Raw genomic sequence first — 113,506 nt, 5'->3', positions numbered from 1 at the left:
TGGTCATATTAAACCGCCGTGGAAAGTAAATCAATATTGACAAATAACCACCTGGTATAATCAAAAATCATTTACAGACTGTCAAATAAAATGCTTTGCCTAGATATTGATCTGATATCACAGAGGTTTATCGTCACTTGGTTTCTGATTGGATGTCACATCCTGATAGGACGAACTATAACCAAGCTAGGGCACATGTGGTGGTCACCATGGGTGGGCCAAAAGCAAAATAACACCTACTGTGCTGCGATTATGATGAGAGCAAACCATTTCCGCTTTCTTCACACTAACAAGTGAGAAAAGTGTTCATCAGCAGTGATGTAAAAAGATAAAAGTCAACAGAAATTAAACTTAAATGAAAATAAATTGGAAGATAATTAATTGAGCTACTTAAAGAGTGATAGATGTAAAATATTAAGGATTGGTGACATTGCAGTGCCAAAAACAACCACCATGTACATGTCCTGGATTAATTTATCATACCTGTTTAAAGTGGCAATCTCGAAGATCAGAGTTTTGTTCTCTTTGGCGACACCTATGGCGATGAACGGTAGTTGCGGAAGCACACTTCCCAGATATCCAGACATTGTTGCATGTGCGATGTTCACGGTTGGCTCTGGTTGTTTACTCGCAACACTTGCAGAGACCGGAAAAGCAGCCGCTTAGCTCCGCCTACCCTCTCTGGCAGACCAACCACTGCTGGGTGATGGAAAACGCGTCACTAACTGGGCGCTGCTTGTGATTTCTTCCACGTAGTCGCCAGAGACACCCAGTTTGTAATACTGCAAATGCAATGGCTTTCATCAGTGGGCCATAGGCTCAATCACCATTGTGTTACCTCATTCGGCGATACATAGTGACTATTTAAATGAAAATCTGACTGATAATTACTTTAAGGAAAGTAGTTACAATTCTTTCAATACTAACGACTATAAAAAACTAGTTAATGCCTTGCTTGTATTCAAACACATACCTTCAGGTAAAAAAACAGCCATATTACGCAATTTCTGCATCTTGCATTTCAGTAACAGTATTAGAAATAGGTTAAAAAAATGTAGGCTTGTAGGGTGCTGCTCTAGTTTGAGTCATGATGGGTGGTGTTGGATTAACACTAACAGCCAGTGGGAAGAGCCCCTGTCACTTTCTTCCATTTTTCTGCTTGATGAACCAATCCAGCTGATCTTCTTGAACCCAAAAGCCCACCGGCTGAATTCCCCAGTTATGTAACAGCCCTAAGGTAATGGCTGTGCCTCTCTACCCGAGTGGAGAAATCACATCGAGAATGTCAATGCAAAGGCACAATCTGTATATAAAAAGCACTAACCTGCGGAGTGTCAGAAGCCATCACTCTCAAAGCAGTCGTTTGCTTTTAATCATTGTGCGACTTGATGAGCTGAAAAGGTTTCCGGAGACGCTTTTCATCCACATCCACAAATCGAATGATTTGGAGAAAAGAAACAATATTCCATTTCCGCTTAGCTCAGCACACAAGGTTGTATTTTATTTTATATACAAAGGAAATGAAAGGGACGGCAAATGTCTGAGAACAAAATGTTAAGGCTTAATTTTTTCCGGCTAAAATTGTACAGTTAGGCTGCCAAATGTGATTGATGTGTGTCTGATAGGAAAGAGTTTGACAGTATGGCAGAGGTAATTATTACAAACATGTTTCAGTCACTTATTTATACATCTCGCTCATTTTCCAAATGAAGAAAACAAAAAGATATCTTACATTTCTTTGATATTTTTGTTACTTTGTGTAGCACAAGTTTAAACAACTACATACATATGCATACCTTCAGTGCTGAAAGAAGACTCACCTGACCTACAGCACGCGTTTGTTTTCTTACTTCATTACATTTCAGCTCTCTAAAGCCTGTTACAGTAACTTACTCATCTACAGTAAATATGAATCACCTTCAAGTTTTTTTCGTTCGTCCGTCTTTGTTCATAGGACGAGTAAAGTTGCGACATATTTAGATTATTCCAAGTTTTTCGTGGATTATTTAGTAGGAGCTGTACATTAGGCAAAATGAATAACTTAATGGTGTAATAGGCAGCAATGTTTCCCTTTTTGGTTTTCACACCAGAAGACGAAAGAAAAAAAACGTGCATTTTGGATCCTGTGAATCCCTTTCAAGTGTTCACTAAATCCCTCTGATGTTTGCATGCTGATTACCAGGAAAATTAACAAAGTATTAGTGTTATATAAGCTTATTTGACCCATCTCAGGCGGCTAAATCACCAGCTGTTTACCACAGAGACTTGAAAAGAGAGCCAAAAACACTCCTCAGATCCCTTCAAAGCTCCTCTAGATTTGCTGCATGGCCCTCAGGTGAGGAGACACCTACAGGACGGACAGATCAGAGAGATGTGTCATGGTTACTACAAGTGAAGTTAGAAAATCAAATATAGCGCCGGTAGCCAAACTGTTTGGTTACTCACCTCAAAATCGGTGCCAGTGCATGCCTTGATATCCTCAGGAGTGAGCCCCTCCCACACTTCTATCAGAGTCAGGCCTTTTGTCTTATCCACATCAAACACGGCCTGGTGAACAGAAACAGGGCAGAAAGAGAGGGAGGCAAGGGAGAGAACAAAAAGGATGAGATGTTCGGGCCGAGACAGATGGAGGACGGTGATAAGACACAAAGAGATCATGGTGAGTTTTTCTGTAATACATGGGGTTTGAACCCTGTGATGTTTGGTCACCGGGGTGATAGACAAGGATAAGGGTGGCCTCAATTTTCAAAGTGACCTTAAAGAGAGGACAAAACACCTCAAATAACATCAGTGCCACAGGCGGGGGGCAGAGCACCACTTCAGTGTCATCCACGGATGATAAAAAACAAAGCTGCAATTACTGGTGACACATCCATGATGGGCTTCACAGAGTGGTCCTTAACTCTCAGGACCACTACAGAGGAGTGGGCAATTATAGTTAAACTGTTGCGCTGCTTTTAACTGTTGGAACAGCAAAAAAACCCAAACATTTAAATAAGAATAATAGAGTTGAAATGTGAAACACTGTAAAGCGTGAAGCATCTCTTCAGCCACCAGAGTTGACAAAAAAAAGCACAGAGTTTCTGCGGTTAATTTGGGGGTTGTGTTGTTCTCAAATACTCAAATTCACAAGCAAAAATGGTCAAATCTGACTCCAACTTTACAGATGAGTATGCACATGCCCAAAACCGAACATGCACATATTCATAAATGAGCCCCCATGTGATTTCATCTTCTCTTAGAGTAGTGAAAAGCTGTATATGGCCAAAGGCATCGCTCTGGTAGGAGAGACAGAAAGGTCTAACTTTTTTAACTGCCAAGAAGGGACCGGCAAAACTATTCATTAACACTGAAGGACGATGTAACCACAGATGCTGCCAAGGGCTTTAAAGAAAACGTAAGTAATGTGCTTGTGCTTAAAAGTGGAAAAAAAAGAAAATCAATCTGATGCTCCATTTAATGCTTGTAGAGTACCGTCAGGCTACAGACCTGCTACAAACTTTTTAAGGCTTCTTTTGTGAGCCAAATTTTTTCCCCCCATTCTTGTGTTTATGACGTCAGAGGGATATAGTTTGTTCCATCCAAGGTGTAATCTTGTCTCATACACGTTCTGGTTTTAGCTTCCCCTTCTTTAGCGAATGATTGTCCTAAACACTGTAGCTACTCCACCAATTCTACTACTATGATCATTGGTCACTTAAAGACCCCCTCCAGTGAAAATCAAGTGTTTAACCTTGTAAACATCTCCATGTGGTGTTTTCATGTGCTACAAGACATATCAGAGACAACATAAGCAGTCATCTCCATGGCTGGGCCTGTCTGCTTTTAAACTGCAGTGTACCAAGGACAGGCTGAACAACACGTTTTCAGATTGGCAGGTTTGAGATTAATGGACGGGGTGACGCTATGCATATCATTATGTGTAACCTATGGCAACCACTTCGACAACTCACTACTGACTACTAACGCTTACATTACTACGTTAATTGCTACATTTCAAGCTTGAAGTTTCAACAAGTTGCTACTAAACGATGGCAGAGACGTGTTGTTTTCGCGACGGAGGGGGCGGTTGGAAATGTGCATAGTGGGCGGGGACTGTGCAGATTGGGGAATTTTTAATGAGGGAGAAGGAGGAGATGCCTCGGGAGGTTTTTACAAGGTAATTAAACGTATTTTGCAGAAAAAATATATCAGACACAATTTATTATTTGAGGCAGAGCATTTTATACGTCTTAAAACATGACTGGAGCTGCTCTTTAAAGATTGTTATTGATCTTTAAAACAGAACATTTAATTTAGATTTTAATCAAATTTCACATTAGAATATATTTGTTTTTCACTTGCAAAAGAAGCTCCATTAAGAGGATTTTATAAAAGAAGCACTAGTTTAGTAAGCATTTATAGGTTAACATTAAGTCTTAACAGATATACTGCTTCCAGTTATTGCCTTACTCCATCATCAACTTGGATAATATCGTAACTGGAGATTGCCAAGGATATCTGTTAAAGCTGGTGTTTCAAACTGAACTTGGTAATAACATCAGGCAACAGACTGCAGCTCCTCACCACAGGTCTGACATGAGCAGCCTCAAAATGAGCATTTAAAACCGAATCTGGGTCAATATCATTATATCCATTTATGCACACAATGCAGAAAATACACTATAAAGACAGGCCAGACACACACACAGCTGAGCTGGTTCCTGTTGCTTCTCTCAGCAGGGACTGACAGGCTGAGCCACATCCAGACGAAGCCCGTCAGGACTCTCAGCTCATTAGGACCACGCACACACAGCGACGGGGCAGGAGGCAGATATCTCACTCCAATATAGCAAGACAGATGGAACGTCACATGGAAAAAGCGGGTCTGTGGATAACAAAAACTGACACGCATTCCTAATCGAGACACGTGTCGCTAGTGATTAAGGATAATTTAGGATTTGTCAAAATATGCCAGAGGGGGTGCGTATCGATGTAATGACATTGTGCAGATACACTGTAGCTGTGCTGTGTATTGTCAATGTCAATGCGAGCTCAAACAAAGCTATAACCGCACAAAACCTTGATAGAAAATGGTCTCTTTTAAAGCAATTACCTATCATCTGACCTAGTTTCTGATATCACACTTGAGTAAGGAAAAACAAGCTGAGAAAAAAAGGTGACTCAACAGTTTCACAACAACAAAAAGGCTGCTTCGTCTTCAAAGTCACCACCGTCATTAACAAGATTGATGCCAGTTAGTCATTAAAAAGCTGCGAGTCCGACCCATGTGTTGTCTGGCGGGAGGTGGGCTGAATGTCATGTAACAACTATAAAGCCGCCACCATTCAGCCCACTCGTTGCTTCAGACAAATGAGAATACAATAGAGAGAAGGAGTGAAAATTAACATTTTACCCTTCAACAAATAAGCTTCAAAGCCAGCCTAGTATCCTGTCAGGGCATTACAGTGAGTACAAGGAGCCGTTTCTTGAGATGTTTTCAGATGAACACTCACAGTAGGACCATAAAAGAATTTCAATTTGGTTGCTGCAATTATAACTGCTGTCATTGGCACTGCTTTCATTATGGAAAATACCACGGATAATACTTTTCCGGGCCCATTATGATGATTGAATAATTCAGGAGTTGTTCTGCTTCATTTGTGGATGAATTAACAATTATTTTTTTTAACTTAAATAATTCCCTCAAATGCTGTAAGAAGAGAACAAACTGTGAGGCTTTGTAGGCAGACATTTGTCATGGGAGCCACGCACTACAGCCAATTTACTCAATACATGTGGAATGAACAAAAATATATACATGTGTGTAACAATCCATTATTTCAACAACAATGCTGCAACCGAGACAGCTTGTAAACAGGGGAACAGTGGTTAAGAGAAAAGGCCAGAGCATATCAGCAGAGACACCGCGGCTGAGGCTACAGGTTTCCGACCAACCTGGGTCTCCAATCATGGCAGCACTATTTAGAAAAACACTTGAATTACCTTTCCCTCCAGGCCATTGTGAACAAAGGATAGCGCTGTGTTTGTTTAGGTCATGTCTATATGGAGGGAAAACAACATTTTAGGCAGGGTGAAAGTCCCCAGTTTCTTCCTTCATTGTGGAAACAAATTGGAAGAGAGACTTAATCAGATTAAAACAATGATCGAGAACAAATTTAGGATAATGATAAAGCTCATTAAAGGCCTTGTTTACTACTAGGTTTATAGGTCCGGTATAGGTCTGGTGATCAAAACAATATTAATTTTCTCGCAGCCCACCAGTAATTGGATACTTGGTGGTAACGGCTAAAAACAATTCTGCAATGTGATGTTGCTTCTCTGTTATTATTGATTTAATTAAAAAAAGGTTCTGCTTCAATTCAGACATTGAGTCCTAATTGTCTTTTATCCAGTGCTGAAACACTGCCCAACACTTCTGCAGGTCTGTCTTTAGTATGAACTTCTGACCACATATTCAATATATTCAGATCTTACAACAGCATCCTACGGGACTACTATGAATATGATTGACTTGCATGGCCACTTTTATGAATAAGTGTTTCCCAACAATTACAGAAAATTGTTCTCTTCATAACGGTCACTGAGAAACACAGTGTCAGAGCAGACTGTTGTTGTTCAGATGAGTCACTGGTTAAATTATATCAACACGACTCCAGAATTCTTGTTGACTCACGCTGGGAAAATGAGGGGAAATAATTAAACTTCTCTCTGTGGGTCTTGGCTGTTTGTCAAATTGGAAGGCAACTTTTTGCACCCTTTTGCACCACTTTTTCTGTCTAAATACCTTATCTAGGAAAAAGGGTGCAGACTGAGGCCACACTTACACGGGTATTACTGAAAGTTACCATAGTACCATAGTTTTTCCCTCCTCTGAAAAAAACAAACAAACTCCCCGTCCAAACAAAAGCGCAAAAACACAACAGAAACGCTGTCATGAGACTGCCACACCAACAGGCGGCGATATAACCCGGTCACCAAAAAAATCTATCCCGACGCCTCTTTTCCTCAACGAGTAACTGTACATACTGTATGTATACAAAGTCCTGTTAAGCACATAAGGTTAAGCATCACTGTTTAAGCCACGTCTGTCATTTTGCAAGGAATGTCGCCTCATTTGTGATGCCTCACAAAAGAGATAACGGCGCACAACATGAGCCAAAACGCTGTTAAGCCCGTCTACACATCTCCGCGGAAACAGAGTTTCTAAAAGTGTTCACCCAGACCGGAGTTTTACAAAACTATTTTTTCAGTGACCTAAAACGCCGTTTGTGTGTGGATGAAAGGCCAAAGAAAAAAAGGGAAAAAATGACCCAAGTGAAGTATAAGAAGTAGGGGTGGGACAAAATATAGATATGGCAATATATCGCCAGCCTGACTCGTGGAATACAATCATCGATAGGCTGGCGTCAAATATCGATATTTATATTTACAGATTTTCCTTTGATTTCGACTCCTCATGGTGGCGCTTATGACTTGAACGAGGGTAATGTGAAGGGAAATGAATTGGCCAGAGAAGAAGTTAATCAGATATCGTGACGTATCATTATATGATTATACAACAGTTAGTTCTGACCAAGTAATCTGATTGGACAAGAGGCATTCCATGAGTGGCGATATAGAGAACAACATCACTGGGACTTTTCACTCTGTGTATCACGCCGCCACAGCCAGTTGTTCTGAATGCTGTTAATTAACGTTACAGCAAACCATGTATGTTTACATTAATCAAGCAGGTACCTCTGAATCACACAGCAGACTCTTATTTTGCTAGTTGCTTTATAAATTAAATCAAACAGATAAATAAAGCCGCTGATCTGTGGTCACCTGTAGAAGTAGTGCAGGAGAATGTTTGTGTTGCTTGGCAACAACAATCCAGTTTCAGTTAAGTTGTGGAGCTAGTTGAGTTAGTGGAGCAAAAAACAATCTGTAGTTGATTATTACTGTTTACTACTATTTACTGCTTGTTTAACTGTTTTATAAACAACAATGTCGCATGAGAGGGAGTGATGTTGTACTTAATACAATCAAGGCTGTGATTCGGTCGTAGGCATGAGGCCGCTGGTTGAGTGCTGCAGATGATTGTTTAACTGCTGCTTAATTGTCTTGCAATATCAAAATTGTTGCAGAATCACTGTACTGTGATATTGTTATTGTAGGCCACATATGGCGTATCATATTGTATCGTGAGCTACCCTGCGATTCCCACCCCTCATAACAAGTAGAGTAAAATCGTCAACAATTATCGTTTGGTAATTCCCAAATGTCCTTTGGGTGGAACCAGTGTGTGCTCTGTTCTTCCAGTCATAAGTCTGCTCTTACATTTGATACAATTACGCACACACATTACAAGCACTCCTTTTATATTATTCAATATACTACAATTCATGTGAGGTTCATTCATTCTGATTCCTATTTGAATTACGCTCTCCATTTTGAAATAACTCAATGAATTGCTGACAAAAATCAATAAACATGCTGCTCATAACTAAGATTTCTGTCAGAAATTAATAAAGTCATATGGTCCACAGTCCTACAGTTATGGCCCTCGAGGCTAAATCATAGCGTGTAAATTGTTTATCGACCAACCCCGACCAACTATAGTGATACATAACATACTGTATATACTTAATGCATTTTGAGTCTAGAGCGTCTCAGAGTCCCAGCGTGTGAGGAACATAGTGTTTCTCATGCTACAGTTTTTTTTGGCTGCCCTTCTCTTATTTTGGCGAGAAAACCTCTGTCACATACGATTTTTGAAGAAACCTGAAGACAGGCGGCCTGAGGACAAATATATTTGGTGTTTGGCATGAAGTGACAGTTCTGACAAAAATGTTGTGATACCTTTAGTGGTCTTCTGTTTTTTTCCTGTCTTTCAATAAAGCCAGATATTCAATGTTTGCCAGATTTCTGTTGTCTAACATCACCTGACATGTATAAAAATCATTATTTAATAGTCAGTCTGGCAAGCCTGTAGCTAACCAGGCTAATATGAATCCTGAACTGCTGCACCGAATCAAATCAAAGTATTACTTGTGCTGTTTGACAACAGACACAGAAAACGTGTCAACATGACAACACCTTTAAAGTGCAGTTCGGTGTATTGATTTCTGAAACAAGCAATCACAAAAAAGTAGCTTTTCAAGGTTAATGCCAAGTATAATTATTTTGGCAATATCTGAGAGGCTGACAAGCTGACAGTCATATGTCAGGGTTTTTTAAAACACACCCTGAACAAACAAGATAGACGGCGATTGTTGAAGGCGCAGTGTTTTCAGAACGTTAACAATACCTGTTTGGTGCAGATTGAAGGCCAAGTGGAGAGAAAAACATTTATATTTTCAAATGTGTTCGCAGTGCAACTGACGCGGTATCAAAAGAGGAAAAGAGACGAGGGATTTGGAGGTCAGACTAGAATAAAGAGGAAATAAGAAGAGGAGGAAAATGTGTGTTGATGGAGAGAGACAGGAAATGAGAAAGGAAGAATTCAAGTAATTACAAAGAAAGTAAAAAGTAATAAGAGGAGGGAGCGCTAATGGATGGAGAGGGAGAGGAAACAGCAGGAGATGAAATGAGGAAGGTGGAGAGGAGGAGGTGGTACGAGTGTTTGCAAGTCAGTATAAAGAGCTTTAACCTTTACAAATATTGACTGAAATCTGCTGGCTGAGAAATGTTGCACAATCACAACAACAGCCAGCCAAGCAAAGAGAACAGGAGGGAGAAGGGGGAAAAAACATGGAGACACTGTGGGACTCCTGCCCCTGACAGGTCATGCTATCAACAAGCCTGTTCCAAAGGCAGTAACCACCAGAGGCTTACACGCTTTAAACCAGAGAGCATGTAAACACAAACTACATCAGCACCCAGCTTTACTCTCTGTGGACTATTTCTTTCTGGCCTCCCCCACATTTTTTCCAGTCAGCATTTCTACCTCCTCTTTCAACCTTCCTCCATTCCCTCAAATTGCCTTCTCCCCTCCATCCTCACTTTTCTTCATCTTTTCAACCCTTTACTTTTTCTTACCATCTGCTTATTCACCTTTTTATAGAAAACTCCACCCTCGCATCATCTGAAGCACTATTCTGACAGCTTCTGAGGCGTTTCTGTCATGTTGGTCGCTAAAGTTTTATGATTAATAATCCCAGAGGGATAATAATGATAACATCATAGCCATGCTCATTCACAGCCAGGCTCCGTATCAGCCTCTTGCCCCTCCTTCACCATATGGACTACCAACAATGACAACATATGGTTGTAAATGAGGGCGGTATCCAAAAGGTTACAAATGCTTTTCCATTCTGCCGTCACACAACGCAGAACTCAAACTGTGAGGAGCTGATGAAATTCAAAAACAGAGCAGAAACAGAGCGCTTCACGCACGAATGAAGACGATGGAGATTTGCCTGCAGGCTAAGCTCCATAAGCTTTTTCAGAGTAATTGAGCAGCAAGATTTACCAGAGTACACCCTGTTTTTAGAATTGGGAACCATACCTCTCTTAGTCTATAGGCACATGGATGCCAAATACTGATTTTATATTTTATAAAATCAAGCAAAAAATAATTTTACTGGTACTTGAATGATGATGAAATATTTCTGTTGAGGTCAGCGAAATTGGTAAAAGTTAATGAAAAATATTGGGACATGATTATTTAAATCAAATTTAGCAGTAATTTACTTTGCAATCCCCCATGTGCCAGAGGCGCTGCATAACTTCTATGTACAAGCTGCATTGTGAATGTAAACATCTCCATGTGCAGAGTACCAAGGTCAGGTTGAATTGGCAGGTTTGAGATGAGCCAATCCCGTTAATGGACGAGGTGACGCTATGCATATCAATATGTGTAACCTATGGCAACCACTTCGGCGATGTGTGAGCCAGCTGTAATGTCATCATAATTTTTGTAAACTCACTACTGACTACTAACGTTAACGTTACTACTGCATTTCAAGATAGCTACGTTTCAACAAGTTGCCGCTAAGCGATGGCAGAGACGTGTTTTGTTTTCCACTGTACTGTTATGAAAGGAGAAATGTAGTGGGACTATGCAGATTGGGGAATTTTTAATGAGGAGGAAGGAGGAGATGCATTGGGAGGGTTTTTAGAAGGTAATTTAACATATTTTGCAGAAAAAAAACATATCAGACACAATTTATTATTTCAAGTAGAGCATTATACCCGTCTTAAAACATGACTTGAGCTGGTCTTTAAGAATATCTTTACAAGTACAAATGTCCACACACATTTGTATTCAGTTGTGTTAGACTAGACTTTTAAGTGGGGAAGTTTAAGTGGTCAGGTGCAACATGAAGGCAGGGTTTTATGACATAGTTGGTAAGATGCCTGCCTAAGGATGTTGGTGGTTAGTCAGTCCGTTTGCTTGACAATCCAATATTGAGTCAGTAAATACTGACGTGATGAGAACAGATAGAAACTGGATCTTACTACAAAAAAAGATATTGACAAAGTTTTCCTTTGGGAACATAATTTCAGTTTAAAATACGTATACAAAATGTAATAAAATATATGTTCCTAAATGTCCCTCTCCATGAACTGCCGAAATTGGTCCTCAACAAAATCAAGTGAAGTCTATTATATTTATATAGACCACAATCCCAAATCCACACAACAATCATAATAACCCAAGTGTTTACTCCTGCTACCACAGAAGCTGGCGTCCTTCTGGCCTCCTTGAACCTGCCGGATGATTCACAGGGATATCCAAGCCCAAAATAAAAACTTAATAATAACAATAAACTTCATTTTTACAAGATCTACCTGGCTTTTCAGAGAGTCCAAGACATCATTACCACCAGCATCATTACACACAGGGCCCTGCGCGGGTGTGGGAGTACCATCAAAACACATTATTGAAGGGAAACCCAACCCTAACCATGAAAATTAGAAAGAAACATAACAGAATCAATATGGAGCCTCTTCACAGGAATCAAGTGATTAAATTAGGGTTAATTCAATAAATGCAATTTCCATCTACCCGTGCTGCTCTGTTTAACACACTGGTTTATCAGCTGCAGTGTGATTGGTTTGTATGTGTGTTTGTGTCGGGGAGATGTTACAGAGATAAAGATACAATGTGTGGTTTGTGTTTTGTTGTGCTCCTTTCCTGCCGACTGTGTCGACTGATCAGTGATAAAATAGGAATGCAAGACCATCAACCGCCAAAACTAACTTATTAAATTTTGGTTCCAGTTATCACCTCTGACTCGAAAGTGGGACATTTTAGGCTTATTTTTTGTGAGGTAAACAGACAGCCCTCTGCTATAAACAAATAAAGACTTTCTTTCACCTAGGAAGGAAATGAACAGCTCAATGAGAACATATTTATATTATTGAACATGATATTGCAATAATTAATCATTCACAATAGCTGCATGGTTAAGAAACACAGAGCGGATCCTTACAATCCCACAGGTCTGCAGGCTATAGTGCGTATGAGCTCATATATTAATAAGCTGGGCTCAAATTGTTTGTCCTTGTACAAGAACTTTGCTGTTCAACGAAGATAGCAAACAACTTAAAATCGATAGGTATAAACTCATATGGCTAATTAGTCCAAAAAATATATCTTGTTGAATATACAAAGTTAAATACTTGCTCCTTTAATGTTCCTTAACCCACACCTTTTACAGGCCGAGAGTACTGCGCAGACATAGCTTACTCACTGGCTCCGTCTATGTAGCACATGAGTAAGCATTGCAAGTTAATGACTAACGGCTCATCCATCCATCCAAGTATGTCATGTCCATCCATCCACTTCTCTTGTGCAAAGACATACTGTATTTGCACAATACAAATACTATATATATCTATATATACATTAAACAAACAGATAAACACACCTTTTCTGTGATGATCCGATCCACACACTGCTTCCCTGTCAAAGGCAGGCTGCATTTGTCCAATATCTTGTGCTTTCCTCCCTGAAAGAAAAGGGTAGTTGGTTAAAAGAAAAGGGTCAGTCACCTCTAACAGTGTGTTTATAGCTTCAGGGATGCAGCTTTAATTTTGAATATATCCAGGGATGCAGCTTATGTACACTCATCTGATCCCCTAAGGATATACAGCACATATTCTTTGTGTGTGCATGTGTGTGTGTCTCAGTTTCCCCGCCGGTCACCTTTAAGAAAAAGCACACATCCAAATGCCTCTGACGCTGCCTGAGAAGCTCACATCATACATCACAGGTCCCCTCCCTCCCCATTATGAATGGAAACAGGCTTCAGGGCAGTAGATTTATGCTCACCTGCTGCACCATCTGGACCATAGCTGGGCGCCAGACAGACTCCCATTACGACAAAACAGCATGCTTCTGTGAATGCTGAATGTTACGTTGCCCTTGCATCATATCAGTACGGACTTTGGATTGCCTTCTGCTATTGTCAGATGAGCCCTGTGTGGTTGTTCATCTGTAGCGGCAGCACAAGTCTAACTAATCAGCTCGTCCCGATACACTGAGTCCAATTCATGACTTGTATTTAAATCATCCGAAGACGAGAGATTATTTCATGGTTTGTGTGCAAAACCTCATCAGGATGAGCTGGCGCTCTCTGGTAAAGAGGCATTAAGCAATCCATTAGCAAAATTATCCTTAATCAGTCATAACACTCACACACATTATCGTGTAGGTACGCTGGTGACGGTACTACATGAGAGAAGAAAATTGCCAATTTAATCGTCCTTGTTTCGTGAGACAGGTCTTTAGGGGTAATTTGTAAAGGTAATGTTGGTTACAACTTGCACGATGAATGTACACACACATACACACTGTTACATTTATACACACCTTAGCTGAGTGCTCCATGGTGATTACAACCTTGGTTCCAGCACTAGCCACCAAATCCATGGCTCCTCCCATTCCCTTCACCATCTTACCCTAAGAATGGAGAGAGATGGAAAACAACAGAGACATCAAACAACATAAAATAATCCAATACAAAACCAGCTTTAAATACCGACTTGAAAATTAAAGAAATAAAACCATACAAAGTAAGAGAAAACAATAGCATTAATTCAGGAGGCTGGAAAGAAATGATAGCAATGTTTTCTCTTCTACTGCACGTATAGAAGTTGATAGCTCCCCCCAAAACAACTCCTCCTCCTCCTCCATCAAAAATACATAAAAGTTTATAAAGCTGCTTTGTGGCTCTGTCTCTTCAATGCCAGATATCTTCTAATGCTCTGTGCTTGGTACAGCCCTATTTTTTCCTTGCACTAGAAAGACCCTGAAACATTTCACACACTGAGACAAAGAACAGGAGGAGGAGATTAGAGAGGATCTTCAGCATTAGTAAAACGTGGTGAGGTCACAGTGGCAACACTACAAAGGCTGGCCAATTAGAGAAAATAAATATAGTGTTAACATCCAGACCCCAAAAAGATAGACATAAAAAAGGAAAAATAAATGTTTTAAGTAGTTTTTGATCATCATTCTTATCATAAATACAGTATATCATTGCAGAACACAACTTCTTATAGGAACCATTCTCTGGAAGAAAGTCGGTCCAATGAAAAATGTGAATTCTTAAGATTATACAGAGTAGCAGCGACGCTCTTTCTGAATATAAATGTTGCTCTTTAAATGTATTTTCTGTGCTGTGAGCACCACCCACTTAATTACATCCACCGCCTTTGTAATTGGCCACCAGCAGAAATGTCACTGACAGATGTCTCCACACCTGAGCAAATTAAACCAAAGTTATCTGCACCAAAAGATACCAGCGGAGGTTAGGCAGGAAATATGCTTTTGTAATTGTGCGAACAAAACCTTTGGGCGTATGAGTCATGTCCTCAAAGCTCACGGCTCTTGGAACAATTCAGGCAAACGGTGACATTCTGAGTGTGTATTTAATGGTCAAAGCTATTAAAGGTCACAATAAGATGCAGCAGCAACAAGACTTCAGTATTCAGATGAGTTTAGTATCATTATAAGAGACATGCTGTCGCAAAGACGGAGCCTTCCCTATAAATGGCTTTCACGGCCGTATGTTTAAGGAAGATAGCGGGGTGTGAATCTAGGTTAACTGACATGTCTCTGTGAGTACTACCAGCCATAGGCTTATGTTGATAGCGGGAACCAATAACATGGTACATAAAACAGAATAGAAATGTGATTGTAGCCCGCAGTTTCTTTTATAGTTTACAGTCCCAACAATCCACAAAAAATCCAGGAACATGCTGTCTCGTTTTATAGGTGAAAAACTGAATGGAAATTGCAAAGAATAATGAAAAGATCAGAGGGCAATCAGCAAGCACCTGCACTGAAGTAGGAGAGCTCTCTTTTCTTCTTTAAATAATCCAGTTTAACCACAGGCTGAATGCTTCTAATGCAGACACGCAGTGCACCAAAGCTTTGTCTAGTTATAGTTCCTTGAGTAAATTAAATAAATAAATGTTTTCTTCCCAAATGAAAGTGTCTTGTGTTTTTCTATTTCACAAAGGGAGTGAAGGAAAACAACTTTGGAATAAAAATCAATCTGAAAAATCATCACAGCGAAAGAACGGCCAGTCGGTCGAAAAATTGGCTCACGGTCTCTCCCTTGTTCCCAATAAAGAAGGTTTCCAAATAGGGAAGGCTGACATGCAGATATGGCCACAGGGTGACGGCTGAGTAACTGAATTAAAATCCCATTTGCTCATCAATCATGTGAAGAGTCTGCTTTGCTCTCTGCTCGATAACCAGAGGATATATATGCCGAGTGTGGTGCATCATAAGGATGCTGTCTGCCTCCGGGGAGGCCAGCTGGGTGGAGAAGATATCAACAGAGAGCGGAAGGAGGGCTGAGGAGAGAGGAGGCGGGGCAGAGGAAGTGGGCAAAAGCACAGTCTGGGGATATGGGAGAGGCTGCTTTTAATTTACTTTAATGTATTATCTTATGAAACAAAACTGAGAGTGGCCTACTATAACAGCTCATACAACATCCTAGAATAAAACCACTTATAACCACTTTTATGAAAGAAGTATCTACTTTGGCTTTAACCTTCAAACACAGTCTCACTTCCTTTTTCCTTCAATGTGTCCTTTTTACACACAGCTACTCTTAAGGTTATACTTTACAAAAGGAAACACTCTTATTTAACTGGGATAACTGTCTTTGACATGATAGTAGCAAGGACTCACAGCTGTGTGAGCCTGACACATGCTCACATACCCCACTCAGCAACTACTGTATATATTACTGTAAAATGGGTGCAATAAGACTTGAACTGCACCACCTTTAAATTATGAATAAACTGATATGTTTCTGGCAGCTGAAAATGCAAGTGACTGGAATCATTATGGTCCATTTGCTTTTTGAATGGGTGCTAGCTCGGAAATGAAACGATGCTACGGTGCCTGTGATTCATCGCAGTGACAGCAGGCAAGCTACAGGATCAATCACTGATTGGGAGCGTGGGCTCACATGGTAAAATGTCTCACTAATGCCGATGACCTTGATATTTAGAAAACACTATCATAACATTGCTGTGCTGGGGCTAACAGACAGGTATGGGCTCTGTTGTCAGTGACCTAAATTGCTGGGAGGATTGGCATTTGCTGGGCTCTGATTGACAGCTTTGAATGTGGTTATCTGACCGCTCTCATCAGCGCTGCAGCAAAACTCACAATCATGATCTCTAAACAGAATTACAACAATTAAACAACAACTTTTAACTTACCAAGTACTGCTCATATAGAATGAAACACACACATCCATACATGCATAATGCAAGATTAATAGACAAGAATTAAAGCACATAACCAAAATAACAAAACTAAAGGTGTATCTATTTGAGTGGGGAACACTGTTGCAAAGTCAAGGAGCAAAAACCACAAAACAGTCACTTATGGATTTAAAGTAGGAACGCTAGACAGATAAAAGTCCTCATTTAGATCTAAACAACTCTGCAATGTATGCAGGGACCATGCAAGGTCTTTAAAGCGCCTGTGATGAGCTTTTTGTTGGTTATGAAACAGGCTGTAATTAATTATGATTACTCTATATGAGCTACAAAAGCAAACCAGACAACGAGCAACAAGACCGATTATTTCTATATAGTTATTTTTAATGCCTGAAACTGCTGGAGGGGGGTAGGTGCCAGACCAAGCGGTTAACTGCACGCTGCCTTTGTTTACATTTTCCACGGCAAACATTTAAAGTGAGTGATACATATGACTGTTAAAGAAAGCAGGATGAGATTTTTTGTTAAAAAACACCACTTAAGCGTGAACAGGATAAAATCAGCAAAGAGATAAGAGGTACGGCTTTGTCCACAGGGGGCGCCAAAATCAACACAAACCGACAGTTCCTCACAGCAGCTTTAAGTAATTAGTAAAGATTTGAAGTAAATTCTTCTGTTGTACTTAAAGCCAATGAAGAGTGACAAGATTTGGTATGTGAAACAAAAAACTAGTTTTTGTTTTATATGTGCATGACAATGAAAAATGTGTGAAATATTACAAAGGAAAATGTATAAACGTACAAGAGCCTGCACACTTAAGTTATGGTATTTAATCCAATCAAGCCTTAACTTTTGTTTGGACTGTCTGCCTGCTCACAAAGTTGCAGGCAGAAACTGGACTTCTCTTAATTACTTTCCTCAGATTAAGAGGGTTCTGTTTTTACCAGATCAATATTTTCATGGAGACTGTTGAGGAAGGATGCCACAACATCTGGCTTTGAACTAAGACAACCTGCAGGAAGGAACTTAAACTGAATTCATATACTGTCAGAGCAATTTCCACAAAAAGAAATATCCTCTGCCTTAGTCAACAGCGTGGGTAATTTACTCATTTAATCAGTGCAGCTCTGATGATATTAACCTTGCAGGTCTGACTGAAGCCCCACAGTTTTTAATTTCCTCACCGATCTGAATGTCTCTGTTTGCATGCTGTAATCTTAGCACCATGGGGCAGTAGGGCACCTGAACCTGTGTTTCCAGACATGTTTCATTAGCATCTAAAACATTAAATACACTATTCTCAGCAAATCATTTGGTTTTATATTACTTGAAATACAATCACAGGGACACATCCACATATAGTGTGTAAGGAGAACTGTTATATTATTACATAATGTATTACAGATGACCTAATTCTATTCAAATGTGCAAAATATGCTAAGTTACACATTATGCAAAGTTTTATGATTCAAATGCAAATACCGAGGTGGTAGTGATTTATTTCGCAGCTTCACATTAGAGAAAGCAACGAGAAAATCTTGTTGCACTTGTTCCCACAGGTGGTCTTTTTTTCTCTCAAAACATTTTTTTTTTTCCTGCTGATGTAACTCTGTTTGAAATTAATCCTTGCCAGAGGCAGATATACTGTAGCCTCCCCATATGCTAATTAAATAGGCGTTGGAGAGAATGTAAGCAGTGCAACATCACATCATTCCTATAACGGCTTTTAAAGTGAGTTATAGTGTGTGGGACAGCAGGAGGCAGTATCAGTGGTGCAGAACCCTGATAACACAAGACGTCTTTAAGTCAAAGCTCTGCTGAGATGACACCTATCATAACATAGGAGAGCGGAGACAATGACACAGTCGGTCCCACTCCACCAACGGGGTTTCCTCAGTGAGTTGACGATGGCACAAAACTAAGGCTATTTATATAAGTCCTTAAAGACATTTTATAAGAGTAAGCATGAAACAGTAATAGATTCACAGGAAATGTTTTCATACCCTGATTCTGTACATGTACATAGGATTAAAGGTAGAAACTCTCACATGTCTCAAAGGCAACCTCTGAGTACAAAAGTGCCTCCATCCTCTACACTGACAGGGATAATTCAGAGGAGTCAGACTATAATTGTTTCTGTGACATGCTGTAACGTTGGTCTTGTGTAATATGCTGCTGTTACACTAAAACATGAGATAAGTATCATGAGAAGCACACTTTGACTAGTGCTCTATTTCTCTTTCTAGACATAGGAGTTGCTTGCATTTTTTTGGTTGCCATAACAACAGAATACGATATCCTCTTTTGTTGTGCAAGTGTTCACTTTCCAGTCAGTGGCAGACACACCAGAGAAAATGACCCCCTTCACAAGAGTTCCCACTAACCAACTGGCTTCCTCTCTCTCTCTCCCCCACAAATTCTCTGACAGTCTGCGCTGTCTGATACAAATGACTCGCTATTTAATAACATAGCGACGGACCGCCACAGGCCTTCATTACCCGGACAACTAATGACAAGAATCAAAGGGAGAGAGAGGACGTGATAGGGAGACAATAGAAATCGTGCTCAAAGTAACTGGAAAACATAACGGTTTACAGGGTTTGACTGGTGAGAGTGCACTCTATTGCTAGACATTACAACCAACAGTTTCTCTTCCAACTATGACCAGTAATCTTTAAAGTAATAATCTCGAAGATTTTCATGATTTTCTGTTAAGTCACTATCTATCACTGAATGAGGTAACACAATGGTGATTGAGCCCATGGCCCACTGATGAAAGCCTTTGCATTTGCAGTATTACAGACTGGGTGTCTGGTGCGACTTTCGCAGAAAAAAATCACAAGCGGTGCCCAGTTAGTGACGCGTTTTCCATCACCCAGCAGTGGTTGGTCTGCCAGAGAGGGTAGGCGGAGCTAAGCGGCTGCTTTTCCGGTTTCTATAAACGTTGCGAGTAAACAGTAATCTACTATGGCTGAACAAACAAAGAAAAGATCGATGACTACAGATACAACTTCAAAAATAAGTGAAAATCCAAAGAAAAAGAAACAAATCTGACGCTCAGATGAAGGCAAACAGTCTAAAAAGGAAAGCGACCGTCTGTGAGGAAAATCAAGAGTTACAACCGGAGCCAACCGTGGATGTCACATGTGCAACACTGTCTGGATATCCGGGAAGTGTGCTCCTGCAATTACCGTATATTGCCATAGATGCTGCCAAAGAGAACGAAACTAAGATCTTCGAGATTACAACTTTTAACTCATTTGAATTTCAATCTGAGAAGCAATAACACAACTAAATGTGCATTGTGATATGAAGCAATGGTTAATTATCATCAAAAAGTTTTTTTCTCTCCGAGTTCATTCCTGAATAGTAAAAAAAGTTCATATAAATTATTGAATTATTAAATATTTGGTCTTGTATGTAAAACATTTTAATCAGCAAACACTGGAAACAGTAACAAAACATGCCTGAAATGGTCAGTGGAGCTCAGATACATAAAAGGGAGAACGGAAAAAAAAAAGACACAGAGAGGTGAGAGAGGCAATAATACAAATGTAACATGATATATTCAACGGATGATACACTTACATACGGTATATGTCCAGGAAAATCTGATTATGATACAGTAGTACAGTGAAGTTGTCTTAAGCAGCTCCTTCATTAAAGCTGGTATCATGTATCTGGTATCGCTATCATGTACATTTTAATAGTCAGTAGCTCGAGCTATTGCTGCACTTAAGCTGCAGTTATACGGCGCCTCCAGGGGTTTGGAGTATAACAGATGTAGCTCTTCTTTTCTCTGTTTAAAGTCAGCGACTATCAAACTGAATTCTGTTTTGCTAAATTTCTTGTCGATACATTTTTATTGCTTTGGTCATATGCAATATTTGATTGTCTTTGAGATCCTTTCAGAATTTAAGGGGCAAAACTAAAGTAGGAATAACAAAGTCAATAAAAGTCAAATATATATGTCTAATATTTAAAAGTATGGTGAAGGACTGTACATATGACAGGAAACATCCATGTCTGTGTCTCCTGTAAACTGCTAGGTGAAGGACACCTACATTTAGGGCAGCTTGATAAATCATAACAGCTCGTTGATAAAATAGTGGACCAAATCCAAAATGTCATGCTTTATTTTACTACCCCTTTCTCTCTATTGAGTGGGGATGTAAAAACATTTTAAAGCCCTCAACTGGAAAATGTTCATCTGCAAAGCATTCAAAATCAACATAATCAAGCTGAGAATACTGCATCCCCGACTCCTACGTACGTTTCCAACAAATCAGATGATCAGCACGGTAGTTGATGGAGTAACAACACTGGCAGGACACAAGCTACAAAGCTGCAGCTGTGGCTGGAGAAAGATAACATCAGAGCAGGGTCTCAAGATCCATCAGGGTAGGAAGAAGTGCTTGAAGAAGCCAATGGAAGAAAGCCACGGAAGTGGAAAGGAAAGGTCTTGAGGCACTGCAGAGTGACGTCAAGCAGTGCCTTGCAACACTGCGAAGAGCAGAATGCTTGAGAAAGCAACATATGAAGAAAGAGGGGACAAGGACTGCCTTCTACAGAGATCCCAACGGGTTTGTCAAAAACCTCTTTGTCAGGGAGAAAACCGGAACCCTTAAAGTATCCATAAGGGAACTAGAGGGGCACCTGAGGAACACCTACTCCAACAACCAGAGGCATGTGCCTGCCACCTTTCCAGATGACATGCCACCAATTCAACCAACAGAGCACCAGATGGACACAAGGCCGCCTACATGGAGCGAAGTTGTGAACACAGTTAAACGGGCAGCATCAGCCCCTGGGCCCAACGGCATTCCATACAGGTTGTATAAGAACACACCGGGCGTCCTGAAGTTCCTCTGGAAGCTTATGAAAGTGGCATGGGAAAAGGGAATCATACTGAAGGCATGGCATCGCCCGAGGGATCCTGATTCCTAAAGAGAAGAACTCCTCAAACATCAACCAATTCCACCAGATCAGTCTTCTGAATGTGGAAAGAAAGATTTTCTTCAGCGTAGCTGCCCAAAGGCTCTCAGCTTTCTTGCAGAAGAACAACTTTATCAACACCTCAGTGCAGAAGGCAGGGATAAGTGGCTTCTCAGGATGTGTGGAACACACAAAGTCATCTGGCATCAGGTATAAGCGGCCAAGAAGGAAAAGAAAGACCTACATGTGGTTTTCTTAGATCTTGCCAATGCCTTTGGGTCAGTGCCTCATGAGATTCTGTGGACAGCTTTCAATTTCTTCCAAGTCCCTGAGGGTATCACAAGGCTAGTCAAAGCCTACTTCCATGACCTTCAGTTCTGCATTTCAACACAGGCCTGTAAAACTGCCTGGCAGCACCTTGAGATAGGCATAATGACGGGCTGCACCATCTCTCCACTGGCTTTCACCATGGCAATGGAGCTCATAATTCGAGCATCTCGTTCGGTGGTTGGAGGGGAGCGTTTGAAGAATGGGCTGCGTCTTCCTCCAGTCAGGGCGTACATGGATGTCATAATGACAATAACAACAACAATCGCATGCACCAAAATCCTGCTGGACAAGCTCCAGAGAAACATCGAATGGGCACAAATGGAGATCAAACCCAGCAAATCCATGAGTATCTCCATTGTCAAAGGCAAGCTCGTCAATGAGAGGTTCCACATCAATGACGAGCCTATACCAATGGTCCTGGAGAAGCCTGTCAAAAGCCTCGGTCACTGGTACACCGCAGACCTCAAAGACTCTGGAAAGGTGGAACAACTCAGGCAGGATACCATCAATGGCCTCGAGCAAATCAACAGCACTGCTCTCCCAGGGAAGCTGACGCTGTGGTGCTTCAGTTTGGTCTGCTGCCCCGGCTCACGTGGCTTATCTCCATCTATGAGGCCACCCTATCACATGCCAGTCGGCTGGAGAGATTGGTGAATGCCCAAGTGAGGAAGTGGCTTGGACTACCAAGATGCCTCAGCAGCATAGGCCTGTATGGGAACAGAGCCCTCTCACTGCCAGTCTCAAGCCTGGTGAAGGAGTACAAATGTGCCAAAGCAAGGCTTGAAATGACCCTCACTGAATCCCGTGATCCATTTTTCAGGGGTGCTGCTCCCACCCTAGCAACAGGGAGGAAATGGAAGCCAGGTTCAGCAGTTACTGAGGCTAAGACCGCCCTGAGACACCGGGACATACTGGGGCATGTCCAACATGGCAGAGGGGGCCTTGGGTTGGGAGCAACAACACCTACTTGGCAAAAGGCTGGTGGGAGGAGGTGGGATTTAGAGGGCAGGCCCAATGGAGGACCATCAAAGAGCTCCCCAGTGTCGCCGAAAAAAGCAGTCACTGGCTGTGGCTAAAGAGGAAGAAGACAGTATGGGCTGCCAAATGACCACATGGAGCCTCCAGTGCGGCCAGCCTGTGGTGGGCCAGCCACCAACACCTAATGAGAACAGGGTGCACAACTGATGATGTGACGTATTGGTGGCGCCATGTGGTCATCACCCAACCCCACCCAAGATGACATCTTGAGCTGATATTCCAGGGATTTTAATAACCAGTCCTACTAAATATTCCAATTTCACGCTTTGTACCCATCTATAGATAGTGAATAATTTTCATTGTCAAAGAAGGTGGGAAATGTAATTGTCTTCATCCATCCTTTTAAAAGAAAGGACAATGAAGATTGAAGCGTAGGTAGGGGCAGAGGTACAGTATGTGTGCCTGTGTTGCTGTATAATTTTGCTTTTACAAGCTGTCTAACGCTTGAACGGTTATGAAAATAAACTCACCGTTCTGATTAGCAGCTCGACTGCAGGCCTTTACTATGGGCATACAGGGCTTAATCAAGCATTGATTAATGAACAATAAACTACATGAAGAATTACAACCGTAAAGGTGAAGAGAAAATAAATCAGAGCTCACCATCGATAAAAGTTTTCCTATGCACAGTGCTGCATTACATTACTTATATACAACAATAATGTTATATTCTGAAGGTCTCTTAATGTGACCATTTTCAACACTGTGTCTGAATCCACTTGGCTGCTTAGAAGAGAAGCATGTAGAAAATAATGCAGAGGCTGAAACAACCTTGCATGTGCACTCCAGTCAAGCAGAAAACAGCCGTGTGCCGGGGGCATTCTGGCTGAGCTCCCCCACATTCAAGGCAGGCTTTTAATGGGTTCTTGACCTTAGTAATCACAGAGGAAGACTGTGGCAACCGTCGTCTGAAGATCAATTGCCCTAATGACACATCCAGCAATAATGTTGGCCACCCATTATTCCGACACACTTACAAACACCCCCTTACCCCTCGATCCCCTGAAAAGCATGTCCCTGAGTTCTGTGAATAATAACCAAGGCCACACCTTTGTGAATCTGCGCCAACAAAGACATCTCCTTCTTTGAGAAGGCTGAGGGCAACAATGCATGAAATTATCAAGAGATTACAAATATGTCTTAACTGTATAAAGCTAAATAATATAGCACAAGAAATGACAACAAAGCAGGAGGCATTAATTTTGAAAAAGGTAACAGATGTGATGTGTGCATCCAAAACTGAACTTACTGGGATCATCCAGTTGGCTAAGTCTCCATGTTTTGACACCTGCATGGCTCCCAGCATTGTCAGGTTGACATGACCTCTGCAGAGTATGACACGAGAGAAGAAGACAGCTGTCAACTTCAGAATCAGTTGAACTTATGAACTCACAAGTCCACTCGTGAGAAAGGAAAATCCTTCATACTACTTGATGACAAAAGAGATTTTCACGACAACAGAAAATATTCACGTTTAGAAACTTTTTCCTGTCTCGGCTGTGTTCTTGATAGATTTTTTTATCTTAAAAAGACAAGTAACAAAGTCAAATTGAAATCCTTTTTCAACTGCCGTTTCCTCTTACTTTCTTACTTTCTAAAATATAATTTGAATTTTTCGTTTATACTCTAGTGTGGTTGTCTTTTCTGCTTCAGCTGCCACATCAAATGTGCTGTAATAGCAGTATAAGTTTAAATCTTATTCTATTGTCAAGTCAACTTCATCTTTTTAGTAATGTGCGATCCTTTGTCCTGTTTCTCCAAAATTAAGAGGTAAAAGTAAAAAGTGAGACAAAAAAAAATCCCTCAAACGCAGAAGCAGGCATTGTTAAGATCCGTACTCTTGCATGCAATTAAAATAGGATCTACGCCACTGCTGCTTACAGTTAAAACACAAGCATCTTGATTAGTTTTAAGTGGCAACACATAACAGGTAAGCCACACACCAACACAAAGACTTACACAAAGGAGTAATAAAGTTTTGTGAGAGAGCAGCACACGTCAAGTAGCTGCTAAGGTGTATGGAACAACATGGCTCACAAGCCACTATATGTTGTGTTGTTTTTTCTCTGCAAAACTGGACTCTTTACAGCAGACAAACACACACAATCAGCGTGGCTCCGTTTGGTCCCTGCCAGTGACTGGACAGCGCTATTTATGAGCACTATTGGATTTCCACTGGGTGGACAAACAGAAGTGATGCTGCAGGGAGTGCGGGTGGGCAATCTCAGACAGCTGGAAAATCAATAAGAACCAGGGACCTTGGGAATATTGGCACGGCTGCTGTTTGTTCTACTGGTGACAGTAGCTATTTGTTAATGTCCATTGTTACAAATCATGGCTCTGTCCTGTGGTCCAGTGCTGCTCAACCGTTACAGTTGGCTTATGGTGCAAGTGGAAAGATATCAAATTGAGGGGAAACGTGTTTAAAGGATCATAAAAGTCAATTTGTTATTTTGTTTTTTGCATAAGCTGCACTAAGAACCTTATGCAAGTGACTTATGGAATTATATTTGAGATTTAATATGTTTTATTCAAGTTAATTTAGAAATCTCAGGCATATCGATATTACAGCCAGCTCATAAGTTTTCAAAGTTTGTGTTATGACCTTACCCTCGGATCATGGCAAATGACTCATCACTGGAGAAATAGGCAGCCCCAGGGAGCACCGTGACAGTCTCCTTCCCTGCAGAACAGATAGCTTGCATGTTAGATTTGCTTGGCAAGATTTTAGGATGAATTTATTATAACAGTAAACTTTGATAACAACACATTCATCTAAAAGTTCCACTCTTTACAGATAAACACAACCAGAAAGACGGTAAACAAAAGACATTAAGCAAATTCATAAAAATTAATGAGAAGCTGAATGAAAAATGAGCAGCCATTAAGTGCTGATGTGTCTGGGGTGATAATGATGCCATATGTCAACATAGGTCAATATCACTTTAAACAGCATCTGAAGAATATGTTACGCAATCATTACAGAATCATTAGTCAGTATGTACAAAGCAGGTAATTAGAAAAATATGAAAAGTCACCTTCTGTTATTAGTACTACTTTGGACACAGAAAAATGTGTGCACCATTCGAGTCCAAGACAAGTTTCTCTACATGGAATATACATCGTATCATATCATATCGTAATGTATCGTATCATATCCCACAAAGTATCTTCTTCTATCCTTAATTACCGTAAAATCTGGAATATGAGGCGCACCGGAATAGAAGACGCACTCTGTCTTTGGGCGTATCCCAGAGGGAAAAAGGTTTTTTATAGCTATTTATTAATAAAAATGTGTATACAGGTTATTTCAACACTATTTCAATTTATTTTCATTTCAAAACACATTCAAAACACACATAAATTACAGCCTACCATCTGTTTTCACCATTACCAGTTTGCAATCCTGCTAGCTAGCTGTGCAGTAACTAGTAGTAGCTGGCAGCCTGCTATAACGTTGATTGTTGTGAGGATGGCGGCTGCAATGGCGATGATGGTGCATGTACGTGACGAAGCGTTAGCAACAATCAAGTTAGTTTTCCTCACTAAAAACAGCGAGGAAAACAGCACTGCGGCATATTGTAAATAGGAGACATTGTAGCAGCTTTGACCCGGAGACAGTTTAATGCAGAGGCGTGACGTAACAACCACTTAACAACCGGATAGCACCATTGTCTGGGTAAACTACCGTAACACAATAACATACCTCTCTGCATTTTATATTGGTATATTGGTCACACCGGTATATAGGACGCAGCCCACTTTTTAGATTTAAAAAAATGTAATAAAAATCTGTCTTATACAACGAATTTTACGGTAAGTAAGCATGGTATTTCCACAGCTTTGAATTTTTTAAATAAATGTGTTATTGGGAGGTATTGATTAGGGTAACACTCACCAGCATTAATCAGGTCGGCATCAACTGCATCTTCGGTGGGGTACGGGCCCTGTGAGGAGAAAATGAAGATAAACAACATTGTGCACACAGCTGGGCAGTCACACATACACTCACATGTCACTCAGCCTGAACAGCCATGATCTTTCAAGAGAGACAGACACAATCACATTTTTCTGATTAGATGAGACATTGATTTTCTCTGTGTTCAACAAAGGGAACAATCCTGTTAGACAGAAAGGAGAGAGGAGAGGAAAACTGAGGGGAGGAGAGAGCAGCACCTCTTTAAAACTGGCAATAGTAATTAAAGGAATCTTTGACAAATAATGCATTAGCATAGGCGCCTACATTCTCCTGTCAACACAACTGATTGGGTAGTCATTCCAAAGCAGCAGCAGCAGCAGTCTTTGTTGAAGGCTCAGGCAGCAAATAATGATTGTGAGAAAGAAAATGGAAGAGAAAGCGTCAAACTGCCACAATTTGTTTCATAACAAACCCAGCATATTACAAATGAGGGCCCTGTCTAGGAATGATACCACTCAAATGAACGACTATTCATCTTGCTACATGCGCAGAGGACAATTCAGCTTACAAGCGTTTACCGCTGCTTAAAAAAACGGCCATCAGGAAATATGCTGCTCGTTAGCCTGTTTTGTTGAGATTCAAAGCGCTGAAAGCTGAAGGGGATGAAAGCTCTGTGTAGCTATCTTACCAGTCCCAAAATCCCATTTTCACTTTGGAGGTGTACAGTGATGTCTGGTTTTATGAAGTTGCTGGCCAGCATGGGGATACCAATACCAAGGTTGGCTGATGGGCTCCTTGTTAAAGATGGTCACGACTACATTTGTTATCATGCAATGGATATCAGGCATTAAAGGGGACATATTTTAGCTATGTATTTGTGCACAAATCAGTTTTTGATTCATGTCGGTAAAGTTTGTTTCGTTTCAAAAATTGTATACATATTTTGTATACAAGCCTCTCCTTCCTCCTGAAACGAACAAGCTGTTTTGCCATTCAAATGTCTGACCTTAGCCACGATTGGCTGACACTATTTGGAGTGACCGCGTAACCCCTCCCCTATGTGTGCGATCCCACGTGGGGAAATGGCCGCACTGCACTGTCACTCTAAAGTTGTAGAAAACATGGCTGCTCTAGGATTAGTTATTCGGCCTTATATGTACAAGCCAGAATCGCCAGGAGGTATCAGAATGCTAAGCTGAAATCTTGACAACGACTTGACTACAAGCTAGAGCAAGAAGGCAGCCTGAGGGGAATGTTGATTGGTCAATTTCAGTGAAAGCATGCTTCTACTTAGAAACCAGCAGCTGTTCTGAACGGCCCATTTCAGAGGCGACCTTTTTAAACATGTCATTCTGGAAAAACACGGAATTATTCAGTTTTCACTTTTTCACTGTGAAACCCAAACATGTGAAACCCATGCAAAATATGAGAATATCCATTCTAAAGATATGCCCCCTTTAAGATGAGATATACAGAAAAAATATATGTTAAAAAATTCTCCCTTTCAATCACCTTGTTGACCCATCAGAACAGAAAAAGCCTGTATTCTTCTAAAAGGATACCATACATCCCATCCTCAAACTCCAGAGCAGCTCTGCGAATGATCCTCTCCCGAACAATATCAGAGTCCTTCTTTGGTTTGGGCTTCTCTGCTTGGCTCTTCTTTACTGTGCGTTTCTGGAACCATGCAGAGATATATAAGGAACAGGGAGACAGCATTTAGAAAGGCTATTTCTAGCTGAGTACACATATTGATAAGCACTAGTGTTTCAGAACAATGATGGCAAGGTTAAGCCTGGCTACAATGGCTTAGTCAGAAAGGGTTTACTCTCTATTGTTAGAGGATTAATTATTTATCACCTTTATTAATTTGAACAAACGTTTAATGGAACCTTTTTTCAATAAACAGAATCTCAGGTAATAACATTACCCAGAAATGGATGCAACGTGCCATTTCATGTCTTAAATATATAATCTCTCCATCTCTCCCAAAGGCCTCGTTTCGTACCTCAATCCTTTTCTCGTAGCTGGCTCCCTGGACGACCCTGTGGACGTAGATGCTGGGTATGTGGATGTCCTCTTCAGCAAAGGTCCCAACGTCCACCACCTCCTCCACCTACACAGAGACACAGAGAGATAAACTCCATCTTCACCTGACAAATATCTCCTGACCCTTGAGATTAAAGCTCGGATAAGGAAATCGTGTGCTGATGGAACTGCGCTAGCAGGAAATAACCTCTGCCCACCCAGGTATGAAATTTAACAGAGAAACTGATAAAGACCAGCAGATTTATTTTGCTATGCTAAAGGCTTATCTTGAGACATGTCATCGGGGCATTCCTGATAAAAATGTTTTATTTTAAGGAATACAGCAGACTTATTAAATCCTAAATTGAGCTACAAACAACAGTGTTGACGCACAAGCAGACATTTGTTCTCCAAATATAGGGTAAATATTTGTGGGAGAAGGTGTTGCATTTATTCTCTTAGCCACAGTGCTATGTAGAGTGTAGAGTGCTATGAAAGCTGTCCGTGTAGCCAGCTTGGCTGCCTAAAAACAGAAGAGGATCATCTGACACAGCAAGCCCAGGGAACACAGCTTGATCCTGGGATCAAAGGCAGATGAGAAGCCAGGGTGTGTGGAGGACACATTTTTGGCACCGGGGGGGCTTTGGTCAAACCCAAACACGAAGGTCAAACAAGGCTAACACTTTCAACTCCCCTGTGCGGAAAGCAATGTTTGGCTACCTGTTATATTTTCAGCCAATATCCGCAAGCTCTGCCTCGGGACTCTCTTACAAGGTTTACATTTCAGCTCAGCTGATGCTTAGGATCTCAGTTGAGCCACTGTACATTGTCTACAATATACCCTCATAATACTTTAATCCCCTCATGTTTAATATGCCAGCAGAATAAGAAAAGGTCTAAGAGTCAATACACAGCAAACAATATATTCCTGACTCTGAGACAGAAGTGCACCACTCTTAAGAGCAGCATATGAAGAGTGTACATAAAGGGCTATTTCTGTCGGACTAACAAGACACAGATGGAAATGGCTATTGATTTAAGCAGAGCTGGGTCAACATGAGTGGGATAGAAATCCTAATATCAATGCACCTGCTCCCTTGTCCTAAGGTGACATTAAGAACGTCTATGAAACTAATGCTCCACCTTCTGCTTTTACAGGTGTGCAGCATGTGTGGGCTCCATTTAATCTTGCTGCCCTTTTTTTGTAGCATGCTCTAGCTCCTGAAAAGTTATGTTCATATTTACACTAGGCTTTGGTCCCTGACATTTTAAGTTAACATACGAATCAAACTAAGCTTTAAAGGGATTGGAGGCAGGCTTTTCTGATTTTCCTCTCTCAAACAGAAGAGGCTCCAAGAGGGAGGAGGTGCCGTTTCTTTCTTCCTGAAGATTCTTCAGCGGGCATAAGCACTTGAAATGACACAAAATTAAAAAGGAAAGAAGGAGAGAGCACACCAGAGCTATCATCATATCTCAGGGACTTAAAGGGGACTTAACCATGACAACATAATTCTCACCCTTTTTTACGTTTCTGTGCTTCCCTCCTGTGTGGCTCAGAGTGTAACCTATTTATTCCATTTACATGAGGGGCAAGCAGCCGTTCAGAGCAAATTGAATTGAATCTCTCCTTATCTTCACTTCCTCCCTCAGCACTCAGCGCAGACTGAGAAGAGTCAATGGCTAAGAGTGGATCCCATCTTAGCGTTGTCATGGATACGCAGGCTTTGGTCTGTGGTGAGCAGGGGCCACTCAGGACTGTAAAGTGATTTTAGACTCCTTTTCTGGTTCTCACGCAGTCTGGTTCTGGTAAATCTCTGATGCTCTGCAGCGAGAAAACGAGGCCATGCACGACGAGATTGCTAGCGCGAGAGATTTGATACAGCGGTCCCACACATCCACCCACAGCTTTCTCTGGGGGCTGGATCGGTCTTTTGTGAGAGTGATGATTTCCATAGACATCTTCATCAAGCAGGACGAGGCTCATCATGTTATGAAACAGTAACAGTAATGAAATACAGAAGACTTGGAGGCAATGGAATCGCAGCAAATATGGAATGTGGCGTGAAATTCAAGACTTCAAGTGACTGAATTCAATTAACGTGATCAATCTCGGATTTAGTCTCTTCGCACAGAGACGGCTTCCTCCATGTCCGTTTGTTTGTCTCTCACACATATGCAAACAAACCAGGTATACAACTCAATTTTCAATTAGCCTTCCGAACGCTCATGCAATTTAAATATGCCGTGTACATAAAAAAGCCTCTGTTCCTTTCATCTAGGTGTCCTGGCTGCACCGGCGCTCAGATGCAGTTCAGACAGGAGGTTGAACGGACGGGGGGGACGGATAAAGCATTAATATAAAATGATGAAAACACACAAGAATAACACATGTACACAGACACACACACGCAAATGAGCAGGTGTGAGGAGCCGGCACACGCTCAGACTCACACATTGATATTCCCGTATCTGGAGGACGATTTTCACATCAATGAGAGCTGAGCAAGGCATGAAGTGAGCTGGCAGGAGGATAGAGGGAATCAAAGTGCCCTCCGGGGACACACAAAGCGATTCTCTTCGAGGGTTTGCGCTTTTTTAGGCTGTGAGCTATGTCGAATCTTATTCATCTCAAATTGATTGGATACAAGCTACCACATTCCTAGAATAAACCATCAAAAGTGGTGTTGCATACAGTGTTTCATCTGCGGTTATTAAATAATGCTGGAGGGATGCTTTTCACTTATGTTTGCTCCGCCAAAATAAAAACACACAGCGTTACATTTACAGTTTGAGAACAGTTTTAAATATGCTGTGACGAGTTTTTAACTGGTTATGAAACAGACTGAATTAAGGCTATTGTTGATGCTCTCTCTACAGTCTTAACAGGTAAAATTGATCCAAACCCTCCTGTTTGGAACTATTCCTGAGGGGAAGCAGTTACCTGTAGGGGGCCATAAAGTCACTACCCTTCTGGCGCACCGCCTGATACTTTTGAGGTGGAAGGATGCTGTCCCTCCCTCAGTCTCTCAACGATTTTTTCTCCAACTTGATGCTTGAAAAAATAAGATATACATTACGGGGTTTTGAAAAGAAGTTTGCCAAAGTGTGGAGACCCTTCTTGACATTTTTTGACATACAAGTACAGGAATAAGTTAACCCTCGACACTCACCTGGATATGGTTCTTGACATTCCAGAACTGGTTGTGCTCCTGCTGCTTAACCTTTTATTATGACTTTGACAGTTTTCTTTCCTCAATTTCACCATTACTATTTGTGCCTTGTATTATATTTTGACACGCATGCATACCACGTACATTCTTTTGTAAAATGGAGCCAATTAACACTCTGAGTGACAGCAGGGGGTAGGGGTTTGTTGTGGGGTGCTATAGTCTCTATATCCTTTGTAAACTGTGCAATTAACAATAAAAAGAACTGTGAAAAAAAGAAAGAAAGAAAGAAACAGAATGAATTGAATACTGATGCCTCGATATCACCTACAATAGCAAACTAGACCATCCAAATATATAAGACATAGTGCTTTGCCTACAGGGGCCGCCAAAATCAACACAAAATGAAAGTTCCTCACAGCTGCTTTCAGTACATGAACTAAAACCAATTCAGTCAGACAACTCACGTTGTTATAGTTTGAAATATTTATTGCAGCAGCAGAACATAGCTTGCATTTGGCGTCTAGGCTCCGACCTCATCACTCCTCGCCGATTTATTTCACATGCAGAAATTGAGGAGTGATGAGATAATATCTTAAACCGCCTTATTCGGAGCCTGCAGGTAGATGCTGGGGTGGTGGTGGGGCTGAAATTAAGAGCGCAGTACTGGTGCAGGGCAGCGATGGCAATGACCGAGCAGAGGGAGAGACAGGAAATATTACAGCTTAAATAGACCACCAATTGGGATAAAGTGTTGTTGTCAGGTGATGTGGACGTATATCAATTATTAAATCAGTGCAGGTCGAGTTGTCTGCCTGAACTAGCTCGCAGGCGTCGCCCCATTTATGATCAGTTAAAGAAATACACCAGCATGATAAGGAGATGAAATCAGACGCACTGCCAATCTTTCAGTAACCCAGAGACTCAACGCTCTCTTAGTTAAAAATACAATCTTTCAAAGAAATACGTGCTCGAGCGCCACCCACTGGCAATGACTTTGTCGTGGTTTTAACTTTTGATTTTCCTTGCTTTCCTTTTTAGACTGTTTGCCTTCATCTGAGCGTCCAATTTGTTTCTTTTTCTTTGGATTTTCACTTATTTTTGAAGTTGTATCTGTAGTCATCGATCTTTTCTTTGTTTGTTCAGCCATAGTAGATTACTGTTTACTCGCAACATTTATAGAAACTGGAAAAGCAGCCGCTTAGCTCCCCCTACCCTCTCTGGCAGACCAACCACTGCTGGGTGATGGAAAACGCGTCACTAACTGGGCGTTACTTGTGATTTAGTCAGCGAATGTCGCCACACACACCCAGTCCATTATAATACTAAAAACTGCAAATGCAAAAGCTTTCATCGGAGGGCCATAGACTCAATCACCATTATGGCGATAGATTTGGCGATAGAAAGTGACTTAACAGACATTTATTTACATGAAAATCCTCGAGATTATACCTTTAAAATGCTCATCTGAGATTATGCACTCTGTCTTCAGATTAATGCACATCATAATTTTGTCAATTCAAACTAAATGTTAGTATTATGTTCCTTACACCCTTGATTTTATGGCCAGTGGACTGATTAAATTTAGAAAAATGTTAATTTCACACTTTTAAAAGCCTTCCAAGTGATGGGCGTAGGACTGTGAAATTTGTCTTATGGTGGCGCCAAAGGAGAGTTTCTTTTTAGAGGAACCAAAATGATCAAAGTTTTAACACTAACCACATTAAACCCACAGCCAATTTTCTTGTGCACGAACTACAACATTCAGTTTGCATGTTGACAAAATCACTTACAAAATTCGGCTCCCTGGAAAAATAGACTCTAGAAAAGTTTGAATGCAAGTGGAAATCCAATCACCAAAATCATTAAGGAATCATCTGCTTATGTTGCTATAGGTTATTTTACTTTGGATTAAAGTGTCAACATCTTCACCTAATGATCCACCACTAGTGAAACCACAGACTGCATAGAGCAAAAAGTAACCTAAATAAAACAGCTTAAATTCTGAGTATGGAATCGTCTATTTCAAGTTTTGATTTTCAATTATAAAAGTTTAATACGAACTGAGACGGAGCGTAAAAGCATCAGCAGCTAACACTTTAATAGCGGAGCTACCTGAGTTATTATGTCTTCATTTGTTTGCATGTACTGAGAAGCAAAAGTCATGAGAAAGATGGTGCGGCTACGGGCGACAGAGCATGAGGATGACAGCGACACCGCACTCTCATTACCTCGTGTATTTATAGCCTCTCCATCTTCCTCCCAGTGTGTGCCCAGGCGTGTTTGTGTATGTGGGCACTTGGCCATGGTCTGCCGCCACTTTCGGGGCTCAGCTCCGGCTTTATCCGCTAACCCAGAATACTCACAACACGGGCAATCTGTTTCCTCTCAGTGGAAGCTTGACTCGCCTATGACAGCCTATACGGTATGCAGAAAATGAGAGACAGCCAGCCAGTGCAAACCCTGACAGCATTACAGAGGCTAAAATTACATTTTTCATATGACACGTGCTGCACATGGACAGCTCCACTCCAAACATGTTTACATTTCAAAGAACACATAAGCCGCTGCGCACTGTGCTTTACATTCAGATGATTGGCAGTCGTCAGGGAACTTTGAACTTATAGTTGGAGCATAAAAAATTTGCCATTTCACACATTCGGCTTGTTCATGTGTTCAGCAAACCTGTAGTAGCTCCAATCACCTCTTTATATTTATATTCTCTGTAGCCTTTTCTGTTCAACCTCGCCTGCAGTTGAAAACTCAACCTTAGCTGTACAGGCTTTCACCAGCAGATCAGCCAGCAGTAAATGTCAAGACTGCACGTAAATTAAGTGTATCCTAAACCTGACCTTCTCTTAGAAACATCTAAGTGATGTAATGTCAACTTATGTTTCAGAGAAGGTTTTCTATATAAGAGCCATGCTTTAAGAGCCTATTTTGATGTAGATCACCAGGTGCTGCTAGCATGATCAATTTAAGGGTAAGCTGTAAGAGACACTAATTATTAATCAGTGTGAGACTACATCTTCAAATATTTTAATTAAATAAAGAAGACCTGACCTGAGCAGCTGCAAGCCCACAGACTACATTCAGTCGACTACTTTAACCATATGCTAATATGAATTATTAGATCTTGTGTGCACACATTTATGCAGTAGTGCCTGAACAGAAATGGACAGATGACCTCATTTTAGTTTCAGGGAACTGAATCATGAATACAGAATACAATCTAATCTTCTAACTCTGCTATTGTTTTATGCAAACACATAATCATCAAGATCTTGTGGCTTATATGTTTAATTAAGTTGTTAATAAGCTGTGGAGTAGTATTCACTGTTAAATCTTATTGCTTGACGAGATATGAGTTAATTCATGAGCCCATCTCTTGGTGATCTCTGCTTCTTTCAAGGCTACTAGACGTGAATGTATGAACAAGTCCGCTCATTCATAAATGATTTGATGTGAAAGAATTGATGTGTAGTCTCACATCTCAAAAGAGTCTCTGTTAGTGCAATATTAATGCAATCAGGGTCATCGTGACACATTCCCCTCTCACATATGCATACGAACAAGCATGCACACTTTTGGGGGGGAAAGAGTCAAATGCTTTTATAGCCATCTGTCCATTCCTATTACCGCAAATTGCTGTAGTTGTAGAGTAGCCAGCCTTGCAATTACCACCGATTGCCCCGGAGCTCAAAGTCAAAGAAGTGAACTATGCTGGGGACAGCTTTAACATTGTTGTTACTGCTGCAGCCTTTGGTACTTAAAGGAGGAAGCAGTAGTGTGCAGTGCCTTTGTAGAGAAACTACTTCAGCTCAAGTGTTGTTACTAAGTTGTACAGTAAGGACATTTTAAATCAATTGGGATACAATGCCAGGCTACCTTGCACATGCAAATCCCATTTTACAAAAGCTACAGATCACTCTTAAAAAGGAACAACAGGATCACCAAGGCAACATATCTGTACACACAACATCCTTTCCCACAACATTGCAAAATCAGACAGACACTAGAGAAGCACCAAGAGAATGCAGAGCTTGTCAAGGCCAATAGTTTTCTATGGTATGGAAATCTGCAAGTGCAACAACTGTATATGCATATATATATATATATATATATATATATATATGCATATACAGTGTGCGCCGACAGTCCGTGTTTGTCAGATGGAGTTGTTCCAGTTTATCATGTCCAGTCCGATTGTTGCAACCAACAACTGCCAACTTTTGAATGTTGGGGTGAGTTAGGCGTTGTCTGGGCAGTGTGCAGTCACCTTTAAGGTGAATGTTCTGAAAACCAACTGCCAGCTCCACACTGCCCCGACATCAGCTGACACGACAGACTTTTGTCGCCTACTTTTTCTTATTTAAGTTTTCGTTTTATTTTAAATGGACAAAGGTCGTGTGTACTGATGTTCCGCACATGAGTATAGGCTAGTTGTCAAGGGAACGCACTCTCACAATGTTGAGGCTTCTTGGGAAAAGTTGCACATTGGTCTGACTTTGCATGACTCAACCAAACCTGACTGGACATGTCAAACTGGAACAACTCCATCTGACAAACACAGACTGTCAGCGCACAATGACCCGACAGTTGTTGTTGGTTGGAGTTGGTAGACGTTTGTCTGGGCAGTGTGCAGCCACCTTAACTTCAGGGTCTTCCTCTGCATTTATCAACTTCTTATTTTGAAATATTTCACATGGATAACACACATCTGTGAAAAGCAGAAACACTTTATTATCATGTAGGCCTAAGTATGTACAGAAAATTACATCATGAATGAGGGAATGTCCACTCCTGTATTATTTGGACACAGGTATCATCATTAGCCAATATTATTGTAAGTTTGTGAGTTGGAACTAGTCCAAAATGTAATCGGGTTTGTTCTTGGCCTGTGCTACAGCCCTCTACCAAGTTTCATGAGAACGAGACCTGTGGTTTATCTGTTATCTTTCTGACAAACAGCGCCGAAACATTATCTTCTAGGCGGAGGTAATTTAGACATTCATTGCACATCTTTTGCACTGAAGAGCTTATTCATAAACCTCTTTAGGCTGGGGAAATGATGTGGAAAATGAGAGGATTTATAATTATTTGCCAACAGTAGCTCGAGTAATGGAGTTAGTCAAGGGCAAAAGTCAAGAACAAGGCAAGAAAACTCAACAAGGCATGATAAGTGCTGCAAAACAGCATGAAAAATGTGGGAGAGGATTAATAAAAATCCCAGCAGTGAGCTAACAAGGCATTACAGACAGCAGAAAGACTCGCTGGGTCATTAGAATACCATTTCAGGGCCAAACATTTGAACTCAGAATTTAACCTTCACCTTACTGAAGTTCCCATTTCATGACTAACGCTGACACTTTGACACAAGGCTGAGGCTGACTCGCGTAAGGACTGGGGTCATTTATATATCCAATTAGGCCTTTCTGCTGGTTAAAAGAACAAATCACACACACACAATTATTCAATTCCTGCATGCATGCACATAAACACCCACGCATCTACAATGCGCTGCCATAGTAACATAATACAGTTGAGTCATTTACTGTGACTGATGGTCGAACAAGAGCAGAACCCACTGCTTTGATTCGGTCTCTGGCGCATTGTATCCCACAATGCACTGGGGCCTTTTCACTGTACCTGCGATAAGGGAATAACTGGACCAGCTGGATACTGTGGAGCATTCAACAATTGAATAGCAGGGTTTGGTTGCCTAGCAACCGTGGCAGGAGCTGGCGATGATCTGGTAATTCTCAAAGTGCTTTGTGTTATCTCGCTTTCTGACACCGTTTCTGCCTCTTGTAGTTCAAATTCAGTTTGAGTAGAAGTTGATGTATGTATCGGGATTAGAATGTGGGAGGGGGCTACAATGCCAGTGATCGCTGACCTGAGGGAACAAAGGAGTAGATAGCTATCGTTAAAAGTTTAATCTCTTAACAAGGGCACATGGGGGAAAAAAGGACTTAGCATGATGGAGTATAAAAAAGAAAATATCGAAATGATAATCTGTTTATCTTGTGGAGTCTCTTTCTTGAAAGAGAGCTGGAGACAACTGAAGGGTTACTGATACACTACAGAGACATCATTTGAATCTGCTTCCCAGAATTTCCATTAATGTGTGACAGGAGTGGAGTCACTGGGTTACATATCTACACATCTGTTCTCCCCTTAGGGCTTTAATCCATTACACAAACACTTACCGAGCCTGAGGTGAAGCAGAAGCTCGGAATTCAACCAAGACAGATATTATTGATGACAGACAGCTAAGGAAAGAAAATATGTACGTAAATAAATTAAAATGCCTTTGAAAGAGTAAAGATACAGTATGTGGGGTACATACAGAAGCATATGGGAAACAAATTGAAGATTTACTAAAAACTTGGAGAACTGGAAACATCTCATTCTGCAAGTTAAGAGTTTAAGCACAGGTAATGCAAACAGCCATTAGACAGGAGTGGGTTGGATAAACCAAATGTTATTCAAGAGGCTAATGAGCACCAGCTTTTCTAGTGTGTCAAGGAGAAGCTCACCATTATTTATGGAGCTCATTTTGACACACTTCAAAGTGGGTTGATGATTTATTAGTTAATAAAAACAATAAACACAATTATACAAACAAGGTGATTTTCTCTTTTCCTCGACTATAAATATGGGGACTTATTATGAGCCTGAACTGCCAAGCTAAACTGCATGTAAAAAACACAGACCCCGTCTGTTGGTTCCTTATACAGTGCACAGAGACAACAGGGTCAATATTGACAGCACTTCTGCAGATTTATGACGAAGCGTGCACTGACTCCTAGAGACACATTTATTTTCCTAGAGATAGTTATTGCTTCAGTATCAGAGATAAAAGGCTCTTAATGGGTATCGTAATACAGGCTTGTCACTTTATTGTCACCAGTTAGTAGGCTTGTTGTAGATGATGTTCATATGTTCCCTGCACTGCCATAAAAAAGGCGCCATAAAGAAATGGTGGTCACAATCTGACTAATCGCCCTGATAGGACGATAAAACAAAGTCTTCAGACAGCTCTCGTGGGATCCCAGTATTTAAACACACCTTAAACAAATAATCTTGAACATTTAAATACATGTCTGTTTAGTCACTATCTATCGCTGAATGAGATAACACAATGATGATTGAGCCTATGGCCCCACTGATGAAAGCCTTTGCATTTGGAGTATATACTGTAGTATTACTACGGACTGATATGTCTAGTGACATTCACGGAAAAAAAATCACAAGCGGCGCCCAGTTAGAGACACGTTTTCCATCACCCAGCAGTGGTTGGTCTGCCAGAGAGGGTAGGCGGAGCTAAGCGGCTGCTTTTCCGGTCTCTGCAAGTGTTGCGAGTAAACTGTAATCTAATATGGCTGAATGAACAAAGAAAAGATCGATGACTACAGATACAACTTCAAAAATAAGTGAAAATCCAAAGAAAAAGAAACACATTTGACGCTCAGATGAAGACAAACAGTATAAAAAGGAAAGCGACCGTCTGTGAGGAAAATCAAGAGTTACAATCAGAGCCAACCGCGGACGTCTAGTAATCTGGGACGTAAGCGGCCACAATTGCCTTTTAATGCCATTAGGTGCTGCCAAAAAGAACGAAACTGAGAACTTTGAGATTAACGCTTTAAGATCGTCATTCCAAACACACATTTGCAATTTTAAATTCAAAAAATATATTATTGATTTTACCTTAGGAGACATGTTTGTTTGAATTTGAAGTTGATTGAAGTGAAACCTAATGGAGGACCAATGAATGGAAGCTCAGAAATGTACTACATTCCATTTCAACATTTGAAAATCTTGTTTGATATCATTTGTCAGGCTGCAAAACAACTTACAATGAATTCCCTGACGGACCGAAGCTTTCAGCCGATACGGGGATGACACATGTCTGAAAAGACTATTTGTCATTAGAACACGACATGAAAAAGGAGTAAAATGCTAAATCTCCTCAGACTTGGGTGAGACTGACATGGTAGTTTGACACAGTCTGGTTTGAGTGCTGGCAGGGAACATGAAATTACTCTGCATTTGCATCTGAGCTTAAATGCTTCAAATTTCAGAGTGTTCTTTCCCTAAAATAAGACGATTTGTGTCAGGCTCAGGAATCCAGTTTAGGTGAGGTTAATTGATTGGAATGTGGCCTTAATTCTTCTCATAAATAGGCTTTTTATAATAACATTTCTTTAGGCTACACATGTTTGACGCGTACTCAATTAAAAAAGCTTAATATACTGAGACCTTGTTTGAAAAATTTAATCAAGCAATTATTTTTGAGTCCTTGCGAGTTTGCAGAGGCTGTTTGTGTACACAACTCTTGTAAGCCCTTATTAATTGAAGTCTGACAGGTATATGCTGGAAGCTGATGATAATGTGGGACTGAACTATTGCTTTCACTTGTTATGTCATTCTTTCTCTCTCTCCCTAAAGTTCCTACTAGGGCTGTCAACGAATATTCTAAATTTGAATATATAACCAAATTATAATAAAAATATTGTCAGATATTAAAATGTATATCCATTGTGAAAAAAAAATCAGCACTACCGCGGCTGTCTCGTGCACTCTCATTTGTCCTCACGCACACTCTTGGTTACGGAGCATCCTTGAATGCATCACAACGTCACTTTATACTATGATACATTCATAATTAGGCTAACTGTAGTCTAGCTGAAATTAGCTAAAACAACAACCGTGTGGCGTGAGGTAATGATGTCGGAGGATTTAAATCCCAGCCTGGCCAGAGAGAGAGATTCTCACCCTCAGCATAACAGACAGGTATAGGTATGTTGATTTTTTTTAAAAAAGCATCTTCATGTTTAAATATATATATATAACTGTCAGATTACAGCGTGCTAGGTGCGCTGAAAGTCCGTTTTTACTGTCACCTAATTAGTTTTTGCAAGGTGTATGAAGCCTATGTTGAGCGTTTCTGTTTAATATCTTTGCAAGTAAGTTTGTCTCGCGTTGTATTGTTAGTCCTCTTGTGGACATATTTTAGAGGGAATAATTGAATCTCATTTTGGACCAATTTTGACAGCACTAGTTCCTACCACTCTTAAGTAGAAATGCCACAATAACAATTTCATTAATCAAAAAATCACACTTCTCTTTCAGAGTCCTAAATCAGTGAGTCTAAAATGTTTTGTTTCACCCGCTCCCCTCAACAACAACAAAAAAAACCCAGAGTAGAAGATTCTGAATGCACAAAGTTTGAGGCAAACAGCTCAACAACAATCCAACCAATTATGTTTGCACCTCATAAAGTAGCTCTCTTTGCAAAGCAGCATTATCATTCATGTCACTACAGTCTACATCACAACTCCAGCAGAAGTCACACAGACACTTTTCTTGGTGGCATCACTGATGTCAGAGTGACTCGTCTCATTATCCCCGAAGAAGACCATTTCTATCGTAGCATAGCACTGATTCTCCAAAACTGGATTAGAGTTTAATTGATGCCCATCGTGGCCGTTCTCACTCTACATGCATAATGCAAACATCATTTTAAGTTGTTGCCTCTTTTCGTGTTGAAGTGTGCAGAAAACTGTTGCCCTAAAACCCATCAATATCTCTGCTATTTACCGCTATAAAACAAATTTTAGTGATCAGTCGACCATAAAGCCTCCACACAATCTAAAGTGAGGAAATTTACTCTCTCCATTTAGTCCCAGACATTTCTAATCAACAGCAGACTACATCTCAGGTCCAGCCACCATGGAATAATTGAAAATGTGCTTTGTGGAACCCCTTTAGATTTATGAGGGACCATTCGCTACCGATTTATTTTCAGAGAGCGTCTGTGGTTTATGGTTTTCACACAGTTTTTCTCCCTGCTGCTCTCTGAATCAAACAGTGTCTATATGGGAGGTGTGAAGCTGTTTGTGTGTTGGGAGGGCTGGACAAGGAGTCTCAGACACACACACACACACATACAGTAAACGCACACACAGAGAGAGGAGAGGAGAGATCACATTTTTAGACAGTCAAATGCTAGACAGGTGGGTAACCAGACAGATAGAATAAAACTGGGTATGACACAGACACCCCAGAGATCGCAGGACATTCTTGTGCCATTTTTGACCCATACAGTCAGAGGTTATCATCTTCAAACTCCGAATGTGCTAATCATATCTGAGGTTTGAGTTATACTCAGAGGAATTACCTTCAAACTCCACTTTTTAGCCGACAACCATTAAAGGGCCAGTGCGCCGATTTTCAACCCCAGTCCTATCATGCTATTATGAGGAGCTGATGCCATTATGGTAGAAAAAAAAAAAAGTGATTTGGCTCTGTGCCTTTGGAGGACGCTATCCGCTTCTCCAATGGGCCCTGGAAAACCTCCGCCAGACAACATAAAACGTGTCATCTGGCGGAGGCCAGGGAGCTTGCTTAACTACCCTTCCTCAATCTAGGATGCCCGCCTCTGATGTCACGTCTCGTTCAAAATCGTCAGGTTTCAAATGTAGACTGCAGACCTGAAGATTTTTTAGACAATCCACCGGCATATTCTTATCTTATTTATACTTATTTATCATTCTCCACAGCTATGGCGCCAATTTCAAATACTATTGCTTCTATCGACAGTGACGTTTTCCAGGGGTGAATTGCTCCTTTAAAAAAAACCCCTCCTGTTTTACACCTGTAAGTTACCTGTCTAAAATTTCTGCTTCCAACCTTGAGTTGAAGAAGAAATTGCCTCTCTCTTTTTACCTGTCCCATCAGAGTAAACAGATACTCTACCATCTACTTGAAATTGTTGCTTTAGCGCCTACAGGATGTATAGAGGCCACCTATTTTTAATTGGTTGGATTCAAATTTCTAATAGTTGTTTTCTTTGCCTTATATTTGGTACGATTAAAAATAAGTCAACCTTTTTTTTTTAAACACAATAGAAGGTAGATGGTGGCATCTAGTTGCTCTAAATACAAATTCACACTTGGGCTCATTCCAGATCAGTTCCAGTAGGCGCTGAATGGCTTTAATATTACGATGTTTTATAAAGCATAAAAACCATTCAATGAAAGCTGCAGTCTAGATTCTGAGATGGAGACTCCAGTCAGTAGTTGTAGTAAGTTCCTGTTATATATGAAGTTAACCAGCAAATCATTCTGTAGTTAAAAATGCATACCTCAACTATGGTGGTTTTGGCTGCCTTGCACATAGGTTGGTTGAAGTTCCTGGCCGTTTTCCTGACAGAGAACATAAAGAAAGAAGTGATTTTTAAACAAAGGAAATAATAATACACAGAAATGAGCCATTAAATCAGCAAAACCTCACAGTAACACATAAAATCCACTAGAAGAAGTTTGTTGACTTGGAGACACTGCTCTCTTGTGGAGAAAGATTTTACTACATCTAATAATTTCCATCGCTCATAGTGGAGCACATGACCAAACTGAAGCTATTTATAGAGTGCATACTTTATTTAGATTGTGCTATAACTGCATATGGAAAAGCAAGTGTAATAAGAGATGATTATGTATATTCTTCTGGATTCTATGTTCACTGTAAACTACAGTTAATTAGCAACAATGAATGACGATTTCAGCCTTATCCTGAAGTAAGTGTGCTGTATGAATAATTCAACATATGGTAGCTAACCTAAATATTATGTTTGTTTAACAAAACACACAAAAGAAAACAGTGTAGCTGATACAGACTGAACATGTACAGATTAGATTCAGTTCAAACTGTTAGGTCAAGGTCAAACTAAGTGAAATGCTAAGATCGTCTTACAATAAGAAAAAAGTACAACCACTGTCCCTAAACTATTGTTATAATCTCTCACATGACACCAGGAGCATGTGCTGAATGTTGTGCAAACACAACTCAGGTGATTAAGACTATAGTCTAATGTGCTGTAAGGCAGGGACACGCTGATTCTTTACAAGATAAATACTGGCAGCCATAACGCAGCAGGCCCGGGCTTATGATGTGGGATATGTAGATATTCCTGTTCACTGTGACGTTATAAAATCTCTTGTATATTTCCATTGCATCAGTCACCTGAAAACAATGTTTCCAGCCTTGTCAGCTTTCCATGCCTTGACTAGAGCATAGTCTCCAGTGATGGCCTTTTCCATGATGTATTCCCTGCCATTGAACTCCTGCACCTGTACAAAATGACACAAAAAATACAGGAAGTGAGTGACACCGGATGCAGCTGAGGTGTGTGACCTGTTTTACAGCTTTTTCAGACTTGAAACAGATGACTCCAGTTAAGAACCTTGTTTAGTCTTTACTTCATCAATAGCATGACAAACATTTATGCCAATGAGTTAGTGCTCTTAGTGCCCCCCAAACACATTAATGTAAATGTGATATATAATGTACAGCCTATGCTGATGTGGATTTCATAACCTAACTTGTTCAATGCACCACTTTATGCATCTTTCACTGTAAGGAAACATTGGCTTAACCTTCTGGTGAAAACTAAAATGCACCACATCAAAACTCATAGGATGCGAATAATGGATGGGCAAGTTTGATTAAAGACCTTGAAAAATATCTGCAGTCTTCTGGAGCAAAGAAAGTCTTTGAAGATTTCTTGATGGGCTTGATGTCACAGGTGTAACAGGTGTGACAGCACACTTACCGGTCTCTTCTCGCTCGCAATGGCAATGCTGCCATCTTTGTTGTACTTAATAGGAGAGCCTCCCTCTTGGATTAGTGTGCCATAGCCGGTGGCTGTGAAGAAGGCTGGAATCCCAGCACCCCCGGCCCTGATCCTCTCTGCAAGAGTACCCTGTGAGGAAGAAGGTGGCGGATTAAAGAAGATAAACGTCAGATAAATGTCACTTGCATGTACTTCTTATTGTCAAGTATTTTATGAATAAAGTATGAAGTTTGATCATTTGGATGTTGGAATTTTGTATGTCCAGAGTTCTTGTATAAATTAGGTTTAAGAATGTGTGTTTTCATATACAGGTTTCATCTTTTATTTGTGTGAACATTCATGCTTCAACCGTTCCATGCGTTTTCCGCCTGACCTGTGGCGTCAGCTCCACTTCCAACTCCCCGGCCAGATACTGTCGCTCAAACTCTGCATTCTCCCCGACGTACGACGAGATCATCCTCTTGATCTGCTTAGTCTGGAGCAGCAGACCCAGGCCAAAGTTATCCACTCTGAAGAAAACACACAGACAGGATTATGAACTTTTAAAACGGTTCCATTAGGCTTCAGTATACTGAACAAATACCAACACAGCGAAGTCTAACTTAATACTTTACATTTCACTTAGACTTAGAAAAAATGATGACAACAATCCGTTACTTGCTTGATATACATATTATTGGAGTTAATTTGTTTAAGTAGTTAAGCTTATGCAGGGAAATTGTAGTTCTCAGTTGTTTAATGCTGAAAGAAACTCAAGGTATCAGTGCCTTTAAGGACACACCCCCCTATGTCACACACAGCCAGCCTACAATCTAACAAGCTGTAACAGCTCACATTACAATGAACCCCCATTGAGGTTATTCAAGGTTACAACAGGGCTAAATCAAGTCATATAGCCCCAGCGTAGTCTGCCTGTAGACTGTAAACAGTAAAAGCTCAGTTTTCAGACAGTAAGCTGCGGGTATCTCTTTATTTATTGTCTTCCCAAAATGGCACAGATGACTGGAGGGAAAGTTGCTACAGGGTGTCGCTAGGGGTGTGACAAACTGCAGACTTCAACTTCCTGTCATGTCTGGGTTCCAACCGCTCCACAAGCTACTACAGGATGTCAAATATAGACAATCAAACTTCAACGAACCATTATAGTACTGCAAATACTTCCTCTACCTTTGTGTGACTAAATGAAGTTATTGTGTTACTAGGGCTGTAAGTAAGTAAGTAATCATAAAATGGGCCTGCAGATACGAGATGACTGACTTTGTGTGGTCAGTCATTTACCGATAAAGGCATTATCATCATAAAAGTTTATAAAGCAGCTTTAAACGATGTATAGTCATATGATATGAGATAAACATATGCTGTCTTATATTACCCACCATGTCTGATTACAAGCATTACTCCTGCTTCCTGCAGAACAATGTGTTATAAAATATGTTTTTCAGAATGTTTAAGCGTGTTCAAAGTCTTAATTATCTATATAACTGCCATATCCCTAGTCCTCTCCTACTAATCAGAGCCAAGATTGAAGAAGAGCTTTACAAAGTGTGGGATCTGTTTCTTTTCTGTGTCCCAAGAAGCTGCTTTGTGCTCGACTCCAACCTCAGGTCAGCTGACAGGATATCTAGGCCATGTGGGCTCAGAATACCAAAAACAGATGACTGTCACAAGCACCCTGTCACACTAGAAGTATAACACATTGGAGGTAGTCTATGTATCAGACTTGTGTATGAAACAGGTGTGTATTTTACTGTATGCGTTGAGGACCAAAACCATATCTTCATAATAAAATTAAGCATTCGACTCTCCTATCAGGGCCCTTAAATATAGAATCAAAATGAATGCATTCCAAGGTAAGTACAAAATGTTTATTGATCACTTAAACTGAGTTTGTTTGTTTGTATAACTTTCCTGAAGCAGCTGCTTTAAGAGCGTATATAAAGCTGCAGGAGCGCAGTTTGGTCACAGCTCCTCTTGTGTGCAGCTGAATCGCTATCCTCTCATATTACAGTGCATAAAGAGCCCTCTGTGTCTGTGTCCTAGAAGTACTGTATAAAAGCAGTGTCTCTCTCCACTCTCTCAATAGGCGGACATTTCCCATAAGGATTCTAAATTCTCTACCTGAGGGCATGGTATAGTAATGCACGCACAAACCATACTTCAGGATACTATAAGTCAGCTTTAAGGTTTCATCGAAGGCTTCTGTGAATGAAACTTATCACTATTCCTTCTTCTGAGATTACATAAGATCTTTACATGACTTGATAAGCAGGTTTCGCTGAAGAGGATTAACAATCTATTCAGCCGTTCAAGAAGAAGGAAAAAAAGAAGGAGGGGAGTTTTCAGCTTTAGGAATCTTCTCTCTAAAATTAAATGTTACACAACTACTTCCTAACCCTTCCAGTCCATTCCCATCTTCTCCACAGAGCCAGGAAACCTCAAACGGATTTAGTTGCGGTCGATAATATGGAGGATATACAGCAAACAGGCCTGGGAGCTTTTATACATCAAGTTTACTTAAGGACACATATTTGTAATGCATTCCTTCTAAAGTTAATTTATTTTCCAATCCCCTCCCCATGTTGGAAAATAGCCAGATGCTTGCCTTTCTCTGTCTATAAGCTCCAAACTAGTATTGTCAAAGATAATGGAAGGAAGGCAGGAACTTGAGGGTACTATTTGTACTAAAGTTCTCACTACATAACCATGTGGACTACATGAAGACTGTAATACGCATATAAAGTCCCACTATGTTGGAATTTAGAACTGTTCAGAAACCTCACAAAAGAGAGGAAATGGTTGTAATTTTAAAGAATCCTCCCAAACAACTGGTGTCTGCGGAGGGAAAGTATTTAGGGGAGCCTCTGGGGACAACAGTGAACATGCCGGGCATGTAGCCAGCGGTAAGCGATAAAACACTTCCACTCAAGACTTCCTTTTCCGTGTGCTGCATTGTTTACAGAAAAATAAACAGTTTTTCTTGTGATTGACTTTAATAAACGGGTCCTACCTTTGCTGAAATTTTAACATTGTGATGCAGATTAGTAATAAATAAAAATGAAGCCATGTCAGGTCTGTCATCAAGAGGAGAAGAAAACTACCTTTAGAATGCTCGTTTGTTGAACGTAGGTCGGATCTATCGTTTCTGATGCATTCGAAGAAGTCGGGAAATCTGAACGCTGAACGACTTTTGTGACACAGCATCAGGGGAATTTATCTCAAGTTGAATTTTAGATCTAGAGCAGATTGTTAGCTGAACTTGCTGCAGACGTCTGTTTGTAGAGATTAACAAGAAGCGAAATCATCATCAGATGATGCTGATGGGAGCCAGGGTGGCATTACGGCGCATTACAAACCGCCTGCTTTTGCTCTCCACACGGACTGTTTTTTCTGCATACGCCGCAGCCTGCTGATAGGTGATTGGTCAATACTACTCGGACTACAAGCGTACTGAACACTTGACGTCCTGGAAATCCATCTCCCTGCCTACAAATTCTACATTTCTATGTACAATCTGTAAATAGAGATTAGGGGAGCAATGATTGTGTATGAGGAATGGCCTGGTTCAAGCAAACATATTGTGCACCTGTTCCAAGAATCAATATTCCCAAAATGTAAGTCCACACAGTGGGCTCGTGTAGAGTAACTTCTGGGTACAGCACTAACACACTTTATATGACGTGTGAAGTGGGTATGAGCCATATGTTTCTCATACAATAAGTCTACTTATGTACCAGCACTTATGTGTTTCTTAACCTTCATTTTTTTAATCCTTTCCAGAGTCAGGGCTGCATTTCACAATTGGTTCTGTGCACTGCAAGTACAGCAGCTGATCCCTTTGGTCTGGGTAAAATAAGCAGGGAGTGATGAACTCCCCGTTCTTTACATAAGTCACCATCAAGTGAGACACCCTGCCCTGAAGCAATACCAGTCCATGCACAGTCATGCCGAGACATTGATAGAAGATTCAGTTTTAAATTCATACGGTTTCAGACATGACAATCTTAACAGACTTTAACATCAGAGTTTTCAGCTGCAAATTGAATGTAGAATAAATGTTATTTCTATATATCAGATTGTTTAATGAAAAGAAAATGGTTATAAAAAGGACCAAAAAGTTGTGTGGTGTTTTATAATTTGAACAACCCTAACCCTAACCCTACATGACAGTCTGTTGTCAGAGGGAATGTAGGCTATTATTTCAGGATTGTTTAATATTAAGGAAGATTAGATCATGTTTTGGTCACCATCTCAAATGTTAGTGTTGCTGTGTCAACAATTCAGATAAAACTTTGTTTACTGTGTGGCAGCACACCAGGATTCAATTACAGACAAAGAATGCAACATGGCAACAGACAAGACAACTGTTTCCAGGTCTGCAAGAGAGAGACACTATGATTATGCTAAACAATGTCTCGGAAAAATGCAGAGAAAAGCTCAGCAGTATGTCTTAAATGTGATTCTGAATTTGAATCTGAATCCTGAATGTATTTTTCTATGAATGCACTTTAAAATAAAGCTATTTTCTTTCAGTGGTTATTGTGATCAGATGTTTCCTACAATATTGAGCCATGAACCCACTGTTAAGCAGAACAGATTACTACATCTCCAGTTTGAGATGCTGCATATCAAGGTTTGTAATAAACAGAGAGAATACATAAAAAAAGACATTGATTGCCACACACACACTATCATCTGACCACTGAGGGAGAGGGGATCCCTGTAATACACCTTGTTCATTTTACTCTGATAACAGAAGCTAACCTGTGGACATCTCTCCAGGTCAACACTGCCTGTTTGAAGATACAGCAACAAGGTCACCAACAGCTTTACAATACAGATTATTAACAGGTCTGTTAGCAGCTGACGTAAAGAACTCCTTCAAGAGTTCAATCAAGACTTCCCGTTTATTAGCTGGAGAGCTACAAACAAGGAAGTGACAGGGGTCAGGTGAGAATTTCACTCACTGCCTCCTGTTGTTAAGGCCCTGCCACCGTTTGTAAGATGCATTAAGCAGGACTTTGATGTTTACATGTGGGGAATGATTACAAGTGTTCCAATCTGTTTGCTTACACTGTACAACAGAGTGCAAATTGAATGACCTTGTGTCCAGTCCAAGTCCAACTCTTATCTTGCATTGGAGACTCTAATACTCTTTTCCACCAAAATCAGCATGTTGACGCAAGTTTTTCAGACCCGGGAATACCCGCTAATAAATGCCAATTGTTTCCATTGCCAGTGGAGTATACTCCTTTCGGTCTCTTTTCTGCTGCGTCACTGCCACCTTTCTGACATCACAAACGTGCCGGAAACAGGGTCGCGTGGTTGCCTTATTTCTTCTTCCCCTCGGATCAGAAGAAGCTTTCTCACCTCACTGTCTTGCCAAAGTTGCTGCATCTTGGAACGAAGAACAGATTCGGCGCTGTATGTTGTTCTACTGTATTTACGTGAAAGCAGCTGGAACTTCAACGCTCGTCATAGGATCGTGCCGGAAAGGGGGCAGAGATTAGCGTGTTGACACGGGTTTTGTGTTCCCATTATTGCCAGTCGAAGCTGAGGCGATAAGTACCAGGCCTACGGCAGAGTCATTTGAAAGTGTCAAATGCCGATTGTAACCTTTCCCACTAAGCAGAAAAGACGGGTGTTAGCGGGTTTTTTGACCAGTGGGAAAGGGGCTTAATAATACACGTGTTGACAATATGTGGCCTCTAGAACTGGAGAGAGAAAGAGTTGACTCCTTAATTATTTAGGAAGACACACCTTTTATTGAAATAGAGTGATAAGTGATGCATGATGAGATACATGACACTTCAAACATTGTCAGAGTCAGATGTGAATCAAACCACAACCAGAACTAGATAAACAAACTTATCTCTGTCAACATGCTAGCGATTCAGGAGTGGCGTGGAAGGCGTTGAGTTTGTATCAAAATAATGCGCCCCAATGTAATGCACTGCATGGTTTAGGGATACATTTTCATGCAGGCACCTGCATGTGTAAAACAGATGAATGGTACAAACATACTAGATCCCCTGCACACACACCTACCCTGCATTGTTGCTGACAGCAGTGAGACCCTTAACACCGGTCTTCAGCAAACTGTTGATTAGATTCTCTGGGATACCACATAATCCAAAGCCTGTGTTGGATGACAAAAAAAAGAAAGTGATGCAGGAAGCAACCGAGAAAGCATTGAAAAAAGGGTTTATCGTGGTAATTCACATAGAAGAAAAGTAACATGGCAGAAAGAGATACAGAAAAAAACATGATCTTTGCAGCTATAACCTTGGATCAAGTCCCAGGTAAGTCCAGTCCAGTGTGTATAGACTGTTAGACAACATTTCTCATATTACCTTGAGAGAGGTAGGTTTCTTTTAGTCTGATTTCCCCCTCACACAGAAGTGTGACAGAGTGGAAAATGTTTAACAATGTCACTCTGAACTTGACTATAAATAAGAGCTGTGGAATTTGTGTGTGCAGTGCTGCTTATCAACCACCATGCCTGACTGAGTTAGAGCTCACTTAAAAGTGGTGTTTACAAAACATTCATGCATTTAAAAACCAAGGTAATATGCCAGCACTGTCATTGAGGTGTGTATGTGTCCATCCTGTAATCAGTCAGTTTGAGAAAGTACTGACATACCTCCAACTAAAAGAGTCGCTCCATCTGGTATGTCTTTGACTGCAGCTGCAGGGTCTGAGTAGAACTGTGAACTTCTCTGGCTGGAGGTAGAAAAGTAACAGCCAGAGGCCTGTGGAAAGCAGAACAAAAGCAAACAATTTACTGTAAGTTATTCTGGGTAAAAGCATATCTGTACTGTGCTTTAAAACTAGTTTAAAAAGTACAATGTGCCTTAAAGCAGCTAATATGTTTGAATAGTTTCCACTGCTCATCCAGTTTATTCAGTTGAGGATAGGAAAGATAAGCAAAACTGCTGAACAAATCCTACCACAAAAGGAGTGGATACTGGGGCAGCTCACAGCCATGAGTCCAAACACAACAGAGCTAGCTCAGGACTCAAAATAAAGCCTTGTGTGCACTGTGACTGAAACTGTACATGCAGTGATCATGCCATTTTTTTTAATTACTGTGAGACATTTTGTTGTGTTTTGCCACCATTTTTGTTGTGTGAATATACAGCTACTTTTTATTAATTTTGCTTACATTACAAAATGAAACTGAAATCTGTTTTGATGAATTGCAAGAAAACAGGTATTAATTCATGATCACTTTTAAAAAAAAAAAGCAAGCTCTTTCTGTCATCCTGATGGTTTACAACTGGTCTGAGGGTTCAAGCTAATATATTATCAGCGGTCAGGACATTTTGACAATACATGCATCATGATGTTAACTGAGAAATCCCTTCATGTCTCTTTGAGCTGTTTGTTCATTCACTAAGATGCACAAAATGTTAGAGACCAATTATCAGATTTCAATTTTCCCACAAGACCAAAATTGCACATATTATTGCACTAATTCTTTCTTACTATTATAGGAAGGGAATCAGTTATAGAACCATTTCGCTTTAAGCATTTGCTACATTTGATTTCCTCATTGGCTCCTATCTCTGACGCCACATCGAGGTCTGAAATCATACCGTTTTTTTATAGACATGACCATCTTGTGTATAACCCACTGATTAAAAGAAAACATAACTGAGAAATTGTAAAGACTTTGTGTGTCATGGTATGCTAGTAAAAGTGGATTGTGCAAGAACTTGTTATCATTCCACCGGCTACACACACTCACACATCGACACTTGATGTATAAATATGCTGCATGTCAAGTTCCTGGTTTGACGAATATAGTCTACATAACGTGTATTAAGTCACTGGTCTAAGCAATGGCCAATGAATACGAAAATAATGAGAATCCCCGCCATATCATGTAGCTTGAGGTCAGTTCAGTCACTAGCCTGCCGTCAAGAAGTTAACATAAATAAACCATATAGAACATTTGTAAATGACCTAACTAAACACACTTCATTCTGAAATGTTTACCGACAAAGGGAATTAAATATTCATATTAGAATGACCTTTTAATCTTGCCCAGACATTTTACACCACCTAAATCGAAGTATTTCTACAGCTAATGACCGTTTAAATACCGACCTTGCTCAATTGGAGATGAGCGACGTTAAATTTAGTTGTGAAGCGACCTGAGAGGTTTTTGAAGAATAAATTCTCCGCTCTGCACAATGCTTTGAGCGCCGCCATGTTTTGGAGCTACACACACACACACACACGGGGTATGAGCCGAGGAGCAGAGTGATAGCTCCAGCCGGTGGACGACAAGTGATGTATACCCGGAGGACGCAAAATGAAGCGCCTAGCACTACTGCTACTCACACACCGAAAAGTCAGCGCTACGACGACATTGGCTGGTGCCTCGGTGGGCTGGACTAGCTCAAATACAAACAGAGAGGCTCGGCGAGCTCATTTAAATTTAACCCCTTCACCACCGCGAGCGTACCATAAAACACTGGGTGAACGTATCTTCAACGCGTTAGCGCTAAACAGTGAAAGAAGTAATGTTGTGATTAATAGAGGAGATTAAACGGTTTGCTTTTTAAGCTAGCCGTGGCACGTGCACAAACATAAACCTTTGTTTACTATTTAAAATTCAGGTAAAGAAAACAAGAGAACATTCAGGTGACATCAGTCTATAATAATAAAGAGCATAAAATATACAGAACTAAACAAAACGCCAGGGGACAGTGTACATTTGTAAAGCCAATTTGTAAAGAGATCATTATTCATTCATACAAATACATTAAAGGAGGTGCCCAAACTCATAGTCTTGATAGCCTTCTTGTTTTTGGAGGAGAAAATAGTTTTTATGTATTGCTTGGTTTCATTTTCAAAAACAATAAATTAAGGGTTTAGATTTATTAAATTTAGAATTGTGAATGTGAAATTTGGCTGAGAGAATTAGTAGGTTAATAATATAATCTTTGATTTTATTGCCTTTACATTTATTAAAAACCAAACAACACATTCTCTAGGCATAAAGTGAAATCAGAGTCAGTATTATCAATAATAAATCTACTCAGGTCCTCCCGCAGCTTTTTTGTTTGGTTACAGTGCCAAAACAAATGAAGTAGCGTTTCTGGCGTGCATCACAAAATGAACAATTTACAGTGATATCCTTTTTCAACTTGACAAGTGATTCCCTGGATAATATCTGTGTATGATTTTAAAGGAGACTTCTCTTATTTTGTTAGTCAATAAATACTTAAAGGGTAAATTCCAAATGTTTTTCCAGTTAAGGTCTCTTGTAAAGCAGTTCCAGTAAGTAACAACATAGGGAACGGAGACAACATCACTTTGTAATAAACTACTTATACCTCTGTTGTTATCTTTGGTAGATAAAAAACATTTCTGGCCCACAGGACTATCAACTGGATTCGGAATCGGTTACACACACGTAAACACTGATGTCCTGCAAACACAAATGACATTCAATGAGCACGTGAGTAATCCCTTGCTCACGTGACGAATAGTTTTAGTCATGGCCGACGAGTACAGGCGACAAGGTTTCGAGTTGGAGAGAAGGATATTTGAGTTAGACATCAAGTGTTCTGGTCTCAGAGCTGAAAAGCAAGGTATGGATGAGATGCAGTTACTTTTTTTGTCTGGCGAACATCCTTTGCACTTCGATCGCATGGCTGACAGTCTTGTTCAGTTTATTAGCAAACTAGCAAGCTAGCTAGCTAACGTTATCTAACATAGCTTGCAACCATAACAACAGCTGCAGTCTGATGAAATGTTGAACGTTGGCGAGCAATACTTACGCTACTGTTCACCAACAGGCGGTAAAATGTTAATTTAGTTACGTTACGGTTTGAAAAAGTCACTGCTCAATGGTTGTTTTGGATAAATGTTTGTTGGAGTTAACGGCTAGCGTAAGTTTGCTAACGTTAGCTAAAATGTGTTGTTGACAAACCTTCAGTTGGCTATCAGATATGATGCTGCGTACCTTTAATATTCTATAAACCAGAGTTTAGCATGAATGGTCGAAGTCCCGGGTCGTTTTTTATGTTGAATTGTATCTTTATAGCAATGACTTTATACAGTCTATGCTTTATAGTCGTCATTTAAGTTCAACATTATCAAACACTTGCAAATGTCAGCAACTACATACTGTATGTCTTGCTCTAATAGTGCACTATGTTGTCGCTTTGTCCCATTGTCCCAAAAACTTGTTGTAACCTTTGAGGAATTGCTTTGCATAAACATTTTGTGTACACAATATACAGCGTTAATCATACATTTAACAGTACTGTGAAATGTATAGCATTGGAGACTATTTTGCTTATATTTAGATTCTTAATTTGTTTTGTCTTGAATCTTGTTTTATCCACAGATGATGACTATCTCCAGAATGCATCTGTCATACTAGACAAGTTGAAAAGCTATTACAGGCATGGAGGGGAGAGTAGCAACCTTTCCAAGGTTCTCCAGGATTACACACAGGTATTTTACAAGAACACAAACATATCCAGACATGTATATTTATATCAAACAGGGTAGGCATTCCCAAGTCCTAGAAGACAGTACCAGTGGATACCTGGCGGTTCAGCTTGGTAAATGACGTAAATCATTGTACCAAAGCTGCTGATGTTTTTTATTTACTCATATAAACGTCAAACCTGCAGAGACCTCTCAGTTTAGCCGTGAGTTCAAAATGATATACTGTACATTTGTCAGTAGGTGAAAGATCTCCTTATCGAAAAGGATTCATTTGGCTTTAAGAATGTAGGAGTTAAAATGTATGCACAAGCTGTAAAAGATGCTGCATAAAATTAAGACAATTGTTAGATCTAGATCGCTAACCACCTTGCTTAGTGAAAAGGCCTGATGATTTAGTGTCAAGCAACTAGTTGCTAATAAACAATCCAATGCTTTGGGGATGTTAATACAATGCTAGTAAGGAAACTTGGATTTCAATCTTTAAGGATTCTAGATTAATAGGCTTTGGGGAAAACAAATACAGTTGTGGCTAAAACTTCCTGGAAGGAATATCATCACTTTCATTGCTGATTTGATCTCATTTAATAATGAAGAACCCATTTAAGTCATTTTGTAAGGACAAGGAACCGTTTCTGAGGACTTAGAGAAATGTTGTAAGTTTGAAAATGTTGCTTTTTTTTATTGCACTTTGTATTTAATGTTGGGTGTGGGTATGTATTCACTTTTTAACATTTAGGTTATCCTAGACATCACATTTTATGAAGAGAATAAACTTGTGGACCAGGAGTTTCCTGAGGACTCTTCACCATTTAAAATCCAGCAGCTGCTGCAAGACCTGACAGAGCCAGAAGTTTTGGCAGGGAGGCTAGCACCAGCACAAGAGGTGAGTATATATGCATCTCAAAACCAGACTTCGACTTGACTTGTCATGCAATGTATGGTTCATTTTTTGAGTGAACAAGATGTCTAAGAGTATGCAAGAGTTTTCAACAGTCTGACCTTGTCTGTAAACTTTTTTTAATCTGGTTGATGATCAGGTATTCCCATTAAGAGTTCAATCCCTTTCAATTTCTTTTGGTGTATGGTCTTGTAAAACACACTTTCAAGTCAATTTCATAATGTGGCAGCACTATTCATGTCTTTCGGTCTATAATAGGTGCAGTCGGTGTTGGGCCTAGAGCTGTTAGAATGCCTCTATTGGAGACGGGGAGCTCTGCTGTACATGTACTGCCACACCCTTCACCAACGAAAACAGTGGATCAAGAAAAACAAGGACACATTCCTCAAGGTACCACACTGTTATAAAATAGATCGAAGCTGAATTGGTGAACTGTATTTGTGTGAATCTGAGCTTGACCGAGTCTCATCTGACTGATAATATTTGAATCCAGTGTATTCAGGAAGGAGTACGCTACCTGATGCGAATGCTGCAGGTGCGAAACTCTGTGAAGCTCAACGATGGGGTTGTGCTCCATGACCCTGCTACAGCAAGCTTCTTATCTGAAGGTATTGATGTTATCAGCTATCTTTGAATAACAGAAACTGTTTTGCTGCAACTGTTCAGTAAAGTTATGAAAAAAATGTTCAACTGGTCCATTGAGTCATGCTTACTATCTATGTCTGTTTCCGCCCAGGCATCTTCTCTGACACACACCTGTTGACGATGATGTACATAGGAGAAATGTGTTTCTGGGCAGTGAAGTACGAGGACTGCAGCGCTGACACTATGGATCGAAAAGAAGACCGCCTCCAGTTTCGGGACATTGGCACGCAGATCCTCAACAAATACGTGCTCGCCTGTGAGGGTCCTCTGCAGGGCCAGGGCTGGAACACAGAGAATGCCAAGGAAATCCTTAGTATTTTACAGTGAACCTAGTTGTTCCTGTGTTGTAGTTGCCCTCAGGCACAGATCTAAGTTCAGTATTCATATGTGTGTTAACCCCCAAATAAAAATGGAGTCCATCAGGTGGGGTGTAATGCTGTGTAAGGTTAAGGGGAGGCACAGGGAGAAAGTGTATGTGAGGAAGAGAGTCTTTGGATCGGTGTCTACAGGCAACCTCATCCCATGCCAAATGGCCCAGGCCAAAGCAGGTGAATGAGAGGAAAGAAAGTAAAAGATAGGTGGTGTAAAACTGGCAGGGGCTGCAGAGGAGGTTGTTGAATATTTTTTATTTTTGCCCTGTCCTGCTGAACAAGCAGTTATCATCCTGATTCCAGACTGTTGACTGGGGCACTTATTTTGCTCTGAGAATGTGTTATAATAACATTAATATGAGTAAAAAAAAAAAAAGGTTATTAATAAAATTGACCTTTTTTGATTTTTTTTAAAAGATTGTTACAAGTTTGAAGATAATCCAGCTGGAAATAAGACATTGCACAGTAACATTTATTTATTGTTTTGTTGCCATTTTGTTATGCTTTTAATATAATATAATTGCATATACATTATATATGTATGTGTGTTTAAAAATATACAATCTAAAGGCAAAGAGAGTTGTTAAAAAAACTATTTGACAATGATGTATTAATGATCAATTGAAGTATGTTCATTTTTGTCATACCAGCTTTGTAATGCACCACTCGTATTCCCATCTATTGCAAGTTCCATTTTTTTGCCACTTGAGTAATCTAAATAGTATAACTATTAATACAGAATCTGTGTTGTTTGGACGAAAATCATTTTCTTTTTTATGTCCTTGCTGACAATAAACACGCGTTGTTTTAAGAAAAAATATTTGCTTCACAATTCTGCTTTAGTTTGCAGACACTATTGTTCAGATGCACAGCATTGTGAAACTACAATACCCACAATGCTCCGCTGCCGCCAGCAACAAGGAAGTGTGATAGCGATAGGGAAACGTCAAATTTGTTAGTCTGCTGCGTTTTGGAAGTGTATTCGCACTTGTGAAGTCATGGCAGGCAAGAAAGAACAGCTCAGTGAGTCTGTGGTTATCCGCAGTCTCCGGAGGTTCAGAGACAGGTATTTTCCAAACAGTGGGTCAGTTGTAAAAGGTGATTTGACGTCCCTTGAAGACTCGGGAGGAGAACTTCAACCGGGAATTTTGGATAGCTTACCGGTGAGACAATTGCGAATATTTATTCAACTGTTTGTCATTTCTTATATAATGCCCACAGCAACTTAAGTGGTGAAATGAGAAGAACCTACATTTTTATTTTTCGAGCAGTATATCAAAAACAGACTTTGTACCCAATTCGTGGTACTTCCTACTTCTACTTTTAGGGAGAGTTTTTTTTTTTTTTTTTAACTTTTATTCACTATAGTTACATATACAGCTTACACCTGCAGATTCTATTATTATGAAATATTTGATGTATCAGTTAATAAAATGTGATGGACGAAACTAATCCAGTTTTAACCAGTCATAACAGACAAGGGCATTTTGCCCTGTATGAATATTTTTATTTTTAATATAAAACATTTTTGTTTTTCAATTTGCTTATCATTCTTGTGTATTTACACTTCAAGGTCAAGGTATCTTTATTTGTCTCCCGTGGGAGAAATTTGTCTCAGACAGAGGGGTCTGCTGCAGACAGGACATTCCACCCACAACAACATTCCACTACACACATACAATAGTCAAAAATAACAATGAACAATACATAATAAATTAAATAAAATACTCAGCAGAGTCACATAAAGTGCAATTCATAAACTTAAAGCATGTGGAGTTTTTTCTCTGGTTATGAAACAGACTGAAATTAATTCTGATTACTCTGTATGACCTTCAAAAGCAAACCAGACCATCAGTGACAAGACTTTTATTATTTCTATATAGTTATTTTAAATGCCTGAAACCACCACCAGGGGGAAGGTGTCAGGCGAAGCAGTTAACTGCATGCTTTTGTTCAGCAGGATGAGATTTTTTGTTAAAAAACACCACTTAAGCATGTACAGGACAAAATCAGCAAAGAGATAAGAGGTACGGCTTTGTCCACAGGGGGCGCCAAAATGAACTCAAACCCAAAGTTCCTCACAGGAGCTTTAAACAACATTTTAAATGGCAGGCTTTTACCACCAGAGCATCAGAATATTTTCACAGTGTGATAATCCTACTGTTTAAGTATGGGTTGCATGAAGGCCAAAATTAAAAATCTTTTCTTTATAGACTAATTAGTACTGATCTGGCCTAACGATTTGTGCCCATCATATGATTAGACTTTTAACACCTATAATTTTCCACTTTTGCATATTTATATTAGTAATAGATTTGCTGGTATCAGTGATTGTCTATTGTTCCTCCCTATCTCTATCTCTATCTCTTTCGTAGTCCTTGACAAACATGTGGGGACCTACCAGAATATAAGTTTCACATCTTAATGGCCTGTTACTATAGATAAAACATATTAATCATAATGTAAAATCACACCCTCCCTCCTTAAGGTGGACATACAGTTCCTGATCATGGCCTTTCTGTCCCCTGCTGATATCTGTTGCCTGGGAGCCACGAGTCGCTACTGGAGGGCAATGGTGAGAGATCCATTACTGTGGAGATACTTCCTGCTCAGGGACATGCCATCCTGGCCCTCTATTGATCATGTGAGCATGCCCCAACTGGAGTTATTGGATTTACCTCTAATTAATGAAGATGAGAGCCTGGATGATCGAGAAGAGGGGGAAGACAAAGGGATGGAATCGAGAGTTGACTACATGTCAGAGTGGGTATCTTTACTTCATCTTTTGCCCTGTTGTTGGTAACGGTTTCGTAGTGACGTTTTTTTGTTTCAACAGATACCTGAAAGGCTGCCCATCCTGCAGACAACAATGGCTTCCCTCACGGCCGGCATATGAGGTTGTGACCTCATTTCTCCAGTCTCTGGTGCCCTCATCTGAACCACGGTACGCCATGTTTGGCCCCGGCATGGAGCAGCTGGATGTCTCTTTAGTTACAAGGCTCATGTACGCACCGGATGTGCTTCCTGTGTCGGGCACCCCCCACAGACAGATAAATGGTGAGATAACACTAATGTTCAGTGCTGATGAAGGACATGCTTCTTCTTATTTATGCTCTCTCGTCACTAACAACACAATGAAAAAAGATTTTTAGAAGTTTTAAAGTGCAGCTTTCTCTCAAACTTAAGTTACTGTACACAAGCTATAATGCTGATGTTATGGACGTATTATATTCATGAATGTAAATCACACAGACTCAACCATAAGACACATTGTATATAAAAAAATCATGTTATTATTGTTGTAGGTTTACTTTCCAACCGCTAGGTGGCAGTATTTGCCAACAGTAGTTGTCCCTCAAGTTACTATCAGCAAAACATGTATCCAAACAAATGTCTCTTCTTTTTTAATTTTAGGTATCGGCTCAGGGATCAGTTACATGTTCAACAACCAACACAAATTTAATATCCTGACACTGTACTCAACCAATAGGTATGGACTTTGCACTTTGAAGTTACCATATGATTTGCAATTGTTTATTATGTTCCTCTTTGTATTATTGTCAATTAATCCTTTAACTTTGTGTGTTTGTGTGTGCAGGGCAGAGAGGGAAAGAGCGAGGGTGCAGCAGGAGAGCATCAGTAACAAACTCTATACTATTGAAGGTACAGATGAATCAGGCAGCCCAATCTACAGCCCTGCCCCTCAGGTGCAGCAAGTGTGCCAGGTGGTGGATGGTTTCATCTATGTGGCCAATGCAGAGCCAGGGAGAGGTAAGGTTAGGAGCTGACATGCCTATTTGCACCATCTTCTCCTCAGCTGCAAACATGTCACATCGTGCGCATTGCTTGCTGCCGTTTGCATAAAAAACAATGTCTTCAACAGGGGAAGGTGAGTCCGAGGTGGCTCAGGTTCGAGCTGTGTTGAGCTCTGCAGGTTGTTCCGCATCCAAGCCTCTGCTGGTGCTCTCCTGCGTCTCCAGAGAAGAACCAGAAGAAGTCAGCGGAAACACGGCCAGGTGTCGAACTCCCTGTGTTTACATGGCAAAGAGACTCGGCCTATCAAAACTGCCAAACCCCTGGATGGTAACTTTGACATTTGACCATCTTAAAGGCTTCCTCTGCATGTAATTTCATGCAGTGTTGCTTTGAGAGTTTTTTTCAACCCATCTGTCTCCCTCTGTCTCTCTTCCAGGTGCAGGATACGGTAGCAGAATCCCTGTCAGGTCTTCTGGATGGCATTTCCTGGTTGCTGAGATGTTCTGGGGTCAAACTCCATGGTAGCTAGTACACTTCTGTTGCTGCCAGATGAATTAAAACCACAGACTGCTCTGATGTGTCATCCTAGCACAGAGACATCTCTCTCTCTGGCAATTCCTGAATGATGTGCACCAAATATACACATGGTGTATAATGACGGGAAAAGTGCCTGTGGAATTTTACGAGTTGGATGAGCAGCAGAACTGATGGGTTTACAACTTTTATTCATCTTGGACAACTGACAGAGGCCCATCACAGAGACAGTTTTTTAGCAGGATAAAAGCTTCATAAAAACATCAGATTTTTTTTTTAAACTCTGATTTCTATGAAGCCGCAGGGTAATTAATACTCTCCTTTAACTTACAGAAGATGTGCGTATTGGTCTGCCATTGGCCTCCGATTTCAGACAGAATTCTCTTCCCTTTCATTATCTGCATGCACTTTGAAAATGGCAAGGTTTGACAAAGATATGGATCATGCATTTAATCAGCTCTGTTTGGTTCTTTCAATGATTTGGGTGATTGAGCTATATTAATGCCATTCCTCGTCTCTCCATGTGCAAATGTTAAACTAAAATATGTTATTTCCAAAACAATTTGCAAGTGCACTATTGCTGCATCCTTGGCTTAGCGCCACCCAGATCTACGATGGGTTTAAAGAATTTCAAGCATCCCAGAGCTTGCAGAATTGTGAGTGCTTCAGCCAAACCTTCCATCACTAGCCCAGCTCTATGTGAGAGTAAAGCCCCTTTCCAACTGGTCAAAAAACCCGCTAACACCTGGCTTTTTTGCGTAATGGGAAAGGTTACAATCAGCATTCAGACCCGGTGAAATGACTCTGCAGTAGACCTGGGTAATTATCGCCTCGGCTCCGATCGGCAATGATGGGAACACAAAACCTGGGTCGACACACTAATCTCCGCTATCATGTCAGCTCCGTCCGAGCAGCAGTCGAGCATCGTTCCAAATTTGTCGCGATGAGTTTGATAAATAAACTGAATGAGTAATAGATACAATAAAGACCTAACCACCGTAACATCTTCACTGGCCTCCATGCTGCTTACCAAAGAGTATAATGTAAGTTCTTCGTGCATACTGTTTACTGACCCTGTTTCTGGTGCGTTTGTGACATCAGACATTGAAGCAGCAGACGAGAGACCGAAAGGAGTATACTCCACTGGCAATGAGAAAAGAGACAATCAGCATTTATTAGCGGGTCTGAAAAACCTGCGTCAACGTGCTAATTTTGGTGGGAAAGGGGTTTAAGGTATGTCTTGGAGGAAGGATCAAAAACAAACAAGCTCCGATGCAGAGTGTAAACCAAACTTTAAAAAAGCTGTAAAATCCACAAATTAAAAAACGTATTTTAACTCACTCAATTACCACGTAACTGTAAAACTTTAGCTCGCATGACCTTACTTATTTTGATAGAAGTTGCACATGCTATTTTAATTTATGTGCCGTATAATTACACAGGTTTAAAATCAGTGGCATGCTAGGTCATAGATGACCCACTGTTTTGAAATGGGATAGAGATTATACATTTTTAATGACTCTTGTCATTTGTATTTTGTTCAAGACTAGACTTACTTTAACTTTAGGAGTTTGTGCCAACAACCTTCCTGCTAAACGTTAGCATATGAGCCAGTTTAACAAAATCAAAGGCCTTCAGATCAGAAATGTATTCTTATATACTGGAAAGATTTTTTGTGCTGAACAGCAATACAAGCATTTTATTAAGTTTGCTTTATTTTAAATCAAATTTATACAGTTGATAAATTGAAATCTTCTGATTTCAAATGTTTACATTTTTATTCACTTTTTCTCTTTTTCTACAAATGGTCACAAAATGACACATTATTCTTGTGAATGAGTCACCCCCTTAGTCTCTTACAAAACTGATAACTCACTTTTATATAACTAGCAAATGGCTGTTAAATAATAACAATGACTAAAACTTTCTCTTTAGATGACTCATGTTTTCTTTCTTTTCCTCTTCCTTCTTTTTTTTCTTTGTTCTTTTAATGTCATGCAGATATTCACAAGCTTATAAAAAGCCTAAAATAAAGAGTCCTGTCTTTTGGTTCCTTTCCTCTGAGGTCAGTCCTGGCATTTAAATTGAATCAACATCTGCATGGCAGCAAGTGTGGGAGGGTATCCTGTTTTGGCCACCAGAGGGTGCTACTGATTCAAGTGCTCTGTCACCAAAAGCTCTGCCTTTTAACTTCCTTTAGTTTTATGTTAAAAGTACCTTACAAACATGTCGGACAAAAACAAAAGAGTAAAAGCAAACATAGTTACATAAGGTGGTGATGTAAAGAGGAACAACTTTTCTCAGCAGGAAGCACAGGCACATTTTAAGTGACTTTTTGAATAGCAAATAAAAGGCTCCCATGCCCACAGAGATGTGAAATGTCAGAATATGGAAGATCATTCAGATGCGCAGTTTTAAGAGAACTTCAACTACTCTTAGAACGTCAGCGCAGATGCTTTTCTGCAAGCATTAAAAATACACGATATACAGGTTTCACTTTCATTGAAAGTAATTAAGAAACACTTAATATCTTTGTACTTGTATCTTCTACTTGTTGACGTTTGACAGACGGACGGATGGATAGATTAGATTACTTCATTGATCCAAAACTGGGAAGTTTCAGTGCTACAGCAGAAACTTATCAAAGCAAAAAAAAAAATAGCACCAGAAAAATATAGATACACATACCCTTTACCGTTACACTATATAAGCCGAATTCCAGCGCTATTGCAGCATGTAAATGATCACCCTCCCCTTGTTTAAGATGTGTTGATTCACTGAATATTACCAACCTGTTTGATATTCAGCCTGGCTGGCAGACATGTCCACCGGCCCTAAAGGCAACATGACAAGATAATGTGCTTCACTGATGCTCTTTTGTTCTAGTCCCCTTGGTAACCACCAATCTGTGGTAAAAGTACGTCTCCCCCAGCAGCCCGTCCATCAAAAGGTTCCTTAGTCTCAACAATCATTTTTATAGACATACAGATTCGTAATAGTACCATGATTGGTGCAATTTAGGTGCATTAAGCTGAGCTGAATACTGGTGAAGCGGAGATTGATTCTTTTTTTTCCCTCTGGTGAAATGATGTAGGAGCTGACAGCTGTGTGAGTGTGCGCGGTGGAAGCTGTGTGTGTGTGTGTGTGTGTGTGTGTGTGTGTGTGTGTGTGTGTGTGTGTGTGTGTGTGTGTGTGTGTGTGTTCTGATAGAGGCAGACAGACACAATGTGTTCTCTGTAAACAGGATGTCCTCTCTCTTTGGTCCTCCTCACTCTGTAGTCATTTACCTACTTTGTATGTTTGCATGCATATCATGGTTACACAGACTGTCCAACATTGAAGGTGGACCACATTCAAGAAAGTAGTAAAGCGTGGGAGCCTGTTTGGAGGGCAGGTATGCAGGGAATAACATCTCTTAATCCTTTGTTATTACTCGGTGATCCTCATGGAGCCGATGCAGGGAGTAACTGAGCGAGGACTGGCACTGTGTATGCGGATGAATGTGTGTGGTTGTGTTTACAGTGAATGTATGGAGAGTGACTAAGCTGTAGCCGGGAGATGGACTACTTTAGTCTGAAGTGACAGTTAGTTTGCGGTGGGGGAGGCCATGTTTTGGAAGGGTGAACGAGTACCAGACCTCCAGCTGCCGCAAAGCTAGAGGGGCCGCTGGGATGTGATGTCACAAGGAGGAACCCCCTATTTACTGACCCAAGACAGTTTACAGACGCAACAGGTCTGCACCATTAGGAGGTCAGTTGAAGCATACCATGCGTGTAAGATGTGTGTACAAGTCGACGAATGAAAAAGGCTCTTTTTGTGTGCGTCACAACCGCTCTGATGGAAAAGTGCTCCCTTGCTGTGAAATATTAGGGGCAAAAATGCTCAAAAGGCCCTTATGAATCTAAATTTAGGGCGGCTGTGGCTCAGCGGTAGAAGCTGCGCCTTTCAGTTGGAAGGTTGGCACTTACTGACTTGATCGTTGCTTGTGTTGTACTAAATCTCAGATGTACGTCGCTTTGGACAAAAGTGTCTGTTAAATGAAATTGGAACAATGCAACATTGTAAGGTTGGTGGTTCGATCCCCAGCTCCCTCAGTCTACATGTCGAAGTGTCCTTTAGCAAGACACTGATGCCCAAATTTCTCCAGTCCATTTAAATTCTGCATTCAAGATATCAGCAGCACATCTGTGTTTGAGTTTGGTGTAACTCCAAGATGCAGAGAGGTGTGCTGGTGTGTTATAAACAGAGTGAAATGCAGTCTTGTTTATCGTTTTATTTATACAGCCTGCCCGAGGCAGTAAAAAAAATATAATCAGCAGGATTGCACAGCCAGTCCCTTTACTTATGTAATATGAAGAATGTGTTAGCTTAGTAATTCCCATATATTACCAGTGGTTCCCCTGCTCAATGCAACTTTAGTTTAATAAGCAATGTCCCTATTTAAGTTGGGCTGCATACAGCAAGACAGCGTTTTTTAAAGTAAGTTAAATATTGGATTTGCAGAGCCACATTTACTAGGCACTATAAATGCAAAATAAGATAATCATTTGCACAGAAATTAAATATAAATATGTTTTTATTCAGTCAATATTATTCAAAACACTATTTCTGTGCACCTGAATGTAAAACAGGTGGAGACAAAGCAACACCTGTACTTTATCCATCAATAATTCAGCTATTATTTTCTCCAAACGCATGCATAATAACATGTTTTTCTGCTTTCAAAGGCTGCAGCTTGTGTTGGTGCACAATTGTTTATCGGTCAGTTCCTTTTTTCCAAATCAAGCTGTATTGATCGGGCAGCATTACAGTGAAAACATGTTGACAACATAGATACCAAAAATACAAGTAAACATTTTAATGAACTTGCTGCTTTAACGAAGATGAAATATTCTGTCAATAATTGCTTGACTTTAAAAAACAAAGTTGGCTTTAAACACTTCCCACGTGGTTCAACACTGTAATCACAACAACCACCTCTGTGTCACCGTCTTTTCTACATCTTCCGCTGTACCTCCTCTTCATCTTTGTCTCATCCCACTCTTTTCACTCCATCCTCCTTTCATTAGAGTTAAGTCCCTGATTTGTATTCTAGGATAACAGCCAAGATTAAAGTAGGCATTGAAAAAAAAACATCATTTGCATGATGCATTCACTGATTAGGCTAAGCGGCCCTCTTAATTGTGTTGTTTTGCACATGGTGGGGCTCTCATGCTGATACTCTGTGGATCTTACTCGTCCCATGCAATCTCGCCAATTCACTTCAATTTCCTGCCCACTTCAGTGCGTCCGGCCCACCTCCCTCCTGCTGTTATCTGTATGGCAGTTTAGGGACTCGTATCCCTGGATTAGGGTTCAGAAGTGTTAATGGTGAATTATCTGTGTATTACTTTGAGTCTATCAAGAGCCTCGCATTAAAGAAGACCAGGAGCACAGTGATCCGTCCCTATATTTTCTGCTGTTGTTGTTTTTTCTGTGTGTGTGTGTGTGTGTCTTTGCCTGTGTTTGTGTGCTCCCCCTGAGCCATCTCCTCTCTTGTGTCCTAACCCAATAGGCAGCAGGGTGCTGACATAGTTGTGAATGGCCAGGCATGAGATGTGAAATTGCACTAAATGCATTACAGGTAACCTTAAGGGGATGACACAAAGGGCACTCTTTCATTATCGGCAAAATAAAAACAGACAGACAAACAGAAAGAGGTCTTACATGTCTAGTGAAAGGAATAACAGTGCAGAAAACCACGAAAACGTGTGTCGCCTGAAACAACTAATGTTAGACTGGATTTTAAAATCTAACAAATTACGTGAAGCAACCATTAAAAATGTTATTTCATAATAAATGCAAGTGTAGTGATCTATTATTCTTATTTTAACCAATGAATAAAAAAACAAGTATAACCCTGTTAATAAAAGCTGAATCTAACTTAATCTTCTGTACCAAAGACCTCTATAGGCCTTTATTACAAAAGACCTTTTAGCATATCACAGTAGGAAGAGCGCAGGTGTTTGTAGTCGCATTAATGATGGCTGTATTCCATTTAGCTGCTTCAATTTTATGGTCCTGGTTGTGTGCATGCTGACTGCCTGTTATGGCTTTCTCAGGCACCTGAATAGAGCAAAAACATTGTTAAAGTTATTTTTAACACCTCTGCTTTTCCTTCCACACTTAATCCACCGCAGAAAATAGTCCCCAACAAATACACTGTTTACTTTGGTTTGACTATCCATCCATCCATCCATCCATCCATCCTTCCATGATCCATATCGCTTATCCTGTTCAAATCCCAGCTTTTATTGGGCAAGAGGCGGGAACCGCCTTGACTGATCGCCAGTCAATCACAGGGCTGACACTAGGGCTGGGCGATATGGCTAAAATCCAATATCACGATATAGGATTTTTCACATCTCGATAACGATATATGTCACGATCTAGCATGTTTTCTGGTAATTTAACAAATAGTTAGTCCATATGAAATAACCTCATGGTAAAGCCTATATTTGGACGAATAAAAAGTAGTGTGTTTCCATTTTCACTTGGGCTGAGCCTGAGTCCTTTTCTGCATGTTAATGTCCATGTTAATAAACAGCGCCTCCCTCTATGGTTTGCTCCAGGTTCACTCCCACGTGCAAGGAGTAGAACATTAAGCATTGTCAAAATGACATTCAAATAGCTGTAAAGCAGTCAGCCACTGGTTTGAGAAGGTATAGAAAACACATACGATAGTCATATTGTTTTAACAATATAAATTGTCATATTGCCCAGCCCTATCTGACACATAGATATGGACGACCTTTCACACTCACACCCACACCTACGGGCAATTTTAGAGTCACCAATGAACCTAAGGATCATGTCACTGGACTGTGGGAGGAAGAGTACCCGGAGGGAACCGAAGCATGCACAGGGAGAACATGCAAACTCAACAGGCCCACTTTCTCCACACCTAATGTTTGCTATACGCTACAGCACCCAGCTGCTTTACAAATGAATTCAGCCTTTTTTTGCTAAAACTAAATATGACAGACAAAGATACACTTCTTCCATTGAAATCAAAGGGCTTGGAGCTGAGAGCCACAGACTGACGGGTAAAGTTGGAATGTTTTCACTAACATGTAGTTGGATTTGCTTTTTTCATACTTTAAAATATATAGAGAGACCACCACCAGCTGTATGCTTAAAAGTGTCGCAAGTGTGATTGCAGCAGAAGGACAAGGTAGTATTATGGACAAAAGCAATATGTCACTCAAAATGAAACCACTGCAAGCGTGCATTTAAGTGGTTTGAGCTGAAACAGTTCATGCATAGAAGCCCTGAAGAAAACCTCTACTTTAATGACAGATGATACTTATAGAAAATCAAAACATCCCTCTGATACAGAAGCTGCAGTAACAATTAACACCACAGGGTTCACCAAACATCCCACATGGATGTTGTCGCTTAAGAGGGAGCACAGTTCCATCCAACCCTCCAGTGCAGGCACAAGCTGTGGGCCAGATGCATTGTTCTGTTGTCACATTCAATCCAGCACAGGTCCACATGATCACTCAGAGCAGACAATCACAGGAATGAGTATTCCATAACAAAGGAACTAATTCAATGGACGCCCCCACTCTCCTCCAATCAGAGCCCTCTGCTCCATAACTCCATGTTCAGGGGTCATTTCATACTAACAGCTTGTCACTGTTTTTTCTGTTTGGTAAATAATGTCACATAATGCGTAAAGTCTGCAGAAAGGTCAGAAAATTGTAGCTTTTTTAAGACGTTTTAACTTGAAATAGGGTTAAAACAGTCACTGTGCTTATGAAAAGATGATACACAAACCCTTTAAACTTCATTAACACAGTGTATCTCAGTTATAGCTTTCTCCTCTGTGCTCTGAGTTATAATTTGCAATATTTGTGTTACATTAGAGCAGACTTGTTGTCTCATTGAGCTTTTTTATGCTCACTGCAACCACAGGACTTGGTTAAACCAGGCCGTAACTTGTGGACCTTGTAAACGAGAAAGGGACAGGGACATAAAAATACAAGGATGGCTCCGCTCAATACAGACAGGCCAATTCCATTTCTCCCCCCCCACGCATCACAAATTATGTCAACAGTGCATTGGCAGACAGGAAAAAAGGCACTGGACCAAGAAAATAGAGCCCCCAGGCCTCATATAAGTCTCTGTGAGGTTTGTCTTTCTGTTTATTTTTATATTTACAGCTAATTTTGTCAAACACCAAAGGTCCCAGTTTGTACATTTTCTTAGTTGTACTTTACTATGTTTTACATGATGAACTGGAGTGTTTAGGAGGCTACAAGCTAATAAACTTGTCTGTTTATTGAGAGAATAAGGGTTAACTCGCGTTTACAGACTCACATATGGTCTGGCTCTACTGTAGCAGGATGCATTGATCAAAATTACACTTGCGCTGCTTTAGCTACGATATTACACTTAATGTTATTTACAGTGATTGGTGTTTGCCTCGAGAGGATCATCGATTAGACGTAAAAGATAAACAGTCACACGCAGGAAATACATACATGTGCAGTTTATGTTTAAGAAAAACTGCAAGCCAGGCCAGCAGCAACAGCTGGGCCTCATGGGTGTGTGTGTGTCTCTCTCTCTCACGTGTCGGGGCGGACCGTCCATACTAATTGATGGCTCTTGGGTCGGGGGTGTATATCCACTTACAGCTGAAATTCTGGGCGAGCCTCTCACAGCGTCACTTCTCCAGTGGACCCTCCACGTGAGCTAAAACAGGCTACAGCTTTCAGACAGGCGCAGCCATTCATTACACAAACCGAGGCCAGAGAGAAACACCGCGTAAATATGATTTCACATCGTTAGATATTCTCTGATAAATATTAACTGTATCTGTCCAAGTACTTGCAGATGCATTGACATGCTGTTCATATTAAAGATAAACATGCTTTCTACGTAAGTTCAGAGACGCCAAGCCCATCATTGTATTTATAGCCGTATCATTAGCGAATTTAATCTGACATTTATTTTAATTATGGCAACATTTTGTGGCCATAGGATCTTAAACATGTCCAAAACGTGTATCCTGTCAACACACTTACACGTGTCCTGCAAAGAAATGTCCAAAACGTCCACAGCTGTTAGCACATCCTGACGCACAAAACCATGTGTTTAAAGAGGATGCAGGAAGTTAATATGATGATCAGAGACTCTAACAAACTAGAAATAATAAATTAAGAAGCTATTCTGTCAAGTACCATCCGTAGCTATCCACAGACGCCACCTGTGAGTAAGGCGTGTCTTGCCACGTACTTACCAAAAGTGCGTTTGGCACGCCCAAAACGCACAGCACCCTGTGATGTGCGTAGAGTTCAGGAAAATGGAGCCCTTGGTGTCAATGTTTTTGCACAGACTAACACCTACTGTCAACAGGTGTTGATTATGTGGACAGACTGATCAGACAGACAGGAAGGACATCCACAGTGTGAGAACTATAAGTGGCATTACACTATTCACTACATATCCTGTGGGCACTTCAGTCGGTCCAAAATGCAGTAAACGATTGAATTTGTGAAAGGATATATACAGTATATTATAACCTTTATTAGACCATAACAGAATTTTCTTGTAGCCAATTGAAAACACCCCTCTGTTAATAAAAAGCTGATATGAGGATGAAGATTTGAGGAATATAGTCCGTGGTCGTGTAGAAAAGTCCAGATAGAGACATCTAAATATGTTTTTCTAGGTTTTTAACATGTAAAAAAAGAAAAGAAAAGCTACTTGATGTCTCTGTATCCGTCCACAAAAATCTAGTATCAAATGTATTGGTTTAAAATTAAAATATTTGTATGCTTGTATGGCTTTGTTTCTGTTTAGATAGGAAAATACAATGTTTATCTGCTACTTTATTCTAACTTCTCCCCTTCCTACAAGCTTTGCAGCTCTTTACTCTGGCGTTTTATTTTGGAGGTCTGGCCCCGGCAGTCTTTCCCTCTCTGTGGCCATAATGGAGTAGATTAGATTGCTGGCGGATGAGGGCGCTTCACCGCCATTAGAAACACACACACACAGGCTCTGCCTCAGCTACGTAGTGTGAGTAGCCCTGAAAGTAGGCTTGATGATGAACCGAGCAACAGATTAGACAGGAAACCTTCACTCGGAAAGCGGCACACACCCTATTGAGCGATTGGGTGATGTGAAAATCCTGATCGGAGGGATCGATCGTGGTGGGACGAGCAGACTGGAGTGAAGAAGCAGGACTTTTCATGCCCGCTCGTGCTCACGCTGGCCACCAGATGAACAAGTTCTGAAAAGTCAACCTGCGCTGTCGTTGCAGTTTTCAGCTCGAGACTTCGTGTGAAGTAAGTGCGTTTGTGTTTTTACAGCGTGTGATGCATCTTTTTCTGTGTTCATCCAAAACCCCACGTTTTACGCAGCTTACGCACGACTCGGAAAACTTTGCTGGAATTGCTATTTCTTTTGACTTCAAGCTGCACGTTGCTAAATCTTTTTGACTAATGTTAAAAATGTACTATGCACGAGCCTACTGCTTGATATCACGCGCGATGTTTGTTAAAGGTTTCATTAAAAATCGAAGAAACTTGGGGCTGTCCAAAATTCCGCTGCAACTTCTTGTAGTGCGAGTAGTTGGACACCCAGCAGGGGATGGGATGAAGTGTCACACATGCTTATGTACGTATATGTGGCCTCATTATTTGTCCTATTAATGATGGTTTCTGCTAAATGTCAAAGAAGAAACCTGTCATTTAAATGAGACATGCTGAATCGAGCCTTAAGTGAAGTAGGCTAGTACAGGCAAACCCAGACTCCTCTCGATCTCCTGTGTTGCTTCATTGTTAACACAACTTTATGTATTGATCCAGACATCACTGCTTCATTGACCATAAGGTGCATGATAATATTCCTATAGATACATGACATCAGCAGAGCGACTTTGTGGACTTCCCTTAAAGTAAGACCATTAACTATTTGAGTCTATAACTCCTTGATTAATGACAAGTGTAGATGCAAAGTTAGGTTCAAGTAGGTGCCTTTTCACCCCTTATTTGGCTTAATCGATTGCATGTGTAGATTTACTACAGGTTCTTTAACTTGGAGTTTATGATCCACTCAGTGTCACTGCGACATCATGCATCACTTTTGAAAGCACTACATGTAAACTTAGCTTGTTTGCCCTTCATCACTGACAGACTGCTGTAATCGGTATAAAGCACATTTGCTCCTCCACTGCCTCCACTAAAGTTATGTGTAAAGAGTTTTTTATGCTCTGTGGTGGGGAACTCAATTCATTTTATTGCACTTAAGAGTCTCATATATGTAGTCATGATGTGTTTGTTAGCTTGACATCAACATGCTTCAGTCTTGGCTCCATTGCATCTTTGTGATCTACATTATAACACGCTTCTGCATGAAATAATGCATGCTTATTATGTCCACTGTAAGGTTAACTCAGAGGCCACTTTAGAGATAATCAGCAATCTCACACACAGTTTGACATGCATGATTCGATGCATATCACAAACCCTTTTTTCTTTAAGGCTGCACAGTTTGCTGATATTCACCTGAATGCAGCTGAACCATATTTAACGTGAGTTATTTTTGCAAAGGTTGCTCAGTAGGTACTAATTCAGAGAGAAAGCATGATGTGGGACATGCCTAATGGCAGCCATTATAGCATCCAGTAGGTAGCTGCCTGCAGGAGATGTTTTAATAGATGATGCGAGGAGTTTTAAGAGACATTAGTTCCATCAGTGTCTTTCTTAGTGTTCGCTACACCCCCACATACAACATTAAATATAGCTGTTATGTTCTATACCCTTTGACAGCTCAAAGCCATTAGATTTTACACACATTCAGATGGTTGTCAGGATGAGTGTGTGTCAGACATAGAGGGAGAGACAGCAGGATTAGAGCAGATAAGCGAGGGACATGCTGCACATCTATACTCAGTCCTTCAGAACAACATGTGGGTTGATAAGTTTTATTTACTCTTTTATTAAATAGGATTGAACTCCACAGCCTAAAGCCCTGAATGTGAACCTTTTCAACATGTAGTAAATCATTAAAAACAAATCCCAGATAAGTGCACATGTGGCTGAATTAATTATCTCTGTAATAACCAACCATAGCAACCACTTATGTCGAGCAGCTGTAAGGGATGAAAAGGTTTTATTTTTGGGGGTAAAATCTGTCTCGACAGCTATTGGTTTTAATATCTTAGAATGCTGCATGTTCATGCGTGCACGCACAAAATGTGGAATGCTGCAAAAAAGAGATTTTCCACAAAGATCACTTTTACTGCACACACACATTCTCTCTGCTGGACTCTGGAGTGTCCTGCTTGCACTCTTTACCTTACTCTCGTTCTCGCTCTGATACGCACACTTGATTTTGTGCACACACACATGCACACACTCTTTTCTTACACTTGCCTCACACACACACAGACTGTATTGCGCTGTTTGCAGATGTGTGTCCTGACTCCTGATCTGCTTCCAGCACGGGCTCTTCTCATGCCAGTGTGCTGACTCTGAGTTTTCCACTCTCTTATGAAATAAGAGTCAGAGACATTAGAGCCATCCAGATCTACATGCCTCATGTACACGCACACACGCACTCACTCAAGCAGGTTAAAACTGCATTCTGTGCCCCTGTGCGTATGCCCTCCACACAAACACACACTCTCTCTTAATGACTAAATGTAAATAAATCTAACAGTTGAAGGCCTATCGCAGCAGCTGTGTGAGCAGCAGTTTTCGGGCCCCGCCTCTCGTCTGACAGGCTCGGCCTCACCAGTGTCTAATGTAACGTGCAGGCTCATGTTGGAGTCTGCGGTATGTTTACTTAAATTTTGTTTATTTTAAAGAAAGAGGTTGGTGGTGAAGGGAAGGGTCGAGGGCAGAAATTCTGTTTGCATGATTCTTGTGTAATTATTGCGATACCAGACAGCTGACCTCGGACAACTTTGTGTATGTGTGCTCACAAACGGGATTATTTAGCAATGATCATGGAAAAATTTAATTTCTCTCAGTAATTGTGAAATAATGTGCAGTTTTGTTATACTGTCATGAAGTCTAACCTTTACTTGTTGAGATGGATTGATTAACGTGCATTGTTATAGATTTGGTTTGAAAAGTAGGGCTGTCATGGTAACCGCATGACCACCATTCCGCGATTATGTGACGCCAACCGCACGGTGAATCCAGTGACCGTCACCACTGCTATTGTGCTATTGCAGTGATGTTGCTAGGTGCGCATCCTGCGTCTCTGATACAGCACCTCATCTTTCCATACAGAACGATACAACAACTCAAACAAAGTCGTCTTATCACAGTAATCAGAAAAAGGAACCTTGCTGCCAGAGCGCGGCTGTTTCAACCCTCTGCACATCTAATCAGCGCAGACGAGCCCGATAAGATGCTAGTTTAGCCGCTACAACAACAACTAGCCCATCACCATGGATTTCATTTCAACAATTAAGGATACGAACTTAGAAGTGGTTAATAAACTTACGTTTCCACAGCTCACGCTGTGTTCTTGCATGTCGATGATGATTTACCGTCTAGGGGACGTGCTGTAGTTAAAGATTCAATCTCTTTGGCGTCGCTTTCCTTTTTAGACCGTTTGCCTTTATCTAAGCGTCAAATTTGTTTCTTTTTCTTTGGATTTTCACTTATTGTTGAAGTTGTATCTGTAGTCATCGATCTTTTCTTTGTTTGTTCAGCCAGAGTAGATTACTGTTTACTCGCAGCGACCCTAAAAGCAGCCACTAAGCTCCGCCTACCCTCTCTGGCAGACCAACCACTGCTGGGTGATGGAAAACGCGTCACTAACTGGGCGCAAAAGTCGCGTCAGACACCCAGTCTGTAATAATACTATATACTGCAAATGCAAAGGCTTTCATCAGTGGGCCATAGGCTCAATCACCATTGTGTTACCTTATTCAGCGATAGATATTGACTTAACAGACAGTTATTTACATGAAAATCTTTGAGATTATACCTGTTAAATAAACAAAACATACTTAGGCAGCGAGCAGGGGCGGCGGTTAACGGCCAAACCGCAAGGGGGCGTTTTACCGCAGTTAGAAAACTGCAGTACTGTGACAGCCCTAATACAAGGTCTGTTGTGTTGCAGTAGTGAAAAAGAAATAAGAAGATGTTACTGTTTACATTTGTCTTCACACTGTTACAGTAAAAGTTTTTGTTTCATCTGTAGTTATGATGTTGCTTTCAAGTGACCTCAAACTCCGTAAATGAATAATGCGTTTTTCTCAAATCAATCAGGAAAATCTAAATGATCAGAGTGACTGTATTAGGTGTGTTTCCATCAGGCCCCTTCTCCAAAACCACCAGCATATTTTCTAACACATTACAAGTGTTTTATTGCACTCCAGGCTGCCTTTAAACACTTCAAACTGTTTTGGCTCTCTTGTCTGAAGCGCTGCACTCTGCAATCTTATTTTTCACAAACCAACACATCACATCAGAGTTGGTTGAAGTTCTAAGTCTGGGAATGAACTGCTGGAAATCTTGGTATGTTTTTGGTTATTTTAATGTCTGTGTGTTTTTCCTGTGGGTGCATAATTCTAGCTAAACCACCAGATATCTAACAATAGAATAGAACAGAAAAACTTTATTGTCATTGCAGATTGTACTACAAAATTTTCCATGCCTAAATAGCTTGTTCCCCTGTGGTTCTGCAGTATTCCTTGTGGCCAATCACTCATGCCTTATTCATCAGGGCCTTACTCCATGATTATAGCTGATTGCCTTCAGTCTTCCGACAGAAATCAGACCCTTAATATCTCTGGATTTTGTTCTAGTCATTACCAGTAATTCAGCGACTGCTTCAAAGTAATTAACAAGGTCACACTAAAGTGATTCTTCCTTTAATTCTCCGTTAGCCGCCGATTAGCCGTACGTACTTAAAGCTTGCAGCATCAGGGTTATTGTAGCGATGGATAGATGAGAAAAAATGAGAGAGAGCGGCTTAAGAAAGGAAAAAAAGACATAATGAAGAGCGGATAGTGAGTGAGCGAGAGATTAGGAATACACTAATGGGAGGCATTACAATCGCAGCGATGCATTCAAAGACTTGAGGAGTCCCTAACACCTTTAATGCCACAGAAACGCTAATGTACTCCTACATGCCTTCATACAGAACGATATCTTTACAACCCTTTTAGACTGAAGGTGTAGATCTGCTGCGGCATTATCAGCCACAGCCTCACTCCTCAGTTTTCAAAGAAGTGTAAAAACCATCAGAAAGATACGGGAACAAAGTTGGATCAAAACAGCGTCTCAGTAATAAGAGCAGTGTGCGTGTAGGTGGTGATAACTTATGTGCATTATGTTTGCATTCTAGTCTTACAGGGAGGATTGCATGCTTTAACACCATTAAGCTACACTGTGCAGCAGAAGTGATCTTGCAGGTTTATAGGTCACATTTTACAGCATAGGTCCGTAAAATCTTTATATGGGTGAATTAAAACATGTCTGGGGCATGTCAGACTGTCCAATGAACCCTCCTGCCGTTGAGAACTTTCCTCTTTGAATAGAAATGCCTGACGCCCTCTGAGGAGCTTTGTGCGTGTTGTTTTTATCTGCAGCGACACGTTACTCCTCACCTCTGCCAGCGCGCCTCGCACACTCTATCTGCTCACACTTCATTTCCTCTGCACCAACAGTTGACTCCACTCCAGTCACTCACCAGGTCTGTGTGATATTACAGGAATGTGGACAGAGACAAAGACAGACTGCACACGCGATACACATACAAGGCTGTTGTTAATTATCTTAACTCTTAGCTTTATACAAACACTCCTGTTGTCTCTCTTAATGAGTGTGTGTACCTGTTTAACATGAGACTTCATCACAACAGGGAGCAATAATCCCATTAAAGAAAAACCTCATCGTGCTGTGAGCATTTGCGTCTGTGCATAGATGTTTGTATTAGTATAATTATTTTTAACGACTGTATGATCAGTGTTTACATGCTGAAGAGTACACACTCCAGTCTTTACTCCACACCAATTGTCTGTAGGTTTTCAGGTTTTTCAGAATGTTATGTCAATAACCAAACTATTGTTTACATGCTCTGTTTTGCATTGTGTGAATCCATGAGGTCTAACCAACATGCTGTTGTAATCTTCATAAAAGACATGCACTAATGGAGAGATGTCAGTGAGGGGGCTTCACATGAACATGCACCCCGAGCGGTGGGGGATACGTTGTCTTACTCAAGGACACCTCGACGGAGCCCAGGAAAGGAGCTGGCACCTCTCCAGCTACCAGCCCAATTGTACGCTTGGTCCGTACTCAAACCACTCAAACCGGCCGCCGGTTCCCAAGCCACGTCCCTACAGACTGAGCTACCGTATTCCTTCTAATGGCCTCTACTAGTTGCTGTCAGATGATTTATTACCTTAAAGTGATAATCTTGAAGATTTTCATGTGAACAAATGTCTGTTAAGTCACTATCTATCGCTGAATGAGGTAACACAATGGTGACTGAGCCTATGGCCCACTGATGAAAGCCTTTGCATTTGCAGTATTACAGACAGGGTGCGACTTTCGCAGAAAAAAATCACAAGCGGCGCCCAGTTAGTGATGCGTTTTCCATCACCCAGCAGTGGTTGGTCTGCCAGAGAGGGTAGGCGGAGCTAAGCGGCTGCTTTTCAGGTCTCTACAAGTGTTGCGAGTAAACAGTAATCTACTATGGCTGAACAAACAAAGAAAACATCGATGACTACAGATACAACTTCAAAAATAAGTGAAAATCCCCAAAAAAGAAACTAATTGGACGCTCAGATGAAGGCAAACAGTCTAAAAAGGAAAGCGACCGTCAGCGAGGAAAATCAAGAGTTACAACCGGAGCCAACCGTGGACGTCACACATGCAACACTGTCTGGATATCTGGGAAGTGTGCTCCCGCAATTACCGTTTTGTCGCCATCGATCTTCAAGATTATCTCTCTCCTAATTTATTGTATACAGCATGATGTTCATTTTGCAAATAATGATCCCAGAGAAAAAGAGAAAAAAATCAACAGTAAAGTAGGATATGCTTTAGGGCGTGGCTGGGATGATTGACAAGCCTGATCTTCCAAATATGACCACTCCTGGTTCCAAAAATACAAGATGGCGACGATCACGATGCCAAACTCAATGCTTCAAAAGACGCTTCACAAACCAATGGGAGTCTTCACGATGGCAACGTCCACTTCTTTTCCGCTGTCACTGCTACAAACATCTCTGCTCTTTAATGCATCCATTACCCAAGCTGGCGGACTACAAATCCATTTCCAATAGCACACACACAAAGAGATTCCAAACTTCTCGTAAGTGTGAAAGCACGCATGGTTTTTACTTCTTCATGAAACCAATTGTTGATATGATCTTCATGCTTTTACCCGGGCTATGTGTGCCCACCCCTCAAGGACCCCTCCCTCAGATTGAGAACGACTGCCCTGGCAAATTGTCTGCTTTCTCTTTGGAAGAAGCTCAAGCTAAACCTGAGCTTGCAACATTTGCTCTGTTGCTTTTCCTCTGCAGCTATAGAAGAGACTAACACAGATATTGTGTGACCCCTCACCCCCTAACCTTTCTTTTCCTTTGGCTTCACCCTCACACCATCACCCCATCTGCTCCTCACCTCCTCCTCCTCCCTCTTGTCAGCTCCTTCAGAACAAACACAGATGATTAATAGAGATTTGAAGAAACATGGGAGAGGCATGGTGCTGCTAGTGGGGTGCCAAGTCAAGATGTTGCACGCATGTGTATGTGTGTGTGTGTTGTAGGGCAGAGTTAGTGGGAGGAAGGTTGACCACAGAGGCCTTAAATGTTTACCAAGGGACCCCAGGAGGCCTGAGCTGAGCCTCCCTCTTTTCTGATTGGCTAAAGCAGCCTTCCTGTGAGTGTGAGAGTTTGTGATTTGCTGAAGGAAGGAGAGGAATGGTGGAGAAATGTGCAGCAGATGGAGATGAAGCGTTCACAGGCGCTTCCACATGAAAAGGGGAGGACTTTAAAAGAAAAGACAATGTTGAAAGACTAGATACACAACTTAAACCAACGAAAACTGCTTTTAAATTGTTCATCAGAGGGAAGTTAAAGGTATAATAAGTAGGATTTTTCGTTGCATTTTGTCAACAACACATTCAAACTGGGCTCCTCCTCCTGGGCTCTTCGTCACCAGGAGCTCACTCTCACTCTCTCGTGCGAGAAGACGCCCACCCGCCGAGCTAACACAGTCAACATCACGGTTACCTTTGCGCTAGCATGCTAACTGCCGGTTAGCTTGTCCTACCCGATTTGAGGCACCTACCTGTCTAACAGAAAGAAGGCCAACTCTGCATCGCTCTTTCGCCATGTTCACCGGTCTGACGGGGCCCAGTTGCTAATTTGAACCAATCCCACACTCACCTATACGCTGTGATTGGCTCTGGGAACCACAACAGCGCCCCTCCTGAAAACGTCTCCTGCAGAGCAAAACAACAGAATAGATGCAGAGTGAAGGGTCTCAAAAGGGTCTGCACACACTCACAAACACACATGTATAGAGGCCCATAAGTGATGATTTATGTTATATTATATTTGTAACTCTTACTTACTATACTTTTAAGTTCACCGGAATAATGTTTCTTTAGCTTTGAATGAGGGGGGATGATGTTAAATGACAGATGATTCAAAGTGAAGGGAGATCGAGACGGAGTGAGAGAGAGAGAGAGGCAGAGGATCTGAAGAGAAACTTAGGCAGGATGATAAATGAGGGAAAGGAGCAATAATTGGTTGTAAATGGAGCGTTTTAGTTTGGCCAGATGAGCCTGGTGCTTGACAGCTCTCTGCCATAAATTCTTGCATTGTATAACTTGGCCTTGTATGGCCTCTGACACACAGAATTCATCCACACACACACACACTCACACATCCTTACGACTGAACTTTTACATTGACAGATATTTCTTTGCATTATGGGCATGTATAACATTGTTAGTTGTCCAGACTACAAGTAAAATTGAGTTTTGCAAAGATGTGGATGGCCGCTATGTCTTTCAACGCTCTATCCAAGCTGAAAATGACCATGACTTGGCCACATTGTTCCTCAGTTGTTGCCACTCTGTATATGAAAGTTAAAAAATGCTCTTGAACATCCCCTTAACGGAGTATTTCAAGCCATGGAACACAAACTTTTTTTCCTGCAAAAACATCCTGGGGAATTGTACACACTGTGCAGCTCGCTGTAGTTATATATGGCTTTAAGGTCCCTTGTCCTCAGGCTGCAGCAGAACCTGGGGAAAAATACTGAGCGCGTTGCCCTCAGAAACACAGCCTCCACGTTTAGGTTGTTGGCTGCCCAGCAAACTTGCGCAGACACTGCTGTAAATAGCCGAGGGTGCGGACGGAGAGTTTGGCCTATATTTAGTGGTTGGACTCAACTGGTAGAACTTGTCCTCAAACAGCGGCCCCCAGACCAGGAAGACGTTCACTGTTTGTTCTATGAATTGCTACAAACACTCTTATTTTAGATGTAAGTAGATAGTCCAGATGAGAGAGGCTGTCACCACTTTTCTGTGTTAAAGGTTACGTTGGGAAATTTAACTGTAGTTTTTAGTTCTTATGAAAGGTTACTGTGATGACTGCACAAATGTCATACTACTACTTGTTGAGTTTTGTATTTGAGAACACTGGTGTGCTCGTCAATGTCACGTCTCCCTCACCGACCAATCAAAATCAAGAAGGGGAGGGACTTTTGATATCAACTTTGTCAACAACGGCGGAGGAGAAGCTAATCTGTTTTTCGTGGGTACAATTTCCAGGTGTAGAGCTGCTGCTAATGCCAGGACACAATTCCTTTTTATATTGTTTTTATGTTTTCTTTGTAAAATGTCCTTGAATTAAAGTAAAAATGAAGCATATAGAGCGACTTGAAACACCCTTAGGGCCCGATCTGACAGTTTTAGCAGCTGGGGGCGGCGTTCTTGTTGTTGTTTTCAATTAGAGGGACGCTTTTTGTGCACTGCTTTTGCGTTGCAGAGCGCCTCACGTTTTTTCCGATCTGTGTGCATTGCGTTTTTGAGGAAACGTTCTGAGCGCCTCGAATTGAAAAAACTTCAACTCATAGCAGAAAAGCACCCGACGTCATTCCCGTTTTTTCTTATTGTCCAATTGGAATGAATGGAGAGGCGGGCCTTCTGTCAGTTTACAATGTAATGGTTAGGTTAATGACAGCGAATCAACATAAAAGGCAGTGTGGCGCGCCTCATGTTTTACAGCCTGCAAAACCCACTCTGTCTGATCGGGGCCTTAACGGTCACTACCAAGTGAAGTGGAATGCTGGCAGATAACTTTCGTAACTTAGCAACAGTAAGTGCTGACGAGAAGCGCCCATAAATTGAGGTCGTGGGTGCTGCCAGAGCAATAAACGCCATAAGTGGACACAGGCCCTTAGGCAGTTTTATTAATCACTGTTCATGAATCACCCTGATAATTAATTGGCTAGTAGTGGGCGCATGTTTACGTTTCAATGACTCTTCCTACTGTTAGTTTTAAACCTCATATGTATGTTTGCATGAAATCAAAGCCAATGGAAAGAAAAATGATTGTGATTTTTCCAAAATGTTCCGATAGGAGAGAACGTAAAACATAAGACCACCAACACACAGACTAACTTTACACAGAGAAACATAGTTAATACACTCAACTTCAAAGTGCTGCAGCAGCAACCTGGCACGATAATTAATTATGCCCTGTTCCGTGTTAGGTTTCACATACAGCAGCTGAAAATAAATGGCACCCACAATTTGTGCTCACAGGTCAGGGAGAAGGAAAGAGGGAGAAGGAGCGCAGAAGGGAGGCAGAGAGCAGGGAGGGAAGGAGGGTTTTTTTCACATGGGCATGTCATCATGGAGTCCAACTGATAATTATAATCACACTGTCTCTGTCCCTCTCTCATTCTCCCCTCTGTCTCTCTCTCTGCAGCATCATGGCTGTCTCGCCGTCCTCCCCCAATCTCCTGCTCCTTCTCCTCGTCTCCTCCCTGGATCTGCTGTCCGCTCCTGGATCTGCGTTTCTAATGGCCCGGGAACCTGTGACATCACCAGGTAGGTGTTTTAGCCGCTTTGTGTCAGAAGAAACAGATTGATGTTAGACAAGTGATTCTTCAGACAGTTTATCAGTGTCTGTATGTGCAGCTCATCAAACATTTACAGATGGGATTCAGGTTTTGTGCACGACATGCTGTTGACACTTGTTATCTCGTCTTATGTCAGACATCAGTTGCAGAAAGCTGTTTGCTCGGATACATGTGGAAAGGTTCACTGTTGAGCAAACGCCATGCTTTCCTGGTTTGGCTTGTCAAACAGGCTGGTGATCAATAGAGTCAGGGTAAATATACGGTCGAGCTTCTCTGTCAAAGTCCAGGGACAGGACGATGCAGGATGTTCAGCCAGCTCATCCAGCTGTCACTGAACCATTCGAGATAATTAGGTGAAAGACTGTTGTGGCTGAGAGAACAGGCCAGACTTTGATTCTGATCAAATTTACTGCTTGAAATACCGAAAGCTGAAGGTGGCCAAGAAATTATAAAAGCCAACATGATATTTATAACTGTGTAATTTCCAAAAAGAATCCCAATTGCAAACAGTGACTGGAAATGATGATAAAGCATCTTCTGTAATGGTTGAAGCCAAAGTTGGAAGCCAACAAGTATCCTTTATTCCAATGCTAGAACTGCACATGAGTTAAATGAAACCTCACAGCCAAAATACAGACCAATTTGTCTCCAAACTTTATGTTCTGTTTGGTTCTGCCGAGTCTGCATTTTGGGTTTTTATTTTATGAGGGCTAATATTTCTTGGAGCTGCAGTGTGGTGCAGTGGTTAGCGATGTTGCAATTTAGCAAGAAGGTTCCTGATTCGGATGTAGTAGGGGGCTCTTCAGTGTGGAGTTTGCATGGCTTCCTCCCACAGTCTAAAGACGTGCTCGTTATAGGTTCATTGGTGACTCTGAAATTGCCCGTAGGTGTGAATGTGAGCATGAAAGGTCATCTGTCTCTGTGTGTCAGCCCTGTGATCTACAGGCTATCAGTCCAGGTGTAACCCTCTCGCCCAATGACAGCTGGGATAGGCTCCAGCCCTCCCGCAACCCTGACCAGGATAAGCGATAGATAATGGATGGATGGATAAAACATTCTACACAAACCTTTGTTCTTCATTGGTCTGAATCAGTTTCTTCAGATGAAAATGTTGGAAAATCAGGCTATGGATGTTTCCTTCTCCGTCTTTAAGTTGAGATGATGGTTTTGGGACCCACCCTTAGGACATTGATTGGAATAGTACAGAAATAAAATAGTGCTGAAAATCAGTGATTCATAATTTAAGACATTTATCAAGTGATAATACTGAACTCATCTGGGTTACAACACATTACTTTCATTGATTTAGTTATATATTGTGCTTTATTTTAAGAAATTGCTTTCTTCTTTTTATATTCTTTTCTCTTATTTAACTTGGCTACACTTTATTCAGTTTAAGGAACTTTAAAATAGCATTAAGTTAATCATACTGAAAACATTTAGCAACACAATAAAAGTCGTCCTTGAATGTAAATTTTGGCAAGTGGCTGTCTTGCCGGTATATTCTTAGTTACATCAGCTCTTCCCCATTAAGACAGAGACCTGCTGAATCTCTGAACCGTCTCTGTCTGTCTGTCTGGCTGCTGCAGCACCTGTTGACAGAATGGAAAGCACGCGTGTTACCTGGAGAAACCTTTAGGAGAATTTTGGCTGTGAGATATGGGATCTGATTGAAGCGCTATCCATGCACATATACTGGATACCTGCACACGTTCTGCACATGAACTCTCCGTTTGTTTTGGCGTTACCTTTCTGAACAGTTGATCCCTTTAGAAATATTGTTAAGGCAGTTGTTGACAGATATTACATGACTTAAATGCTATTTCAGGTATTCAAAGTCCAGTCAACAGCATTGGACGATTTATATTTACAATGCATGCATAGATAGAGCTGACACTTGATACAGGTTGTTCAGGTTTGGCTGTTTAACCTGGGAAGGCATTCAAGCAAGTGGCCATGTTTTCACCTTGTCCTTGAGTTGGCCATTGAGCCTCTATATAACCCAAACACGATTATATTGGCACTTTTTTTAGGTATTCTTTTTTTCCCTTTGTGCGATTTATAGTGAAAATGCGAAAAACTGGAAATATTACCAGTGGCATCCACTGAAGAATGCAGTCTTTCAAATGAAGACCAAATTCTCCCCCTTCTTCTTTTTCTGTTTATTTTTTGGGCCTTTCTTGTGGGGGGTCGGTTTTGGTCCGCATTGTCTGTTTAGCAATCTGCAGCTCTCTGAAATGCAATAAAATGACGAAAAATAAGGTTTCAATAGCTGTCCGTTGGTAAAGTCAAGTATTTTGAAACCAATGTGGCGTCGAAGTTTGAGAACATTGGTTCAATTATCCTCTGCACATAGTGTTCTTTCTGCTCTGCTGCTTTTGGCTTTTTCAAGCAAAGAGAGTTCTGATGCCAAAATATTCAATTTCACAGGTTTTGGTTATAAATCAAACCTTGTTGTTTTCTTTTAGAGAGCTGTTCAAACATACTGTAAGCTTTTCTAATTGGATGATGCAGTCATGGTTGACTGGTCATGGTTCTGATTAGAAATAAACGACCGTAATTGTGTTTTCAACACGTTGTTTGGTCATTAGATGTCAGAGATTGTGTTGGGTAGAAGAAAGGAAGCTGGCTGGTTAAGGTAAGTGGTTTTGTTGTTTGGTCTGGTAAAGCGTCCAGAAATTGGAGCATTGTTACATTAGAAGCAGCGGTGTGAAGCAGATAGGTGTTTCTGCATGTGTACCATGAATTAATTAGAAAACCACAAAGTTCTGAGGTCTTTGCCCTTCAGCTTTGTGACTTTCTGTTTGTCTACAGACTGCAGCAAAAGTCTTTATCTGTGCAGGTTTACTGATAAGCTCGCAGACAAACCACTGAAAGCCAGGTGAGGTTAAACCATCAATCACGCTGACTGGCCCGCCTTCCCTCAGTCATTAAAACGGTCTCCAGGGAGCGCTGTGGGCAACCCAGCTCATGGTCTTCCTCAACAATCGTTAAAACATCTGTAAACACAAAGCAGCCGCTGATAGCATGAGCAAACACACACAGCCTGTGCCTTTCTCAAACCTAGCAGTGTAAACTTCAACCCAGGCACCTGCTTTCTACACTTTGAAACCACCTATGTTTGACCTTTTACCTACAATTTGTCTCTAAAACTCGAGTAGTAGATTGGAGAAAGTCTCTGGAAATGTGGCTTGAAAGCGTGAAAGCTAGTTAGCAGTTAGCATGCAACATTAGCTGAGATGCCCCCATTTGTTCTCAAAGCTATGAATGCAATGCTAAATGCTGGCTTAGCGTTAGCTAGTGCTATATTATTACAGAGCTGAACTTGCCCCGTCAACTCTCATCACCTGCCTCCAAACATAGATCATTCATGGCCCGAACTAAACTCCGCTAGCTGAAAATAGAAAACAGTCAACACCTGGGGCCATCAATAGTTGGCCCAGGGAAGAAGCTAACGCTGGGTGTAAACAGCCGAATAGCTCACGCATGTCGCAGAATTCCATGTGTAATGTTTTGTACCTGAGTGTAACCACACGCAAATCAATGCCAATATCTGTAGTTTTTACAGAAACCTAAATGGATTCTTTTTAAGATGCTTAGTATTGTTTATAACATGTTTTAGCACACCGAAACTGGAACTAGAACTAGAACTTTTGCAAAGAAAAGCCAAACTGGATTTCCTGTGGTTTTAAATCTTGTTGAATAGGTGCATATCCCAAAACATTGTGCTTTTGGGGTTGATAAAATGATGTTTGCCGTTCCACTTAGGGACTTATGGAGCCTTCCTGAAAGTCTGTGGCTCATCCTGTTTCTGTAAGATTTTTATGTCTGTTGTCGAGCCAGCCGCATAACAAGCCAAGAGGAGACGTTTGGAGATGCTCCTATATATTTAAGGCTTACCGGATGATTATAGCCAGTGGTAGTCATTTGTCTTGATCTGTCCTCACACACACATACACTCTTTTCTTACTCCCAACCTCTCCTGAGCGTCTGTCTGGTGTCTCAGGAGGACTCTCGCCTCAGGCGCTCGCATTGATTCTGCTGAGTGAGGCTGTGTTCTCGGCCACAGAGGTGGCAACCAGTGGTAAAGTGCACAGGCTTGGTCCATCAGGCTTATACACACAATGTACGGTTACATCTGCTTCAAAGACGAGCAGTGGGTGTGTTTGCTCAAAGCGGCGGAGTTAGGGGCCTTGTGTGGGATACGGTGTCTGAAGCTAAACACAAAGTTGGAAATGCATACTGCAGATAGTGGGAGGGAGAATACATGATCCCTGCGCTGTAATGGAAGATGAGCTGCAAAGACACAGATGCAACAGCAACATATGCATGTTGTAAACACATGCTCAGTTTAACAAAAGCGCGGTTGAAGGCATAATGGTTATAACAACTGCAGAAAAATCTATCCTTAATTAAAATATGAAAACTGTGCACAGACGCCAGCTGAATTGAACATGTGAAATCGTCTTGACACCCTTTTGAAGACCTGAGGATCAGCCAGACAAAATAATGAAATGTGCAGGTGTCATCAACCAGAAACCCTGCTCATCTATATTTAGTCTCACTTGGACATAATATGACATAACTACGCCAACAGGGTGGGCTGTAATGGCATTACAGGAGATTAACATCATTAGTTCAGGCTGATAAATGGCTGGGACCAGAACAAGCCTACTGGGTCACCGCATGGTTAAACACACCAGATTGTGTCTGCTAAACTTCAAAGCTGTGAACACTGATGGGAGTCATGAGGATCAGTTGTTGTCATTCTGTGCTCCTACACTTTGACCCAGAAGAGAAGCCATAGGTTATTGTTGTTTAACCGGAGGAAAGGCCAAACGTGTCCAAGGAATCGGACAATGGCACTTTGATAATCTGTGTCGGTTTTTGTTTTGGACGTGTAAATTCAGTGTGCATTTGTGTGTGTCTGTGCACGTATGTGCGTGTTGGAAGTTATTTATATCACCGGTTTACATTCTCTTGTTTGTATCTTGTTGCAGCCTGTGACCTTTCTGCCCCTCGCTTCTGACCCGCTTCTCGCCCTTACTGGCTCGCTTGAATGCTGTATGGCGTCCCTGACATTTCACTTCTAATATTGAGCTCGAAGTTTTCTTTTGCCTTCAAAAAAATGGAAATACTTATCTATAAAAATGGAGGGAGTGGAATAAACAAAATTCCTATTTGAATTTTCCAGACAGTCGTTCTCCTCTTCCTGTCTTTTCTCTCTCAATCTGCTCATCATTTCTTTTACTCATCGTCCAAGATATTTTCCTTGCAGAACATAAACGATGCCACCGTTAATGCTTCTACTTTGTGTGTAGCAAATACATAAATATGTGTGTGTGTGTGTGTGTGTGTGTGTGTGTGTGTGTGTGTTTGTATGGGCTGTGGAGCAGGGACATATTGTAGGATTTGGCATGTGCACACTGACTGACACAAGAAGAGTAAAAGTATCTGTGTGTGAGTGCTGCCAAATTCTCCATCTGGGGAACAGAAGCACACACACACACACACACACACACACACACACAGGCTGATAGTGCTTGAGGAAGTGATGTGGAACATTTGTCATGAGTGCTGGTTCAGTAAGTAAATACTGTGTTTGCAGCAATAAAGCAAGGATGAGTAGCCTGAAAAACAGCATCTGTAAATACACAATCTTTGTGTTGAAATAAACCCTTCATAAGATGACTTAAAAATCTAAAAATGCAATATTTTCTTCTTTATGTAACAGTTAAAAGGAGCTGCACTCCAGCGCTGAGTGTCTTGTAATTGTGTTTACCTGTGTCAGCGCAGAGCAGAGGACGAGTTTTGTGAGTGACGTGATCAGGGACAACAGGTTCTACTGTTCAGCAGCCGCTTGTGTGTTCTCTTCGAACATGGGCCGATCAAATCAATTATGTGCTAATACCTGTCATGGCCGGCTCAGGACCAATGACAAAGAACGGGAGGTAAACAGGAGTTCCTTCAAAACAATAATTAATTTATTGTGACTTAACACAAAGATGATCAAATGAACCAACATAATGAGGTCTGGGAGTCAGTAAGTCAGTGGTGCTAGTGTGTGTGCATGAGTGAGGTTATGCGATGTGGGGTGTTGTGTGGAAACATGAAAAAACATAAGATTAAAGAGCGTGGCCTAGTGGGGAGCAGACAGATCTCCAACTCCCGTCCAAGACAGATTGAGGGACGCTTAAATAGGATTGGGAACACCGGGCCCAGGTGTTCCCAATCGTGATGACACGACCACACCCACTGGCATCTGAAACACAAACTGCAAAGAGCCGACAAGCAACCGCAAGGTGGGGTCGTCACAATACCAAGATGAAGAGACACTCGGACCCATAGTGTTTGTGTGTTTGTGTGTTTGTGTGTGTTTTTGTCTGATAGCACAGCAGCATATGTCAGAAAAAACATTTAAACGTGCACAAACTGTACATGCAGTCCAGGACAGTTATATAAAGCTTTTAGAATACAGCAAACGTTTGCCAAAGAAAAAACAGACCACATTTAAACATGTTCTCTGCATCCAGACAGCACTTCAGCTGCAGAAGACAGGAAATAGCAGTCTGTGAAATTACTGAATGTAATTAGTTGCAGGAGTCAAGTGTCGGTGCATTTAAGTGCTTTCTCAATGCAGGAGCGGGGTAGGAAGTACAGAGTTTTGGATGCATTCCCATGTTGTTTTTAAAGCTAAATTTAACAAATGAGTTTATATCTGTTAGAATGCATCATCACATGGTGATACCAAGACTCATACTTGTGTCTGGCTGCAATGCTGTGGAACATGTAGTGTGTATTTCATTTCAATTTGAAAAGTACTTCGGTAAACATGCTAAGCTCAGCTTTTGTTGCTAACAATAAGTCAGACACATTGCGGTTTCATCTGCACAACACTGATGTCATTAATGTCAGTAATTGTAGTAAGGTAAATAAAGAGCACAGTAATGGAGCCAAAGTTGAACCCCTAGAGGCGCGACACAGAATGAGAGCTGGGACAGATAATGAATCACCTGCAGGGACTGTGAAAGCTTTCCTGCAGAACCAGTTGAAGACGAGCTACAGCAGCTCCTCACCATAACAAACAAGATTAGCGTGTCTCAGGTCTGAAGCTACTAAACAGTTTATTTTATGATCTGATTTCAATTTCAAAACCTCAATAATCCTGACTTTTGTAATGACTTTTAATCACAGTGGCATTTGTGTTTTGCAGAAAAACAGCTAATTCAGTTTTTCTGATCACTCTCCCTCTCTCTCCTCTCCCTCTTTTCAGCCGTCTCTTGAAGCGTTATTAACCTCAACACAAACTTAAATCTGCAAATGAGCTGGAAAAGGTGGTGATTCATAGTGTCATCGCCTCATCCCCCTCAAGCGTTTTACAATACAGTAACTGATAAAGCCTGGTCGCACCTTCCTCGCCACCTTTTTAGTGCTGTTTGCCAGCTGGTGTGAGGACCGAGAGAAGGGTGCTTTATAGTAGGTTGATCCTGCCAGTAGCATATGCTTGTCTCAAAGATTAAGCCATGCAAGTCTAAGTACACACGGCCCGTACGGTGAAACTGCGAACGGCTCATTAAATCATTAGGCTTTTTAGTGTATTTTAAACCTTGATGGCTGAAGCTGACATGCGGGTGTTTTCCTAGCTCCGCTGTATGGACTGAAGCAGACAGGAGATGCTGTTAATGTGTCTCAGGTGCACAAACAGTCCAGTGAGACTGATGGATACGTATGGACAAGAGGGATCAGTGTACACACACACAAAATTAGGTTTCTTCTTCCAGCTGAGGGCTTTCAACTGCTGATCATTTCATGGAGGCTGGCAGGTACAGGCAGCTACCCATCAGTTAGGCTGGTTATATATTAGCACGTGAAAAATGGGGTGTAGGCACCCTGCAACAATTACCAGCCTATGCACGACAGGCAATCAACATCTAGCTGTCAAGACGTTCCCTCTGGCTTGTTAGCCGGTTACAACTTGAACAATTTGGCTTTTTTATGCTCTGGAAAACATGTGAGAGGTATTTTTGCAGCGATGTATAGAATGAATCCTTATGTGTCAGAGAGAAAAAGTAAGAGAAGAAGTCAGTAAATGAGACACAGAGAATAAGGTGAGAGTCTCTCCAGGTGTTGCTGCGCAGCTTTTCACCTCTTTCACATCTTTTTAAAACATGGCTGGCCCTTCTGACCTCTAACCAGCAGAGTCTCTATTCTTTAGGAAGAGGTTCACTTTCATATCCCGTTTGTTTGCCTTTGAGTCTTCTCCACTTAGCATTGCACATGTTTGAGATGGCATTTAAATATGTCCTATGATGTAAAAAAATTGCACGTGAGCAACAGTTTAAAAGAAGCAAACCATCGGAAGAAGTTTGTAGTAGAATATGAGGCATGAATTTATCCGAGAAAAAAGTGAGTGTTCTGGGAAATTGTTATATTTTGACCCACTGTTTTATTCTACTTTTTTATCTAATCTGTCTTGTCGTAGTTCTCCACTGCATCCAGTGTCTGCAGAAAGCCCTTTGATGGCGGCAGCTGGAATTCGCTGGATGGGGGGAGGGAGGCCGAGTTGAAATAGCAAAGCTCTGGGAACCAAGTCAGTGTGCAGAAGATGAAGGGAGGGAAGGTGGGAAAGGGGAAGGGAGGGTTTGTAAGCTGGAGGCACAGTGGCGTAGGAATGCAATGAATTATGGGTTTTTAGTTCCATCAAATGGAAATTAATTAGAGTACTGGTGTGTGTATTCTGTGTTAATAAATTATGAGTGTTTGCAATCTGGCCTGGCTTGGGTTGGGCTTGTTTGTCGGGGTGTTTTGTTGTGGTGTCTGTTGTTGGAAGTGCCTAAATGTTAACTAAGGGTGCATGCTGGCCAGTCATGTGTTGTATACAGGCACATAATGTATATGCTTTTGTGATTGAGCAGCATTCATTGAGTCTTTTTAAATGTTTCAAAAAGCAACTGCGTTTTCTGTATCTTGCTCCAGTCCGTCTGCAATTCTCCCCTTCTGTTGTGAAGCGTGTTTACGTTCTGGCTCTGTGTGATTTATGCTGCAGCCAGCGCTGGAGGAGAGCAGCGAGAGCAGAAATCAATGATACCTTCAGTTGCTTATATATGGTTGCACCAAACCCTGGGACTGTCGGCTGAATTAAAAACTGGCCCCTGACAGGAGAGGGAGAAGGAGGGGAGGGATTCATTGGTGATGGGGTGGGGGGCTGAAAGGATGGAGGAGGAGAGGTGATAAGGGCTGAGTCAGGGCCTCGGGGTGGGGCAGAGGACACGTGGAATAAAGATCTAAAGGTTAGAGGTGGCTGAGACTTGATGCCACATAACTCCATCTTATAAAAAGGTGGCATGTGCATCACAGGTTTACAGGTAGCAGAAAACAATTGGTTTGTCTACTGTAAGCTGCAAATTAGCCTCATGTCCAGCTAGCAGAAAGTGTAATTCCTGCTGCACATAACATGGCTTTCATCCTTTGTTTTTCTCATGGCAGCCGGCAGCTACATATGGGCCATAACCTGCATCACTGTAAGACACAAACTGGGATGTTACTCTTACACATTGACAAATACTTAAAAGATGATGGATTTTACTTTTTGGGGCTTCCAGTGTATCAATAAAGGACTCTTGTCGAAGACTTCCTTTTCCGTGCGCTGCTTTGTTTGCAGTCCAATTAGCAACTTGAGAAGTTAGAACAGAGCTGGAGTTGAAATACAAAGTCGAAGATGCATGCAGATGTCTTATTATAGATAGATATATCTTATTTATAGAGATTAATAAAATGCAAAATCGCTGTCACATGATTGTGATGGAAGCCAGGATGGCATATGGCATTTCGCCCCTTTTGCTCTTCAAACAGACTTTCTTTTCCTGTTTACACCAAAGTCTGCAGATACCGTGATCGGACTACAAACGCATTATAAACAGAAACCAGAACACATCCGATAGCACAATCAGGTTGCAGAGTATCTATACCGCTGGGTCGCAGGAGGCTGGAGCCAATCCCAGCTGTCATTGGCCGAGAGGCGTGGTACACCCTGGACTGATCGCCAGTCAATCACAGGGCTGACACACAGAGACAGACAACCTTTCACGCTCATACGGGCGAGTCAGAGTCACCCATGAACCTAACGAGCATGTCTTTGGACTGTGGGAGGAAGCCGGAAGGAACCCACGCATGCACAGGCAGAACATGCAAACTCCACACAGAAAGGCCCGCGAACCGCGAATCGAACCAGGAACCTTCTAGCTAAGAGGCTACAGTGCATTGGTTTTATACTTGAGGTGTTGTTGTTATCGTAGCTTCCTGTCTAGTATCTACTGTGAAAAATACTTTGTTGCTTGTATTGATTAGTAGAAGACGAAGTCGAGGTTAAAGTCTTGGGTTAATGAAGGTCAGATCTTACCAGTTTTGTTGCATTGATAAATCTAAACCTGCATCAATAAAAGTGATCGATCAGCCTAATGAACTCTTGTATTTGTTCTGTTTCTCATCCTTTCTTCTCGTTGTCTTTCAGCTTCACTTGAACCGCATTTCACAAAGTGTGTATCCAGAGACCAGGAGACATTCCGATGCTGGTGGAATCCAGGCGACTTCCACAACCTGTCCTCGCCTGGAGCGCTCAGAGTCTTCTACCTAAAGAAAGAGTGAGTGGGATTGATAGCCACAGCACCTACTTACCAGAAGTTCAAGTCATAGTTTTGCATCTCAGGCACAACTAAAAAAGCTTTACAACAACCTTAAGGTGATTCATTTCTTCCTTTATTTCTTCTTCTCTGTCTTCCATCGTTGTTCCCCTCCTGCAGCTCACCTAACAGTGAATGGAAAGAATGTCCAGAGTACATCCATTCCAACAGGGAGTGCTTCTTTGACAGAAACCACACATCCGTTTGGGTCCCCTACTGCATGCAGCTCCGCGGCCAAAACAACATCACCTATTTCAATAGGGATGACTGCTTCACGGTGGAGAATATCGGTTAGTAACACACAATTGTGGATGTATCTGTATTTAAGCGTGATTGATTGCTTTCCAGCTGGACTTGACGTTGGAAATCATGTTAAAGCACAATATTACCAGGAAATGTTATTTGCTTCTGCATATCAGCTAAACCAGCAAAAGTCACATGCTTGTCAATATCCCAGCCAGTGTCTGATACACAGTGTTTACACAGTAAATGTTATCATGTCTGGCGGGCCTTTATCTAACCAGGTCTCTAGAAGATGTTGAGAAATATTGTATTAACACATGTCATGTGTTTGCTGATGTCTCATTCATGGAAAAACCTTTGTATATTAGCTTGTGTACAAATTGATTATCAGCATGTTTTTCAAGATAACATTTGGATGTTGTCTTCATAGCATCTGAACCCACTGTAGGCTTCTGATAGCTCGTCTGTGGATTTATATCAATGACTGTACATAAAGATGGACGACGCATCTCCATCTACTCTTATTGTACTTATTTGAAACCAAAATACCCCTGAGGCAGGCGCTGCCATCTTGTAGAGGTGACGTTAATTGGAGCCAGAGACTGGTTCTGTGTGGAGCCGTGGTAACAATGCCCCGCCCCTTCCGCTAACCAAAACACACATTTAACTTACTGGGGAAAAAAACAGCAAACGTCGACGTAATTAACAGCTTCTTCTTGTGTTGGTCTGAAGCAGACGTTCACAGATATGAAATTTCAATGACTGTAGTGATTGTTTTAGTTACGTCTCCTCTCACCGTTCCTCCTCTACTCTGCTAATCCAGAACAGATCGGCTGCAGTAGCCGGATTTGTCAACAGAGCTGTCAATCATGGCGTTAGACCCTTTTTACAGCATCAGATATCTAATACTAACACTTTGACATAAACCAATACGATAATAACTAGCTATAATGACAGAAACCATGTTTGAGAAAAATGTATGTAGGTTATTTTATTTTATTATTATTCATGTTTTATTTTAAACCAAGTACCAGCTTCCTTTTAACAAAAAGCTTGTAATCAGGAAAGACTAGCAAAATTAGCAGTATTCAGCAAGTTCACATCGTGCTATACATATACTGACTTATAGAATCTACACTGTATTTTCTTAGTTGAACTATAATTCATTTTTTCATAATTCACTCTTGCACAAGTATAGTAAAAGCCATCAACTTATATACAATCTTAAATTATATTAATAGCTCCACATGTTTCCATTCTGTTAAAACTGTTTCCCTTTTCCTGGCAGTACGTCCTGACCCTCCAGTGTCTCTGAACTGGACCCTGCTGAATTTAAGTCCCTCTGGGCTGAGTTATGATGTCATGGTCAACTGGGAGCCCCCGCCCTCTGCCGACGTCGGGGCGGGTTGGATGCGTATAGAATACGAGATGCAGTACACAGAGATAAACGGCACAAACTGGGAAGCAGTAAGTCTGAAATTCTCTCTCTCACTTCTATGTATACGCACGATTACATGTCCTGACACGTGTATACACCCAACATAAACTTTGTGTCAGTGCACATGCACAAGCTCACACATATGCAAAAACTCATGCACCCCGTTTAAAGCATAGTGTAGGTAGGTCATAGAGGCACAGTGTTGTGTTTCCTTCCCCCCTCCTCCCCTGAACTTTGTGGCTTAAAGGCAGTGTGAGGCAGTGGAAGCATGAGCAAGGCCCTCTGGGAAAACACAGGAGGAAGTGAAGGGAGGGATCTGTAGGTCAGAGGCCATGGGACCTTGAACAGACTCGTATTCAGTCTGACAAACGCAGCCTTGAAAACTGTTTTAGAGCCCTCCATTATAACAGCATGTCCCACACCTAAAATACAACAACCCTCACCTTAAACCTTGGAAAGGTCACTAATACAGGTGCTAAAAATAAACTTGTTGACACCCTGTTTAGTTAGTTGTAGCTGTTTCTGTTCATCATTTTTATTAAACATATAAATATCACTTTTTGGGCTTTTATTTTTTAACATTCCTTCTTTGTTCTCTCTCTCCCCTTCGTGCTTCTGTATTTCAGTTGGAGATGCAGCCACAAACCCAGCAGACAATCTACGGCCTGCAAAGAGGAAAAGAGTATGAGGTGCACATCCGCTGCAGGATGCAGGCTTTCACTAAGTTTGGAGAGTTCAGCGACTCCATCTTCATCCAAGTGCCTGAGATTCCCAGCCAAGGTAAGATCACGGTATAATATTAGTGAAGCAACCAATGTATTTCATTTGGTGCAAGAAACAAATATGATCTTGAATCAACAGGAAACTTGTATTTTTCACAACAGTGATGGATTGTGTTTAATGACTTGCCTTTTAGACTCCACTTTAACTCTCACGCTGGTGTTTGTTTTCGGGATTGTTGGCATCCTCGTCCTCATCATGCTTATTGTCGTCTCTCAGCAGCACAGGTAGGAACAGACAATCTTGCACTTTCATGCATGTTCAACAGCAAAATTGTGCGAATTATGTACATCATTGTTTTCAGAATCTGCAGCGGATTATGCAGCACAGCTTTCAGTGACTAGATGGATGTGAATAAATAGTCTTCATCATCTCCTCCTCCTCTGTCTTACGTTGTAGATTAATGATGATCCTGTTGCCACCAGTTCCTGCACCCAAAATTAAAGGCATCGATCCCGAGCTGTTGAAGGTACGTTTATGTCTCTGTTGTTATTCTGCCTCGTCTGTGATTTTTCCTAGTGTAAATGTATAAGAGTGAAACACAAATATAGGCACACTAGCATGTCCTAGCATGTCGTGTGCCATTGTAATGGTAATGGTTGATATGTAACAGGAAATTGCAGGACTGAAGAAATGGTAAATGGACTGTACTTATATAGCGCTCTTTGCGACCACTCAAAGCTGCTTTTACACTACATATCACATTCACCCATTCACACACTGATGGCAGAGGCTGCTACGTAAAGTGTCCAACTGTCAATCAGATATCACATTCATACCCGTTGGCTATGCCACCGGAAGCAATTTGGGGTTCAGTGTCTTGCCCAAGGACACTTCGACATGTATGAGGGAGCTGGGGATCGAACCTCCGACCTTCCGATTGAAAGACGACCGACTCTACCACTGAGCCTCAGCCGCCCCACATAGAAGCCAAACAAGCTGTATGTTTGTGGTAATTCAAAACAGTGTCATCATAACACATGTAAAAATAACGTGTTTATCCACCTGAGAGAAGTGGCAGTTCTTTTTTCAACTGTTTAGTGTCCCAATAGGTTCCTATCCAAGTCAAGATTCCATTTTTCATTATGCAAAACTAATACTAGTTCATAGATAATGTAGATCAAATTCCTGTCAGGCTGTTATATTCAGTATTTATAGTATTTGGGCTGCAACCAATCTCGGATCAACACAGAACATGTCGGGCGTGTTCGGTTAGGCCAGCGGTTAGCGCTAAATGACTTCCAGTCAAGACTATCTTTTTCGCGTGCTGCATTGTTTACAGAAAAATAAACAGTTTTTCTTGTGATTGACTTTAATTAACGGGTCTTAAGTTTGCCAAAATTTCAACATCATGATGCAGATTAGGAACAGGTCAAAATGAAGCTTGTCAGGTCTGTCCTCGAGAGGAGAAGAAAACTACTTTAACAATGCTTGTTTGTTGAACGGAGGTCGGATCGATCATGATGCATTCGAGGAAGGAAGGGAAATCTGAATACTGAACGGCTTTCGTGAACTGAACTTGCTGCAGACGCCTGTTTATAGAGATGAATAAGAAGGTAAATGATCATCAGATAGCCGCTAATGGGAGCCGCGATGTCATTACGGCAGATAACTTTCCGCCTGATTTTGCTCTCCACAAGGACAGTTTTTTTCTGCATATGCTGCAGCCTGCTGATGCGTGATTGGTCAATATTACCCGGACTTCAAGCGTAGTACAAACTGAAACCAGAACACTCCCCATCCCTACAATCCACGTCCCTGCCTACAGATTCTTCATTTCTATGTAAAATCTGTAAATAAAGATTAAGCTGCAACTATTATTTTTTAAGATGATATGATTATTTGTTAGCCTGTAAAATGTCTGAAATTTGTTTTTTTTTTTAAATGCTTATCAGAATTTCCATCAGCCCAAAGTGACATCTTCGAGTGACTTCTATTTGCAAACAGACAAAACATAGCAAATCATTAAACTTACCAAGCTTGAAAAAAAATCACCAATAAGGCTCATCGATTGTTAAAATATTTGGAAATTGATTTTTTTTCGATGGACATATTGTTGCAGCTCTGTACAGTATATTTTATTTTATGTGCACCACGTGTGAAAATGGAAACATGACTACTTCACAGCCGCCAACACATGGAATCTTGCTCTGTTTATTCAGTGAAGTGATTATATAAAGTCTTGTGTAACCGCTGTTTTTATGACATTTCCATCGTTATTCTGATTAATAACAGACACTTCTGGGCGTCCATGTGGCTCCGTTAGCTGAGGCTCTTCAGGCCTCATAATGATCACATCTCCCAGTGTCCCTCCTCCTATCACCGCCCTGTCATCCATCTCAACTATGGACATGGAAGCACAAATGTCCATACATAATGTAAAAAGCAAACAGGCACTCTTGTTTTGTGTAGGTAAACAAGAAGAGGAGCAGGGATAATAAGATATGAAGATGGTCTTGGTTGTGCTGTGGGTGTATTATTGTTCGATGATGTGGGATGCATTAAACAGGAGGCCTGTTTGCTCTTTACAAAACAAATCTCACCCCTGCACCTCAGAAAAAAAAACCCTGATATAATTATGCGGCTATTTCACGCTCAGACAAAGGTGAAACACATGGCGTGCTGGGTTTGCAGCTGAATTTATACGTTATTCACAAAGCTGTGTACATAATAGGAAGAGGAAGGACTTTTTCTGTGAAGGGACACTCTGCATCCCTTTTTCAAAACACACTTATACAAATACAAACTGTTTACCTGCAGAAGGGAAAGCTGGACGAGCTGAATTTCATCCTGAGTGGTGGAGGGATGGGTGGCCTGGCAACCTACGCACCCGATTTCTATCAAGACGAGCCGTGGGTGGAGTTCATCGAGGTGGATGCTGAGGATGCAGACGCTGGAGAGAAAGAGGACAACCAGGGCTCGGACACTCAGAGGCTCCTGGGTGTGCACCAGCCCGTCAGCCACCACATGAACCTAGGGTGCTCCAACGCCATCGGGTACTGCACGGACTCTTATTAATAGCTATAAATATGGTGTTTGATTTTATATCTTGAATTTCTTTTTTTTTTTTTTCTCTTCTTTTCCCTCTCCTGCAGCTTCCCAGATGATGACTCAGGCCGGGCCAGCTGTTACGACCCAGATCTGCCGGACCAAGACGCCCTGATGCTGATGACCACCCTGCTGCCAGGCCAACCCGAGGACGGAGAACCCGCCTTCAATGTCGTAGAAAGAGCCCCAGCCCCAGAAAGAGGTGACAGACCCCTCGTCCAAACCCAAACAGGAGGACCCCAGACGTGGGTCAACACAGACTTCTACGCTCAAGTCAGCAACGTGATGCCCTCTGGAGGCGTGGTGCTGTCTCCCGGCCAGCAGCTCCGAATCCAGGAGAACACCTCCGCCACAGAGGAGGAGACGCAGAAGAAGGGGAAAGGAAACGAGGACTCTGAGGAAAAGAATCAGAAGGAGCTGCAGTTTCAGCTGCTGGTAGTGGATCCTGAAGGAAGCGGCTACACCACCGAGAGCAACCCCCGGCAGATCAACACTCCCCCCAGGTCCCCGATGCCCGGCGAGGGGTATCAAACCATACACCCTCAGCCGGTGAAGACCAAACCTGCAGCCACAGCAGAGGGAAATCAATCCCCTTACATTCTTCCTGACTCTCCCCAGTGCCCGTTCTTTGCCCCTGTTGCAGACTACACAGTGGTACAGGAAGTGGACAGTCAGCACAGTCTGCTCCTGAACCCGCCTCCCCGTCAGTCCCCCCCTCCCTCTTTAACGCAGCATCCCCTCAAGGCCTTACCCGCTATGCCCGTCGGGTACATCACCCCAGACCTGCTGGGGAACCTCACACCGTGAAATGACAATGCCATTGTGGGCCTTTAGGTGTAAGGTTGCTTAAACAGGAAGTCCCTTGCATTCACAAAAGCCTGTTTCTACCTGATTCATGCTGGAAACCAAAAAAAAACTCGCAGTGTGGAGAGAGAGTGCACAGGTGTTTGTTTTCAGAGGGTGCTGAAAGGGAGATATGACGAGCTGTATTCTAGACTCCTTTACATCATCACAAACCAAAAGCACAGTTGGCTCTATTTGTTGCAGCAGTGTAGACAAATACAAGGCTGCGACTGTAATTGTGATGAGTCAAAAAGCCTTAGCTCAATGCTAAACTCTCTTGTACTGCATTGCATCTCTGGCTAATAATGTTAGATTAGAGCAATGGAAAGTCTTAATCTGACTCAGTGTGTGCTTGATAGGGAGGAAACAAGCACATTTTACTCATGTTTTTCACGCCCCGCCGAGAAGAAGTGATTGCCTTTTGAAGAGGTGTTTTGTGGCCTATTTTATTTTCTTAAATTTCTTCTTCTCATCTTATTAGCCTGTCACTAGAGGTATATTTTTATATAAAAAGGCATTATTGAAAGGAAAGAGCCACCCTAAAATCCAGTTAAAAATCACAACTATGCAGTTTAACTTTGCATTCCTGGCTTCATTTTGTTTTGTAGTATGCTGTTTATATTTCATGAGTAATTTGCCAAACATAGATCATATTATGTTGACTTTTTTTTTCTCTATAGCAACAATAGAGTTTAAAAAACGTACAGGACACATGCGCACACACAGAGACGAGAGTATTTGGGACAAAAAAAAAAGGCCTTACATATACAAAACAATGATTTTGGGATCATTGAAAGGCATTCTGGGAAATAAAGGAAATCACTAACTGTAATAAAAGAAGAGGTAAGGAATAAAAGGGAAATTACAACATTCCTGCAGTGTGTTAAGTATTATAGACTGATAATGCAAGGAATTATATTTCAACCAGAGTCTATTTATTTGTATTTTATTCTGACATGCGAACTGAGAACACGTCACTCTGAGCGCTGAACAGCAGTAAGGGCAAAGTTTTATTCTGATTCACTCATAGCTTGGAGCCACTCAGTACAAACCGTGCTTTAGTACACCAAGTGCCTTGCTCAAGGGTACAATTACGTAATTATTCAGCAGGATCGAAGGGACACACCCAGCCAGCAGATACTGCTTTTCAAGCCTCACCTTTAAAACCAGCACTCATTCATAATCTGTCAGTAAAAGAAAAAAACCTTAAGGAGCGAGCGTTCGAGTAGTACTCCTCTCATGTTTCACTCTTATTGCAGGGACAGCAACTGGAACAAGTAAAAGACTGTGAAAGTATGTCATTAGCTAATATTTTATCTGCCAAGTACACCGTGTTAACAACCTGTGCCTCTGACCGTGTTAATGGATTAACATGTCTGTTAAACTTTGCTTACATAACAAGGATTCGTGCACATATGTATCACTATAAGTTAATTAATGTAACGCCGCTCTGTGCATTGATTCTCAACAAAAAACCTGCACATAACACTAACATGCATGCATGCATACCCTCTCACTACATTATGATACTTGCCTTAATTCATACTGCATTTGCCTTCCTGACAGAGTCATAAAAATGTGGAGCTTGTCTGAGAAAATAGTTGCGAGGGCGAAAATTTTCGGAGACCAATAAACTGTAATTTAGACATTTCCCGATTGTGCTCGTAAAACTGACCACAATTTCCAAACCAAAATTTATGATCAGGGCAAGTACTGAAAGACTTTGAGCTACATGTTCGGCCACAAATACAGACATTATGTCAGCATTTTTTCTTGTTAATTACTTTTTTTATAATACCTAAAATCAGAAAATTAACAAGGCAGAATCTATATCACCTATTTAGTCTCATTAGATTGTCGTGTACACTATTTCCGCAGTTCAAGCTTTTGTTATGGCCTGTAAGAAAAGAGAAGAGGATGCCTTTTGTACAGGTTTCAGTCTCCTATGTTTTCTACATGATGAATCCTCTGACAATATGCCTGTGACGAACACAGCAGCATGGCATACTGCATACAATAAGCTATCTAACCTTAGACCTATAGAGGTTTTGTCCTACAACACAATGCATTTTCATTTAAAACCATTCTATGAATGAGATAGGCGCACTGTTGTGTAGCAGCAATGCAGCCGAAGTGGGCCTATCTGAGCGTAAACAAAGCATCCTTCACAGTGTAAAGGAAAGACTTCCCCGCTTTAGGTTGGGTTCTTTGGGAATCATCCTTGAGAGAAGCATGCTAATGACACAGTTGAATAGGTCATTTGTATCAGACAATCTCACAATGAAAAGAGACAAAGCAAGAGCCATACAATTCTTTATGTTGTGAATATGATAAATATATGTGCCATCTCTCTTTCTGCCTGTCGGAGAGCTCAGTGTTCTGTCGTCGCTGCCTAGTGCTGATGATACCAGCAAGTCGTGGAAAATGTCTTAATATTTAGATTAGTGTTGTAAGATTACAGGTATATATTTTCTATGTCATTAATGTTACTAATCATGATATATTGCTGCTCGGTACATGTATTTTTTCCTGCATTCAGCCTTACTGTAGTGGGGAAGGGGTCATGCAAGATAGTGCAACGGTCGCTATTGTGTAAAAGGGTAAATATTTGTGATGTTTGACCTGCGAATCGGATGAGAATGATGCAGAAAATTGGATGGTTTAGCTATTGGTAGCAAATCCTGCTGCAACACTGTCACTATCATCAATCTTTCAAAGAGTTTACATCGATCCAAAGATCCCCAGAAGTGCTCTCTGTATATATGAAGGAACATCTGTTTCAGTTGTACAGCGGTTATTGTGAGCATGTGCAAACTGGAATATGCAATGCAAAGCTGGGACAAACCCCTGAGAGTGTTTGTTTTTTTCTCCTAAGGGTTACAGTGAGGGACATACATTTGAGAGGTGCTTTTATGTTTTTGTTCAAGGATACTGTACAGGTGTTTACTACATTGTGTCTGCAGATGTCGTCAGTTCACAATAAGCTCATTCTTAATGTAGTTTCAAGCTTCTCAATATTACAGACACTTTAGAGGAAGCACTTTGTACACACATACTATATCTGATGTTTCAAATGATGTATTTTGGACTAAATCAAGTGTTGTCATAAAACAGCATTATGTTCTTTATTCAGCACAATAATCAGAAAATGAGGAACCTTCGATATCGAAATCAATTTGTTCGACAGAGTTTATGTTTATAGGACATATTTTACACTACCAGATTGATAGAATGATGTACTGTAATGGAGTATTTAATGTTTGCTATAAGATTTATGGATAGATAGAGCAGGTAGTCTTTTATGAAGTCATATCAGAATATAGACAGAATGAAATAGTTTGACTGTCACTCTGCTCTCTAATATTGTTCCCGCTATGTGATTTCAGCATCATTTCAAGGGGCATAAGTGTCTTATAATGATTTCTGTTGCCCTCAAGCTTCTTGGTTATGTGTCGGATCAAGGGTGGAATTTGTCGCTCTTTTACGACTGGAAGTAAATGTGACGTGTGCTGGAATTTGTGCTGGTTGCTACTTTTTTTTATCAAAGAGTCCAGACATTTTTCAGCTTTAATTCTTGTCTTGAATGCAGCATTTACACCCTGCTTGGCTTTTTTTTTACGACTAAGTTCAGTGGCTCTACTTTTTATATTTCAATCCATGTGTTATTTATTTGTCTGTTCGGAGCCCTCAGATCCCCCCTCCACCTTATTTGGCAGCCGTGGATGAGGCCGCATGAGTAATGTGTGCGCTCTCAGTCTCCACGATGTGTCATCCAGGCTCGTTAAACTGGAAATATTCGGCATGTCAGAAGTGGGAAAAGGCTGCATTGCGGCCACGAGTGTTCAACCATGATTTATCAGTTAGCATTGGCTTCATTAATTTAAGAGGCCTTGCTCCATTTCAGTCATATTTCCTGAAACCCCCCCCTGACCCTGGAGCCACTGTCCTCTGTCCTCTGTCAAGGCCGAGAACTGTTGATCTTTGATGATTTGATATCGTCGTCTGAACCAGTCCAGCCTTTCTGGTGTTGTATGTGTGGCCAAACGCTTTCAACAAATTACATAATAAATGTATATACAGCATCTCAACCATCTTTTGTCCATGTTTTTTGTCATTAGTTGTCCTTTCAAAATAAAATAAAACATTGGACTGGTATGTTCCATTATTCTGTTTTATGTGTTCACAAAGCCTGACACTCATTCCAACCCTGCACACCATTAATTTGACTCAGTATTGGATTTAAGGGAATAATCTAATGTTGGTGTTGGTAATAAAAACTAAACAAATTAGATTCAATGCAATTTAAAATGTAACTCATTTCACAAGACCTCCTTAACAAACCGTGTCATTAACGGTACACAAGCAGCACAATGCACAGTAAAGGTCAGCTCTGATCAGCTCTCAGTCACAGAAGAGGATGTTAATGAAGTAAATTGCACAGCCCGCTGTGGTCTGAGAGTTCAAATGCAAAGGAAAAATAGGAATTGTGCGCGACTGCAGGGTAAAGAGTGCGCACTCGTTTGTGAGCAGCACAGAGGCACTTTGTGTGTGTGTGAACGAGTTCGCAAGTGTCTGCCGGAGTGAGCCGAGAGCGAACGGCTGCAGAAACAGTTGTGCAATCGGGGGGAAAGCATATCGGACAATTAAGACAGAGGCTGTGTGTTGCTCCGCTCCGTGTGGGGCTGATTGAATCACACAGACAGCCACTCACAGCTCTTCGTCTCAGGACATTGCAGGTAATTACCCATAAGTCACTGTTCCCCTGTATTGGATCTTCAGCCCAATTACGCCCACACAAGCAGTCCACCTCTGCCTCATTTATTACCTCCGGTTGCTTGTTGACCTTTTCAGACACACAGCCAGACAGCCAATTCAGATACTTTACACCGAGCGGAGGGAGGTGCACTTTAAGTCTGATAGACAATTTCACAGGTTTTGAGCTTTTTACTTTATATGTTGGCGTGATAACATGGAGAAAAAAAGATGCTTCTCTTGGTGATGGCGCATTTGTTCTAACGTTGAAAGTGGGGGAGTAGGGGGAGGTACAGCCTGGCCTCACCTGCCCTCAGCCGGGCACCTCACCCTGGCTCTGCCTTCCTCGTCTTTTTTCTAACACACTCTCTCTACAAACTCTTCTCTCTATATTTTTCTCTTGTGTGTTTCATTCAAATGGTGGGGCCTGTAGAAGCCATGTGGTATCTTAGCTAGTATCAGCGTTGTCAGTACCTGGAGCTTGCATGAATTGAGCCTTGGTCTGTTGAAGTTGGCAATGCTGCTTGGGTTGCAGTGGTAGGTTCGGTAAAGCATAAGTATTGGGATAAGGGAACAAGGGGAGGGGTTTCTTCACTGAGCGCTTATGCTTATCATTACCGCACAAATATCTTGTGTTAATCTGTAACCTGTAATAATCTATGTTCTTGTTGTGTTTTCTATCGTTCTACAGTCTATTTTTAGAGATATCAATGCAAAAAGAAGATGTAACGAGAAGTGCATCATCAATCTGCAAAATATGCATGCATATATGTCACTACTAGAATATAGTCGAGGAAGCAAAAAAAAGCAAAACCAAAACAGACCAAAAACAGACTGAATTGGTCTTTTTCCATTTTAAATGTGTTGAACCTAAGTACCTAAGTATGCTGGCACTGGACATGTGATGTATATGTGTTGCCCATGTGACTGCAAAATCAGGATTGTTTTTAACCACTGGAATTGAAATAGTGTTTGGACATGTTTTACAGTTAAAAAAATGTAACAAAACCAGTTAAGAATGATGACTTACATGCATTACTGTTGGAAATATAGATGAAAAAGTCGCTTTGGTGATGATTTAAAGTGAGGAGATGCTGTTTAAAGCTCCTCCATGTGGAGTTTTCAAAGAATGTGGTAAGCCTGTAGGAGGTCAGTGAGGAGGACAATTAGGTGACAGTAAGCTGGAGATGTATTTTGTAGGCCTACATCGCCATCTGCTGGTGAATGTTGGGCAAAACATGTCAAACCTGGCCTTCAATCTTTACAGAAGTATTTTTAGTTAAAGCAGTTGTTTCTACTTCACAGCACAGGGGACATAAAGACTGAAGATCTGCGTAATAGTGGACTTTATTAGCTTACAGACTCTTATCGTGATCACAATTGTGCAAGTTTTGTGTGTAACATGATCCCTCTACTTTGTGGAGGTCACATGTGCAAGTTCTCAGGGACGTGTAGGATAACTGCCAAATACCACCAAGAGACCCTCCCATCAGACACCCAATCCATGGTGACCCCAAAGGTCTTCTTACACGACAAGTTTGACCGTCAGTAAGCTTGAAAGTAAATTTTTATGTTTAAGCTTGGACTAAAAACACACACAAACTCAAATAGTAACTCAACCATCTTTATTCAACATTCAGTTTCCACATTTGTCAACATTAACACAATACAGGTCTCTGTGCAGGCATCAGGTATTCTGGGTGACTCTCATCTTCCCACAGAAACCGTCATTAAGCACAGGATGTATTCCTTCAGTCGTTTATCGCTCGGCTCTCTTCACCTTTGACCTTTTCCAAACAATCGAGTCTCGTTTTTTTCTTTTTATAGCAAGCTTTTTAGAAATGTGTGCAATTTGCAACTTAAAGAGCAAATCTGAAAAATAAAAAGGAATGCAAAGAGCTTAACATTCAAAATGTGCATGTTTGGGAATTCTTTTACTACTGTTTTATGTGCTTAAGAACAACGATCAAATGCGATCTGAATACATTACAGGTATACAAATTTTAAGTTTCTTTAAATGTGTTTTAGGACTTTTCCCCCAGTGACGGGCCAGTGCTTTCAAATCCCCAAAAACAAATTGTGGCATTAACTTCTTCCTCTAGATTCTGGTAATAACCGAATTCAAAGCATCAAATTTACTGTGATAATATCTTCTCTTTCTTTATTTTTGCTTGCGGCTTGTGTGCAATATTTTTCTGTTCCCTCAAATATAATTCTATTCTGAACACAAGTGTTTACCATGTTCCTGAGCCACCCCCTCCCCTCTCTCCTGCCTGACTTCAAACAGACGCCACTAGAACGTAGTTTATGCGCCTGGTTTCATTACGGATGGAGAGAGCAAAATGGGGGAGGCAGCTTATGAACATGACAACCACATACACTCCTGAGAAAGGATGAGAGCGACCCCGACGGACATGCTGACAGGTGAACAGGTGAAGCACAGCATCTCTGTACAATCGAATCATCTGGATTTCTGTTGCCAAATGTTGACAAGCTGCCAATAAATGCTTTGGTTGGTGTTTATTTACCTAATTCTGTCTATTTCATTGATGTTGAACTCCACCTGTTCCTCTCTCACATGCTGTCAGGGACCGCCCCGCTCCTCTCCCAGGGAAATACTAGTTGGTAAACAGAGCGCTGGGCCCCTGGTGTTTCTGGTGTTAATATGAAGCCTATATCAGAGCCAGTTTACAGCTGCTCTCACGCTCAGCTCGCACCAAGGGGTCAGGCTCATGGGGCTGACTGAAGTGCCGATATAGCACTGACATGAGACAGATTAGCACATGTTGTGTATAAATGGAACCGTGTGGAGCGTTTGTGGCTGTGTTTAATACTGATAGACAAAACCAGGTGTTAAAGTAAAAAAGGGATTAAATGTAACTTGTCACATCAAAATTACACAAAATGTAGGAGGAGGGCAGATTTACTACCTCACAGACTTGATTCAAACCATAGTAACATACTAAATTCCTAAAACACCTCTGTATATGTTATAGATCTTTGCAGGCAGCTTGATACAATCCATTATTTACGTGTACTGTATCATAAGGCGATGACCTCTTGTTCCCCGCCTCTCGCCCAATGACAGCACCCCCCCAGCGACCTTGAACATGATAAGCCGTATAGATAATGGATGGAGGGATAGATGACCTCTAGTGACTAAAGCAACTACAAGGGAGGGAAGGGGCTAGTGAGGTGATGTAGTACATAGTAATTAAGTCTGCAAACACAATTTTCACCAAGGAGACAAGGAGCTGTGTACCGAGTGACACCATACTATAAACGTACTGTAATTTATTGAGTTTACATAACCTAATAACTACAGAACTACTTATTAGAGCCAAAAACATGGTTTTCCTACACCTAACAAAGTAGGTGCCTTTCTGCCTGAAATTATAAATTGTCTGATATGTTTTTTCTGCAAAATATGTAGAAATCCTCCCAAGGCATCTCCTCCTTCTCCCTCATTAAAAATCTGCATAGGCCCCGCCCACTATGCAGATTTCCAACCGCCCCCTTCGTCGCGAAAACAAACCACGTCTCTGCCATCGTTTAGTGTCCACTTGTTGAAACTTAGCTAGCTTGAAATGTAGTAATCAGTAGTAGTAACGTTAGCGTTAGTAGTCAGTTGTGAGTTTGCAAAAATTACGATGACGGTTACAGCTGGCTCACGCATCACCGAAGTGGTTGCTATAGATTGCACATAATGATATGCATAGCGTCACCCCGTCCATTAACGAGATTGGCTCCTTCGGTTTGTGACGTCTCAAATCTGCCAATCTGAAAACGTGTTGTTCAGCCTGTCCTTGGTACACTGCAGTTTAAAAGCAGACAGGCCCAGCCATGGAGATGACTGCTTATGTTGTCTCTGATGTGTCTTGTAGCACATGAAGAACACCACATGGAAATGTTTACAAGGTTAAACACTTGATTTTCACTGGAGGGGTCTTGTCACTCGTTCATTCCAATGGTCATATATATTTCTTTAAAGAATGGTCGGATGTTTCAGTTTGGAAGTCATTCACAACAGAACTGTTATGTTGTTTCGGTATAAAGTTGTTTTACTTTTCATTTAAAAAATGTACCTAACATTCCCTCGTTCCAGAAAATGTAGTGTATTCCTCATCTTATGTGGTCCAACAACAGGCTTTAGAAATCTATAATGTCTAGTTTCACTTCACAATTTCTGACATTTAATAAGTAGAATCCACTGAAAAAATATGTGGCAGCTTAACCTGTACTAACAATCAATAGTGCAGCCTTATTTTGATACACGCAGGGCTGTCAGTTTGACTGCCTTGTGGCCTCTCTGTCAAGTATTCAACACTCAACACAATGCCAAATGGAACAAATAAATACTTTCATAAATCTCCATCATTCTGAGGGAAAATGCTGTCACACAACCAGCCATCATAATATGTGAAGAAAAGTACAACCACTGGGAGTTAAGAGGGTACAACAGACATAATATATTCTAGTCGTACGCTTGCGGAGGAATAAGAGAGACAGGAACACAGAAAATAGAGCCGCTCTCTGATTTTTACTTCTCATCTTGCAGTATTACTGTATTTATTATGCTGCAGGCTGCAGGGAGTGCAGCCAATACTAATCAGACAGGGGGGCACAGGCTGTTCCTCTGTTAATAATGTAGTCTGTTGCTCTCTTGTCTCCCTACTGCTCATATAGTGTAGACTGGGCCGCAACAACTAATCAGATTACTGCCACACTTTCTCCATTTAACACCACAGTGTCTCTGAATATGACTCAACACTTCTTGAAGTGATGCTGGGAGATGATTATCAACCCTCAGTACATTCTGAGTATCAAATAAAGATTTGTCTGTAGCATCACGTTATCAAAAGCTTTCAAGTATCTTACAAAGATTTGTCAGGCCCTGTCAGGATTTTTGTCCTATTTTGTTCATCTTTGATCAAATATTTTTAATTTTAAGTAGCTCATTTAAGACTATTTTAATTAGATGAATGACTCTTATGGCTGCTTCTTTTTAGACGTTATTTATTACTGCATTGAGAAGTTTGACTTTATTTGAACTGCAAACGTTTATATTTTTCATTGTATGTTGGTAAAAATATTTTAGTTTTGATATCAGTAGGGATTCTGTCGAAACTGGTTCAACATATATAAATATAAATTCGTCCTTTTAAGTTGATGTTTTTTTTTTTTTCTGTTTTTCCGTGATAACGAGTAATTTCCGGTTGTTTTCTCGAGATGTTTTCTCAAAGTATCTATCTCATTATCTCGTGATAACAACACTGCACCACCGTAACATCAGATGAACATAACTTATATGCAAAAGCGCAAAACAAACATAGAAACAGGCTTCACTTACCTCATTACTGTGGTCCTGGTTGTCATCTTTCTGCATCATTATACCTGTCATCCCGATGTGTCATCTTACTGCGTCATTATATCTGCCGTCCTGATGTGTCGTCTTACTGCGTCATTATATCTGCCGTCCTGATGAGTCGTCTTACTGCATCTTTATACCTGTCATCCTGATGTGCCGTCTTACTGCGTCATTATACCTGTCATCCTGATGTGTTGTCTTACTGCGTCATTATACCCATTGTCCTGATGTGTCGTCTTAGTGCGTCATTATACCTGTCATCCTGATGTGTCGTCTTACTGCGTCATTATACCTGTCATCCTGATGTGTTGTCTTACTGCGTCATTATACCTGTGGTCCTGGTTGTCATCTAACTGTGTCATTATACCTGTCATCCAGATGTGTCATCTTACTGCATCATTATACCCGTCGTCCTGATGTGTTGTCTTACTGCGTCATTATACCTGTCATCCTGATGTGTCGTCTTACTGCGTCATTATACCTGTGGTCCTGGTTGTTGTTTTATTGCGTCATTATACCTGTCATCCTGATGTGTCGTCTTACTGCGTCATTATACCTGTGGTCCTGGTTGTCATCTTACTGTGTCATTATACCTGTCATCCTGATGTGTCGTCTTACTGCGTCATTATACCTGTGGTCCTGGTTGTCATCTTATTGTGTCATTATACCTGTCATCCTGATGTGTCGTCTTACTGCGTCATTATACCTGTCATCCTGATGTGTCGTCTTACTGCGTCATTATACCTGTGGTCCTGGTTGTTGTCTTACTGTGTCATTATACCTGTCATCCTGATGTGTCGTCTTAGTGCGTCATTATACCTGTCATCCTGATGTGTCGTCTTACTGCGTCATTATACCTGTTGTCCTGGTTGTCATCTTACTGCGTCATTATACCTGTCATCCTGATGTGTCGTCTTACTGCGTCATTATAGCTGTGGTCCTGGTTGTCATCTTATTGTGTCATTATACCTGTCGTCCGGATGTGTTGTCTTACTACGACATTATACCTGTGGTCCTGGTTGTCGTCTTACTGCATCATTATACCTGTGGTCCTGGTTGTTGTCTTATTGCGTCATTATACCTGTCATCCTGATGTGTTGTCTTACTGCGTCAATATACCTTTCATCCTGATGTGTCGTCTTACTGCGTCATTATACCTGTCATCCTGATGTGTTGTCTTACTGCGTCAATATACCTTTCATCCTGATGTGTCGTCTTACTGCGTCATTATACCTTTCGTCCTGATGTGTTGTCTTACTGCGTCAATATACCTGTCATCCTGATGTGTTGTCTTACTGCGTCAATATACCTTTCATCCTGATGTGTCGTCTTACTGCGTCATTATACCTGTGGTCCTGGTTGTCGTCTTACTGCGTCATTATACCTGTCATCTTGGTGTGTCGTCTTACTGCGTCATTATACCTGTGGTCCTGGTTGTTGTCTTATTGCGTCATTATACCTTTCGTCCTGATGTGTCGTCTTACTGCGTCATTATACCTGTGGTCCTGGTTGTCATCTTACTGTGTCATTATACCTGTCATCCTGATGTGTCGTCTTACTGCGTCATCATACCTGTCATCCTGATGTGTTGTCTTACTGCGTCATTATACCTGTGGTCCTGGTTGTCATCTAACTGTGTCATTATACCTGTCATCCAGATGTGTCATCTTACTGCGTCATTATACCCGTCGTCCTGATGTGTTGTCTTACTGCGTCATTATACCTGTCGTCCTGATGTGCCGTCTTACTGCGTCATTATACCTGTGGTCCTGGTTGTTGTCTTATTGCGTCATTATACCTTTCGTCCTGATGTGTCGTCTTACTGCGTCATTATACCTGTGGTCCTGGTTGTCATCTTACTGTGTCATTATACCTGTCATCCTGATGTGTCGTCTTACTGCGTCATCATACCTGTCATCCTGATGTGTTGTCTTACTGCGTCATTATACCTGTGGTCCTGGTTGTCATCTAACTGTGTCATTATACCTGTCATCCTGATGTGTTGTCTTACTGCGTCAATATACCTTTCATCCTGATGTGTCGTCTTACTGCGTCATTATACCTGTCATCCTGATGTGTTGTCTTACTGCGTCAATATACCTTTCATCCTGATGTGTCGTCTTACTGCGTCATTATACCTTTCGTCCTGATGTGTTGTCTTACTGCGTCAATATACCTGTCATCCTGATGTGTTGTCTTACTGCGTCAATATACCTTTCATCCTGATGTGTCGTCTTACTGCGTCATTATACCTGTGGTCCTGGTTGTCGTCTTACTGCGTCATTATACCTGTCATCCTGGTGTGTCGTCTTACTGCGTCATTATACCTGTGTTCCTGGTTGTCATCTAACTGTGTCATTATACCTGTCATCCAGATGTGTCATCTTACTGCGTCATTATACCCGTCGTCCTGATGTGTTGTCTTACTGCGTCATTATACCTGTCGTCCTGATGTGCCGTCTTACTGCGTCATTATACCTGTGGTCCTGGTTGTTGTCTTATTGCGTCATTATACCTTTCGTCCTGATGTGTCGTCTTACTGCGTCATTATACCTGTGGTCCTGGTTGTCATCTTACTGTGTCATTATACCTGTCATCCTGATGTGTCGTCTTACTGCGTCATCATACCTGTCATCCTGATGTGTTGTCTTACTGCGTCATTATACCTGTGGTCCTGGTTGTCATCTAACTGTGTCATTATACCTGTCATCCTGATGTGTCGTCTTACTGCGTCATCATACCTGTCATCCAGATGTGTCATCTTACTGCGTCATTATACCCGTCGTCCTGATGTGTCGTCTTATTGCGTCATTATACCTTTCGTCCTGATGTGTCGTCTTACTGCGTCATTATACCTGTGGTCCTGGTTTTCATCTTACTGCGTCATTATACCTGTCATCCTGATGTGTCGTCTTACTGCGTCATTATACCTGTCATCCTGATGTGTTGTCTTACTACGACATTATAACTGTCATCCTGATGTGTTGTCTTACTACGACATTATACCTGTCATCCTTATGTGTCGTCTTATCGCGTCATTGTACCTGTTGTCCTGGTTCTCATCTTACTGTGTCATTATACCTGTGGCCCTGGTTGTCATCTTACTGCGTCATTATACCTGTGGCCCTGGTTGTCATCTTACTGTGTCATTATACCTGTCATCCTTGTGTGTCGTCTTATCGCGTCATTATACCTGTTGTCCTGGTTGTCATCTTACTGTGTCATTATACCTGTGGCCCTGGTTGTCATCTTACTGTGTCATTATACCTGTGGTCCTGGTTGTCATCTTACTGTGTCATTATACCTGTGGCCCTGGTTGTCATCTTACTGCGTCATTATACCTGTCATCCTGATGTGTCGTCTTATCGCGTCATTATACCTGTTGTCCTGGTTCTCATCTTACTGTGTCATTATACCTGTGGTTCTGGTTGTCATCTTACTGCGTCATTATACCTGTGGTCCTGGTTGTCATCTTACTGTGTCATTATACCTGTGGCCCTGGTTGTCATCTTACTGTGTCATTATACCTGTCATCCTGATGTGTCGTCTTACTGCGTCATTATACCTGTGGTCCTGGTTGTCATCTTATTGTGTCATGTGTCGTGAAATATTCGGCATGTCAGAACTTACCTGAGCTCCTTGTTTAGAACGTGTTACCTTTTTAACCTGTTTACACTATCAGACCTTCTTAAGTAAATAAACCACTGTTTCTAAATTCATTGTTATGCTCACCGTGTCCTTATGCTTTTTAGTTTGTTCCTTTAAAAATAACTTGATTAAACTTTGACCTTTGATCCAGGGTGTCAGTATAACACAGAT

At 41.1% G+C, this 113,506-nt stretch overlaps 4 protein-coding genes across 4 annotated transcripts; 3 read left to right on the top strand and 1 right to left on the bottom strand.

Annotated features, from left to right (window-relative positions):
* Positions 1-1,475: 1,475 nt before the first annotated feature.
* On the bottom strand, positions 1,476-53,029 carry oxct1a (3-oxoacid CoA transferase 1a). The gene is made up of 17 exons (XM_069682798.1): positions 52,847-53,029; positions 51,378-51,486; positions 50,783-50,873; positions 45,111-45,246; positions 44,717-44,866; positions 44,128-44,234; positions 43,250-43,310; positions 28,911-29,018; positions 28,465-28,579; positions 27,591-27,685; positions 26,882-26,930; positions 25,594-25,666; positions 24,233-24,308; positions 13,805-13,894; positions 12,861-12,941; positions 2,446-2,547; positions 1,476-2,347 (listed from the first exon to the last, which is right to left on the bottom strand). Exons 1-17 carry the CDS (start codon positions 52,949-52,951, stop codon positions 2,312-2,314), a joined length of 1,584 nt encoding a protein of 527 aa, XP_069538899.1. The 5' UTR covers positions 52,952-53,029; the 3' UTR covers positions 1,476-2,311.
* Positions 53,030-54,245: 1,216 nt separating this feature from the next.
* rimoc1 (rab7a interacting mon1-ccz1 complex subunit 1) lies at positions 54,246-57,080 on the top strand. The gene is made up of 6 exons (XM_069683694.1): positions 54,246-54,339; positions 55,101-55,210; positions 55,944-56,090; positions 56,364-56,495; positions 56,599-56,713; positions 56,842-57,080. Exons 1-6 carry the CDS (start codon positions 54,246-54,248, stop codon positions 57,075-57,077), a joined length of 834 nt encoding a protein of 277 aa, XP_069539795.1. The 3' UTR covers positions 57,078-57,080.
* Positions 57,081-58,096: 1,016 nt separating this feature from the next.
* fbxo4 (F-box protein 4) lies at positions 58,097-63,406 on the top strand. The gene is made up of 7 exons (XM_069683695.1): positions 58,097-58,284; positions 59,610-59,884; positions 59,958-60,178; positions 60,536-60,611; positions 60,720-60,892; positions 61,005-61,204; positions 61,314-63,406. The coding sequence occupies exons 1-7, from the start codon at positions 58,120-58,122 to the stop codon at positions 61,404-61,406; spliced, it is 1,203 nt and encodes a 400-aa protein (XP_069539796.1). The 5' UTR covers positions 58,097-58,119; the 3' UTR covers positions 61,407-63,406.
* An 8,115-nt stretch (positions 63,407-71,521) lies between these two features.
* On the top strand, positions 71,522-99,663 carry ghra (growth hormone receptor a). Its single transcript, XM_069682590.1, has 10 exons — positions 71,522-71,745; positions 82,383-82,504; positions 93,047-93,176; positions 93,336-93,505; positions 94,747-94,925; positions 95,523-95,676; positions 95,813-95,903; positions 96,076-96,145; positions 98,437-98,672; positions 98,772-99,663. Exons 2-10 carry the CDS (start codon positions 82,387-82,389, stop codon positions 99,529-99,531), a joined length of 1,908 nt encoding a protein of 635 aa, XP_069538691.1. The 5' UTR covers positions 71,522-71,745; positions 82,383-82,386; the 3' UTR covers positions 99,532-99,663.
* The last annotated feature ends 13,843 nt before the right edge of the window (positions 99,664-113,506 follow it).

The sequence above is a fragment of the Semicossyphus pulcher genome, unplaced genomic scaffold (genome assembly GCF_022749685.1).
Source record: "Semicossyphus pulcher isolate SPU_LCO1_2020_fin unplaced genomic scaffold, fSemPul1.0.p SCAF_6, whole genome shotgun sequence".
Lineage (NCBI taxonomy): Eukaryota > Metazoa > Chordata > Actinopteri > Labriformes > Labridae > Semicossyphus > Semicossyphus pulcher.
The sequence above is the reverse complement of the archived record's forward strand: the minus strand, read 5'-3'. Positions and strand labels throughout refer to the sequence as shown.

Bases quoted from the DNA above. Each gene is read 5' to 3' on its own strand.
- oxct1a (XM_069682798.1), bottom strand. From the start codon at position 52,951: ATGGCGGCGCTCAAAGCATTGTGCAGAGCGGAGAATTTATTCTTCAAA. The intron at 24,309-25,593 runs GTAAGGTCATAA...CATACTCTGCAG, and splicing joins TCATTTGCCATGATCCGAGG to AGGTCATGTCAACCTGACAA. The intron at 2,548-12,860 runs GTGTGTTTATCT...TCTGTTCACCAG, and splicing joins ATCGGATCATCACAGAAAAG to GCCGTGTTTGATGTGGATAA.
- ghra (XM_069682590.1), top strand. From the start codon at position 82,387: ATGGCTGTCTCGCCGTCCTCCCCCAATCTCCTGCTCCTTCTCCTCGTC. The intron at 82,505-93,046 runs GTAGGTGTTTTA...GTTGTCTTTCAG, and splicing joins GGAACCTGTGACATCACCAG to CTTCACTTGAACCGCATTTC. The intron at 98,673-98,771 runs GTACTGCACGGA...CCTCTCCTGCAG, and splicing joins GGGTGCTCCAACGCCATCGG to CTTCCCAGATGATGACTCAG.
- rimoc1 (XM_069683694.1), top strand. From the start codon at position 54,246: ATGGCCGACGAGTACAGGCGACAAGGTTTCGAGTTGGAGAGAAGGATA. The intron at 54,340-55,100 runs GTATGGATGAGA...TTTTATCCACAG, and splicing joins TCTCAGAGCTGAAAAGCAAG to ATGATGACTATCTCCAGAAT. The intron at 56,496-56,598 runs GTACCACACTGT...ATTTGAATCCAG, and splicing joins ACAAGGACACATTCCTCAAG to TGTATTCAGGAAGGAGTACG.
- fbxo4 (XM_069683695.1), top strand. From the start codon at position 58,120: ATGGCAGGCAAGAAAGAACAGCTCAGTGAGTCTGTGGTTATCCGCAGT. The intron at 58,285-59,609 runs GTGAGACAATTG...TCCCTCCTTAAG, and splicing joins GAATTTTGGATAGCTTACCG to GTGGACATACAGTTCCTGAT. The intron at 60,179-60,535 runs GTGAGATAACAC...TTTTAATTTTAG, and splicing joins CCCCCACAGACAGATAAATG to GTATCGGCTCAGGGATCAGT.